We start from the raw sequence: 143,049 nt of genomic DNA on the forward strand, positions 1-143,049 counted from the left end.
AAATGTTAGCAAATTACTATAACAGCTTTGAAATTTTAAAATAATATACTCACTGTACCTCACTCTCCAGTTCCATATCAGGACAAATTTTATTTATGTCTGTGTAAAACAACTTGTACGCATTAACTCTTGCTAGGAGGACATGAACATCTTTTCCCATAAAGGCATCATGCACATCTGATGATGAGGATGGGGTCTTCTTACTGCGGGGTTTGCACTCAAAGCAGAGGCTGCGTGGGCACCGTGTCCTTTTCGGTAGACTGGCCAAAGTGTCGCTGCTTCCTTTTAAATACCATTAAAATGTGGACACTTCGCTGTGATCAGCGTGTTGTGCTGAGCACTGATTTGATGGCGTCATTGTAAACAGAGGCGCGTGCCACTGTATTTACACCTGAATGCCAACAGCACTTTTTCCAGCTCCAATCTGACCGACAACTTTGAAAATACATGACAACCCGCACCATTTTCATTTTAAAGGATGACATGAAAAAGGCAAACTGGTAGATAAAATTACGCATTATTACGCAGAGGAAACACGGTGACCTTAGTGACTTTAACACAAAAGTGAATTGGTGTCGTGATTTGACTGTACTTTCGTATAAAAAAGATAAAATATTGGGTCCATTTGAATAAAAATGTTCCCATTCGGTGTTTCCAGACCAGGAGAGCCCTAAGAAGGAGCTTATCCGTGACTGCCACATCCTCTAAAGGGTGCGTCAAAGGATCCTTTCTGCTCCCACAAAGTGCAGCACAGGTACGTCTGGTGGTAACAAGATAACAAACGTGCATTTGCAACGCACCTGACCGTCACCTGTGCCGAGCAGCGGGTTTCACGAGAGCTGCTCAGCTTTGAATTGCCTTCATTTGTTAGTAAACAGCAGTCTGCGTCCGTAATGCACCGCCGCACCTTCATGAGGTAAATCTGCAGGGGAGCGTTTGGACGCCCGGTTTTATCGTTGAAGTGATACAGCTGGTCATTGGCATGGGTTAGTTTCAGATAGCACTGATTGGGAATAGACTGTATTATATGACGACAGTGTGGGAAAGGAGGAGAGGGGGTGGGAGTGCAGTGGAGCTCCTGGATGTTTGACAGTGATGAGAAGTTGCGGCAGTGGGAAATGGACGGAATGAGACCGGGTTTTAACCAGCGCACGTCTGGCTCTCCGAGTGCGGGCAGTTTACGTCTGACATGAGTTCGGACTGCGAAAGTTACTACACCGAAGAAAACGTGCTCGTGGAGAACTTCACGTGTCCGAAAGCGGACGGTGACCCCATGGCGCTTTACTGCTGCGGGTTCAGTGACTTGAAGTACTGCTGCGATGACCCCAACAGCTTTTTCCCCTACGAGTATGGATACATGTGGTGGTTGAGGTAAGAGGGGGTGAACTCCCCACTTACAGATGATAAATTACATTGATGTAAGCAGGCGAGCTCAGAGCGCAGCGCTGCTGTTCAGCACACGGAGATGTGAAGGCTTCAGCTGAATGCTCGCGGGCGCTGAAAGGCGCATTATTGTGTGTTTCTATCACCGCTTTGTGTTCCAAAGCCAACCTGTTGATGGCATTTTGCGTCTCTTCGCTGGTTAACTCCAATCGTGGTAATTGGCTGTCATAATCAGAGACATACAGACCAGGGGGGAGTTTTGAGGCAGAACACGGATGACCTTTACAATAATTTAATAGCGCAGAAATTCAGAGGCGTATTTCAGTGAATCTTTTAACAGCAGTACAGGAGTGCAGGAGAAAATGTGGAAATTATTCAAGCAAACAAATAATAAAAAGAATAAATGAATGACTCTCAAGCATGCAGACATTACACTGCACACTTAATACTGTAAGAACTCTGAAAGGTCCTTAAGTCTTTAACCTTTATGATCTGCATCTGTTAGGTTATGTGAAATACTGAAAACAAACAATTACATCCATTTTGATTGATATGTGCTTTAATGTACAGCTCAAATCGATTTGATTGAACTTCTGAAACAGTGTTGAGGTTATTTGTTTTGCTCAAGGACCCCACGGTGTTTGATGTGATGCTCTGTGATTCAAAACAAAAAAAAAAACGCCCTCCCAGGTTTATCATATAATTTAGTCATTTCTTTGTGTTAATTGCAATTTGACTCAGAAGCCACAACATGACATGGAGACTGACCTCAGAGCAAAACAGGTGCTTTATGTTAAATGCAGCCAGCCTCAAACAGTAACAGTCATACCCAGTTTCCCGAAGCATTTCCAGCTGTGGACAGCTGGCAGTTCAGCCCATGCCCCACTTAAACAAACTGTCATGTTTGCCTGTATTTCTTTTGTATTTAAGTGTTGGTTCATTTTTTGATGTTGTTATTCATTCTTATTATTATTATTTGCACAGTGACCTCATTGTTTTCTTGCCTTCCTGCAGTTTCTTGCGTGTCTCGTGTTTTAACCTCATGCTGCTGTCTTCCTTCCTTTGTGACGGTCTGTCCTCCCCCTGATTGCTCCACCTGTGCCTCCTTTTGCATCAGCCTCCCTGTGTTTGTGTGCATTTGTCAGGTCATCAGCTGCACTCAGTGCTTCAGCTCTTCAGGTCTCTTGAGTTCTGCTTTGTGTTGTTTGGTTTTGTATGTTTTGGGGCTTTTTTCTTTGACAAGTAAAAGGTGATATCTTTCATTTCAAATCTTCCATCTTTGTTTCGTATGTCCTCTTGTCACATCACACACACACAAAAAAAAAAAATGACATAGCCACCATGATGTCGCCCATTGGTTAGTGGTTCCCATTTTAAAGCTTTGACTTGAACATTAACACCACCGCCATCTTTGAAATATGATTAGCGAGGGGCCGGTTCACCCTGTTTTATTGTCCTTTCTGACTCTAATGGGGACCATCATTTACAGAATGAGCCTCATGTTGTATTCAGTAAGTCTTGACATTAATGATAGAGCTCATAATCTTATCAGGAAAGTGTTTACTGAAGTCATAGATGGGGATGCAGGGGCTGTTTTCCTGTAGACTTCTGTACAGCAGACTTCTTTATGCAGTCGTAAAGAAGGAGTTACCCCCTGCTGGCCGGGAATGTTTAAGGCACTTAATGTTAATCTTTTATATACATATTATTATTTTTTCTACTTTCTTTTTTATTTATGTGACAGTAAAATATTACATTATCCTCTGTTGTTCAAATGTGGGGGGATTCAGTTCATTTATCTAAACCTTGGCAAAGCATCACAGTGCTGCACAACAATGTTACAAAAATCTGAGCACACGTGTATGTGTACGGTACATCCTTGCTTTCATGTCTGTGGGAGTTAAGGTCAGTGAGATTAGCCTGCAGTGGGCAGCCTATGGCCACTCTGCACCATTATGTGTCATTATATGTAATAAGAATTTGAGTGAAACACTGCAGTGCTTCAGGACTGTGGTGCTTTACTACTTTTAAGGTACAGCATATGCATTAAGTGAGAATTGTATCATCATGCAGGAAACAGAGAGCATGACTCGCATGCTGTGCTGCTCATATTTGAATATGACATGTTGATTTGAATATTTCTGGCAACACAAGAATATTTTGGACATCTTGTTCCTTCCTTTGAGTGTGTAATAAATGTGCATTTAGTGTGAGGGGGAGAAAAAAGAAGAAGAATCAGGTTTCTATTCTGTGGTTTTACTTCAAGTACACTCTATCTATATCATGTATTCTAAGTAAATTATTTATAAATGCACAACGTCAGTCTTAGTATTACTATTCTTTACCTACATTTATATATTTTATTTATTTTGTTTTAATCACTGTTGTATATGTATAGTTTTGCACTCTGGGCCTCTATTTATTGTAGATTGCACTATTTTCTTGCTGCTGTAACATAATAATTTCCCTTCAATAAAGTATCTATCTATCTATCTATCTATCTATCTATCTATCTATCTATCTATCTATCTATCTATCTATCTATCTATCTATCTATCTATCTATCTATCTATCTATCTATCTATCTATCTATCTATCTATCTATCTATCTATCTATCTATCTATCTATCTAAAGCAAAATTTTTAATTAGGAAACATTGTGATTTTCATTAGTTCTGTTATTCTGCCTGCAGCAGCAGAACACGATAAGTGGGATTATTCACAACCTCGTAAATTATACTGGTATATTCCTTACAATGCAACTGATTAAATATTGTGTTATTTTACTGTAAGTGTACTGTACAAATCATTATTCCAAATGACAGGTGCCTTCTCAGTTTCCAAAGGGTAGATCCAAAGATTATATTACCAACAATATTTACTCGTCTGCCTTCACATGAACCTGAGTAACATCCATTCTTAATCCAGAGGCTTTAATATGATGTGGGTCCACCCTCTGCAGCTGTAACAGCTTCAGCTCTTCTGGGAAGTCTTTCCACAGGTTTAGGAGTGTTTATGGGAATTTCTGACCATTCTTCCAGAAGCACATCTGTGAGGTCAGACACTGATGTTGGAGAGAAGGCCTGGCTCACAGTCTCCACTCTAATCCATCCCAAAGGTGTTCTATCAGGCTGAGGTCAGGACTCTGTGCAGGCCAGTCAAGTTCTTCCACACCAAACTGGCTCATCCATGTCTTTATGGGGCTGCTTTGTGCACTGGTGTGCAGTCATGTTGGAACAGGAAGGGGCCATCCCCAAACTGTTCCCACAGAGCTGGAGCATCAGATTGTCCCAAATATCTTGGTCTGCTGAAGCATTCAGAGTTCCTTTCACTGGAACTAAGGGGCCGAGCCCAACTCCTGAAACACACCCCCACACCATAACCCCCCCTCCACCAAACTTTACACAATGCAGTCAGACAGGTACCGTTCCCCTGGCAACCACCAAACCCAGACTCCTCCATCTGATTGGCAGATTGAGAAGTGTGATTCATCCCTCCAGAGAACACGTCTCCACTGCTCTAGAGTCCAGTGGCGGCGTGCTTTACACCACTGCATCAACGCTTTGTATTGAGCTTGGTGATGGAAGGCTTGGATGCAGCTGCCATGGAAACCCATCCATGAAGCTCTCACTGTTCTTGAGCTGATCTGAAGGTCACATGAAGCTTGATGGTCTGTAGTGACTGACTGCAGAAAGTTGGTGACCTCTGTGCACTATGACCCTCAGCATCCTTTTACGTGGCCTACCACTTCATGGCTGAGCTGCTGTCGTTCCCAATCGCTTCCACTTTGTTATAATCCCACTAACAGCTGACTGTGGAATATTAAGCAGTGACTGGACTTGTTGCACAGGTATCATCCTATCACGGTACCACGCTGGAACTCACTGAGCTCCTGAGAGCGACCCATTCTTTCACTGATGTTTGTAGAAGCAGTCTGCATGCCTAGGTGCTGGTTTATACACCTGTGGAAGTGACTGGAACACCTGAATTCAGTGATTTGGATGGTGAGTGAATACATTTGGCAGTATAGTGTAACTTGAAATGTTTTTAAGTTACACTATACTAGAAAAGAAAAGTCATCTTTTTTTTTTTAATTTGACTGCATGGAAACTCTGTTTAACTCGGGGACATAAATATATAAGGTGTGTCTCTCCTTTTCTGTACTGTACAAAATCAAGTCAAAATATCAAAGAAACTGTCACTGCCATCTTACAGTGGTGATTTACATCTAGAGTCTCTGCACTTGTGATAGGTGGGCAGATAAGGTGTCCAAATGTGAACGCATGCATTGAGTTCACGTAGCCGTGCCCAGTCATATCATTATATTTCGAGTACATTTTGACCACGGATCGGTTGTGTGATGTTTCTTTCCTAACTACACAAGTTAGGAGTTCTCGAGTAGAGTAGAGAAGAGAAGTGCTATATACCAGTCCATTTACCATAACACTGGCATACTAAGGTAAAATAAAAGCACAATGTTACGGGACCTATGGTGCTAATTTCTAACTCCATATGTTCATTCTTGAACTCTTCTAGAGTAGACTAACATTAGTCACTTTTCTTTAATCCTTATTTATCTTAAACTTATCTTCGGTGCAGATGTTTGAAATGAGCCATTTTAGCTCCTCCCCCTTTAAGACAGCTTTCTTCTGATTGGCTGCCCCTCACGAACAGAAAGTTTGGACAGCAGCTGGGTGGGGCTTCTGTGGACAGGCAGAGCTGTGTGTCTGAGTCTTCAGAGTAATTGCACGTATGCTGATCTCATTACAGTGCAATCCAAAAAAAAAAAAATATATATATATATATATATATATATATATAATATATATAATCTAATATATATATATTCTAATATTAATATTAGAATATAATACTAATATTTAATTTAATGATCATTAACAACCTCCACAGGGAGGGTAAGCCTCAGAAAGTTTGCTTTGCAGAGTTTGCAGAGTTTATAGAGTTTATAGAGTGCTGTATTGAGACATATATTCATGGAAAGTTTGTAGGCAAAGGTACAAAAGCAGCAGTGAGGGCTGCAGCCTTGCGAGGACCACAAGAAAAAATCTATTCAAGAACTTGGACGAGTTTCTGAAGGAGTGGACTGAGGTTGGTGTCAGAGCATCACGAGCTGCCAAGCACAGCTGTGCTACAACTGTTACGTGAAGAGACAACGTCTTACCTGTGCTAAGGAGAAAAGGCCTAAAGTCCTTTCTTCACATGAACGTAAACTGAGTTAAATTGGAGTCCTAGAGTCAGGAAGAAGAGAGGAGAGGCACAGAATCCAAGGCGTTTGAAGTTTCCGGCCATGCTGACCGTGTTATTACTGTGCTTGTGCTCGGCCAGCCAACTAGCCTCACCTGAACCCTGTCGATCCTCTGTGGGGTATTGTCAGTAGGAAGATGAGAAACACCCGACCCACAAATACAGACCTGCTGAAAGCCACCATCAAAGCAACCTGGGCTTCAGTAACGCCCCGGCAGTGCCACAAGCTGGCCGCCGATCTCCATGCCCTCCATGTCTAATGTAAAGTGTATAAATGAACATGTTTTTCAGATGTTGGACATTTTTGTATTGTAAAGGCTTGATTGATCTTAGGGAATACTCTAATAATTTTCCTTTTCATGAGCTATAAGGTCAGAATTACTGTAGACTCTTAAAGTAAAAGCCAACCCATGCCAACTTTCACTGTCTTGTTTTGAATAGAAGATTATAATTACTTAGTGACATCATAGCTGGTTTTGGTTGTGGTGCTGATACTAACGCTGCTGTAGGCTTGAGATGCTGAATCACCGCCTTACACCTCCAGCTTTTTAATCATGTGAAAGAGTGTACATGAGCAGAGGCTGCACATCTTTGAACTATCCTTAACAGGAAGCATTAAGAAGAAGGGAAAAAAGAAAAACACTGCATCCATTAAGTAAAATCTCCTGCATCACTGGAAGTAGAGCAAAAATAGAAAAGAAAAAGTGAAAAAATTGATTTTCTCAGTGAGAATGAAACATAGTGGCAGGACGTGCCCGTCCACCAGTGGATGAATATGGAGCATACCACTGAAGTGAGCAGGTGAGCTGATTCATTCATGCTACCTGAAGCAGGGACATGCTGTGTGCCCAGCGCTGGAAAAAATGGATAATCACAACTTACCATCATATTACCATCATATAAATATGAGACAATAACTGCTGTGTATTATGAGAGTTAGTAGGAACATGGCATGCAAGTATAATGTAGCAGACTAATACACCAAGGATGTCATGGATCAACAGCCTTTTTTTTCCATCTTGGGTGGATAAAAATTTATTCTGAACCTAATTTTTATGTTTAGACTTTCAGGTCATCCATCTTATTAGAAATACATTTTCCAAAGTCAGACATTTTACTTTTGTTAATTTACTGTCAGTTAAAGTAAATCACCAATATTTGATGAATCAAGGTTCAGTATTTGATTATAAAAGCTTATGTAAACAGTTCAATGGATGTTTAGTCAACTTAATATTTTAATCCCTGAAAGTGTTTTTGTTTATTGGGTTTTTTTTTTAATAAAAATAACAGTTTATCTAGTTCAGGGGTCGGCAACCCGCGGCTCCGGAGCCGTATGCGGCTCTTTCATCCTCATGCTGCAGCTCTGTGTGGCTTGGCCCTATTTTTGTTAGTTCGGTTTTTTTTGTTGTAGTTCTAACTTGGAATATTATTGTGATCTTGAAATATTAAAACAATTTTTTTTTTCATCTGTCCGTATATGCGTCGCTCTTGAAAGCCGGTAGCGGCTACCGGCAGTATTTGTGGCTCTGTGTTTTCTTTTCCGTGGAAACCAGGTCCAAATGGCTCTTTGAGTGTTAAAGGTTGCCGACCCCGATCTAGTTCATGTGATCCCAGGGGCTAGTAGGGTCTCCTAAGGCAAACGGGTCAGAGGGGTCAGACAAAGAGCGATTTCGATGACCCTTATAAGAGGAGGATAAAGGGAACAGTTTACCCCATGCCCCACCCTGGAGCCACGCCTGGGGAGGGGGCTTGAGGGAGAGCATCTGGTTACGCTTGGGGGGCTGGCAGGTTGCAGCCTGAAGAGGAGACATGGGCTTGTGCTCCTGTAGGGCTGGGTGCAGTTTGTGTTGGGTCGCTGTCAAGGAGGCCTTGGCAGACCAATCCCCAGCTATTGAGGCTGGCTACTGGGACATGTAACGTCACCTCTGGTGGGAAAGGAGCGTGAGCTAGTGTGAGGTTGAGAGATACTGGCTAGAATTAGTCGGGCTCACCTCAATGTGCAGTCTGGGCTCTGAAACCAGTATCCTGGAGAGGGGTTAGACTCTGTTCCAGTCTGGAGTTGCCCTCGGGGAGAAGCAGTGGGCTTGGGTGGGTATCCTTGTATCCCTTTGACTTGCTGCCTGTGCACTGGAGATTTTGCCAACGGATCAGAGGGTTGCTTCCCTGTGCCTTCGGGCCAGGGAACGGGTCCTAACTGTCATTTTGTGCTATGTGCCGAATTACATTTTAGACTACCCAGTCTTCTTGGAGTTGCTGGGTGGGGTGCTGAGCAGTAAACTGATAACCACCTGGTGATAATTTGGATTGGGTGGTGGAGGAGGATGCTGGACAGACCTGGCACACCTAAACATACAGTGAGGGTGCACTGGGAACACCTGGTAGAGGCCCCAATCCATCATATCTTCAACTTGCACTTCCAGCAGAATTTCAACAGCATTCAGTGTCATGGTCTGGGGTCCTTTGGACCCCGCGTGGTGTTGTTTGGCTTCATCTTGTCTGTTCTGTTTTGGGTTTCTTTTGGTGGTGAGGTTAATTGTTATTTCTAGTCCCTGGTGTTCTCTCTGTATTCTGTGTCAGGTCTGCGTCTCTGTTCCATCGTCTTACTTCCTGTTTTATTTTGATAGTCGTCCAGTCCCGGTCTCTTGTGTTTAGTTTTGCTTTTCCTGGTCTAGTCAGTATTATCAGCGTCACCTGTGTTACCACCTGTTTCCACCTCCCTCATTAGCCCTCCTGTGTATTTAAGTCTCGTGTTTCCAGTGCCTGTTGTCGCATGGTGGTCCCGTATTCATCTCCCGCTGTGTGTCTTGTTCCGCCTTCGTATTTTTGCTCTGTATTTTTCCACTAGCTCTGCTAGTTTGGCCTTTTTGTTAAACACCTAAAAATAAAAGAAGAGTTACTTTTTACCTGTGCCTGACGTGTCCTGCATTTGGGGTCCTCCTTCCTGTCTGCCACACAGACGATACATGACATTCAGAGGGAGGCTGCACATTTTCTTTCTGCTGAAGAAGAAGAATTACTGGTGGGCGTTGGACTTCGCCAGGGTTGCCCTTTGTCACCAATTCTGTTCATAATTTTTATGGACAAAATTTCTAGGCATAGCCAAGTGGCAGAAGGCTTCTGCCTTGGTTGCCTCAGAATCTCATCTCTGCTTTTTGCAGATGATGTGGTCCTGTTGGCTTCATCAGGTGATGGCCTCCAGCTCGTGCTGCAGTGGTTCATAGCCAAGTGTGAATGTGTAAAAGTGAAGCTGTCTACGTCCCTACCCTCACCTATGATCACAAGTTTTGGGTAGTGACCGTAAGAATGAGGTCATAGATACAAGCGATGGAAATGAGATTTCCCTAAAGAGTGGCTGGCCTCCACCTTAGAGATGGGGTAAAGAGTGCAGTCATTTTTTGAGGGGCTCAGAGCAGAGCTGCTGCTCCTCCACATCGAAAGGAGGCAGTTGAGGTGGTTTTGGCATCTGAAAAGGATGTCTCCTGGGTGCCCCCTGATGTGTTTTTCTATCCATGTATACATTTACTGCATTGACAGGGTGCTTGGGATCATTTTCATACTGAAAACTGGGAAAAAGTTGCCAACGTTCCAGATGGTGGATCAAATTCTGATGGTCGTTTTCTGCATTTGTAATTCCATCAGTTTTAAAACAATTTGTTTAAATGATTGTTTAAAAACTTCCAAGACTCTGACCGCACATATAAAACCAAATTTAACAACAAAACCACGACACATGTAACATCAAGCCCGATAATCTCCTGCTGCTGGCTTCCCATCAACACTGGACACTGATCCTCCTCCTCCTCCTCCACCTCCATAGCTAAAATAATGACCTCTGAGCCTGAGTCGCTTTAAGTGTACTGCATGTATCCATACTTGTCAGTGTGAATGTAAAATATCAAGTGTTTAAAATGCAGTGATAGGAAGTAGGAATGAGTGTAAAAAATTACTGTCTGCTTTTCCTATAATACCAATAATATCTATGGAGAAGTGGAGCAGAGAAGGGGAGAATTAAAAAGAACAGCCACTGCTAAATATTGTGCTTTAAATATTAAAGAATTGTGTAACTTTTGGTGAAACAGGAGCATTGCTTCAAAAGGCTCTATACTGACATCTTGAAGAAATTAGTGGTTTGCGCTGTGCAGTGGAGCTCCTAGAAATGATCCGTGTCCCCTCTACACCTCATCTGACTCAAACAACATCGGTTTAGGAGTTTGTATTGTGGATAACTTTCATCCCAGATGAGAACAGTGGACAAATTTATAACCAGTCTGGAACATTGACAAGTAGAACTAGCAGACAAAATAAGCAGTCTGGTATTTTGTATGAACTGGGTGGACTTGGATGAGGTCAAATTTGCAGCCTGATCCCGTCCACCCCCTGCACGTTTCTAACCATCAGCTTTATTATTTCCCCTCTGCTGGACAGTAAACTGAAGATTTTCTCCTGCTGTGTCTTTGTTGTGTCTTCTAGTCTTGGAGCTCTCATGGGTCTCTCGATAGCAGCTGTGGTTCTTCTTGCCTTCATCATCACTCTGTGTGTCCTCTGCTATTTGTTCATCACCACCAAACCCAGAGGTCTGGACAATGGGCTGCCACTTCGAGCACCAGGTACTGACTGATGCTTTGTCTCTATATCAGAAGCTTTCTGCTAACACATCAATAAAATACCCTGAATTATTTAGTAGTGGGTCTCTGATATTTATTAAATTCGAGCCAAAGATGCTGAAGTACTTTCCTGCAGATATTAGCATCTTCTCTTAGCACAATGTTCATAGCTTTCTTAATTTGGTTTGAGGCCATTTTCGTGCTATTTTAATAACTACTGTTATTACTGTCAGCCTCTAGAGTGGGCTACTACAAAGAAGTAATTTGAGGGAAAGAAAAAAAAAAAACCCAAATTGGTGGAGCTGTTTTTGAGACTTTGTGGAGCAGGTTGAGAGCGATGGGTGTTTAATAACTCTTGACATGTTTTGAGTCTCCAGTTTAGTTTTGATTTGGCTCGAGTTTGTGTTTGGGCAATCAGAGGATTTCTGTCTTTCTCTAAGAGTTATTTTAAGTGTCAGTAAAACCCAGGGTTGTTCTGCTGTGCCTCACATTTGTGCAGCTGTTACTGAATCTGGGAGTGTTTGGACAGCTGTTTTGAAAGATAATTCAGAGCATTATTTTTCATTCAGTTGGACTATCTGAGAAATTGCAACAAGTCACAATATAATAACAGAAACAGCCTGATGCTGGTATAGTTTGTCATCATGTTTGTTGTCATAGCAGACTCGTATGGAGGTGGAAGTGGATGCAATCACTGCAGTTTTGCAGCTCTAGAGTGCTTTTGAGCATTGCTGAGATCATTGTTTTGCTTTTGTGGCTCACAGCTTTACCACGGTGCTTCATACTCCCAGCTGTCTTTAATAATATTTTTTGCAGCTTGTGCTGTCATTCAGGGAAAGTTCTGATAAACCCATTGTTCAGTACCTGTCCAGCACCAGAACAGATAATTAATGGTTAACGAGCCACATTTCGCTCCTAGACAGAAACATGTTTTATTAGATTTAGAAGCTGCTGGGACAGTCCCAACTCAAGTAACTGGTGAGCTTAAATGTATTTGGTCAACTTAAAGCCTTCCTTCTATAGTCAGAACCAATAATCAGTATATTTAAAAAAAAAATCTGTCAAATTTGAACTCCTCAGTGGAACATGATCCATTCAGACTCAGTGTCCTCAGCCTCCCTCATAATGCTGTCTAAGTTCTGCCAGAGGTGAGAAGTGAAGATCTCATGGACTGTGTCACCCTCACTATACATTTAGGTGCACCAGGTCTGTCCAGCAGATTCCTCCAACACCTGATCCAATTCATCACCAGGTGATCAGTTGCCAGCTCAGCTCCTCTCTTCACCTGAGTGTCCAGAACATACAGCCGCAGATCTGATGATAAGATTACAAATTCAATCATTGACCAGTGACTTAGGGTGTCCTGGTGCCATGTGCACATCTATAATATAGTGAAAATAGAGAAGAAAACTTTTAATGAGTTGGCGTGTCTGTCACTGTTTCAGCCCTGTTGTTGTTCTGGCAGGTGTGAAGTCAAAGTCAAAGTCAACTTTATTGTCGAATCTGCAATATGTACAGGACATACACAGGATCGAAATTCCGTTACTCTCAGACCCATGGTGCAACAATAAACAGTAAACATTTAACTAACCAATAATATTAGCATAATAAATAAAAAAGAAAAATATGGTACCACCCTAACTGTAAAATATAAACTATAGCAGTATAAATATAAAAGTATATATATATATATATATATATACACCCACGTGTAGCGGTCCTGGCATTGATATCTAGATAAGTTGCATATGCAATGAATAAAGTAGATGTACACAGTATATATATATATGGAGACCCTGATATTGACAGTAAAGTGACATGTGCTGTGCATTAAGGCTGACGCTATTATAAACGGTATTGTAGTATAGACAGTAGTGTACGTGTAACAGTAGTGCAATTATAAACAGTAGTGTAAATTGAATGAGCACATAAACTTGAGTTGAGAGAATAACCAGTTCTTAATAAATTCAGTGTGAAATATGGTATGTGAAAAAGTGTGAAAGTTTGTGTGTTAAGGCAGTAAGAGAGGGAGGGAGGGGGGCAGAGCAGGCAGAGAGTTAAGCATCCTGACTGCCTGATGAACGGAGCTGGCCCTCAGTCTGCTGGTTCGAGCCCAGAGACTCCGCAGATCCTTAGTTTGAATTTTATTACCAGTCCCATTCCTTTGAAGGTTTGGTTGTGTGCATGCTCAGAAATCAATGCTACACATCTGCAATGAATTTAAGGTCAGAAGCTGAATCTAAACAAAGAACAACAGAGAAAAAAGTTCTGAATTTAAGACAAAGATATTCTGGTGCTAATACTTTCTCCACCAGGTGAACCTACTTTTAATTCCACAAGCAGACACGAAGTGCACATCCACTGCCTCCCACGTTTTAGCTCTTTGTCCTTGCATATAAATTATTAAATATCTTTAATGTGTTTTTTTTCACTTAAGTTGCCTCATTATATTTCTGGACAGGTCTGTGTGAACATCTACGATTTGTTGTCTTATTCACCCCGCTGTGGGCTCTGTTGCATCTATTAGACACCGCTCGTAATTGGTCGATGGAGTTTGGAGACATCATGCAATTCCAATCTTCCACTTCACTAGAGGTCCAATCTGCCAGAGTAATTGACAGCACTGGTGTGGGTGTGCAGGGTACTCAAAAAGTTTATCACAAGCTCCATTCTGTCCACTCACTTTATGCTTTTATAGCCATATCTATATAGGCTTTCATAACAGCAACCACAAAGTTTAATTGAAGGCTTAAAGAGGGATTCATACAGGATTAACACTGAGGGGAGAGATGGGAAATAAATGTTCCCAATAGTTACTGCTAATTTAATTTCTCACAGCATGTAAAGCTGGGCTGAAGTCTAATATATATATTTTTTTTAACTTTATGTCATGTGAAAACTAGGGATGCGCCGATCCGATATTCAGTATCGGTATCGGTCCGATACTGGCCTAAATTACTGGATTGGATATCGGAAAGAAATAAAAAAATATAATCCGATACATTAAATAACGTTTCGCTCACATTAACTGCATTACAGGGCTCAGTCGTCTTCTTCTTCTTGTGGGTTTGCGTTGACCAAACCAGCTTAGAGCTGCATTACCGCCACCTACTGGAATGGAGTGGATCAGGAGTTAGAAAACAACCCCCTCAGATCCTCCGTCGCTGCAACGGATTCCCTTTGAAACTGAGCGATCATCGCTGACATGTTTTTCCGCCTCCACCGCTCTCTGCCTTGTTTGTGTGTTGTGCTCGCTGTGCTGAGAATCAGCTGTAATTTTTTTCTCTGCTTCAGCTCCCGGACATACTGCTAGCGAGCGCAGCTATTAGCACTGGTGACCGTCCGGTACCGGAAGAACCCCTTCCCCGTCAAAATATTTTTGATACTTTAATCCCTGATTTGTGACTAACTATAGGCCTGCAGTAGAAACGTATTTAGGAGAATGCTTGTAAATATAAAGCATTACAAGATTGCGCTCACGCAGCCCCTAGTTTTCACGTGAACACTGATGATGCAACAGCAGCAGTCAGCTGATTTACGTGCAGTCTGTCTGCACAAGCGGAAAGAGGCGGAGCCGGCGCGCTCAGATGGAGCAGAAGGAAATGTTTTTCTAGTGTCCAAAAGAAGCTTTTTTCCCCTGTAACCTCTGATAGGTTCAGATCATTTTAATAACTCAGAGAACAAACACACAACTCTTTTGAACTTGCGCAAGGAGGAGAGATCCGTTCCTTGACCTCAGCTCGCGGCTGAGCGGAAGTTATCTGTCCTAAGGGACTGCTTCCTGCGCAGCGCTTTTATTCGGACTTTCACAATAAGATCACGTGGGTTACACCAAACGCAGTTTACAGCATGTAATAAACAACATTCTTGGCTTTTTCCTTACCATATATGGTCGTAAGCATACTGTGACATGTGCGCATGTAACATGGCGTATACGAGACACGTATCCTATATGTGTTCTCTGCAGGCTTGAAACAGCCTGCAGGTAACTACAACTTCCTTTGTAAGAAATGTCACCACGTGTTCCCATTTCAAACATAAAAACAACAGTATCATATGTACATAAAACAACTTATAGAAAATATAAAAACAGAAGATATGATAAGTTATAATAAACAGAATGGAATTTATACCATAACTCCAACAACCTCCATTAAACCTTTACTGGGAAACAGCTGGAGGTCCTTCATCAACCACCTGATCAGTAAGTGAAGAAAAGAGAACTTTGTAGCTGCTCCATCCACCCTGTTTGTTTCACACAGGGAAAAACTGCAGTACGGAAGTTAAAATATGCAGATGAACTGTTAATATGAAAAAAAGTATTTCTTATCCAGTTACTCGGGTAATCAATATAAATAGAATACACAATTGCTAAAATAATCGATAGTTGCAGCCCTAATGAAATTTGCAACATGCCATAAGCATCACCTTCTCACACAGAAGCAACAGGATTCAGGTGATATTTATTGTTGTAAGTAAAGTTCATTTATATAGCATTTTCCACAGACAGAAAAGCGCTGTACAATAATTAAAACACAATATCATCCCCTCCACCTCCAGAAAACACTATGTTAAAAACATAATAACATTACCATATTAAAAGAAAAAGAATAAAAATAATGTCAGAAACCAGAAAGCCTGGTTAAACAGAAAAGTTTTCAACTATTTTTTTAAATGATGCCACAGAGTCAGCTAAATGGAGCTGGAGTGGTAAACAGTTCCAGAGCTTTGGTGCCACTGCCTAAAAAGCTCTGCCCGCCCTGGTCCTTAGTCTTGTATGTGAGACAACTAAAAGACTTTGATTTTGTTGTGTGAGAGACTGTTGACTTCTTTTTTTTTTTTTTTTTCTTTTTATGTTTTTAAATGCCTGGATCAATTTTAAATATCGGATTTATATCGGTATCGGCCGATATCCAAATGTAAAATATCGGTATCGGACATAAAAAAGTGGTATCGTGCCATCCCTAGTGAAAACACATCTTTGTTTATGTCCTATGAATTTGTAACTTGAAGATGTCACACTAACAGTTCTTTGAATTATTAGTAACAGAGCAAATAGATAAATACTCACTAGCAGCACATTCATAAAAACTCAGTTGATCACAGTCCACACAGCATTATCACCACAGGCTGAAGACAGAAAGTCACCAGGTTAATAAAGCTGGCCAGGTCACACCCCCCAGGTATGATGTGATGGATTTTTGTGTTTTTGACACAGCTTTGAGGGTAATTATGGTCACTGAAGTTTGGTCATATTTTCACATGCTGTGTCACATAGTTGGAGTTTTCTTTGGATTTCAGTGTTGACTCATGATGATTGTAGTTACCCCAAAGGCCACAGGTCCACCTTTTATGGGTCAAACAGCAGGTGTGTTGTAATATCTGGGCCACATCAGGAACACAAATTTGTAATTCATGTGAAACCCATTGTATGACTTTTGGAAATGGGCTGGCTTTATTCTCTCTAACTCACACCTGTGGTCAGTTTAGAATCATCAGGTAACCTGACATGCATGAGTTTGGACTGTGGGAGGAAGCATGAGTACCCGGAGAACCCGCACAGGCACAGGGAGAACACACAAACCCTGCGCAGTAAAACCTGATGAGGTACCAGCCAGAAGCCTTTTGTCAGTGAGTCGATAAGGACAGCCACTGCACCGCCGCATGTGGGACCAGTGCTGGAACTGTGCCATAAATATTTGGACAGCCTTCCCAGCAGGAAGGTTCCAGGTTTAAATCTTGGCTGAGGCTTTCCTGTGTGGAGTTTCTGGATGTGAGGCAGATAAAGAGCTTAAAGTGTGGTCCTGTGTGCATGTTTGTATGGTTAAATGCAGCTCATAGTCTTAAGCACTTTGAGTGGTCAGTACAACAAGAAGCCCAAACCAGTCCGTTCTGCTGCTGGTATGGTGTGTAGGCTAATATGTATGGCTGTTAGTGCCAACAAAGTAAAACAGAAAGCCAATCACACCTTTAAATCTGCAGCATCCACACAGAAACTGCACTTCTGTGTGACGTTTGCATGTTCGCCCTGCTTGGTCTCTCTCCACGTACTCAGGCTTCTTCCTGCAGACCAAAGAAATGCATTCTGGCTTTATTAGCGATTCTAAGTTGCCTGTAGGTGTAAACATGAGTGTGAATGATTGTGTGTCTCTGCGTGTTGGCCCTGTGATAGACGATGTCGCACCCTGCCTCTCGCCCTGTGACAGTTTGGGTAGGCTCCAGCACCACCGCGACCCTGAATTCGATAAGTGAAAGAAAATGGATGTTTAACCGATGACGGCTCTCCACATGATCATCATGTTGGTCGTTGTTGTTTATTTGAGAAAAAAAGCCAGGACCCATGCAACACTGTAGACATGTGAAGTGTTACCTCATCAAGCTGAAACTGTGAGCTTGATGATCTGTGAATTCACGTTCCTGCTATCATTGGTGTTCTCATGATGAATGGAGCTAATATGACCCTTCTCTCTCTGAGTCTCCACGTGAATTTTCTGTCTTCCAGGTTCTACATCCAGCCCACAAGCTCCCGGGCTCAGTCACAGCAGCGTCCCCCCCGGCCCCCAAGGCCTCAGGAAGCACTTCCTGAGAGGCAGGCTGGACTGCGACAACCAGCCGCCGGACCCTGACCGCCTTTTCCAGCGTTGTTTCATGGCTACGGTGACGTCCGTCAATGTGGAAGGTCCTGCTTAGACAGAGCTCTCTGTTTTCCGACCAGCTAAATTTCCTTTGTATTTAAACCGAGCTGTCACCTCTGTACTTTTCTGCATTATAACAGTCCGGGCTGAGCTGAAGTTTGATCTCTGAATAATTCACTTTCATTATGGTTGATTCAAGAGAACAAAATCACAAACTTTTTTTGAATAAAATACGGCCTGCTTATAAAACTCAGAAGGTTTCTGCTGATTAAAAATGTAGCTGAAGACGTAAACGAGAGTCTGATTGCTAAACTTTTTTGCATATATTGCCTTTAGTCTGGAGAGTCACATCAATTATTTGATACGTGGCAGCCCAGACGTTCTTTAGTTCCTTTTAATCAACAGAGAGCAAAACCTCGGATTGAAAATCATTATTTTCCTTCCTGTCCCAAAAGGCTTTATAGTCTGCTTGAAGGAATGCCAATACCCCAAAAAACAAACAAATAAACCCCCAACACAATTATAGGCTTCTATTTCATGGACTATTAAATATTAGCATGTTGGCAAATCTGCAGAAAAGGGTATTTGGAAGACTTTACTTGGTGACAAATACTGAATACAGATGATCTGAAATCCACAGTTGTGAATGGCTTCAGATGATCTGACTTCTAATATGTTTATTAGTGATTAATTCTCTAGAAAGTTTACCAAAGTCCAGAGGCTGGCAGTTCACGCATTTAATGTTTTATACAAACTGAAAAATGACTTCTCCAAATAAGTAACCCCAACATGGACCCTGAGGGGGAAAACAAAAACCTAATTGATGTGTTTAAGTCAGTGGGGGGCCCTGAGTGCGCCCACATGCTGTGTGTTTGATTTATTTGTGCCCTTGTCTCACTGAGCACAGTGTGAAGCAACACTGAGTGAAGAGAGGATTCGGCTGCGGGTTAAATGAACCCAAAGTGTCTCTGAATTATCAGGATTAGAGCCAACCTGGCGCGTCCACTGATGTTTACACACGGACGTCTTAAAACTGAAGTCGAGCGTTACTGTCATTCACACACAGCAGCTTACCTTTATGTCAGTGCTCCTCATGGCTTCATTGCAAATGGCCAAAATACAGCGCACGTGCACATTTTGCCATCTGTTCTATAGACTTGTTGCACTTGTGGCAGTGAGCGTCATCTGTGTTTGCTGCAGTGAGCCACCGGGCGTGCACGTTTGGACAGTACTGCGGCGGCGGCTGCTCCCAGTCAGGCTGTGAGACACGCAGAGCTCGTTCAAAGACGGGTGTCTTCATTTTATTGCAAATTAAAAGTGGATTTTTTCTTGTTGAGGGCACTTTTGTTTCTCCCTGTTTTATTGCAGCACAACTCTGAAATCATCACATTTTCAGTAAATGTTTAAGACCAAGTTTGTTTAATGCAGATAAGTGGTAATAAGTCCAAAGTAAAAAAAAAAAAATAAGGCATTAAACTCAAATCCAAAGGAGGAACAACAGAAACCAGGAACTCGAGAACCACAGTGAGACTAAAGGAAAACACACGCAGACAACGGGAGTGTCTACAAACCTGTGGGATCGATTAAATATGGCACACATTCGTGCTCATTCACCATCATCATCGGGTCAAAGTACTTCAGTTTGTGATGAAATACCTGCAAAAATCACAGCAGCATTCAAATATGCATCGTGCTACTTAACATGCAGAACAAGCCAGACTAAAGCAACAGTTAACAAATGGTGATCATTGTTTCGTTTTAGCATCGTCACTGTGAGCGCGTTCAGCACTTATCTCACAACACTGCTGTGCCTTAAATGCAGGCTCGCAGAGCCATTAGCACGGCTGTAGTCTGTCAGTTTGTGTTGTACAAGAAAATATAGCCATCTGTGCAGACGTGACATATTGGCATATAAAACAGGCACCGTGCACGTGGTAGAAACTGGCACTCGGGCTCGAATGGCAGCAGTTTGTGTCTGCAGAGCGGTGAGTGTGTGCAGCTGTACAGCTACATTCTGCTTTAACTACCAAATGGAAAAAATGCTAATTTCTCTTTTTGTTTGTGTGTTTTTGTTTTTAATCAGAGACTCTTGAATGAACAGTGATTTGAATTAGGAATTTGTTTCTGAGTCCCTCCTCAGTGTTGTTGTGCTTTCAGTGTGAAACCTGGTTAAAGAATCTGGATGCATTTCAAACCCAGCTGTCAGTCTGACGCTCACATCTTGGAACGGTTTGTGTTTTACTTTGCAAGCTTAAAAAAAAAAAGAAAAAAGAAGGAAATCATATTTTGTGTTGGAGCTGTGGATTCTCCTGTTAATGCTCAGTTTGTTTAAATAAGAGCTGTAATCTCTGTCGGGCCCATTGGTGACCTCATGAACAGAAATGTTATGTTTAACTGTACGTACAGCAAAATATTTGGCAGCTCAAGTGCCTCTTACTGATAAATGTATTTTCCAAAGTTATTAAAGATTATGATGCTGTGTGTGTGTGTGTGTGTGTACTGTTTACTGCTTTGATCTTACTACACCTTTAAATTTATGCTCACCATGAATTTTTTATAGGCTCGAGCACCAAAGCCACTGCTGGACCTGCTCTGATGATTTACTTCTTATTATGGGATGTTTTTACGAGTCGTTCACATCAATCAACACGTCAGACAAGAAATGAACTCTTCAGTTTTACACCAGCACTGTTAAGTGTGCTTCCAGCAAACTCAGGCCTCTGCAGCCCAGGCTCGTATTTTAACGCACATAAGAAGAGTTTGCAGTTTCCAATTTGATGGCTTCGAGTTATACAGATATTTATTTTCTATGTAACCGGAGTCGCAGTGGTAGTCCCACTGTGGTAGTCCCACTGTGGTAGTCCCACTGTGGTAGTCCCACTGTGGTAGTCCCACTGTGACTCAGTCTCTCATTTGCAGGAGAGACGTGTTTCAAACAAGCATCATAACAACACAACAATGAAACAAGAACAAGTTCCCAATGATGATGTCACCAAATCGTTCATACATTTTTTAACATGCAGAATGAGAGCAGCACAAATACACAAATCACAAAGACAGCAGGAAGAACCAACAATCTCAAATTTGGACTCATCAGACAGTTTGGTCTCATGTTCACGTCTTCATTAACATCTTCATTTTTTTGGCCTTTCTCTGTGGTGATTTCTTCGCAGCAGTTCAACCACGAAGGCCTGATTCACACAGTCCTTTCCAGGCAATTAATGTTGAGATGCTCGTTATCTGCTTATTGACTCTTATCTGAGGGGCCTTTAATTGGTGATTTCTGAGGCTGGTAACACAAATGAACTTATCTGATTTGCAGCCAAAGGGAAAAAAGGGAAATGTGGCTCCTCATGAAGGATGATCCTCATGAGAGCTCCTTTCATCACATTGAGGATTTCTGCATTCAAAGAACCTTTCATGAGCAGGTCCAGACCCATTTATCTTCATATCCAGGGGTGCAAGTAGTTTTAAATTCTGCCGGTACTAACCGTGTGCGTGTGTACGTGCATGCGTGCACGCATGTGTGTGTGTGCATGCGTGCACACACACACGTAGATAGATAGACTTGACAACTTGGAATATATTTTTTCAATGGTTAAGGAACTGAGTTGTTTGCACACACTGTACACGTAACACAACTGATGACCACCTCCACACTTTCTGGCCCTCGCCACCAACACAAAACTTCTGGAAAGAAATAACCACCAAACTTTCTCAAACCTCAATCCTCTTGGCATCCACTGTGTTTGGAGGTGAATGCGCTCTCGTGTAGCATAAATGAAATCTCAGGTCACAAGCAGTGTTTTTGAGCTGTGCTGTGTTGTTGAAACTGAGCAGAATAACATGAAACACAATTAGTTATTCTCTCTTTGCTTTTAATTGGGATATTTTGTAATGAGCAGACAGACCTTAAACGTAGCGGTGAACGTTTTAAAGGCCGCCCGTTGATGAAAGCCTCGAGCTCCAAGGGGAGGGAAGCTGGAGAATTGAGGCTCCAGCATAGCACGAACAGTTCAGAAACAATTTGAAATGAGAAAAAAAAAAGCATTTTATTAACTGATTAAGTCGTGTTTTAGACTGCTTATTGCTAGCGGATCTATTCTGACTCAAAGTGCTGCTGTGACTGGTTCTGAATGACGGCTTTACAGCAGACAGCTGCTCCCCCTCTTCCAGGTACTGCGTACCGGCGAGGAACCTTTTAGTGGTACGCAGTACCGGACCGTACCAGCTTACTTTCACCCCTGTTCATATCTAATCATAGTGATGGCACCATGAATTTGGTGGTCTTGCAAAGAAGGGCTAGCCATGAGACCGTGTGTTTGTTCAGCCATGTTGAAAATTAGCCTGTTCATTTTATGTCTCACACAATTACAGAAGTCAGAGGTGATACAGTTTTAATCTCAAATAAAGGTTTGTTTGAACAAAACAGCACTGACACAAGAAGGTCGCAGCAGGAAGCTCTTTGAATCTGAAACAAGGACTGAAGCTTAAAATGAAAATATGTCTTACAAAGCTCATAATTCACCTTTGTGCGTTTAACACTTGAATCTGTCACCCTTCGTTTACTTCAGCTCAGTTTTGTCCCTCTGCAAGCACAGCAAAGAGAAACTCTGCAATGAGCAGGTGGAACGGGTGTCATGCCTTAAAGGTGATTTTCAGTTTACATATGTTCACATCAGTTCACATTTGTATATATTTTACTGTGAGGTAAAGCACAGCAGCTCAGTTGTGCTTTGATCGTTTGGAGGCTGCCTGGCAGTACGTGATGTTTAGCAGTGATGGAGGTTCAACACTGTCAGAAGTGTGCAGTGCAGGTTCATTAGTGGGATGAAGAGTGCTATTTTTAATCTCATATTTCATTCCCGGCAGGTGGTGCAGCTGAAGAACAGCAGTAAATTTCTGTTAACATCACAATAAGTAAAATGTGTCATTTTCAAGCTTTTATAAACATTCAGAAAATATTGTACTGTGGGTGCAGCAGCTCGTTACTGCAGTGATGCGCTCGAAGGCGGCTGTCCACTTCACGGGGGGGGTATGAAGTGTGTTTGTGTGATCTGAAGCTACCTTACTGAGACCAGTCTCATGGCTGTTGGTTCAGAGCAGCACTTAGTCAGACCCTTCACTCGAATACATAATTAGCACAAAATGTGTAGGGAGAGGAAGTAGGTGGCAGATTCGAAGTGAGTCATACTGTAGTCCTTTTCCTGAGGTTTACCCCTGCAGGAAGCACACAAAAACTACCAGGAGAAAACCTCTGATGTTCAGTCGTAACTTGAATTTATTAAAGTTGTATAAACTTGATCTCTCCACTTATTTCTGCAGTTCTCTGTGCATGTTTCACCAGGAAGGTTCATGAAGGTTCAGCAGTGCAGAATTACAGCGTTCAATCCATCAGCTCTGAAACAGACGAGCCAATCAAAGTGGTGCATGACAACAAAATTACAAGAGGCCTCTCCAGGAAATGATATCAGTGTCCGCGGTGTACAGAGATACGACTGAACTCACGGCACTTCAAATCTGCAGCCAGAAGCAGACGGTTAACTAATACAGTGATGATGAAAATGAACTGAAATATGAAACTGTGTTTTAGCAAAGAAAAGTTTTAAAGGAAGCGATGAGACTGGACTGTATCAGAAACATGCTGATTCATTAAGGACTGTGTCTGCAGGACTGAATGGAGTTACTCTGTAAATTACTTATGGCAGGTCAGCACGGTGGATGGATGTGTGTGTAATGGCACTGCACTCAGGTACAGCACTTCTCCAATAAATGGGTCTAATGAATTTAAGGAGAGGCATTAGTCACATCATTAAATGTGCTCACATGTTTAACGGAACAGAGAGAGTCCACGTGGGGAGAGATCTGGGTCGAAAAAATGCTTTGTCTTTGTGTCCTGCAGTCAGTGCAGCTGTTTATCAGTGCTTTCTAACGCTGGAGGCTTTCCATCGTCACACCTCCCAACTCTGACAGGTCAGATCTGGGGGGGCTTACATTAGGAAATAAAAGACGTGGCCTTGTGGACATAGACATCATGTTAACTTAACACTGCTAGCACAGAGAAGGACACGTGAATTATGGGATGGAAATAGAAGTCTTCTATCTGTTTGCTGCATCAGGTTTGTGTTTTCCCAGTCTGCTTACAGGATGGGCAGATTCAACCAGTCTAAGCAGTGAGAGCAGCTCAGCTGCAGAGCAGAGGTAAGACCGATCATCTGGTTCTTGTTGTTTGTCATTTCTGTGGTTCTGTCCCTCTGAAACATGGCTCGGCTCAATGACATGCTGAGTAGGAGCAAGAGTGTCACACACAGAAGTTAAAGGATGGGTGTGGGACCTGCTGCCAGACTCAGAATCATCTCCACGTGCTCCCTGATGAGAGCAGGAGCACAGCTACTGAATCTGTGGTTCGAACACTCGTGGAGTTTGATCTCCAGGCTGAATACTCATCGGATATTTTAACCACTTTTATCTCATTATTACTGTGCAGGAAAAAAAAGGTTTTTAAGAAGCTGCAATAAACTGGTATTAATAAACTGGCCCATCCAGCAGTTAAACACAATCGATTTGGTGCTATATAAATAAAATTGAATTGAATTGAATTGAATTAAGAAAATGCACACAAACAAACACTGTGTGTAAATTACTACCAAACACCAGAAACAAACTGATTATATCAAGCTCAGCACTAATTCTGGCAACTCCGTCAAGCTCAGCTGCAATCCCAGCAGCTCATCTCAGTGCAGCCCACGTTAGCTAACAGCCTTCTAAATGTGCAGCTGGCAAACACAGGCTCTCACAGGGTGCGCTATTTATGTCGCTTTAGACCACAATACAGTTGCTCTGCAGCTACAACCCACTTTGCAACCCAGTTTCACCCCAGATCCATGCAGTTTCTGACTTCACTGAGGTGAAATCTGTCATCACTCATACCTGCTTTGTTCTCTGCTTCTGTGTGCATATGAAGAAAGACTCTGTTATCCACAGAGAGCTGTGCTCACTCAAAGCCCCTGAACAGACCCAAATATGCCAAATATAAACCACTGCAGAGCGGATATGAAACATAGTCTCTTGTGCAGCAGTCCTGACCAAATTCAAATTGTTTTAATATAAGCTGTGTATTAGTTTTAGTATTATAACAATATCTCTCTATCTGATTTGTTTTCTAGCACCATCACCAGTCAGAAATTCAATTTGTCCACTAATTTTGTTTATGACAAAGTAATGACATTCCCATTAACCTTATCTGTGCATTATCAGGCTAGATGCACCGCTGAGATTACACCCAGCCTCACAGAGACACTAGTCCAGCTAAAACCTTTTTATTATATTATTATTATAGAACACCCCCAGGATGTTAAAACTTTAAAATAAAATAAAAAATGATTTCAGTATCCTCACAGGAAACAAAATGTAATTAAGGAGATTCTGTTTGCCGGTGAACAATCAGCACTCTGCTACAATAACAGGTGGTTACTGTGCATGTAGGCTGACACTGAATAATGCTGGGTACATGCAGAGGCCGCCTGGCACAAGGACATAAAAGAACAACATATACTCAATAATACAGAGCAGTTCCAAGGCCAGGACTATTGTTGACTCCAGCTCTGTGAGGGAACTGCAAACAGCATTTCCTGATCACTGAGAACTGAAGGTCGCAGCATTACACACCGCTGCAAACGCAGAGCTCTCAGACACTCGCTTTCCCAGTGACCGAGCTCTGTGGGATCCAAACAGCTTTTAATAGTTCCATCACGCCAGGGGAGCGTTTGACTTTTGCTCTGCAGCAACAGATGAGGCAGAAAAACGTGAAAAAGAGAGACATTGTTTGTCTCCTGCATGTGAGAAGCAGAAATCAAGAGACTGAGAAACCTGAGTGTCTCAGTGTCAGCTGTGCTGAACTTCTGCAGCCAGCTGCATTTAGTTGCACTGTACATGACATATGCAATGACAATAAATCTAATCTAGCTCATTTTTATTTATTTAAGTATTTATTTTTGTTTATCTGCACATTTCACCACACAGGCCAGTATCCTCCTGCTGCTGGTCCCACAGATAAATGGGGAGGGTTGGGTCAGGAAGGGCATCAAGTTCAAGATCTTTCCAAATCAAACATAAAGAATAATAAAGAATGAGATTTTTATACCAGATCATCTGGGGCCTGGGTTAACAACTCCACAGCCTATTTATGATTATTCAGTACTTTGACTTTGCATTTTCATTCATTACAATAACAACATGATGTCATAATATTTATGATATATAGAATACAAGGATAAAGAATATTAACTAAAATAGTTTAACTTAGCATTTATTATTCTTAGCTCTGGTTCATGGTTATTATTATTCATAATAGTAGCAGTACTTCTTCTTAAGTCTTTTTATTCAGGTCTGTGTCCATCTATTGCAGGGATCCTCAAATCCAGGCCTCGAGGTCCGGTGTCCTGCAGGTTTTAGGTGAGTCTCTGCTTCAGCACACCTGAGTCAAATATAGAAGTCATTAGCAGGACTCTGGAGAACTTGACTGCATCCTGAGGAGGTCATTCAGCCATTTGATTCAGGTGTGTTGGATCAGGGACACATCTAAAACCTGCAGGACACCGGACCCCGAGGCCTGGATTTGAGGATCCCTGATCTATTGGATTAGTGTTCCTGTTTTACTTTGAAGGGTTCCTTTTGGTTCTGCTTCCTGTCTGTCATCCCTAATTGCTTTTACCTTTTGGCAGTTACTTCCACCTGCGTATCGTTTCCACACCTGTTTCCTCTTCCCTTTGTTCTTTATTGAAGCATTCTCTGCCAAAGCATTGAGTTTGGCCTTTGTAAAGTGTAAGAATTGTGATTAATTACTCCGATTGTAAGATTTTAATTAATCTTTTAATTAGGCTTTACATGTAAAGGTAAGTTATTTTCCATTGTGATCTGTAAATTGTGATGTATATGTAATGACAGCGGGCTCTGAATGTGGAGATATAATTTGATAATTTGAATCTGTGCTTAATTTTATTCAGACATCTGTTCATTGTCTAATCTGTAAATAGGTAATTCTTTAAATGTGAAGAATAATTGGACAAGAAAATAATGTGAACGGGGTAAGAGATTTTATTTTCTTGGTCTTGTGGTTTTCTATAATCTTGACTATCGCCCAGGTAAATGTTTTCAGAATGTGCGCCTTTAAAAGAAAAACCGGACAGGGGTGTAAATATGTTATAATATGAGCTAAGTCCTGTGTTATGCTAATGATAAAAACAGGAACCAGAAGAAAGCATACACGTAGCTACTGAGCTGAACTGTAGGTGGCGCTCCGATCAGGATTTTCTCACTGCCAAGAAGAAGAAGAAACATCCGGTTAAGGAAGCGCTTCCTTGGAAACAAGAAGCGCTTCTAATCACACAGGAGGTAGGACAGTTAAGTAATGCAGTTACATATGAACTGTTGAATGTCGCCTAAATAATGACAGACTATAACGTAAACTGTCAGGAAAGGCAGCGAGATGAAACTATGGCGCATCTTTGTGTGCAGTTTGTAGTTTTAGCTTCTTCTTAGCTTTAGCCACTTGCTAGTCAACGTTAGTGTCTGTAATGCGGGATAAATGGTGCCCTGAATGGGTCAGGTGCTGTGACAACGTAAACATGTGACATTACATAACGAATTATACCCAGAAAGAAAGTACCTGTTTAAAAATGTGGAAACGATGCAGCCGAAGCTCCGCTCTGGACCGAGCACAGGCGCTGCTGTCCGCCGAGAGGAGCAGCAGAAGAGACGCTCAGGGCTCCGGGCAGGAGTCCGCAGCCAAAACACAGGTATGCAGGGAGAGTCTCAACATTTCAGAGCTGTGTGTCCACACACAGGAAGGGTACCTCACCAGTGGTGAAAGAAATTTGGACTTTTTCAGCAACAGTGTTAAAACTGGTGAAATCGTTTAAATTCGTGCGTTACTGGTTTAAAAAGTGCCTCACTTCTGTAATATGTCTGGGAATCAGAATATCTTTATTGTATCTTTACTCAGAGCCAATAAAATTTTGTATAGATTTAAATAAATCTAAATTAAATGTATAGTGTTAATAAAAATGTTAAATCTAGAATATAAACAGCAGCAATATCAGCAGAAGGTGACTTTACACTCCAGTTCTCACAGTAGCAGTCTCTGAGGGTTAGTGTGGGTGTGTGAATGTGAACATGTATATCAGCTTTCATATCTGCACTCTTACAAATTTGTCTTGTACTGAGCAATGACAGTAAAGTTGAATCTGTGTCACAGACCTGAGGAGCATGTACAGTGCAGATCTGGTCCTTGTAATCTTTAAATAATTATAGCATCTGGGTAGTTTAATCTTTTTTAAACTGTCCATCTTTATTCTATCTGTAATTTAGCTGTCAAGTTATTACAGATATAAACATATAAACATTATATAGTATTTTAAAGGTACAACATTTCCTTCTAGAACCTAGTAGATCAATAAACAACAGTAGAATGATAAAGTAGTATGACATGTAAGTACTTGAGTAAGGTACTAAAATAACAGAATCTTAAAGGACTAGTTACATAAATATACTCTGCTTTTTTTTCTAGGTTTCTGTAGGTGAATCTTTCAAAAGCAGATCTGCTCCCCAAAAAACACAGAATTTATTCTCAGCTCTGAGTGACTTGTCCTCACTCAGCTCAGTCTCTGAGTCTGGAAGTGATGCTGTTAAAGTTCCTGATGCTGAAAAGAACTATGGAAGAGAGTTGGATTCAAAGAAGGTAATCAGTAATTGTTGCTGTATCTCAATAATGGAAGAGTATATATTAGTATTGTTGAATCCAGTAAGTCCAGTTTGACATGAACCCTTTTTTGGTTAGGATCTCAGGCCGCAGAGCTCTCTGGGAGGAGGAAGCAGGTTCTTGAAGAAGGCTCCAGCACCAACAAAGAGCAGCCAGTCTCCTGTCAGCAGGAACCAAATGCACCCTGAATCCGAATCAAGGTCAGAGTCAGTGCATGTATAAAAGAAGTTAGTTTATTAATGAGCACAGTAGAAAGAATAAAAAGTGTTCCAGTGTGAAGTCACCTTTTTTTAACTCTCTGGTCAGATATGTGTCATCTTCGCGGCGTGCCTCTCAGACTCCAGCCTTGACTAAACTGGCTGAAATCGAGAGCCGCATCCACGAGCAGGCGCAGGAACAGGCCAGACAGGAGACCGAACCTGCTCTCGGTCTGACTTTGGATTTGGGAATCTCATCACCACTGCCAGCAAGAGTCACCCAAACCTCAGAGGCGTCTGTGCAGCCCAGCAGTGACCAGAGCCTGAGGGGAAACCGTTTCCTTAGGAAGAAAGCAGCTGGAGCAGTTGAAGACACTCGTACGTCTCCTACTGTGGCTCCAAAAAGTGTCGATGTTCGTGTGAGAGCCAGGTCCAGAGCTGCAGCATCTACAGAGGGTTTGGAGAGAAATTCAGTGAGACTAACGAGTGGTGTCAGTCTAGAGAGTGTTGAAGAAGACATGAGGAAGCTGCTCGGAGACTCGATGGACTCAACAGACTACAGCTTCTTAAGACCTGGGAGACCTTCCTCCATGAAAAAGCCAGATAAGGTACACTTAGACTTGGGCTTGTTTTTACTTGGTTCTCTCCCATTACTTAAAGCCCCATGGCCTAGTCTAACCTTATAAACTGACAGCATAATCCTTATAAGCATTTCAGTGATTCTGTACATGCTCTGAGACGGTTTTAATGAGAAGAAAATCAGAAATTTGAACTCAGTTGTAATAAAAAGGAAATTGCCTAAATTGAATGATTACGGTGGCAGAGCTAAATCATCTCCTCATAATAGAGAGATTTTTATTCATGACAGAGTCTTGATTGTTGTGATGCTGACAGATGAACTCACACAGTGGTTGTTAATCAAGCCAGACATGAATGCAGTTCAGCCATCAGGATCTTTTCTTGTAATCTGCAGCTTCAGAGGTTGGAGTGAGAACCTGTTTGCACTTTGGTGACTCACAGTTTTATCAGCTCAAAGCAGCTGTGCTTTCCACTCAAACAGGGATTCGCCGATCATCAAGTTCACCCCACTCCACCTGCTGAAGTTCTTCCTTCGCCGCCCTCCAACACAGCACCACCTCGCTCCCCTGCTTCTGCTCCTCGCTGCAGCTCTCCTTTCCGGTTCACCGGTCATGCTCGGGTCCGCTTCAGCCCCTCTGCGCTCTCTCCTTCGCCCTCTCCTCCCCGTGCCTCCCCTTCTCCTCCAGAAAGTCCACAGCGTTCCCTGTCCTCTGCCTCAGGCCACGGTGAAGTGCTCTCTTTGGAGGAGCTTTTCCCTGTGGACTCTGGATCTGAGCGTCCGCACAGCGAGATGAGTTCAGTTTCTTCTGAAGGTGAGAGATGCTCTTCAGATGCAGTCAGCACTGGTGTTCATCAGATGATCTCAGCAGTGTTCTCTGTGTTTACCTCCTCTCAGTGTGATGTATTGATTACTCCCATAAAAGAGAAAGTGACACGGTGCTCACGCCGTTGTTCATCAATGACTTTATATCTGAGATAAAATCATTAATGGACAAATGAACTCCTGGTCACATTGCTGATCTGAGACTACAAGTATGTAATTCATCGCTCCAAACAGCTGAAATAAACAAGATGAATCTAATTTGTTTGGAAGGCCGTAATAATTGGAGATCGTGTCATAAATGTAATAAACACACCTTTGTGCATTTAGAAGGGAAATAAAGCCTCTATCATCAGCACTGTGCCCCAGTAAGATCTCAGGTTTGAGTTTTAATAAGTTGGTGTATTTGGCATTGAGAATATTCATAATGTACCTTTTATGAGTGTTACTGTTGAAGCAGCATGGCTGTGGCAGTCAGTGAGTTCAGCTTTACGTTTAGCAGTTTGTACCCTGGTTTTAAGCCTGTGTTATGAGATTGTCTTCATTTCCAGAACAGCCTCTGTCAGTGTTCAGTTTTTAATTATCAGGTGCTTTTAGGGTCTTTTTGGGTCCTTATGCATTGATTTACTCGCAGCAGCGCGCTGACTAACCTGTTAAAGTTCTGTGGTGGTGGTTCTGTGTTTCTGTAGACTTCAAGATTAACGTGATGACGCTGGATGATCTGGCGCCTGCTCGCCTGGGATTTACTGCAGAAACACCAGAAGAGGTGAGCAATAACGGAAATGTGTCATAAACAGGTATAAGGTAAAGTTAGAAGATAATAACTTTAATTCATTCTATTCAAACTAACATGAATTAAAGAGGATCGATAATTATCATTCCCAGTATTTTTATTCTGGGACTCCACTGCAGTAGCTTTGCAGGAGCCGCAGTTCCAAATATCTCTCACTTATCTCGGACTCGGCCCGCAGTCTGAAACGAGCCGTTTTAGCTGCTCTTCCTGTAACTCCACCCACCCAGCCAGCTTTCCTCTGACTGGCTGCCCCTCATAAACAGATGCTTTGAGCAGCAGGCGGGTCGGGCTGAGCCGTGTGCCTGAGATGACCATATTAGTGAGATCAAACAGAGCCAGAGTGGGGGAAAAAACTTCAGCTGCTGCCAGAGACAAAGAGCAGTTAAATAATATGAAATAAAAACAATGAGCTGAATGATAAGGACTGCATTATCAACACTGGATACATAAGATTAGTCACAGTCAGTGACCTGGGGGGGGGGGGCACCAGCTGGAGCGGGGCCAAAGAAAGGAAGAAATGTTTAGTAAATGCTCCTGATGGGACTGTAAATCTTCCACTGACTGCTTGATGTTCCTCACTGCAAAAATACAGAGACAGAAAGTGCAGAGAGCTGTGACTCAGGTATTAATCACAGGTTCCTGATGTTCTGTGCAAACTTTATACTGTAATCCACACTAGAAATCCTAATCAGATACAGATCGTACTGCATGTGTGCAAAGATGTGTCCTCAGCTTGAGTCATTTAGTCAGTAGGTGTAACAGAAGAGAGCCTGTGACGGTGAAATTAATGTAACGGCACTGCAAATGTTAATGCTGGAGAGTCTGTCCTCAAGCGTTTTCTCCTTCAACAGAATGCACTGAAATTTCCATTAATAAGAGAAATGTACAGCCCGAAGTGAAAGCCTCAGATTTCCTCCTCAGTAAGAATGTGACAGACTGTCAGAGACATAAGTACATTAATCTGGATATTTACATATATTTATGGATATTTAGGATCATAGGGAATATAAATCCATTCATTTGGTGCTGGTACTGTATGTCAGAGTTTATAGGATAAAATCCTTTGGGACTGATTCCATAATCAAATCGATTTTTCCATTAAAATTCTCCTTTGGGATCCTGCAGAACATATGACTACAACTTTGTACATTTACAGTAATAATTAAACATTTACACTTTAAAAAGAAACAACTATACAAAATGATTTTATTCCTTTCTGACCTATTTTTGATCCCTAACTTATATCTTTGCATTAACTGGAAAGAACTTAATTTGGAAAGCAAAGTTCTCAGTGGAGAATCAAATTATACAAGTGATCCAGAGATAATTCATGAAACCACAAAGGAAACACTGAGTCTTCCACTCGTGTGGGTATCAGACCTGTGACTAAAGATTTGGGAACATTTTCACATTTCAAACGGGGTCACAGTGATCTGAAGTCTGAGAGTGGCTGATCTAAATAATGTCACTGACCAATGACTGACCTGGGTTCACAGTCAGATCTGCCCCTCGCTCATCAGTCGGTTTCAAAACAAAATGAATGGCAACACATATCTGCACATGCATATCTGCTAATTAATATTAGACATTTCAATCAGCTAGTCAGATAATTTGAGGGGGGTGAATCCAAACAGGTCAGCTGAGATCAGTGAATTATAGGTCTCAATTAATGTGGTGGTTCCTATTCTTTAGTGAGAGGATGAACTTTAACTTTGAAATACTCTCCAGCTGAAGAAAGCCACAATTTACTGCAGTTTTATCAGTGCACTCATTCAGGGATCTTCTTGCGTTCTGCCTGCAGCCCATACAGAGAGAAGCCAAACAGGGTTCTCCTGCTCCAGCATCCTCAGACGGGAACCAGCAGCTGCAGGAGGAGCTGCTCGATTACCAAAGTGACTTCGAGAGTGACAGCAGAACCGAGCCCGACGATTATAGTGCCAATCAGGTTTCAGAGCACCTGCAAAAAACTGGAGGTGAAGAGCAGGTGGTGTCAGAGGTCAGAGGCGAGGTTTTGGATTCTGACGTGCCTCACGAGAGGACAGAAGACGATTATTCGAGCGCTTTCTCAGGCACTAGTCAGGCCTCCGCCTCACAGACCTCAGATCGCAGCCGCACTCTGAAGCCGTACAGCCAAAGCACAAGTGAGGACTCCAAGTCCTCGTTATCACACGAGAGTCGGACTTCATCTCAGCAGTCGAGGAGGCGTCCTTCAGCCAGAAAGGTTTTAAAAGAGGCAGCAGTGCAGACCCACCCGGATCCACTGGCTTCCACATGGCCAACAGGTTATTCAGCCACACACGGGGCTTTCTTCATCAAATTATTACAGGAGAGGAGCTATTGTTTCTGAACTGTAGGGCCCATTGCTCTTTATCTGTGCAAGCAATATTTCTTTATTCAAAAAAAAACATCACTGCCTGAGTAAACAAATGTGTCCACAGAGACGCAGACAGAGCATTTCACAGGTCGAGGTCACCCTCAGTACTTAGTCAGGTTCAGAGAACTAGTGATAATTTTGGATCGTTGGAGCTGAGTGAGTGAGATGAAGAGTAAACCTGGCTGTGCAATGCTCTGAAGGTAAAAGTGAGAATTTTAAACTGGACCGTCGATGCAACAGCAGCTGTTTGACATTTGCGTCACCTGCAAGTGCTGCAGGGCCGATTTCATGAGTGAGGGAAATAGTGAATTGCAGACGTCAATATAGGATAAGATGAATGCATGAGTGAACATCTCAAACTGCTCTTTACTGTAGGATTGAGAGCCGTTTAATGTGGGTGTCCATGATCAGGGATTGTAGATGAGTCCATGATTATGTACACCGATGTGAACCGAAGAGGAAGGGGAGCTAAATGTTCTTGATCTAGAGCTCATTTTCTGGGTCTGCAACTAGAACCTCTGTACTCTCACACTGAGCTGTAATTTTTTTTTTCCCAGGTGTTTCCACTGTGGACCCTGCAGTGGGCATGACCTACATGAATCTCTCTCCAGTGGTCACTCATACCATCAGTGCAGAAATGGTGGAAGGTAAGGACCAACTTCTAAAACGGGACCTAGTTTGCTTTTCCTTATTTGCCGCCGCGTATGTCCTGTTCCAGTGACGGACGCTCATAATCTCTGAGCCAGAAGATCAGGCTTCAGACTGTGTAATATCACTGAGGTATCAGTAACATGGTCCCCTCCAGCTCACACGAGGCCTTTTGTTTGCCACAGGCAGAAAATCAGAAGAACGCTGGCTTACAGGCAGCAGGAAGCTCAGCTGGTTCAGGCAGAGGATGCACTGAGGGGCTCAGGGAGCGTTTTAGAATCCAAGAATAAAGCTGGCATATTTCTCCATAAACCTTTGTGAACTTAAAGTTGGCATTTTCCACCGGACCTTGCTGACAGACAGACTAACAGGTTCTCCTCTTTGGCGAGACGATTTTTTTTTGGATTTACACAGAAAATCTTTTAAACCTGGATCCAGATGGTAATTCTCAGGGATTATTAGGGTTTGTACAAGGATGCCAAATTTCAAGTCATCCTGATGGCTGTTGTGGGACAATTTTGAAAGTTTTCATGCTGCTGCAGCGCCACCTATAGGTGACATACTGGAAGACACTGTTTTCACTGGCATTTAAATGTACATAAATGTTAACCCTGCTTTTACCAGAATTAGAGATGCTCATATAATGCTGCTGTGTAGTTCACTGTGAGCAGACTGTTTTGTACTGACATGACAGCGTGTGTCCCGTGTTTCCCTGCCAGCACTCAGCACCTTCAATCCAGCTGTATTCGCTCTGAACGAACTGCTAAAGCAGCAGCTCGCCATGACGAGGCGGTTCATTGAAAGCAGTCGCCGCCTGCACTCCAGCCTGGTGCGGAGCCTGGAACCACCTAACTACAGATATACCACCCTGGAGGACACCAAGAAGGTAGAGCACACTCTGTAGCTTCATGTGTCAGTAATGGAAATAACAGACATTTAAAGTGGACCCATTATGTTCATTTCCAGCTCTGTAGTTTTTGTTTTTGGTCTCCACTAAATTAGTTTTGCATGATTCACAGTTCCATTTATTTTGTACTGGTCTTTGTGCAGGTCCTCATTATCTGTCTTTGGGAAAGTTAACATGAACATCCACCATTGTAGCAGTAATATATACACATTAGTTCATTGGTACCTTTCTAGTACCAGTTTGGAGCACACTTTCCCTTCAGATCTGCTTGAATTCATCATGGCACAGATTCAGCTGCGTGCTGGAAACATTCTTCTGAGATTTTGGCCCATATTGACATGATGGCATCGCGCGGTTGCTGCACATCTGTTACGCAGCTCCCCCGTTCCTCCACATCCCAGAGGTGCTCTGTCAGATTGAGCTCTGGTGGCTGTGGAGGCCATTTGAGTGCAGTGAACTCATCACGTTCGAGCATGCGTTTTGAGATGAGCTTTGTGACGAAGCATGTTATCCTGCTGGAAGCGGCCATCAGTCGATGTTACACTGTGCACATAAAGGCAGTGGACACGGTCAGCAACAATACTCAGGTAGGCTGTGACATTAAACGGATGCTCAGTTTGTGCTGAGGGGCCCAAAGTGTGCCACGAAAATATCCCCCACACCATCACACCAGCCTGAACCGATGATCTGTGCTTTCATGATGTTTACGCCAGATTCTGACCCCACCACTATCTGAAGGTTGTGGCAGACTCATCAGACCAGGGATCATTTTGGCAGTCTTCTGTTGTCCAGTTTTGGTGAGCCCATGTGAATTGTAGCCTCAGTTTCCTGGTGTTACTACTGCTTTCCTATCGGCTCAAAGCAGTCTGGCCATTGACCTCTGACCTCTGGCATCAATGAGGCATTTTCGCCTCATTCCCTGTAAACCGTAAAGATAGTTGCGCAGGAAAATCCTAGATCAGCAGTTTCACACCAATACTCAGCCCATCTGGCACCAACAACCACCTCTCTTCCCCATCCTGATGCTCAGTCTGAACTTCTGCAGGTCACCTCGACCATGCCTGAATGCACTGAGATGCTGCAGTGTGATTGGCTGATCGGATGTTCATGTTAACGAGCAGTTTAACAGGGATAAACAATAAAGGTGTGTGTGTTTGTGTGTGTGCAGGCATTTATCTCTGCATGAGGCTAAAGTTTTTATTCCTGAGTGCCTGCACCAGCTGTGATGCAGCTGCGGTCTGTGGGTATCATGACATAAATAAATGACCACAGTAATGCTTTAATTTGGTTTCTGAATTTCAAACTGACTCAGTGAAACTTTCTCTTTTCAGTTTATCCGCAAACACACATGAAGCAGCTTCGGAGGTGCCGGAGGTCAGAGACGACCACCGTATGTGACGGCAAAGAGCATTTCATTCTTTTTAAAGATTTATTTGTATACATATTTGAAAACTTTTTTTTACTAAGGTAATAGTCATAAAATATTTGTACTTTAGAGAGACTGAAACCTTGTGGATGAGTGAGGCCGTTATGTGGACCACATGAAAACATTGAGAGATTCTTCAATAAAATTAAAGCCTGTCAAACCAATGAAACTGACTTTCCTGCTTTATGTTCAGTGAATCAGTCAGAAATGTTTAAATGTGAAATCTCTACCTTGGTTTGATTTGGAGAGCTGCTGCTGCTCTTCCTGTTGGTCCAGTGTGGAGTTACCGGACTGACGCCACACAGAATGGTTTTAATGCTCAGCTTATACCAATAATCACTCAGTGAAATAAACACTTGCAAGGGAAGTAATAAAATGTTTATTAAAAAATTAACACATACAGTCGGTATATTTGCTTTTGCAGTCTCCACCACCAGCAGGAACTTGAATTATTCTAAAGAGAAGTGCAGAATTTACCAAAATCTAAAGACAAGCTGCAACAGCCAGACCCAGTAACAACAATCAGTGATGGGGTGATGGGGGGGTGTTGATGGGGTTGTTGAAGGCACAAATTCAGGCTGTAGTGAGGTTTGTCAATATGGGTCATTGAAAGGGTAGAAAGGATGTCCGGCATCCCTGGGAACACGCTTTCCTCCAACCTGCAACAACAGAAGTTAACATATTTACCCCCCCGCTCTTCAGGAAAATCTGTTCCTTCACATTAATACTTCCTGTTTACAAAACCAGGCCGTCGCTCTTTGATTTTTACATCAACTACTTTTACTATTTGCTTTTTTTGGCATTATGGAGCCTTCATAACATTGTAAGTACAGGACGCTGAGTTTATGTTCAGAACAGCCGTGAGCATCATGAGGTGAATTATAGTTTCAAACTAACGTAGAGGAACAGAAACGAGCACCCTGCACGTTTATCGGTTTTCTAATTATCCACTGGAGAAAATGCGCTTCCATGTGGGACAGAAAGGTCTCTTTATCTGCTAGTTATGAATCCTTCTGGGTTACATTTGCTTTAATATTTAAACGATCGTGGATGTAGCTTATGGCTGGGAAACGCAGAAACAGTGCTGGTGTTTGGAGATATAAAGCTTAGGTACTGAAAAACTACTGCAGCAGATAACCAACAAATTAAAAAGGGCAGAATTGGATGTGCTCTGACGGTCTGTAACTCACATCATCTTCATAGTATAAAGGTGATATTTTACAAGGCTTCACTAAACATGCAGAAGTTATCAGGGCATAGAAGTCTGGTTTCACCTTTGCTGGAATTAAGAATGCTTCATAACTTAAGATATAAGGCTAAGCAACGTGGCTTTAAAAAACAGTACATCTCATTATGCTTGAGAGAAAAACTCTTGTGTCACACTGGAAGTGTAATGTCGTTTTTGCAGAAGTTGTGCACAGTGTCGTCTCTGCATGCTCAGCACTGCAGAGCCGATATAAACAGTAAGTTACGTCCCAGCATAAAAGCCCACTTACTTCGACCATTGGTACGATGTAGCGCCAGCCTCTGTTCAGTGATGTAATACTTTTAATTTCTTCGGCTTCGAGGGTAAAGTCAAACACCTGACGACAAAATTATATCAACGCTTTAGATAAAACACAGACTGTAAACTGCAGCTGCACCATTCAAACCTGACGTCACCTGAATGTTCTCTCTGATGCGGGACTGCGTCACACTCTTGGGGATTGTAACTACTCCACGTTGTGTCTGCCACCTGGAAATACAAAAGGTTTGTGTTGGCGTGAAGCTGCTGGAGGGGTTCCACATGATACCTGTGTGTGTGTGTGTGTGTGTGTTTTTGTCCCATTTTGTTTGCTTTTGTTGGAAACAGGCTGTTGTTACACATTGTTGTTCTGAAACATCACCCAGCCTTCCTGAAGTGTGGCGTTCTTATGTTTACAGCAGCGCTGTGTTATATAAAGTTTCCCAACATAGAAGAACCAAGTTAGTGATGGAAATTTACCAGGATGACCTGAAATTTTGGATTTTCAAACTAAAAGTTTTCCATCATTTACCTCTATTAACACTTGCTCGTTGGTACAACTGTGAGTCAGCCGTCTCCCTTCAGCTTTTTTAGCTGTTGTGAACCAACAACTGTGAGTAAAGTGCTTTCGAGGACACATTTTAGATGCATATTGTGCTACAAACTAACAAGCTGATGCCAGATGGGTTTTTTTTTGAGAACTTAAATCTAACCTTGGAAACCTAAAGAAATATAAAGTGTGATCTTTGCTAAAAACACTTCTGGATCCTCTCATCTGTAAACTCACCTCAGGAGGATCTGAGCTGGGGACTTTTTATATTTCTCTGCGAGGGAGGCGATCACGGGCTCCTCGAGCAGGACGGGCTCGTCCGGGTGCTTCCAGGCTCGGTCAGCGGACCCCAGAGGACTGTAGGCCGTCATCACGAGGCCCCGGTCCCGACAGTGGGCCAGCAGCTCTACCTGGGCCAGGTAGGGGTGGCACTCGACCTGTCCGGCAAAAATGCAGGTTCCAGGGTTACCTCGGGCATTTTACAAACATATTTCATCATCACCACAAACATCCTGTACCTGAAGCACCGTTGGTTTGATGCTGGCGACTGACAGGATGTCATCAATCTGCCTGCTGTTGAAGTTGGACAGGCCGATGGCTCGGACGAGCCCCTTCCCCACCAGCTTCTCCATGGCGGCCCAGGTCAGCTTGTAGTCCGTGTCGTCGTACAGCAAGGATCCATCCTCCTTTCTGGGGAAAGGAACGTCTCCCCGTCTAGGAGCAAACCGAGAAGGTCTTGAAGGACAGGCTTAGTTTGAAGCATCAGTTTGAGCAAAAGCAAATTTGGAAGAATGACATCATAAATATACATTTTTTAGGATAAGCAGTATTCTTCATTTTAAAATCTAGTCTTAAGCTGTGACTATCTTTATATCTCAGCGTAAGCAGAAACAGGATAGACCATTACACGATAATCACTCTGTTATCTTGAGAGAACCAAGCTGGTTTTGTCAAGATAACGAGCTGATCATACTGTTATTAGACCTGGGTGGAGGCTGAGCTCACTGAAAGGCGTAGGGCCAGTGGATGAGGTAGAGGTCCAGGTATTCCAGCTTCAGGTCCTTCAGGGTCTTCAGGAGGGCTGGCTCCACGTCGTCCGGGTGGTGCTGGTTGTTCCACAGCTTGGATGTAACGAACACATCCTCTCTTCTCAGGGACTGGAGCACGGAGAACATGACAGATATAATTTAGACGTGAGTTTTCTTTGTTGTTTTTAAAGATGGCAGAAGTCAGACTGGTCAGTAAAATCTGACAAATTTTATCTGTTTTTAACTGAAGCTTCAGTTTGATGAAGCAGCTTTACCCTGTCGGGTCCGAGCTTCTCCTGTAAGGCTTCTCCGATCTCAGCCTCGTTACCATAGATGGATGCACAGTCAATGTGGTGATACCCGGCTTCCAGCGCCCAAATAACTGCTTGTTTCACCTGTAACAGATATATACGATTCAGTAATGTTTGTCCTAAAAGCACAGCTCTGACAAATTCTCTGAGAAACAAGTTAAACATAAACAGGCTGCTGTATGTATTTTAATACTATACTTGACTAATAGTGGTTCAATACTGTTGAGTAGATCTTATCATCATTCTGTGACGTCAATCTTTGTGTTCTGGCAGCTTTGATCGTGTTTCTAATATTAGTGGTAAAGAATTTAGATAGAGCTGCATTTTTGCTTCCGCAGCAGCAGCAGCAGCCACCTGACATCAGTCACCTTAGACCATCAAAACCAACTGATTCAAATGGGTGCAAAGGACCAATCAGCATTCATTAGTAGAGTTCTAGGTTTATGGGCAAAACTGAGTCAGATGTAAGAAAATCTAAATAAGTGTCATTTTATTTCATTTCAAATATATTACTGTTGATACTGTATCTGATCAAACTGAAACTAAATGGTAAAAAGTAACCATTTATCTCCATTCACTCCTGTTCAGAGCACCCTCTGCTGCTGCTGCCAGGTTCTGTAAAATCACTTCTGCAAAACAGATCAAGCTTATAGTTAGGGCTGGATCAGGTGACCCTGAACCCTCCATTAGTTATGCTGCTATAGGCCTAGGCTGCTGGGGGGTTCCTGTGATGCACTGAGTGTTTCTTCTTATTCACCTCTTTTTACTCTGTTTATACCCCACTCTGTATTTAATCATTAGTTATTATTAATCTCTGTCTCTCCCCCCTCAGCAGATGACCCCCCCTCCCTGAGCCTGGTTCTGCTGGAGGTTTCTTCCTGTTAAAGGGAGTTTTTCCTTCCCACTGTCACCAAGTGCTGCTCATAGGAGGTCGTAATGACTGTTGGGTTTTCTCTGTATTATTGTAGGGTCTCTACCCACAATACAAAGCGCCTTGAGGCGACTGTTTGTTGTGATTTGGCGCTAAATAAATAAAATTGAATTGAATTGAATTGCAGAATCATAGAAACTAACTGAAATGCATTGTAAAGGTGAGGGCGCTGCAGAGACTAGTTAAGTAGCTGAATTTGTAAAAACATCTTTCAGATGGCAATCTGATTATTTATTCAAAAAGAATATTGATTAGTGCAGCTTTGTTGTGCAACATTACAGAGCCACTGTATTTAGGTGGAAGAAAAGGGAGAAGAGTAAATGATATATTTGACATTTTTTATCATCAGAAAGTCTCAAACAGCTTAAAAACACGAGAACCAAAGTGCAGCTTCTACCTTTCCAGGCTCACTCTTCCATGTTCCCAGTCCAAGGAGGGGCATCTTGCGCCCTGTGTTAAGAACTGCAAAGTCATTCATGCCTCTCAGAAGCACCTTTAAAAGAACGAACAGAGAGATTCAGTCAGTGAGGAGATCTGCTCGGCTCAGAGGGACGTGAAAAGCTGCGGCAGGAAGAACTGCGCCGCTCCTTAGTCCGACTGCAGCATGCGACGCTTTACCTGCTCCATAAACTGCAAACAAAGACAAGGATGCACACGACACACTGCTGTCGGTTCCTCCTAACCACTGCTGTGCAGATGTTTGCTTTTGGCAAAGTAAATATCAGCAGGCAGCAGGAGTAACAACAGTATGCCACAGTTTTACAGTGCTGCACAACCATGTACTTTATTCCCAGCATAGACAAATAAACGTGAAGTGCAGGTAAAGCAGCTGTGCAGGAAAAGGAGAATCGAATTTTAAAGCCATTTAAGCTCATATTGACTGACAAATGAAGGAGAGACTGTACAGCACTGAAGACAACTCATATCCAAATTTAACTTCAATTAGAAAACGGTCACACGATGAGAATGCAGTCAGAATGCTAACATTAAGTTTGCATATAGGAATAAAAATATTAGCTTGTGGAGGAAATTCCTGAGTGGACAGTTTGTACACGTTAAGTGACGAGAATTTCCCAGCTCGAAGCCGTGTGGAAGTGTGTTTTTGGACAAAAAAACTGAAAAGGAAGCGCGAGAGGAAACGAGAGGGCTGCTGACTTGCATTTTTACCAGCTAGAGGGATCCGATCATTCCCTTCACTGCATAAATCAATATATTTGGTAACAAGAAGAAAGAAAATCACTTATTCCCTGAGGATTTGTGTCAGGCTTGGATTGGATTTCTCACAGTGCACTCATACAACATAAAATCACATCGTAGGCGTTTATCAGTCAGCAGGTAGTACAACCCTGAGTAAGAACGAGCAGACAGACACCTGTACCTGCTTTCTCTGGCTCACAGCTCTCAGCACGAAGCATGTGCTTGTGCCACGTTCTCGCTGGTCTCAGACCCCTGACATGCTCAGCCATTTTCCCAGCACTAAAGAAGCAATAGTAGCTACTTTAGCTGCTCCCTTATTCACCGCAGCAGGCCGCTCTGCATATTTGACCGTTTACCCCAGAGGGACTTGTGTCTCCTTCCAGGTGCCAACCAGGGATCTTTCCCTTGTTAGGCGAGTGTGTGAACCACCACACAGCAGAGGTTGGGGCCTTCCTGTGTGGAGTTTGCTTGTTTTCCCTGTGATTGCATGGGGAGAGAGAAGCCGTGCAGTCACAGGGTGCTCTGGCTTCCTCCCACACCTAATTTAGAATTAGCAATTCTAAATTAGGTGCGAGTGTGAGTGGTTGTGTGTTTCTGTGTTAGTCCTGTGATAAGGTCTATGCTGCCTTTCACCCTGTGACAGCTGGGATGGATGGAAGTGTCCAGAAGTGTTTCACGGTGGCTGAAGAGCAGAAAGTCTTGCCTCTGGAATGACTGGGAAAACACATGGAATTAGCTAACTCAGCCGCAGGGGGGCCACAAGCTGATCCCAAGACAAATGAGGAGGGTGCATCAGGAAGGGCACTTGGTGTAAAACCTGACCCAAATCAATTATGCAGACAGATCATCAAATATAGCATTTCCATCCAGGATTGGTTAACAACAACAACAGCAACCACCACCTCCTGGTGACCAGGACGGTACTGATGGAAACTGTGCTACTGTTGGGGTGAAGACAAAGGTGGAGGAGAGGGGGAAGCCGTGTTCAGAGGCAGCAAGAGAGAAGGTGTGGATGGAGGGCATGCAGAGGGCTGGTGTGACAGAAGAGGATGTAAGAGATGGGGTAAGATGCAGGCAGATGATTCGCTGTAGAAGAAGGTGGTTCCAGATTAGGCACAGCAATATTAGAGGGGAGTGTGAAGAACAGATTACACCTCTGCAGCATGACTGTTTCCCTCTCCTCCCCCCTTTTGTTAATCATCTTGTGGAACTCATGGGGCTCCTCGTGCTGGGAACCTTAAATGTGCCTCCTCCAGCTGAGAGCCCAGTTAGTGCCCTTGGTAAATTCCTGCCATATTTTTATCCAGCTAATTATAATTAGAAGAAAACTGACTTTTATGGCTATAGTGTTGCATTTTGTGCTGTTTCAACAGCTGACAGCCCTTTTTGGAGTCTCCTGTGATAAATCTTATTTTCCTTTTGCATCGTTTACTTTTTAAGTACAGGAAAGAGAAGCTGAGTTAATCGGTTTACACTCGGCTGGCCGCAAAAAGCTCTCCAAAAATCCCGGAGTGTCAGCTGATTCTCTGGGAGGTCACGCGCCCTGCCACGCCTCGGCGCCGCTGTCCTCGCGCTCACAAACAGGAAGCGACCCCTGTGTCCTGCAGATGATGCTAGCAGGCAGTGCTATCTGCAGCACCGCCTGTAGATCAGTGTTATCTCTGAGGTCACTCTTCTTGGAGAGATTTTCTCCACTATCGTCGCACCCTGCGGTGAAGTAACAGCTAGCCGCGGCTGTAGCTTTTAACACCAACTCTCACACTCTCTCGCGTTACTGCTTCCTTTTAAAACCGGTGATCAGCCGTTAACGGAGGTCCACGTCCACTCACTCACCCTGCAGCCGAAGCCGACACACAAACGGCGCAGCGCCTGCTTCAGGACCCGCATGCTGTAAAACCACACACGAACCCGCCTCCGCGGCTCTGAGCCCACTTTGATTCGCCCACTTACTGTTTCAGGGTTTTAAAAGCTGCCGACTTCAAACCGAGGTTCCGGTGTTCCTCCTGCAGCAGGACCGCCGTGCACAGACTGCCGCTCTCTGCTGAATGTTCAAAAACACCACCTCATCTTGTTGACGTTTTCCTTTTCCGGGATGATGATTTTTCCATTTCCGGTGAATCCGAAGCTGGACATGGCACATAACAAAAGATTATCTATAGATACGAAACACACCGACATAAATCTAAAGGATGTTTTTCTCCCTTGGATTTTTTTTTTTACTTTGACATCCTAAAGAAGACTGGAAATATATATTTTAAATAAATAAACATACAACAAATAGGCAAAAAAAAAGCAGAATCTGTGAGCTCATCTCAAATGAATTGAAAACTACCGAGTAAAGAAACTAACATAAGGGCGTTCTAACAGGTTACAGTGGCTTACTCGGGATTTTAAACTCATTCAGCCATTCATCGATTTATGATTTACTTTAAATAAAGAGCATAGCAGAACCAGGTTAGACTAGAATAATTATGGGTTATCCACAAATAAAGGTATGTTATTCATTTTAATGAGAACCGAATGAATGTCAGATCAAAAATATTCAGTTTCTGCAGAAAAAAAAAGAAACAAAGCTCTATTTCAAATTTAAGTTTTCTTTATAACTAAATATATAGTATGGATTTTTAAAATGGCTTTATGGGAAAAAGGCAAAACTGCTGTGGGATCTGTGTGGGCAAAACTCACATGGGATAAATGTGGGTTTGCCCTGCACACGCAGTTCACCCACAGCTGCCCACTGTAGGCTCACACAGGCATGTTTGCTGGGATGGTAGTAAGACCTGCTATGATGTGTGGTTTGGGAATGGTAGCACTAACAAAAAGACAGGAGGCTGAGCTGGAGGTGGCAGGGCTGGAGATCCTCAGATTTTTGGGGGGAGTGATTAGGAGGGACGGGATTATGAGTACATCAGAGGGACAACTCAGGCTGAGTAGCTGGGAGACAAAGTTAGAGAGGCGAGGCTGAGATGGTGTAGACATGTGCAGAGTGGATATATTGGATAAAGGATGTTGCAAATCAGTTACAAATCTTTTTAAATCCGTGTTTTAGTTTTTACTTTAATTTTAGTAAACTGTCAAAGCTTTTTTAATGGTCTGAACTAGTGTAGGTACACTCCTCACCGGTAGGGGGCAGTCTGCGGGAAAATATGCACCACCGACAAGCAGGGAGGGAGGCAGAAACGGAAGGAAGATCAATATCAACAACCTGAGTTTAAAACTCAAGTTGAACTTCGCCGCAGTTGTAGCGGATAAGCCTTTTGAAGTTATTATTGTAACTTCTTACGCCTTAATACTATCCGGTGCATTATGGGGGAGTTTCATCCCGCGCGCTGTGGCAGCGGTTTAGCTCTGAGATCAAACTCAGTGGCTAGTTTGGAGATAAGTTAGCTCACTTTCTGTCAGCTGACTGGCTTGGACTCACTTTGGCCCCCTCGGGCAGCAAACTCTTGTCTAATATGCTCAGACATATTCGCTTAGTTTGAACACCACCGTTGGCTTAACCGGAGTTTGTGCTCGCTGCTGTTGACGCGTCCTGGTGCAGTCCGCTTTGCAATGCTCCTGCAGCTGCTGCCACCAGTCATCTAGCTGGCTCCTGTCCCCCTCTCCTCTACCCCCTCCCTTAATGGCTCACTGCGGCGCCTCCGAGCCCAGCGCAAAGGTGCAGGCACCGCACCCGGACGGCATCCCGCCCCCGCAGGGCGGCGTAGACCAGAGCATGAAGCCGGTGCTGTTTGAGATCTTCGGCGAGATTTGGACCGTGCAGTCGCGTCTCGGCCAGGGAGTCTCGGCCTCCGTGTACCGGGTCAGTTCGGGCAGAGCCACCACTGCAGCTGTGAAGGAGTTTCAAGCCGACACTCAGGGAGGAGATTACGGGTATCACAAGGAGAGGTCCGTGCTGGAAGACATCCAAGGACATAAAAACATCGGTAACAGCCTCATTTCACTTGTATAAAACATGCGGCTCCTGGGGCCACATAGAGCCCACTTTGTTCTCATGTGGGCCGAGCCATTGAGCACTTCACAACCCGTTTTTCTTTTCATGCATGGAAGCAGAAATAAACTAAGCATTTATTTACAAAACAGACGAGGAAAATGTGCCGTTTCAGCAGTACATGTGCAGTAAACATCACAGTGGCTCTACAATAACACAAAACATTAATATGCAGAGTTTTTGTAATCACTGCCAATTTTTGAGAAGAGACCTCAGTCATCTGACATGCGCCAACCCTACTTATAAACTGTGATCTTTATCTGTCACATCCTTCTTTGGCCTTTTGTAGTTCTTAAAACTTACTGTGAACATCCACTTACATTCACTGGATTATAATAATACATTTATCCACGTATTTCATGGGGAATATGCTTGTATAGATCAGCAAGATGGTCTTACACTGGCATGTCTTCCTGCTGGCGTTGCACTGCCATCGATCCTTTCTTTGATGAAAACCTCAATAAAGTTCTAAGTAATATAATTCTCACGATGTGTGTAACGATGCATTTTTTTCCCTCCTGTTTCTCAGTCACACTGTACGGTGTGTTCACCAACCACAGCTGTATGGGCATCACCACCCGTTGTCTTTTGCTGGAGCTCTTGGATGTCAGCGTGTCTGAGCTGCTGGTGAGACGCAGTAGTGGTACCCAGGGTGGTAGGTGAGTGAGGTGATATATACACGGTGCAATATAACGTGCACATTGTGAAGTATTTGGGTGCATAAAGTGGCTGCATGTTTGGGGTGCTACTTCACTACAAAGAAGTTCTTTGTTATGACTTCTGTATTCTCAGTGTCAGGGATTAAGCTAAAGGGGGGACAACGGCACACAAACAAGAGCAGCCCACAGCACAGGATTGTTCCACATATTTTCCCCCGGTGACAGTTAACAGCTACAACATGTAGACAGGTGCCTGCAAAGCTCTGCAAAGTTGGTGGCATTTCTCATGCAGGTGGTTTCTATTTCACATGAACAGACCTTTGCGACATCAATCATTAAAGTAGAGAAAGCTCCGTGTTTTGCCATACTGATGTAGAAAGCACATAATGCCATCTGCTGGTCAAACAAATATGCTGCATGTACTGTAACAGTTACAGTGTAACTGACATGTTCTACTAAATGAAGTGACCTATAGTGAGATCTGAAGAGAGTGTGAGGTTCCTGTGTAACGTCCTAGTTTGCCGTTTCTCTTCAGACCCCAGCAGGGCCACTCCATGTGGCTCGTCCAGCACTGTGCCAGAGACATCCTCGAGGCTCTCGCCTTCCTGCACAGGGAAGGCTACGTCCATGCAGACCTCAAACCGCGCAACATCCTCTGGAGCGCCGACGACGAGTGCTTCAAGCTCATCGACTTTGGCCTCAGCTTCAAACAGGGAAACCAGGTGGGGTTTTGTTATTATGGTCCATATTGTAATCCTGACACTTTATTCATTAACTTAACAAACATCATGCAGTGACTGAAGTTTAAGATGTGTTTTTATGATTTTCTTTAACATTAAATATAATCCAGCACATAAATAAATGCAGATAACAGGTGGATGTGTTCAGCACATGGTGGGTTCATTCAGTAGCGAGTTTTGACCATCGAGCTATTTCACCACTTCTGTTCCCTGTTGTCCGGCCTCCATTGTGTTATGCCTGTGGGTGCAGATCGGGTCAAAGAGGCCCAGGTGTCAGCGGACTTGGATGACTTGGTAGACTTTGATTGGCAGACTCAGGGCAGGTGACAGAGCGCTGACAGCCAGCTGCAGCATGCTGATGAGCCTGATCAGTTTGTAGGCAAAGGCAAAAGTGAAGCTGAAGCTTTAAGAGTTTTTCTTCTTATAAACAGATTTTGTTAACACGCCGCTCTCTGTTCGTCTTCTTGGCTGGAGCTGAACCAAACAGCGATTGAGTTTAAGCTTTTGTGGATCAATCTTTAGAGCTCTAAAGGAAATAAATGCACTTGATAGAGAAGTCTAGAAAAATGCATTTAGTAGTGAAAGTTAATGCAAAAGAATAATTTTGTGCTGATCATCTTGTTTTTCTGTTAGCTGGAAGATAAACTTATAATTGAGATTAAAATATGAATAATCACAAAGTGTGAGAAAAGAGGAGCTGTGTTTGCATAACTACAATAACTGGCCTCTCTTGTAGGATGTGAAGTACATCCAGACAGACGGGTACCGCGCTCCAGAGGCGGAGCTTCAGAACAGCCTGGCCCAGGCCGGGGTGGAAGTGGAGGGCGACTCGGGCTGCACGGCCGCCGTCGACCTGTGGAGCCTGGGCATCGTCCTGCTGGAGATGTTCTCAGGAATCAAACTCAAAGACACCGTCCGCTCGCAGGAGTGGAAGGTGTGGCAGAGAAGAGTCTAATAATAAGAACCTTTGATGCTATAAGAATATATGAGGTTACATAGTATGTATTTCTGCCCTGTAGGATAACAGCGCTGCCATTGTAGACCATATCTTTGCCAGCAACAACCTGGCATGCCCTGCCATCCCTGTCTATCACCTCAGAGACCTTATCAAAAGGTAACGGTTCATCCAGCTGTAAATTCTAACGTTCATGATGTCTGCAGTTACTGACTGATGTTACTGTGTCTGCAGCATGCTCGTCACTGATCCAAAGCAACGATGCACAGCTCAAACTGCCCTGCTGAGCCCGTTCTTCAGTATTCCCTTTGGTAAGTCCAACATCTGAGACAACCACCAAGATAAACACAACTCTCTAATATTTATGTGTGTGTGTGTGCGTGTGTGTGTCAGCACCTCACATTGAGGACCTGGTTCTTCTGCCCTCTCCTGTTCTGCGTCTGTTGAACCTCATCGATGACAGCCACCTGCACAACGAGGATGAATATGAAGGTATCGAGCGTTCTTTGTTTTTCTCTATATTTTGTTTTGCTTATGTCTTCACTGAGCTTCTCAAAGCCTGTTTTTTCCATCACTTGCCTCATGTAAGTAAAACTGTGCGTTTGTCATTTGCAGATATCCTGGAGGACATGAAAGAGGAGTGCCAGAAGTACGGCTCCGTGGTGTCTCTGCTCATCCCCAAGGAGAATCCAGGGAAAGGGCAGGTGAGTCTGTTTCCCTTTAGAGGGGCTTTTCAAACAAAAGCAGCAGCCTGTGGTGCTTTACCCACACCTTTTCTATTATGAATAATGTGAATCTAAGTGCATCACAAACCTTTGCTTTGTCACGCTGTTCGACATTTTAATACTCAAAGTCGTTGTTGGATTATGAACGGCGGTCTGAAAGGGGTGCACAGGGTTAAAACCATCATTGAGAGAATATCTCCCATCATTTACACGACCAGCAGCACCCTGAACTCCTGACACAAGCAGTTTGAATATGAATCCGTGGTCGTCACCCAGGGGTTAACAACCTTCACTATAAACAGCCATTTTTGATCCAGTAAATCTTTATTTTGGCCTTATAATGAAGGGAGTATAAACTGGCATATCAACATTACTAACAGGTATAAATAATTACTTCTTTTGACCACATGTGGGCTATTTATGATAATCTGATACTTAAACTTTTGCATTTGATTTGCAATAATTTTATTGCCAACAAAAGAGAACAACAGTGAAATAGAAGGAAAAAAATCAGTATGTTCAGGATAATCTCACCTGTGTTTATGCAAACGAATCGAATTAAAAGTACTTTGATAATAAATAAAATACGTCAGCTGAAAGAAAATTAAATGCGTAATATTTATAAATGCCGTTCAGAAGACGGATTAATTACAGCAGTGCGATCATTACAGAAAAACTGTCACATTTTTTATTTTATTCACCTTTATTTTTCCACGAAGTAGATCAAAAGTTTGCAGCTCATTAGCTAAACGAGTTGCAAACTTGTATTCAAGCATGCTGGTAACACCCACTGATCCTTCATGTCCCTCACGTCCACAGGTCTTTGTGGAGTATGCAAACTCCAGCGACTGCAAAGAGGCTCAGAGGCTGCTGACCGGCCGCACCTTCGATGGCAAGTTTGTCGTGGCGACCTTCTACCCTCTGAGCGCCTATAAAAGAGGTTACCTGTATCAGACTGTCCAGTGAAGTCCTGAATCCTCCATTTACACCTTGGCGTAGTTTGCATGTTAAAAACACAACAGCAAAGGGCGCCACGGGGAGGAAACATACCTGCAGTCATGAGTAGCTGCCCTGCAGTTCAGATGTGAGTGAGTGTAGTTAAAAGTTCTGCATGCAGTTTTCTACAGTACCTCCGTGTTTCATGCAGACTGAGCTGTGAAGAGCACCCGCCTTCAGTCTGTGTGCTGCTTTTATCATCCAGTGCTTCGAAGTAAACCGAGTCTATCATTAAATATGTCAGCCAGAGGCCGGCGCTCCGAGGACCGCGGTGCCTGTTCGAGCTTCCACGTCGCTCTCACTCACTCGTAAAACCTCCCGTTAGGGTCGCAAGATCAAAAGATACAATTCTGCACTGTGTTCTGAAAAGTTTTAAAGGGCATCTCACTAAATATTTATTAGAGAGGCTTTATTTCATCAGCTTTTTAATGGATGCTGTTAAATACATGTAGCAGGTGTTGGTAGTAGTTTAAGGGGAGTTTAAACTCCCTGTAGATCACAGCCCTGTGAGCAGGTTACTGTGCTGAAAGCAGTTTATTAATATTGCCTATTTATATATATTTTTTAGGTTAAACATCTTAGAGGAAATGACATGGTACCAGGGGATGTCCAGCTGTCCTCTGCTTTCTACTCTGCCTGTTTTCAGGGACATAATTGTTTTTCTGATGCCTCCACTAGCTGCTAGTTTCCATTCACTAACTCACTGCCATTATCTGAGCAAGCCGAGGGGTCCCTGCACCCTGTCCTGTAGCCTTATGCTTTGTAGCCTTTCATTTAAAAGTCAGTTTGATCTGAGAATATTTTAATTATGGGTGTAACTCACTGCGCTGCCCTTCACCAACACATGCAGCGTCATTTTTCAACACACAAGCAAGTAAAACAAAAAGAGCTCGTAGGTAAATAAGTCTGTGAACACAGATGCTTCCAACAAGGTGAAAGTGTTCTAACTTAATCCAGTTTGTGTCCAGTTTACCTCGTAGTTGTAACATAGTTTGAATTATAGTCCAGAGCCAAAGCATCAAGCAGATATTAGATGTGGAGATGACCCTGAACAAGTAGCCACAGCTGGAGGATGCTCGTAGCCTCTTTCATGGTGGACCATCTTTCTCCAAGTTGGTACAGTCTGTGTTCTTGTGTGCGTTCTTAAATCTTGCACATTGTGGCTCTAAAGGCTCTGCAGCACCGATGCAAGCTGAAGGCTACTGCTAACTACATGACGTTTCATGTGAGACAAGCTTCCAGTGTTTTGGTGCATGATCCAGCAGATTGATGGTACACCGCCAGCCCGGCGTCGTGGCACCGTCATCCTGCTGGAGCCCCTTTCATTCTTCTGCCAGCTTGTTGAAATGCTGCTGTTTGCATGATGAGATTAAAAAAAAATGTAGCCTTGAGGTGAAGATTTCCTGGAGCTGCAAAGTTAGTATTTTTGGGGCTTTATTTAGCAGCAGGTTTGGTGTTTCTGCAGTGGAGTGTACTTTTTATTGTGGAATCAGCAGTTTTTGTTTACTTGGTTTCTCAGTTCAGTTTTGTTTTATTGGGTTTATCGTAAACAACAAGCCCTCGTTGAAACATCAGTTCTACACAAGTGCCCGATGCTCGCTAACTAACCCCAGTGCTGCTACAGCTGCATGTGCTCATAGCTGAAGCCATTGCAGGTGCCTTATGAAATAACCCCCTCCCAGCAGCTGCAGCGTCCACAGGAACCAAAGTGGGCCGCTACAAACCGTAACATGAGCAAAGATTTTCTTCTTTCTTCACTGCTAATTTTTCAGTGATTGCTTATTAATCAAAAGCTACGAGCTGCAGTGACAGTGCAGGTAAATCACTACAGGAAGTACATATAGCCGAGCAGCGAGAAGTTCCCCTTCGTATTCTCCAGGTGGAATTTGATCACGAGCCATAATTATTTATGCTGCGACGCTGAAGAAAGCACAGGAAATATCAAACTTATTTGTTCACAGTGTCAGAGGACAGAACTACTCTACCCACAATCCTCCATTCTCTGTGAAACAGAAAAGTCTGACGTTGTTACAGTGGAAATGTTTAAACCCACAAATATCTGAGCACGAAGTTTAAGAAATCGAGAGAGCGGACACACACAGACACACACGCGCACACACACCCAACACTATGAGGATGAAGAGGGTCAAAGTTGAGGAGGTTAAAGGAATCTGGGATTTGCGGTGCGTTATGAGACGAGTACTTCCTTCCATGTTAGGAATAACTGCACATTATTGCCCCTTTTTTTCTTTTTCCTTTATTTTTTGATCCAAATGAAATCTTTTGGTCACGATTGTCTCATAGCTGGTTGACTTGGTTCAAGGCTTCAAACTATATGAAGCTTTTCTGAAGCGTCAGTGGAGAAAATGAGTGAGAAATTCCCTTTGGGAGCTTTATTGTTTTAATACTACATAAACTTGTATTAGCTCACTGATGAGCTGCTGATCAGAGCCAAGTGAGTATGTTAAACTGAACAAAGTCACCAGTAAAAAGAAGAAGGTTTCCTCCTGTAACGCTACGCAGTTAAAGATTTCCCTGATGTTTTGTGAGAGGCAGCCAAGCAGAAGAAAGTTGGCTTAAAGGGAAAGAATCTAAAATGACTTGTTTCACACAGGAACTGAAGAGTTACAGCAGAGGTCAAAGGTCAAAGGGGTTACTCTGGACTGCGAAACATGCAAAGCCAACACAATAGAGACCAAGAGTAGATGTATGGGGCTGGAGATGGGTGTAATAGGTCTTCTTTAAAGACACTGATGTGCTTTGTGTATGTGATACTGCAGTGGGATCCTTGGAAAGGTCTACTGACGGACTTTTCTACAAACTTTATTCAAATGTGCCTGAAATGTGAATTCCAAAGTTTCCACTTGGAAACGTCAGTGCCCTGAAATCCTGATTTTAAAACTCGAGTCCTTCCGACCACTTTACAGTCCAGAAGGTTGTAGGTCTCAGAAAACACACAACACATCCAGTTAATTACACAAGAAAGTGTCTCCAGGAGAGTTTGGACATTGTGAAGTGAACTCTGTGTGTGTGTGTGTGGGGGGGGGGGGTCATTCTCAGCCTCTTTCAAACTCCCGTCTACAACAAGTAATAAAACCGAAGCACAGAGACAAAGTTAAGAGATGGTTGAACTAAACTGGCTCTTAAGCCTTTAACATGACCTCCATCTGAACCCACACTGCCATCATTGAAGCACTGAAACACGAGTATGATTTTTTTTTTTCTGGTGGTACTTGAGGAGTTATCAGCTGGTTTTTATTGTTAGTAGTTTATATTGAAAAGGGCAAAGCAGGTCTGTCTGTGGCTACATCTTAAAAATGATGATGTGACTGCTCTGCTTTTATAAATGAATGAAAGTGATTATTGATTTTTATGTAGTGTTTGACAGCGTTTGTTACCTGTAGCTCTGAAGCCAGTGCTGCTCTTTATTTCACTACAAGTCTAAGAAAAAGTGCTGCCTCAGAGCTGTGAGAGAGCCGTGGGTAAAAAAACCCGTTGGCAGTTTTAAATGTGAGAGTGGAATATTTATTCAGCTGCTGTGAGCTTTACCATGTGCAGAAACATGTTCTGAGTTTGTTTAGGGGTTTGGGTAAACCTGCGGCGTGGAGTGCTGTCGCCCCCGTCTGGTGGTGGAAGTAATCACATCAACACTGTTGGCACATGCCGACCACGATTAATTTTAGACACCAGATTTCAAAAACTCTTCTTGGAAGTTTCCTAAGTGTTTCCCACCATATTCCCGGCTGCTTCCCTCTTCAGCTGTTGGAGCTTGATTTGGCACAGATTTTATGCTGGATGTTCTTCCTGATGCACCTGTCCCCATTTATCCAGGCTTGGGACCAGTACTAGGAGTACACTGGCTTGTGGCCCCCATGGCTGGGGTAAAATGCCTTTAACTCTGTTTATACAACATCTCATTAAACTGGTATTAATGGCTACACCTACTTTCTTTTATCCATGAAGCCAGTTTCACCTAACTTGAACAGTAGATGGAGTGGGGCTGCACCGGTCTGTCGTGGTAAAGCTGTCGATTTAGTTGAGGTGGTTCGTGAATCTGACTAGGACGCCTCCTGGGCACGATGTTCCGGGCCTGTCCTACAGGGAGGAAGGCCCGGGGCAGACCCAGGACACGCTGGAGAGATTATATCTCTTGGATGGCCTGGGAACGCCTCGGTGTCCCCATAGATGAGCTGGAGGAGGTGGCAGCTGGGGAGAGGGAGGTCTGGGCTCCTCTGCTTAGGCTGCTGCCCCCGCGACCCAGCCCCAGATAATCCATCCATCTGTTTTCTTCCACTTATTGATGGATGGGTGGGTGGATGCACAGTTTCACCTAAAGTGAACATTAGTCAACCATCAGCATCATTTAGCAGGTGTGCACACCAAACACACCCAGCTTAGAGCGCCATGTGATGCAGAATATCAGTGTTGTGAGTTCCTATCTTGGGGTAGTGTTATTTTTTTTTTTTATTTCAAAATTGTGTTTGTTTGGTCAAAGCAGAAAAGACACTCAACGCCTCATCGTGCTGCTGGCCTCACTGAACAAACACATGCTGTCCTGTTAAGTTCTCTTCTTTCTGATAGTGACCCAGTGATAGTTGTGTGGCTACATATGGAAACACTGCAAAATGTGAGCAATACAGAACGTCCATTATAGCCCTGTTTGCTTCCTCTGTGGCTGTTTCCCTCTATATGAACCTTAAATCTGGTGTTTTGAAACTCTCAGTTAAGATTGTAGAAGCTTTCTGCCTGACTGCTCGTTTCAGCACTGATTCAAACTAGTGTACGTGCAAATACATCAGTGCTTGATGTATTTGTGACAGCTTCAGAGCTCGTGATGCTTTTCTCTTTTTTCTTCCCGTTAGCTTTCTTCTGTTATTGACCCGTTTGCTGCAGGACTGGCAGCAGCTAGTTAGAGTGTGCATGCAGGAGATGTTGATGCTTTTTTTCCCTGCACGCTTATTTCCAGTTTTGTCCTGTTGGAGTCTTCCATCCCCGTTCCCGAATCTGCTGCTGTGATACAAACGAGGCTCCTAAGTGCTTACTTTTCCAGCTTTTCAAGTCGTAGGAGATGAGATTTGTTTTCTGCACGTCTCGTCTGTCTTGCTTAAATTCTGGATTAGTCTTTTATTGAGGCTGCAGTACATGACTCTTGGTGTTTCACCTTTTTTCTCACAGCTGCAGAGAATTAAGGTGCAGCTTTAAATCAGTCTGTCGTCTACATTTCTGCCATTTAAGAAAAAATTTTTCAGTCTGTTTTATTCTCACTGCACATTGTTTATCTAGATGGTTTGAGGTGTGTGTGTGTGTGTGTGTGTGTATGTGTGTGTTACAGCTGAGCTCTTTATACCAGTTTCTTGCATGAGGCAATCGAAAGGTGAGTTTGGGACTGAAGAGTGCGTGGATATGAGCTGTTTGTTGTCCTGTTATCAAAAGCACATTATCAAAGGAGTATCTTTAAATTCTTTATAGCACAGCAGGTAAAAGCTGCAGATTAGATACAAAGAGTCAACTTAAGGTGAACTGAATAAGAACAACACAACAGTTTTTAGCTGCCTTTGAATTTAACCTGCTGCACGCTGACAAAGTGTTTAGAAAAGTGTTGTTCATGTGAATAATTATGTCATTATTATTACTTTTTTTTTAAATCACACTTAAAGCTGCAGTAATTGGTCTGATTTTATGAGCCAGAAAACCAAAACAGTGATTTGAAATGGGCTAAAAAGCTCACACTGTGTCATTTAACAACAGAGATCCTGATTAGTGCCGCTTTAAATGTGTTTTCTACACAATCAGGTCTCAGAGCACTGACCTGTTTTTGTTTTTTAATATCTGACCAACTACTGTTGTAAAATCAGGTTTGGCTATAAATGCCGAGCAGGCGGCACAAGCTCTGAGGGCTTAGAAAAACCAAATCCAGACAGGACTACTAGCCAACCAAATCCACATGATTTATGAGGAGGGAGAAATTGCACAGTAATTATTATAATTTTGAGCCTGAACAACTCAAAAAAGTCTTTAGTGTTATGATTTAAAAAGACAATCTTCAAGTGTTGCCTTCTGCTGGGTGAGGCCTTCCTTTGTCTGAGAAGCAGTTTGTTGAATGTTAAGTAAAATTAGATGATGTTTCAGAGAGCAGCGGGTCTATTTAAAGCTCCATAATGACTGATCACAGTGATCAGAATATGAATATCCTACCGATCACTGAAAAAATGATTGTTCCTGATTGTTTCAGGTCTTCTGCTTAGAAGGAGCAAATGTAAGACGATCACTGTATGCAAGATACATGCAACACATGTGAAACTGTGTTAGTCCATGCTGTACAGCCTTCCAGATCAGAGTAAACCATCACACTGTCTGAGTGTATCATAATAAAAATGATGCTTGACTTGAAGCTGCAGTTTGTCTCATGTGTTTGGGGCTCGGGATTCTTTCTTTCAGGCATTTGGTTTTTGGAGACGTTCAGCAGCTAGTTTTCATGGAGGAATAAAGAAAAGCAAAGCTCAAACTGAAATGCTGTGTGAAGCTATGGAGACATCAGTTTACCTTCAAACCTGCATCTAAAACCTCGAAGACTGAGATGCTGCATTGTGGGGTTCTTTGTAATTATTGTAGTGTCCTTACCTTAAACATAAAGCTCCGTGAGGCTGTTGTTGTGATTTGGAGCTATATAAATAAAGTTGAATTGAATTTGTAGCTCCTATGTGGGAATAAAACAGGGGGTTCCTTTGGCATGTGTCCTGCACACTGTACCCCAGCGCCGCCTGAACCAAAGTATTTACAGTAGTGCAAACGCAGGTGAAGCAAATGTTGGATGGAAAGGTGCTTCTAAAGGTGTATCTTACCCAAGGGCGTCTTAACATGGAAACTGGAAGAGCCAGGGATCAAACCACCGACCTATGTGCGTCTGTCGTGTGCTACAGGTGAGCAAAGGTAACTGACACAACCCAGTCCTCCCAGCAGTCATGAAAACAGCTTTGATTTCAATAAATCTCTACTTTTCATCCATGTGCCCCCCCCTCCCAGTTTAAATCCCTCACTGTGTGGTAATTCCCTCCCCATGCATTTATCAGATACTATTGTGTGTCATCATCTTTGTGTCCTCTCTGGTAGTTCGTGCAGTTGTGGCTTCCTTCCCTTCTTCTGCCTGAAGCTTCTGCTGGGTTGCTGCTTTTAATCTATGATGTTGTGGAGGGTTCACATATGAAGCGCCCTGAGTTGGCGCGTTGCAGCACTAAATGATTAACTGAATTAAGTCTGAGGCTGGACCAACAGTCTGAAGACAAATGCTGTCAGATTTTATTTTAGTACAAATCAGGTTGTTTGGTGCCACGCTGCAGAAATCACTGATAGTGTGGTTTCAGTTCTGCTCACTGTCACGTTTCCTTTGACCGACCTTCATGGCGTTGAGAAAGGAGACGGTAAATCTTTAGTTTGGTGCTCCTGTAATGAAAGAGAAATTAAGTGTGGATTTGGTCACATTTTCTTTACACTAATTATTATTTCTGTGTGTCTGCTGTGCTGAGGACGTGCTGACTGCTTTACTCACTGCCATGAATCCAGGTATGTCATGTATGATCACCCCCTCCCCGCTCTCCTGCTGTCTCCTCATCTTACTCATCTTCCAGGCTTTTCCCACAATCATCATGGAAACCACCAACATGACTCCTGCCACCGACGCTGCTATAGCTAAGACTGCGGTGGTGTTATTAGCAGTTCCCTGTGGAGTCGGTTGATCTGCCGCCTTCATCGGTTTCTCCTCAGCGTGGACGACAGAGCCGGGCAAAGGCTGCGACTTCAGCAAGTCAGATATATCTGAGGGAAGACGGGAAAACGACTGTGACATTACGATCATTCAGCAGAGCCAGAACTACAAAAATGGCTTCCAGGCAGGGGTGGTCATAATGTTTGGCTCATTATTGTAAGTGTGATGTCATGCTCCTCATCTAGTGTCTCAGCGGTTCCTCACCTTCCAGACTGAGGAGGAAGAAGGCATCATCTCCTTTGATGAAGTTTCTGCTCTTCAGCCTGCTCTGGGTGATGAAGGTACTGGTTCCGGAGCCTGGGCCCCGATAGTAATAACTGCCGTCAGACTCCGTTATTTTAGAGCCCACATTCCTGGGATTATCCCAGTAGTACTCCGTACCTTGGGGGGAACCAAGGAAAAAAGAAAAAAAGATTTTAGGTTCCTGGGAGTACATCTGCAGGATGATTTGACCTGGAGTATCAATACGACCAGCATTGTCAGGAAGGCCCAACAGAGACTGCATTTCCTGAGGGTTCTTAGGAGCAACCATCTGACCCAGAATCTGCTGGTGTCCTTCTACCGTTGCTGTGTAGAGAGCATCCTGACCTACTGTCTGTGCGTGTGGTTCAACAGCTGCACAGCAGCAGACAGGAAAACACTCCAGCGAATCATCAACACGGCTCAAAAGATCATAGGCTGTCCCCTGCCCTCCCTCCAGGAACTGTTCAATGCCCGCTGCCAGAGGAGGGCACAGAACATCCTCCAGGACCCCTCACACCCTGGACACTCCTTGTTTCAGCTACTGCCATCAGGCAGACGTTTCAGGACAATGAAGGCCAGAACAAACAGACTGAGGAACAGCTTTTATGCCAGGGCTATCATTGAACTGAACTCTGTGTGGTTTGGACAGTGATGTGGGGTGGTAGTGCTGACTGTGTGCGTGCGTTGGTGTGTATTGGGGCTAGATTCGTCTGTTAATTTACTATTGTGCACTGTATTTTAGTAATCATTTTTATCACTCATATTTTTATTATTTTATTATTTATTGTCTGAGGCACCTACAAAGGAATGCATTTTAAATTTCGTTGTGCAACTTCTGTGTACAATGACAATAAAGATTCTGATTCTGATTCTGAAACACAGCAGCTCAGTGAAAACCCATCTTTCTTTCTTGGTATATAATTAGTTACCCTGGTCCCGCCTCTCTTACCGTCAGAGGACATCTTCTCAGGGTCGGTTGTGACCATTCGGTACATGTTCATGTGCTGCCTGATGTCGGACTGCTGATCCATCAGGGCCATGGTTGCTTGGTGCCACGGACATGGCCACTTGAGGTTGTGGTCATTGGGGCCTGAGGTTAGGTAGAAGTAGGTGGCCATGTAGCCCGGCCTGTCGCTTCGTCCGTTGAGGTACACACCTATCTGCAGGGCACAGAGAACAGGAAGCACCGAGTCAGAGGATTCGTGCTCTCCGTGCTCGTCACCTCATGAAGTGTTTCCGGTTCTTTTTAATACGTCAGAATATAAAAGCACCAGATGCCTTAATGGCATTTAAATATTAAATATAAAATTTAAATCATAATTTACCTGGAAGGAGTAACCTGTTGGTGACAGGAAGCGAGGGCTGTACACTTTACGTCCGGCCGGTGTGGTGGCCAGCAGGTGGGTGATGTTGCGGATGTGCCAGATGTGTTGAGGGCACTTTGTGGATGACAGGTTGATGTCATCCAAGGAGAAACCTCCCTTCGATGGACTCTGACCTCTCACGCCCTCAAAAACTACACGGGCCTTCTGGGTCACGTTCAGGTTGACATAATGCAGCTCCCAGGAGCCCATGACCCCTCCTACAAGGAGGGGAGAACAGATGTCAGCCCCTGATTTATCACTCTGCAAAGCTTTAACGCATCTGTGTGTACAATTTTTGATTTATTTTAAACTCCACTTAATTGCTGTTTTAAGGCATCAAAGTCAAAACTTTCCAAATCGCACCTTTAACAATAATAGTTATCTATTACCTGAAATGCTGTGGAAGAGCTTCATTTTCCCGCTGGGGTTGGCTTTGTCGTACTCTCGCACCCAGATATTGAGGACGTCGTCCTCTGCCCCGGAGTTATAGAGGAAGAACTGCAGACACTGGGCTCCCGCTTTGGGAAAAAGCCAGCGGCTCTCCAGAAGAGCTCGCTCTCCCGGCTGAGCAGAGGCCGTGCTGAAGTGCATGAAGTAGCCTTTCCCTGGGCAATAAAAGGCAGTGGTGATATTAACAGCAACAGTGTCATATTACAGTAGGTCTGATTTCCTGTGAATGCCAAATAATTGATGAGCTATTGCTTGTACTAAACCAATAACCGAATTTCTGATTAAATGTTTCCAGTTAAAGGGGGAGCTTCTGCTTTTCAGTAAAAATCTGAGTCCATTTTTTGTGCCTGGCCTGTAGGTACAGGTACAGTTTGTATGAATCTATGCCCTAAGGGTAATTATTGGGCCTCAAAATGTTATTTATTTATTAACAGTGTGAGAGGTTTCCTTCTGCATCTGTCTTGTATACGAGCAGCACAGTCACGCTTCTCTGAAACCATCTTGAAACACCTCCGGGCTCTTATTTGGGCTGCATTATTACCTGCATTATGCATTACTGATGCTGGAAACAGTAAAAACTCACATTTCTGGTTAAAGGTGTTTGTATTTGTGTTTCCATCACAGTGGAAATTCAGCTTTATGCGTTTCTCCTGTTTTAGTGAGATCACTTCGTCCTTGCCGGAGTTCATCACGAGTTATTTTTCCTGCAAACTAAATGCATAAACAATAAATCTCTTTATCTTGAATGCAGCGTGAACTGTGCACAGGTCACTGCTGTAAATCAGCTCGGCTCTCTTTGTTCTTCAGATCCATGGCTGATAAGAGCAGACTCTACTCTAACTCTACTCAGATTCCAGTTTCTGTGACTTCACTGCGTGTTTTTATAGTGACATTTATTTAATTAAGGGAGTAAGAATCTCTTTGTGCAGTGTTGTCACTGTGCAGGTTTTTAAATGAAATCATTTAATAATACATCTCCAGGTTCCTTCCATGAAGGCTCAGCACCACAGCACACGTTTCTGTAACGACGGTTACCTTTGCACTGTCCCAAGTTGGTGAAGTCAGTCTGAGGGCCTGCAGTCACCAAAGCACGCTGCTCCCACTTTGCATTGCCGGAGGCCTGAATCATGCCGCAGATGTTCTCCTCCTCAAAGTTACAGCTGTCCACGAAGGTGGAGGACTGGGCTGTCGAGAGGAAAAAGCCACAGCGTCATCCATCAAAGGTACATTAGACCAGGACTGAAACACGATGTTTAACCTCTGGAAAAACAGCTGGGTTAAACTGAAAAATGACCAAAAAGAGAGGAAGTACACATTTACCACTCTAGGTTCATTGGTGTTATCTTATTAATAATCAATAATTCTTTGATGGAGACTTGTTATGCAAGAGTTCTGGGTCTGATAACTCTGATCAGCTGTGTTATCACATGTCCAACTTTTACTGGTCTGCACGGAGGCCTGATAAAAGGAAGATGCTGATAAAAGGCCTGAAAACGAATGCACGCAGAAAGCTGAGGCTGATGGGATTCATCGAGGTCAGCTTGGTGTGACCTGAACACAAAAACAAACCATCTCTGGACCCACTGAACACTGTTCACTGCTGCAGGTGGAAAATTAACCTGTAGATGAAACTAAGATTTGATTGTCCTGAAGCTGCATGAATGATGGGTGTGTGAAATATTAATGATTACCAAAGCATTTTCCTCTCCTCCAAGATATTCATGGCTTATAACTGAAGACTGATTATGGTTTATTATTATCAGTGTTTATCAGCATCATTTTCTGCCAGGTAGACTCTAATCTGTGGTCCACTGTTTAGTTGTGATGGGACATAAATCATTCCTACTTTACAAAAACATCCATTCTGTGTAATTATTTACATATTTTCTCTTGTCTGGATGGCAGGAACGTGTTTTTTTTTTTTGTATAATATGAACATGAAAAGTACCGGAGCATGTTTTTGCTAATCAGACATGAGGTAGAGATATGTTTTCAGCTCTGTTTGTCTACAAGATTATACCAAAAAATTGCATCATGAATTTTGTAGAACTTCAGAATAACATCAGGTTAATATTTCATGAAGTAGTGAGTGAGGAAACTTTGTGACTTTAATAGTTGACTGACACTCAGTAGCTGCGGTGGTGTGTGTGTGGTAGTCGTTAATGTTTACCTCTGTGCCTCATAATGTTTTAAACGTGCTGCTGTTTGCATTGAGTGCACATGCGCGACTCCTTTCTGACTCACTGCAGTTGTAGAGGCGGTTGAGCTTGGTGAGGTCACTCGCGCTGAAGCCCATCCTCTGGCCAATCACATCCATGAAGTGGGGGATCTTTGTGACGATGGTTGGCTCCGAGCCGGTGCTGAAGGCCGTCTTGCTGTAGTGCATCACAGAACCGTAGTCGTAGGGAACCCCCAGGGCGCTGGACACCGTGTCATCGTATGTGTTGAAGTTGTGCTCTTTCCCTGAGGAACACCGGGAAGAAATCAGCCGTCGTTTCTGAAGCATTTCAGTCGAGACACCAGACATATGAAACACAGCCTCCTGCTGTACCTATAATCTAAGTCTAGATTAAATGAGCTGTAATTAAGAGTTTCACTTGTTACCGGACTCAATGCGCTCCCAAATGATGTCAACGTAGTCGTCCCGGTCAGCTCTGGACTGCTCGTGCCAGAATCCCAGAGCGTGTAGGAACTCGTGCTCAACGGTTCCCAGGCGATCACAGTTACTACCAATGGACAGCTGCTGCTTCCCCACGCGCCGGTTCCCCACAGATGAGAAGCATCTGTGGAGGGAGAGCTAGATGCACAAAGGTCCAAGTGGACACACATCTCCAGTCCTCCAGGTTCAACTCACACACTGAGTGTCCACACAAAGTGAGCGGGATGCACAATCATGACTAATAATTTAAATTTACAGTTAGAGTTTTTAAAAGTGTAATTAATTTAATTTACCAGTCACAACTAGATAAGTTATGATTGGTTCATGTCACAAAGGTGCTCATCTGAATAACCCCTTTTAAATACAGGGGATGCATTTGTTAATGATACCAAATGTTATTGTTTTAATAGCCCGCGAGGCCTCAGGTAACATATATCTGTGTGTGTCTGCATAGCTGAGTACTGCTGTACACCAGCCGGAGCCGACAGCAGCCGAACCAAATCCAGGCCACTGCCGCGCCACTTACCTGCTGCAGGTGAGACACTACACAGTATTTATTAAGTTTTATAGGCATCATTCAGAACTACACCGTAAGTAATAGATTACAATAGATTGCTAAAATCACTCATTATTATTTCAGTTTGTTAACAGTTAAACAGTAAAATTAAGGTTTAATCAAGTATTTATTAACCTTCGTTATGAGTGTTTTTATTGGGCTTATTGTAGGGGGAACTGCAGGGTCAGCTGGTGATTCTGCTGGTTTGCCATCAGGTGGCATCTTTCACGTATTAACGTCTTATCATTTGTGGTTAATCTGAAAGCATCTTTGGGTTTCACTGCCTCACCCGCTGCCTTTGAACACAGAGATGTAGTTCTCCTCTCCTCTCCACGGTGCGAAATCAATGCAGGTCTTCAGTCTGTACTGATCAAACGCCTTCAGGATCACTCCCTTTGCATTCATTTCTACAAAGTCCAGGACAAAGAAACAGAGAAACATAATGATTTGCTGCATGCAGTCATTAAGTGCTACGAATGTGAGCTTCCAGAATGCCTCACCCAGGCTGTCCTCTAAGTAGTAGGGGATGGTTGTTGGCCAGCGATACTCCTCTCCTATGATGGAGTTCCTGCCGAGTATCTAAAGGGAAACACGAACACTGTTACTGTATGTGGCAGAACTACCAACCAAGCCAGTGAGCAAACCCAGTTTAATCCTTTCTAACTCTGATCTTCATGATGTATTCAGCGTGACATGAAACCAGAGCTTGTGCTGACGTCAAGAACCACAGACCATATAACTGGAAGTCTGTGAGCAGGGCAGGAAACAGTATCAGCTACTGTTACGTAAAACATTAGGAGCTGGTTCATTGGGATAGTAGTAGAAGTTGCTAATTCTCCAGTGATATAAGTCGCTGCAGAAGATGAGCCCTCAAAAAGATAAATTAGTGCAGGTGAAGAATTTTTTTTCCCAATTTTCAGTCACAAATATCCACATAGAAACGACGCCGCTGCGCACTAACTTTGTCACAAGGTGTGCAGTTAGAGGCCCAAATGCAGATGCAGAGTTCATGACCAAAGGTCAGCCATTTATCAGGCTGCTCAAACATAAACAAAGTGACAGAAAACAGTGAAATCCAACAAAGCACTGAGAGGAAAAAACACACTCAGAGGGTAACAGAGGAAGTGGAAACTAAACACAGCTGAAAATAATCAAGATCATGACAAAGGAGGTGAAACACAACACTCACTGACTCACATCACTAACAGCAACAAAGACCTGACACTAGGAGAGCTGGACTAACGAAAACAGAGCATCAGAAATATAAATCAAACTAAACAGAAACCAGAGTACAAAAGTAATAAAAACTCACAACTAAACACAGAGGCGTCACTAAAATAAAGAAACTAAGAACCAAAATCATGCAACAACACTAACATGACAACACAATCACTCTCACATGCTCCAGGGTTAATAATTAACAAGAATCTAAAGTCCAAAAATACAAACCTCAACATTCATGACAAAGAACCACAAAAACTCACTTCGCTCTGATCAATATCTCCTTCCAGCAGGTCCAGCCCAGCCGCTGCAGAGAAAACATTAAATAGGATCAGAGAGAGGTTCTCACGTAAAATGAAACAAGAAACATGAGCAACAACAAACCTTCATTGATGGTAAAGATGTCCCAGTCATGGCCTTCATCAACATCAGTTTCTGTGGGTAAGGAATCATTAATAAAGAGATGAGAGAGCCGTAAACTGTAATAACATTACTGCATTACTCTGGCTGTGCGTCAAGCTTCTTCTGCTTGAAGTGAAAGTTGCGTTAACAGTAATATGCAGGCAAGAGTAATACAACAGTCCTTGGACCAGTGGGATCATAAATTCAGGTAAAACACCTTTGGGGTGTAGATTGAAGCAGGGTGCTGATTAACTCTGACTCTTAAATTTGACTCATTAAAAATAAATGTTGTCCTATAATAAGTAACCGCCACCAAAAACACGTTAACATTTAGCTCACCTGTTTCTCCGGTTAGTTTGGCTGCTGCCTGTGAAGTAAATGAGAATGCACAAAAATCAATTAACAGAGAAAGCTGTAATAATATCCACACGAACCTGAATGGACTCACAACCTGCCTCCACTCCTGACAACACAACATTTATCACTGGAAATATAGTAAATGGATGACTTTATTATATCCACATGAAGAGGTTTCTCTTACCAATCCCAGACCAAACAGCAGAATGATCCACCTGAGCTCCATTGCTCCGGCTGCAGGGCAGTGCTCACTGAAGTCCTGCTTTGGCTCGAGTGAAGTTGTTGCTGTGTTTTTATACAGAAGTTTTTTAGAATCATTTTATGACTCAGGTTGTTGGTAATTATGTGGTTGTATAATTAATCATTAATTCCATCCATCAATTTTCTGCTGCTCACCTGGGTTCAAATCATGGGTCAGTAATCTAATCAGAACTCTGAATTATAAAAAGTTGAATGAATAACTTATCTGGGCGTTGTAACAACAGTAATAAAGAAATTTGAACTTTTGAAGTTCAATTGTGTAGAGACGTACAGCAGAGACTCTCATATTTAATTCAATTCAATTCAAATTATATAGCACCAAAAACAGTCGCCTCAAAGTGTTTTATATTATAAGGTAAAGACCCTACAATAATACAGAGAAAACCAAGCAGTCAAAACGACCCCCTATGAGCAGCACTTGGTGACAGTGGGGAGGAAAAACTCCCTTTAACAGGAAGAAACCTCCAGCAGAACCAGGCTCAGGGAGGGGGGGTCATCTGCTGTGAGGGGGGAGAGACAGAGATTAATAATAACTAATGATTAAATGCAGAGTGGAGTATAAACAGAGTAAAAAGAGGTGAATGAAAAGAAACAGTGCATCATGAGAACCCCCCAGCAGCCTAGGCCTATAGCAGCATAACTAAGGGAGGGTTCAGGGTCACCTGATCCAGCCCTAACTATAAGCTTGATCATAAAGGAAAGTTTTAGGCCTAATCTTAAAAATAGAGAGGGTGTCTGTGGGTGTCAAAATGTGGCCTACTTGCCACTGGGACACAAATATATATATATATATATATATATATATATATATATATATATATATATATATATATATATATGTAACTATGCATATTTGTAAGTAATTTCAAACTGAATTTCTGTAATTACTGCGGCCCCCTGCAGTACCTTTGCAGCCCACCAGGGGCCGCTGCCCACATTTTGGGAACCACTGATCTATAGAGAGACAAATATGAATAGATAAACAACAGTTATTATGAAAGAGTCAGACTTTCTTATCAAGAGGTAACAGGCACCTTGTGTTTATTTGGTAATACAGTCATTTATGCAGCAAAATGTTTAGAAAGAAAATGTCAAACCAATCACAGTCTGTGGTTTCATGTGTGAATCTGTGACCTCAGGCCCAAAATGAGATCGTGGCTGTTGTTGTTGTTTTCTGCCAGGAGGCTTTAAAGGGTTTCCATAAATGTATCCACTGGTATAAAAACCAAAAAGACTTACATTAATCTGCTGTGTGTGGTATCAAGCTCAGTGATGTAAAGCAGAAAAAATCATAGAAAGGTTAATTGAAAACTTCTTGATCTTCCTTCCTCGTAGTTTCAGCTGCTTTCAGTTTACTCTTCGGGTGGATTTCTTTTAATTAATGATCACTTTCTCCTTGTTATGCCTGCAGAGCCATTTAAAACAATACTGTATGGCTGAATCAGTTCATCCTCATATATATTTAAAAAATGAGATCATATGACTTGGAAAGAGCCTGACTTATTCTGCAGAAAGCATTCAGGATTAAGAGGATATATTTACGTAAAAAATGCTGTCAGGGTTTGATTGTGAGTTTGCTAAAAGTAGATTCTAATAGATGCCCAGGAATCCTGACTTTTATTTATTAGACCTCAGCTGTGAATGAATGAACTTAATACTTAAAATATACAAAAACTGTCAAATAACAAAGACATGACAAAATGCTTCTATGTCCATCTGCTGTGTCTGTTATGTTGGCTGAGTATGAAGACTATTAAAAATCCATAAAGCTACCATTAGAAGTGTTACTCTTTGGACTGTTTGGAAACTCAGGAACTGGTTTCAGTTGCTTTCCCCGCTACAATAAACTAACCTTTATATTTAGGGTATAGCTGTGAGAGTCAGTCCTCTCATCCAACTCTTGGCAAAAATGGAAAATAAGAGTGTTTAACAAATCGATATTTAAAGCCACAGAGAGCAGAACAGGCACTTAAATACTGTGATCGAACCGCAGCTTCCACTGGAGTCAAGCACAGTAACTAACAGCAGGACAACTGTAAGCGTCTCTTCTTTGTGATTGTCAGCATGTCTTTGAGTCCCAGCGTCTCAGCTGTCACAGACACACACACACACACACCCACCCACCCCCCACCCCCCACCCCCCAGCTTTTTTGTGTCTCAGTTTTGGCACCACGACTCTGCTCGCTGCCCCGTGTCCATGTGGCCTTGCGACCCTTCACCTCTGGATGCGGCTCAGTCTGTCGCACATGATGGACAGGTACTGTGTCAGCTTCACCATGGCAATGATGATGCTTCCTCCAATCAAAGTGCAGGTGGGCCAGAAGAGGGAGTGGAAGACGGCGACCTGGCTGTAGATCTGCGTCAGGATGGCGCTGTCTGTTCTGTCTGTGGGGTCCACGAAACACTGAAGTACGCGCTGAGACCTAAGACGCTCAGAGATGTTCTGAACCAAGGCGTGCATGGCTGCATGGTCCTTACGGCAGTTTGGGATGTAGAAGCACTGAAGGGCCGGACAGAAGGAGAGTGAAAGCTGTGTTTACAGCCTTACTCAAATAAAAAGGAACATTTTTGCTGCTGAAACACGTACACCACAGACGCCAGCAGTTACTGAGTACCTCAGGATTGTTGTCCTGCGTCTCCTCGTTGTGGAACAGTCGCACCACCCTCCCTGAGGAGTTAAGGCTGACATACACCTGCAGGCAGGGGTAGCGAGAACTCTTCCAGCACTCTGTCCCACAGCTGTATGAGCAGTTCACATCCCACACTACAGTGGAGTTCACAACGGTGCAGCTCGTCTCATCAGTCCACACGCTGGAGAAAGATAAAAACTGTTATGAGGATATGTAGCTGAAGGATATCCAAGGAGAGTGCTCTGTTTACAGCATCCTCAAGCTCTCTCTTAAATTTTACAGAAACAAATTCAGCGTATTACCTGTCAGAATAAGAGCGCAGGATGGTGATTCCCACAACAAAGTACATCATGATGGAGAATAAGACCATGCTGAGACCCAGCAGGATGGCTCTGTCCTCTCCGGCCCTTAGAGCCGTCACTGTCTTCCTCCTGTCCAGGACCTCATACTCACGAATCTTCTGGTAGATGGATCTAAAAATAGCACACACTGATGATGCGTCTCTTGACAGATCTTCAAGGGAAGCTGAAGCTAAAGACCTAAAGAATCTAAAGGTAGATGAGACTGAATAAAAAAATCATACCTGCGGTCAGTTCTTCCATTTGTTGCTTTACTTCCTGCCCACAGAAACATCCTGTCTGAGGAATGCTCTAACTGTAGTCCACTGTTGCTACCGGAGGTGCTGACCCACCTGTGAAACACACAAAGACTGCGAGTCAAGAACCAGCACATCCTGCAGGATCTGACTGCTGCCGTCCCGACAGCCCTGCGACCTCCTCCAGAAGGTATTTCAACATTATTGTGCTGGTGTGAAATGCACATATTCAAAACAAAAACAAAAAACAGCACATCGATCATAACCAGCTGTGAACGTGTGGCTGGTATTGTTGTGTGTGTGTGTGTGTGTGTGTCTCTGTGTGAACAGATTTAATGTACAGATCGTTAACATAACAGCATCACATTGACAAAATCTAGTCTAGATATAGTGACAAAACATATCTCATGTTTAATATACAGAATTATTATCTGGTGGGTGGCTCAGATTTGTCCTGGAGTTTGTTTCAGTTTCGCTCTTTGCCAGTTTCCCCTTTTCTATAGGTCCAATCCCAATTCCTGCTGGATCCCTGAGGGCTAAGGGTTGACTCAGGGTCAAATCCTGACGTGGAGACAAATTTGCTTTCTTGCATTTCTCTAGACTTCATCTAGGAAACTATCCACAGTTACCGTGGTGATATTAAACACAGAGGAGCAGTAACCTCCTTCAACTGTTACATTATTGTTTCACCTGATTGTTGTAGCTTGTGAGTCTGTCAGTGTGTTATTAAGGCACAGTGCAGTTCTGATGGAGAATTGCATGTTTCTGTGGGCAGATTTTGCCAGTGCGTTAGTGCCTCAGCTGTTCATAATGTAGTCCCAACACTGAGTGACCGATGCCACAGGTGGAGCGATCCCATCACAGGACAGCCTTTAGTGACAAAAACAAATACATAACCGAACTGCAGCAAACATCAGTCAGTGAACACAACCCCAGCTGCTTACAGGACGTGTGTTCATGTCACACATGTCAGTGCTGAGCTGACCCACCGTACCTCGTTACTTATTTGCAACCTGAGCTTAACGGGTCGCTTTTATCAGTCATCAATAAGAGTTACAAAAGGTCACAGTTTCATTTCATCTACTGTACGTCTTCTGGGGCAGTAAAGGTAAAAGTTTCCCTTCAGGGCAACAACATCCATGTAGGGCGGCTGTACTGGATGAATGAGTCTAACCCAGGATTTTCATACAGGAGGCTGGGGGGTATATTAATTTTCCAGGTGTTTCCCAGAGTACCACTACATCTGGATAAGCTGTGTAGATGTACATTAAACAGTAGTGGATTCAGAAGTTTTAGATTTCTGTAGTATAAACAGTATATTTTTAAAGATGCTTTAACATCAGTTTAAAAACTGTGTAAGACACATTAAGACACGTGTAAGCTAAAATAAGTGTGTGTCTGTGTACATGTCTGAACACGTGTTGGTCTGATTTATGAATGTGTTGACTGGCTGCGTGCCCACTCAGGGTGACATGTGTGTCTTTGAGTGTTATATTTGTCAGTTATTTGGACACTTGTGTGTAAACTAATGGAAAAACTCCACCAGCACACATGAAGTGGTATGCAGGCACGCCGCTCACAGCACATTGCATTCATTCCTTTACAGTTTAAGACCTCCTGCATAAACGGATACCACGCTGTCCCGTAACAGCTGACGTCATGAAGGTCAGACTTCATTGTCACCTGAACCAGAAAGAAACGTTGCATATGTTGTGTTGTAACACACAGCACCATTTCTAAGCCATGACCCGAGTAACTGATGCAGCCATGGAGGGGAAACAAATTCTCATAAATATGCTGCAAACCATTTGCAGGTTGAATGAAAAGCCCTGTAAGAATGCACACAAACAAAGGAGGACTTCATGACCTAAACCTGAGGATTCCCCACAAGCTGCAAACTGCTGCTGGTGGTCTGCGGGTTTGTTTTGGGAGGTCCTGATATTTTAGTATTCTAGTTTCTGCCAGGACTTAAAGTTGTATTTTGATTTATTAGTCTTGCCTTCATTGTGTCGCCCTGCTTCTTCTCAAGTCTTTGTCTTGGTTAGTGATTCTCTCTTTAGTCACTTCCTGTTTTATTTTGACAGTCATTTATCTCTCGTGTCTTGTGTTTAATTCTACTTCCTCCTGTCAGGTCATCGATTTGTTTCACCTGTCCCTTGTTTTCTCCAGCGGTGTCCCATTCCCCTGATTAGCCCTCAGTTGTGTCTCACCTGTCCTGGTCTCAGAGCACGTGTTCCTTGAGGTTCCCAGCTATTTTTGGACTCACCCTCTGATCTCTGAATCTGGCCTAAATAAAAGGTCAACCTTTTGTTAACCCACTCTGCCTTGGAGTCTGTGTTTGGGTCCTAAATCACACGAGAACCGGTGAGTCTCCACTACAGAAAGGCAGGCTGTCGTTCACAGGAAGATTCAAAGGCAGAGACGTCACAGCTAAAAGAGCAGAGGGTGAAGGTCGGTCCAGCACCATCACGAGGACAGAAGGAGGTGTAAAGGTTTCCCACAAAACATTCAATACTGAAACCGTTTGATTTTACATGTCCAATTATTTAAAAGCCCCAAACGTTGAGCACTGTGTTACAAAGGTTCTCTCACACTGTTCTTTATATACAGATTTAAATATATTGAACCACTTGGAGAGCAAAAATAATTTAACAGGAAAAAGAAAAGAGAACCAAATCAGCTGCTGGCACCTGGCTACTTATTGGTCACTCCTTAATATTTACTGAAGCATGCTTCATTACATGCACATGAATTCACTCACTCAGTCTAATAAAAAATAGGGCAATGACTAATAGGCCACCTGATGGGTGCCTGATTCAATATTTACTCGTCCTGTATGTTTGTGCTGCACGGTCGGTTCAGGTGAACGCTGTTTCAGACTGAGCACTTTTTAGCACAGCATAGCAGAGCTTTTAGCAGCAGCTTAGCGACGGGTTAACGTCACTGAAACCTACACCAGCGATAAGATAACTGTGCATGTGACAAATAAACACTATCTATCTTATCTTAAGACGATCAGTGGTGGCAAATGTCAACAGTGGAAGCAAAGAATCACATTTTATGACTGAAACGTGAACCGTGGCCTAAATCAGTTTCTTCCAACTTGCGGGCTGAAGGATTTTTCTAGAGGATTAAGAGTAACACACCTAACAAGGTGGATTTTAACCACAAACAACAAAAGAGAGCAGACAAAAGGTAACGACATACAACAGTGGCATATAAACCCATGTGGAGCGAATAGACAGGATCCTAGGAACAACAAGTAAACCTGGACACTGAGAGCAAAGTGCTCTGTTAGGATAAACTGCTACTATTAGTGGCATCTTTAAGATAAGATGGGGACTGATTATTCAGGACTTTGTGTGTGAGGGGGATTATAGACCAAATTCTTTATTTAACAGGGAGCCAACGAGGAGATTCTGATATGGAAGAAATACACTGCTCAAAATACTTAAAGAAACACTTAAATTATATCAGATGTCAGTGGGAGAAACTGTGTTAGGAATGAAAGGATGCCAAATCATTTGATGGAAATGAAAATTATCAACCACAGAGGCTGAATTCAAACACACCCTGAAAATCTAAGTGAAAAAATGATGCTAGGCTGGAACATTTTGACAACATTTCTTCTGAGCAACTCAAAATTGTACTCAGCAGTTTGTTTGGCCCCCGCATGCTCGTATGCCTGCCTGACAATGTCGGGGCTCCTCATGAGATCCTGGGGATCTCCTCCCAGAACTGGACCAGGGCAGCACTGAGCTCCCCAACAGTCTGAAGTGCAACATGGTGGTGTTGCACTTCAGACTGAAACATGATGTCCCAGAGGTGTTCTGTTGTATTTAGATCAGGTGAATGTGGGGGCCAGTCAATGGTATCAATTCCTTCATCCTCCAGGAACTGCCTGCATACACTCACCACATGAGGCACCAGGAGGAACCCAGGACCCACTGCAGCAGCGTGGGGTCCAAGGATTTCATCCTGTAGAGGTCTGTGTGTCCCTCCATGGATATACCTCCTCTGACCATCGCTGACCCACCACCAAACTGGTCATGCTGAACAATGTTACAGGCAGCTTAACGTTCTCCAGGTGCTCAGGGTGAACCTGCTCTCATCTGTGGAAAGCACAGGGCTCCAGTGGTGGAGCTGCCGGTTCTGGTATTCTATGGTAAATGCCAGTCAGGCACCACAATGCTGGACAATGAGCACAGGGCCCACTAGAGGATGTTGGGCCCTCAGGCCCCCTCACTAAGTCTGTTTCTGATTGTTTGCTCAGAGACATTCACACCAGTGGCTGCTGGAGGTCATGTTGTAGCTCTGCAGTGCTCATCCTGTTCCTCCTGCACAAAGGAGCAGATCCCGGTCCTGCTGATGGCTTAAGGACCTTCTACAGCCCTGTCCAGCTCTCCTAGAGTACCTGCCTGTCTCCTGGAATCTCCTCCATGCTCTGAGACTGTGCTGGGAGACACAGCAAACCTTCTGACAATGGCACGTATTGATGTGGAGGAGTTGGAGTACCTGTGCAGCCTCTGTAGGGTCCAGGTAGACTCTGTAGGTGCCGGTCATGGTTCTGTTAGAATAAGTGTTGTGCTGGAAATACAAAGGGCCATTGGTAACCCCTTTGTTTGTTTGATTGATTGATTGATTAATTTTGTTCTTGTAACAAGGAGAAATTTTCTCATAAACACTGTGGTAATAAGTATCAGGACTCAAAACTGTATTTCAACTTCATGCTGGGAAACTTTGTTCTTAAAATACATTTTAAGTTCTTTTTTTCTTAACGTGTTCCCCATATTTCTTTGTAATCTTTGTCCAAAAAAAGAAAGTGTGCATCATAAAATCAAGTTACCACACCAGTTCATCGTTTTACATCAAGATGTGAAACTGCAGAAATGCCTTCAAATCCAAGAAAATGGACATTTTTATCATGAAGACTGTGTTTCATTTGTTTCAGTGAAATGTGGACTTAAAGAATCCAACCTGAACAAACCTGAGCAGGTAAGTTCATTCAGCTCCAACATTTGCTGATGCTGGTTCAAGTGGTTTGACAAAAATTAGCTAAGCTAAAGTTCTCCACTGTGTGCAAACAAGGTGACTGGTTTTGTGATTCGTGATGATGTGAATCACACGATAACTTAGTCTTATGGGCTTTATCTTACAGAATCGAGGCGTCCTTTCATTTGTTAGTTACAGTTTTTAAAACAGTTTCTCCCCCTTTACCTTTTAAAAATGGTCAGAGATCATCAAAAATCTAATAACTCACAGTTTTAAGACACGATCTACTTTATTTATCCCAAAAGTTTAGAAATTCCTCTGTCACAGCAGTCAAAGTGTTTAAGTGTTTAACCACAGAGCTTAAAAAAGGGAAACAGCTCAATAAACTTGATACAATATAACAAGAATTTAAATAGAAAGAGAAGAATACATATAAACTTTTGAAAACATTATGAATGAAAATGTAAATATAATTTAAAAGTATCTAAATAATGAAAAATGTTATAAATCCAGGTGTTGTGGTACGAGCTGGTAAAGGTTTCATGTATCTTCTTCTGTGGCAGCGGAGCTGGAAGCTGCCTGTCCGGTAAATAACTGAACTATAACATTTACTTTTATTTGAATCTATTTTTCACAAGTAATTCAACTTTTAGTTCGGTTTCCCAGGACTTGGATAATAAATAAATATAAATAAATGTCCTATGATGAGGAGAAAAAGCCTCTCTGTGGAGAGGAGGAGATAGTCTTAAGCAAAACGCTTAATTTAAATAGACTCTTGAGCCAAAGCCGGACTTAACCAAACACAGAATGGATTCTGTACAAAAACACTTCCACAAATACATATTAAAGATTTTACAGCTCCCACCTGAGCAGTGATAATGAATCAGAGCTCACCTGATTTCTGACGGCGGTGTCAGGTAAAAGTCAGCGGCCAGACTGTCGGAGCAGTCGTCCCCTAACATGGCACCTTATGGTTCACGCCACCTTCACCCATTGGGTCCAACAGGCTGCTGCCATTTAATGTTCTGACCACTGCCTGAGAGGAAGACTCAGCACTCCTTCATTTTCCTGGTAAAGCCCAGGAAGAAGGATCCAATTATCAGCATCAGAAGATGAAATGATATGATATGAAACTTTGTTGCTAGTTTTAAAACGTCAGTAACAGAATCTGCTGATGGATTGTACCGAGTCTGTCCCACACTTCTGTGTCTGAGGTGATTGAAGCCTCGTGGCTCTGTTTGTGACTGCTGCTCTGAGGTATCAGGTCTCAGTTACTGAGCTTACATCACCCCCATCTGCATCAGTCAGGGTGGATGTGGGAGGCGGCTGTGCTGCGTGTAGGGGAGGGGCAGTATCAATGTTCTTAATACACAACTTAAAGTCCAAAACCCCCCCTGCCTCATGTCAAAGGCCTCTAATGCCACACTGAGAGGAAAAAGTCAGAGATGCCTTTGAAGCGGGGGCACCCTCACTCTGCTGGCAGATGTTTTTAGGACACAGTTTGAGGTCTGGCCTGAGGGAAACCCCGTCCTTTTACTGCGACCATGAAAAAGGAAGTGATGTCGGCAGCACGGTGCCTCAGTGTTCAACAGTGGCGCCAGCAGAATCTGGAAAATACAATTTTGATAACAGCAGATTTTTTTTTTAACTGATTAATGTGTTTGATATGCGTCCTCTCAACAATTGTATAATGAAATGTATTTGATGGATGAATAACTGGAGTTAATGTCTCTGGATGTGGGCCATCAACATCGCTGGTGTTTGACTGCCTCTGTGGCCGTGTTGATTTTCCTTTTATTTTGTTAGCAAGCAGAGACGTAGCTTTGAAATGAGCAAACTAAAGCCATGTTTTTCATTTTTAAGGCTTTTGAAAACAGAAAGCAAACCATCCTAAACGGTGAAGAGTCTGTTGAGAATCTGCAGACCTTGTAATGTAACAATCATCATGTGGAGCAAAAACCATGATGGCTGCCATTAGTGCCATCTACTGCTAGTGCTTAGCACTCATTAGCGCTTTTTGATGTTTAGATACATATCTCTGGAGTATAATGATGACAAAGCACTGAGTGGATTTGCACTGATGGACCTCTGTCATGATACAGGAACCAAAGCTGTGGTGCCAGTGGGGTGATGGTGAAGAATGCAAGAATGCATGGTCTTAATCGTAGGGTTCTTGTCTTATTGATCACAGCATAGAGAGTGCGCTACAGTGTGATTGATAACGTATGATTGATAGGTTAGGAGCGTGCACCATCCTCAGTTTCTACATCAGATCTGCATCTCAATGATGACGGTGAAAATGCTCAACTTGAGGCTTCATAATGAAACAGACAAGGGAGTGATGTCACCGTGGCTATGACCATCCTTTATATACAGTCTGTAATGCAGCCCAAACTGTGTCAGAGACGGGAAAATTCGTGATATTATAAAGATTACAAAATAAAAAACAATGAATAGAATTTTGAAAGAACGGAAAGCTGGAGACTAAAATGATTTTTAGTGTTTAGTTGTTTAAGTTTGTATCAGGTGATCTTTCATTCAGCAGGTGCAGAGCTTTTTCAATCTAATATTGTAATTTCCTGATTCCATTCATGTTTTTTTTTTAAATATGTGCTGCTGGTATTATCCCTCATCTAATGGCACCACACGCAGTCTGACCTTTAAATGGACAACAGATATCTTTGTATGTACATCAGTGTGTTTGGTGTTCTTATCATCTATCACATTATTTTGGATGCCTGTGTTCTTTCAATGAGAAAAGAGCACAGGCATCTGTAAAAAAAAAAAAAATCTGCCCCTATGTTATAAACAGCACTTCCCAGTCCAAGAACTACACTTTTTTTTCCACCTCTCACTGTTTTATGCAGCTAAACAGAAAGTTACACTTTTGTCATGTCTGTTAAAAAAGTCACGGGCAGCAAGACTTGTGTTGTTAAAACCACCAGAGGAATGTGCTCCACCCAAACTGCTACATATTACTGTCCTCTGCTGCATCCTTATGCATGTACAGACCCACATACCACACACACACACACACACACACACACACTGGCTTCATTTCAAGCAGGTCATAACCTCAGTCACTCGTCTCTCTTTGACAACATAAACCTCTCGGCGTTCCTGGAAGGCGGGAGTGTCAGGTGGTGTGGTGACACCACAGGTGCTGCCGTTCTCTGTGACAGGGTTAGACACAAAGGCATGTCTACACACACACACACACACACACACACACACACACACACACACACACACACACACACACACACACACACACACACACACACACACACACACAGACAGAGCTCTAAATAATTTCTTCACCCTAAAATGTAATGATTTCTGTAATGTGCACTTGCTTTCTGTCACCACAGTGTGACCATGAAAGCAGATTTATGTCCCACACCATGAGGGTGTGTCTCAGCAGTGATGTCATGGGTCTGTTTCTGGAAGGTTATTCGGATGGCATCTGTGCAGTGTGTGTAATCTGCAGTTGTCTTTTTCTGACTGCCTGCTGAACAGACAGTGAGGCTGCGATGCAGCTGTTCACCTTTGTTTACACTGCGCTCTACAGCTTATAAAATACAGCTGAAGTAATAATATAGAACTGAACAGTGAAGATGTACATGTTATGTAAACCAAAAACAAAGTAAATGGCACTGCTGTCACATATTCCAGTGCGGTCTGCTGGTGTATCACTTCAGCTCAGTCTCATACAGATGTGCACAAAGTTGTTGGTACCCTTCTGTTAAAGAAAGAAAAACCCACAATCTTCACTGAAATAACTTGAAACTGACTGAAATTCATTGATTATTAACTAATGAAAATCAGACGTTGCTTTTGAACTGTGGTTCATCAGAATCATTCAAAAAAACAAACTAATGAAACTGGCTTGGACAAAACTGATGGTACCCTAGAAAAGTAAGTTGACCATAGACACTAATGTGTGTGCTGTAATTAGCATCACAGCTGTCTTCATATTTGTAATCAGTCAGTCTGTCAGTTAAAGGTGAAAAGCAGTCACTGTGCTCAGCTTGATAATCAGCAAAAAAGACCCTGTACGATCCCCAGGAACTGAGGGATGGAAGACAGACAACAATGTAGACTGATAGTACTTTGAGACGGGCTCGAAAGCTGGGATCTAGCTCTCCAGGAACATATTAACAGCCTCAACCGAGGAAAAAGTGGAATACCCTGAAGAAAGAAGTGGCTGAGACAATGAAACCGAGTCAGCTATACTGTTCAGAAGAAACTCTTGAAGGAGTGGTGGTTGTGGTCCTGGCGAACCCCAACAAACCCCTTCCTACTTACCCACCACAACAATGCCTGTGGTACAAAGGCTGCAGCATACATCAACGGTACGAAAGAAGGAAGAGGCTCACCGAAGTCTAGAGGAAAAGAAGAAGCAGCTGAGTAAAATCCCAGCTGAAGCCAGGCAACCAAGTCTTAACCAAGTAAAAGTAGAGTAAAAATATATTACTGGGCTGGACATAAAGGGTGATCCACTGATAGTATTTACAGACCCAGAGTTGAAGCTCCATATCAAGGGTCAGGAATGTGCTGAACTCCAGAGCTGGAGATAAATACCAGGAACAAGCTAGAGACCATCTAAAGGAATGGACTGGAAAGCATGCTGAAAAACAACAATTAGGAGTGATATTTGGGCAAACCCACCTTACTACGCAGTGACACAGCTACCCATGTGGGACAAGAAACATTCAAAGAATACCAGAAAAGGATGATAGCCACCCTGGGGAGAGGGCTTAGCAAATCGAGTGAACAGAGTCGTAATGTGCACCAATGGATTAGGATCCAGTACACTCAGTTAGGAGACACAGGAGGTCGCAATGCTTGCAGCAATAAGGTTGCATCTCAACATGGTAGCCACCTTTTAATGAGGTGAAGGAAAATGTGGTGATACTGTCCCCAGAGCAGAATGAGGAACGCCTGAAGAAGGCTTTTGCTAAAGTGAAAAAAGATGACAGTAAGCCTCGGGTAAAGGCTAAAGCAAGGCTGAAAGGAAAGTCTCCAACGAAGGAGGAACAAATGCAAACACAGCCAGAATATAAACCTGAGGAGGATGAAGAGGAGGCGGTAGTCCTGATCACTCAGTGCTCCTCAGGCCAACTGGAATAACAAAAAGGTGACATGTTAACTCCAAATGAAACCCAGGAGATCCAAGAATTCAAGAAACTGAAGAACCAGGTCCGGGATGCCCAAAAAGAGGATATTTCCTGTGGTCTTATTTCCTGTGGTCCTTCGAGTGTGTAGAGAAGAACTGGATTTTATGGTTCACAGTCTGAAGGTGCAGCACGGTTATTTTTTTTGCTCTACGTTGCTTTATGTTGCTTATGAAATTCTCAGGTGACCCCTCCAGTGGGTACTCACCACAAGGTAGTCCACAAGGCTCAGTTATCCTGTCGTGGATTAAGCCCAGTCTTAGACTAGAAACCTTTTTCAGTGGAGACTTTCATTGAAATCTTCTAGAGCTAGGTGTGATCAATCTTTGGGAAACCGGGTGCAAACATTTTTAGTCTGAAAATGGCCAATGTTGGCTGGCACTCAACTACAGGCACAGCTATGGGCTTCAGACCGATATCTAAATTGCCATTTTTATCTAAGATCCTTGAAAAAGTTGTTTTTAAGTAACTTCACGCATTTTTAAGCCTACATGACATGTGGGAAAAGTTCCAGTCTGGTTTTAGATCACGTCACAGCACAGACTGCACTTTTGAGAGTTTTTAATGATTTGCTTTTAGCAGTTGACTCTGGTAGTCCTGCAATTTTAGTGCTTTTAGACTTGTCAGCTGCCTTTGACACAGTGGACCACGAGCGCCTTCTATCACGTCTGGATCTTGAAATCAGAATAAAAGGCACCGCTCTGACCTGGTTCCGATCTTATCTCACCAATAGGAGTTTTTCAGTTCACTTAGGAGATTGTTTTTCTTCAGCAGCACATCTTTCTTGTGGAGTACCTCAAGGGTCCATTCTAGGTCCAATTCTTTTTTCTCTGTATATGTTAACTCTGGGAGCTATTTTTAGGAAATATAATGTTTCCTTTCATTGCTTTGCCGATTATGTCCAGGTGTCTATGCCCATCAGATTGAACAGCAGTGATCCACGGGAGCCCTTGATGAGCTGTCTCAGTGACATTAAATCCTGGATGGAAAACAACTTTTTGAATTTAAATGATAACAAGATCGAGGTTATATGTTTTGGTAAACTCGATCCCATAAGTAACTCCTCCGGCATTCCAAGTCAGTTAGCTCCTCACTACCATGATGCAGTGAAAATTCTGGGTGTTATTTTTGATGACTGTTTTAAAATGGAAAAACAAATAAGTACTGTCACTAAAAGTAGCTTTTATCAGCTCCGAGTCATTGTTAAAGTAAAACCCTATCTTCCGCATCCCTTTAACAGTCCGGGGTTTTTTTTGGTCAAAAACGCCTAAAAATGTAATAAAATTTTGAGGTTAAAGCTGTTCCTAAACCCTTAGGACTGTGTGAAAAAGCTTGGGCATTTTGTAAAGGTAACATTCTGTATTTTTTAATACAAAAGTAAGATTTTCTCTAAGTGTAACTATCAGAAAGTTATTTGGAACAGACAGATTTGAAGATGTTTTTTCTCATAAAAAAAACAAAAAAACAAGAGTGTAGACAGCTGAAGTTGGTACTTATGGACTAAAACACACCATGATTACTAAGAATAAGGTCTTGGGTATTCCCATTTCAAATTTGAAAACAATAGCTGTAAAACTGAGCATTTTACAGCATATTTCATATGGTATAGGTTGTGCGTTTTTCAGAGGGACATTTTTGGAGACTACAAATGGATACTTTGGATGAATTTGGATAACCCTGAAAAATGCCATAACTTTTGAATGCTTCATCCTACATACGTCAATGAGGGCTCTAATGAAAGCTTACACTTAGAGGAATTAGAATATCTCCCTGTTTTAGAAATTCATATTTTATCATAAAAAAGCAATAAAGAGTAAACTAAATATGTGCATTATAAAAAGTACTCCAAACCAGTGCTCTAGTCAACAAACATTTTAATAAACACACAAATATTTTAAACTATTTATGTCATGGCCGGGGAGGAAACGGACGAGGAAGGACAAACATGCAGGACTCCGGAGATGGGCATAACTTAAAGGCATTTATTAAAGTAGGGAAAAACAATACAAAAACCGTTCAGAAGGGAGACGAAGGGGAACCACAGGGAGCACAGGAACACACGGGCACACAACATCAACGACGCGACAGAGAACAAATGAAAACTGAGGGCTTAAATACACAATGGGTAATCAGGGCAAGAGGAAACAGCAGGGAACAACAGGTGAGGCAAATGAAACTAATTACACAGGGGAAGCAAAGCTAAACACAAAGCACAAGGAAATCACATTGGCAAAATAAAACAGGAAGTGATAAATCAAGGAACACGCAGACAAGTCACAACACTGGGAACATGACAAACATACAGGGAGGACAAACTCAGGAAATAAACTATTAACACAAAACGCTGGGCCAACGGCCCAGGACATGACAATTTACATATTTATTGGCACATTATTATTTTACATGTTGTTTTCTCTGTGCCAGTCATTGTAGCAGTCACGGTTTGCAACAAAACACAAAGGCATGTTGCATGTTCCACACTTGACTGGAGTTTTTTCATGGCACTTTTCTGTTCTTTTCTTTGTGTTTTGGCATTGTTTTGAACTTAAAACCCATCAAAACAGCAATAGCGCACATAAAACAACTTTTACCCATGAGCGCACAGAAATCCTGTAATGACTAAACTCTTGTTCACAGAACACACCAAACCCACACAAACTACACATTGACATGTTCAAAACTTCATTGGCTAAACGTCTGTAGCGTCATGTTTATTCTGTGAGCTGATAGGTTGGATCTTCAACGCTAAAAGTTGGGCATGAGCTTGTGCTAGTCTGTGACACTCATTGGCTGTTCCTCTACAGACAGTCCAGTTGGTCAAGTTAGGTGTCAATCAAAGCCTAAACCTCCTGGCTGCCATTTTGAACCCAAACCGTTCGTGTTAGCGGTAAATACAAGCTGGGACAGCAGGTAAAGTCGGCAAAAAAGTGTCTTTACTTTTTTCCAAAAAAAAGTTTAGGCTCTGTTTTTGGTGCCCTTGTGGATGCGACTCCTGTTTTAGACCTCATGGATGTATTGGATTATATTCACTGGACTGTTATGGACAGAATGATGCCAAATTTGTGGGGAATTATCAAGATTTGGACTCGAAACAGCCTTCAAAGGTAGGGAACGTCAAATTACTAGTTTCGGGTATTAGTTTAAAATACCCTGTGGTGTATAAGCTGTGATTGTTGTGCCTGGCATACATGGTTGGAGAGCCGTAGCTTTCTTTTGGTGTGTCGCATGTGTGTGTGGACCAACCAGGGACAGAGAAATTTGGCTGTAGAGTCAGAGAAGCTGCGGGATGGCCCGGGTACCGACCCATCATATTCTGCGACCACAGGGGGCGATAGCGTACATCCCTCTGCATGTACGTGCTGAATACCAGCGAGAAGGAGACTATTTACGTAAACTGCGTAAGCACCAAAACATGAGATTGTAAACCTTACGGAATATTATTTCGTTCGCATTGACGAAGGAAATGCGTTTTTTTTATTTGACATTGAACACAGCTGGACGGACCGTTGCATTGAATGCTTTTATTCTATCGTTTGAAATACATAAACCCACTACTACCCATCCTTCAATAAATTGGTAAACGATAAATAAATGTTGCAGTTTACGTAAATAGTCTCCTTCTCGCTGGTATTCAGCACGTACATGCAGAGGGATGTACGCTATCGCCCCCTGTGGTCGCAGAATATGATGGGTCGCAGAATTTGGTGTAACACCGGCACGGATTGTTATAGGCAGGGGCGTGGTGGCCATCGGGGGGTTTCCCGAACGGCCAGTCGTTTCCAGGCCAAACCGGCTGGTGATCAGAATTTTTATATAGTGTAATGATCCATGATGGACGTTATTGCTAAATGTGTGTCAGTTATTGTTCTCTTTAAGTTAGGTTGTTTTGGGGTTGAACCGGAAGGAGATGTGGGGGGTCGCTCTTGGGAGGGAGGTCTCTTTTTTCTTGTGTGAGTTAGAGTTGGCTGTATCCGGCGAGAGCTGTTCTGTGTGTGTCCGGCCTGATTAAATGGTGTTAGTAACGAAACCTCTGCCTGGTGCTTGGGTGACATAACGGAACGTTACACTGGTGTCAGAAGCTTAAACTACGAACTACCACGCCTGGATCTATTACCAGCGGCTCTGCTCACGGCTCAGGGACACAACTCCCGATTATGCGGAGGAACACTGTTAAGAAGGAGGAGCAGGAGATGGATATCCGACCCGCTCGCAGCGTGAGGGAAGCGGCGCTCCAGCTGGCCGCTGAGGCTGGGTTCTCCCCAGGTTTGTCTCGGCTGGAGGGCCGTTCGCGCCATGATCGCCATTTCGGCGGGACGGAGCGGAGGTCATGTGATGTAAACAATGATGGCGGCGCCCATGCACAGCCGGCTACGGTAAACATAAAGACACCCAAGTTCAGCGGTAAGACGCCGTGGGAAGTGTTTATTGCTCAGTTTGAACTATTAGCTGCTGCAGCTGGCTGGTCTGTCGAACATAAAGCATTGCAATTAGCTCTGTGCCTGTGTGAGGATGCAGCAGCATGCCTGCTGCTGCTGAGTGAAAGAGAGAGGGGAGACTATACTGCTCTAGTTGGGGCACTCCAGAGACGGTTTGGGCAGTATAACCAGCCTGTGCTACTGAGGTCAGAGTTTCACAACAGACGGAGACTGCCTGGAGAACCGCTGCGTATCCTGGCCCATGACATTGAGTGCCTCTGCAGGCGGGCCTATGACAACATGCCCCTTGCAGTGCAGACAGAGCTCGCCCGTGATCAGTTCCTACAGGCCCTCAGTCCCAAAGAGCTCCGTATTCAGACACAGCTTGCTCGTCCAACCACACTCAGTGCAGCTCTGGAGTTGGCGTTGGAGAGGGAGATGCTGACAGGACCTCCTGGAGGGGCTGAGGATTCACCAGTGGTCAGAGCAACATCTGCACCTGCTGAGCGGACGGAGAGGCAGGGGGGACCACACAGCATGACCCAGGCGGCTGCTCTTCAGTCACCTTCTCCCCGTGCTGGCACACGCCGCCGACCACAAAGCTGCTGGGGATGTGGACAAGCTGGACATCTCATCAGGCAGTGCCCCAGGTTTGCAGCGGCGCAGGGAAACGGTCAGGGGCCCGTGTAGGTGGGAGTACACGGGCCGTCGTGACCAACACCCCCACACCACCCACATTGTCACCTGGCATGGTCATTACTGTAGGCTGGACCCAAGTTGGTGACTTTTGCCACATTCCGGTGGTGGTTGATGGGGTATCCTGCACAGCACTCCTCGACACAGGGTCCAACACAACACTGGTCCGACCTGACATCATTCCAGCTGGGACTGCCATGCAAACAACCAATGTGCAGCTTAAGACAGTGACTGGTGACCTGGCCCCCATAAAAGGGAGGGGGATGTTTCAGTTTAAGGTTGGAGACCTAACCATGCCTTTTGCTGCCTGGGTGGCTGACGTCCAGGATGCCTGCATCCTGGGGCTGGACTTTTTACGAGCCATTGATGGTGTGCTGGACCTCGGGGAAGGCTGTCTGTTACTCCCGGGAGGAGAGAGGGTGCAGCTTAAACCCCCACCTTTAAACCCATCCCCTGCTGTAATAGCGGCTTGCACCTCGGAGTCCCCTGTATTACCACTAGTTGAACAGCGAACTGATGAAGAGGAGAGGCTGTCAGCAGTGAGAAACGTCTGGTCCAGGAACTGTGAGGGCCTGACTCAGCAGCAGCAAGGAAGTCTATGGCAGGTGCTCTTGGACTTTAAAGACATTTTTGCCCTCACAGAGTGTGATGTAGGCCTGACACACTTGGTGGAACACGTTATTGACACTGGGGATGCTCGTCCTGTTAAAATGCGTCCTCGTCGCCTTCCTCTGGCTCATCAGGAGGCGGCTGACCAAGAACTGCGTGAGATGCTAAAGATGGGCATCATAGAGCCATCTGAAAGTCCCTGGGCATCTGCTGTGGTGATGGTGCCCAAGAAGAACAGTCCACGAATGCGCTTCTGCATGGACTACAGGCCACTTAATAAAGTTACTAAAAAGGACTCTTATCCCCTTCCCAGAATCGATGAGTCTCTCGACCTGGTGGCAAGGTCTTCCTGGTTCTCCACCCTGGACCTGCGAAGTGGTTACTGGCAGGTGCCTCTGTCCCCAGATTCTAGACCAAAGACGGCCTTTTGCACGAACAGGGGACTGTGGCAGTTCAGAGTCCTGAGCTTTGGCCTGTGCAACGCCCCAGCCACCTTTGAGAGACTTATGGACGGTGTGCTGGCTGGTGTCCCAAGACAGCAGTGTCTGGTCTACCTGGACGACCTCCTGGTGCATGGGACCTCTTTTGAAACCACCATGGATACCCTGAGACAGGTAATGGAGAGAGTAAGGGCCGCAGGCCTTAAGCTGCACCCGGACAAGTGTCACTTCATGAGGAGGGAGGTGGAGTTCCTTGGTCACAAGTTGGGTCGGGAGGGCATCAGCACTTTGGAGGAAAAAGTGCAGACCATTAGGGACTGGCCCACTCCCGCAGACCAGGTGCAACTAAAAAGCTTCCTGGGACTGGCGTCATATTACAGGAGGTTTGTAAAAGGCTTCTCCTCCATAGCTGCACCACTCTTTCGCCTGCTGCAGAAGGATCACGACTTCAGCTGGACCCAAGACTGTCAGCAGGCATTCGACACCCTGCGCAGATCCCTGACGGAGTCTCCGATCCTTGCCCCACCTGACCCCGCACTACCATTTGTCCTGGACACAGATGCAAGTAGTGTGGGACTGGGAGCCGTGCTGTCGCAGGTCGGACCTGAAGGTGAGAAGGTGGTGGCATACTTCAGCCGGGTCCTGAATAAGAGTGAGCGACGCTATTGTGTCACACGGCGAGAGCTCCTGGCTGTGGTGATGGCAGTGAGACACTTTAAGTACTACCTATGTGGCACGCCTTTTATCATCAGGACTGATCATGCCGCCCTTCAGTGGCTTATGTCTTTCAGAGAACCAGAGGGGCAGGTGGCTCGTTGGCTGGAGGAGCTCCAGGCCTTTAATTTCACTGTGGAGCACAGAGCAGGGGCACACCACTCCAATGCAGATGCACTATCCCGCCGCCCATGTGCCGCGACAGGCTGCCGCTATTGTGGGAAGCGGGAGGAGAAGGAGAGGGAACTCACAGCAACAGATAATCCTGCACAGCTCTCCTGCAGGGCACTCCTAGTGGTGGACATGGCAGAATGGAGGGCCCAGCAGGAGCAAGACACCGACCTGCTACCAGTACTACGATGGCTTGAGAACGAGCAGCGACCTAACTGGGATGAGGTTACCGGGCTCTCTATCGCCACCAAAGGGCTGTGGGCCAAGTTCAATGCTCTAAGGTTGGACAAGGGAGTGCTGCAGCGCGGCTGGAAAGATCCTGCTACAGGTGAGGAAAGGTGGCAAGTTGTGGTACCCAAGTCGCTAAGGCCAGCGGTGCTGGAAGCCTGCCATGGGAGTAGAGGCGCTGGCCACTTTGGCGTGTCAAAGACCCTTCGCCGCCTGCGCCAGGGTTACTATTGGGGCCAGCAGCGTAGAGATGTGGAGGGCTTCTGCCGAAGCTGTGACTCCTGTGCCGCCCACAAAGGTCCGCTGGACCAGTCCCGTGCTCAACTTCAACAGCAACCGGCAGGTGCACCGATGGAGCGAGTGGCTGTGGACATCATGGGGCCATTTCCCCGGACTGATAGGGGAAACCGCTATGTGGTTGCTGCTATGGACTATTTTACCAAATGGCCGGAAGCATACGCCATCCCGGACCAGGAGGCGGAGACAGTGGCTGACACATTAGTGGAGGGAATGCTCAGCAGATTTGGAACGGCAGGGGTTCTTCACAGTGACCAAGGCCGTAACTTTGAGTCCAGGGTGTTTGCTGCCATGTGCGAACGCCTTGGAATTCAGAAGACCCGCACCACGCCACTCCACCCCCAGAGTGATGGCCTGGTGGAAAGGTTTAATAGGACACTGGCCCAGCAGTTAGCCATCATCACGTCAGAACACCAGCGTGACTGGGACACTCACCTCCCACTCATCCTAATGGCCTACAGGTCGGCCGTCCAGGACTCCACCCAGTGCACACCCGCCCTGCTCATGTTAGGGAGAGAACTAAGGACCCCTGCTGAACTGGCTTTTGGGAAACCTCCTGATGCTCCGGATGCGCCACCGGGTCAAAGCTATGCCAGGAAGCTGCAGGACCGACTGGAGTCGGCGCATTCCTATGCTCGGGACCAGCTGGCAAAGGCGGGACTGCGGCAAAAGAGAAACTACGACCTGACTACTAAAGGGAGGCACTTCCGTGCTGGAGAGCTGGTGTGGGTCTACAGCCCGAAGAGAAAAAAAGGACGGTGTCCTAAACTGGACAGCAACTGGGTTGGACCCTGCAGTGTCCTGGAACGAGTTGGGGAAGTGGTTTATAGAGTACAGTTACCACCTAGAGGCAGGAAAGTGGTCCTGCACAGAGACAGGATGGCCCCTTATAAGGGTCGTTCTCCTTCCCCTTTCTCTGAGGGATGCGTGCAAATCCCCCACACTCCAGCTCAGCTGGACTCCCAGCCGGACATGGCTCCCTCCCCATCCCCTTGTTCTCCCCCTCAGTTTCCTGTAGTTCATGCCACCCCTTGGAAGCCAAAGAGGCGACGTCAACTGCCTCCCCGCCTCAGAGACTGTGTTTTTCCCTCGAGGACGAGGAACTTTTTGTTGGGGGAGCAGTGTAATGATCCATGATGGACGTTATTGCTAAATGTGTGTCAGTTATTGTTCTCTTTAAGTTAGGTTGTTTTGGGGTTGAACCGGAAGGAGATGTGGGGGGTCGCTCTTGGGAGGGAGGTCTCTTTTTTCTTGTGTGAGTTAGAGTTGGCTGTATCCGGCGAGAGCTGTTCTGTGTGTGTCCGGCCTGATTAAATGGTGTTAGTAACGAAACCTCTGCCTGGTGCTTGGGTGACATAACGGAACGTTACAATATATATTTTTTTTTAACCCAATTAAGCACAGCAGCGCTCGCGCGGCCACAAGTGCAGACGGTGATGGTCGGTCGGGAACGTTTGGCTCTAAGAGCTGGCTCTTTTTTTCATCAGGAGGGGGGCTACAATATTTTCGTCATAGTTTTCGTTAACGGCCCTTTTTTTCATGACGAAAATGAGACGATAACTAAATAAAAACTACCTAAAAGGATTAAAACGATAACCAAATTAATTGACACTTATGTCAACGAATAAAACGAGACAAAAATGCTTGGCGGGGACGACATCCAATCAGAACTGAATTAATTTTGTGACAGGGCGGGACAAGTTAGGAAAACATCCAATCAAACGCACAGTTGCACAAATTTGCTCTAAACCCGGGAAGACCAAACTAGCCTGTGATTGGTCGTTTCTTCCGATAGAACTAAGTGATGTAAACAATGTCAGCAGGGAGAAAGAGAAGAGCCGATGTATGGACACATTTGTCCTTTGACGTTGTGACAAACAAAACGATGTGTAAACCATGTGGGGCGACTATCTCGGGTAAAAACAGACAAATCTTAAACATCTGCAAACCAGTCACCCAGATCTCCATGCAAAGGTCAGCATTTTAATGTCATGCAGGGTAAAGTGTTTTTCCCAGTTTGTGTTTAGAGAAAATCTCCACACCGCGGTGGATTAGCCTTTATAATCTTAGTCCTGAACACTGCCCTGTACCTTTCAGAGCGTCCTGCTGTAAAACGCTCTATTATCTCAGTGAGGTGGTGTTAATGATCAGGTGTGTGGGAAGCAGGTGAAACACTAATGTTAATATTATTAATAATATTCCATAACTTTTAATAAATGTTTAATTTTGTGTAAGTGTGTATAATGACTAATTCAAGGGAACTGAAGAAAAAGCATTTACATTTTACACCCTTTATATTTTGTATGTATATATGTTCTTACCATAATTCGTCGACTAAAACTGGACTAAAACTATTCAGATGACTAAATTATGACTAAAGCTAAATCAAAATTTACTGTCAAAAATAACACTGCAGCCCAGCCAGCACATTATTAGGAGAGGTGAAGGACGAGACACCGGCTAAGGGGGGGCTGACTTTTTTCCCCCTTTTGCTGCTCCGTTGTACGATCGGATAAAAGGCCTCTCCAAACCAATCTCCCGGGCTGAATTTCAACCCCAGCCTGCCCCTGGTTATAGGGATAAGGACCTGGAAAAAGTCATTCATGCTTTTGTCACTTCACACCTGGACTACTGTAACTCCTTGTACTATGGCATAGATCAGTTATCAGTAAATGGTCCAAAATGCAGCAGCTCATCTTTTAACTGGTACAACAAAACATGAACATATTACCCGGGTTTTATCATCCCTTCAGTGGCTTCCTGTTCATTTTAAAATAGATTTTAAGATTTTATTGCTCACTTTTAAAGCTCTAAATGGACTATCACCTTCGTATCTGTCCGAGCTACTCCATGAACACACGCCTCTAAGGGCTCTGAGGTTATCTAATCAACTACTCTTACAAAGACCAAAAACTAGGCTGAAACTGAGAGGTGATCGGGCGTTTGCAGCGGCAGCAGCAAGCCTTTGGAATAATCTTCCTTTCCATATTCGCTCAGCCCAGACGGTAGACTCGTTTAAATCCTTATTAAAGACACATCTGTTTTCCTTAGCATTTGGCTGCAATGTAACATCCTATTAGATGATTGCTGACTTCTGATTGTGTTGTTTTAATTAATTAATTAATTTATTATTGCCTTTTACCCTGTTTATCTCTGTGCAGCACTTTGGTCAACTTTTGTTGTTTTTAAATGTGCTATATAAATAAATATGACTTGACTTGACTTCAGTGGTGGGTACTGAAGACCATAGCTCAGTTTAGCTTCACATAAACCCCTGTTTACAAGGGTTTGGTTTAACCAGAGAGCACTCCAGTGATAAAGAACCCCCCATTTCTGACCCATGTCTGTTTCATGTTATGCATCTTGAGGGACAAGCAGCGGCAAATCTATTTGAATTTGACCACAAATTCTGATTGGAAAGCAGCTTTTACATCCAGCTGTGCAGCTCGTGTTACTAATAGGCTGCCAGATAATAACTATTGAGTCTCTTGAAAGACATTAAAGTGCCATCCATCTCATCAGGCTCCAAGATTTTACTCTTCTAATGGAAATGGAGCTTTCCATTTGTGTGACTGGGTCTCTGTGCTATGCAGAGACATGAGTCATGATTTTATCATGAAACACAGCCTCTCTAACCTTTGAGTTATAGAGAGGCTGAGAAGACCAAAAACAACCCCAAATCACTGAGGTCACTATTTGTAAGGGGCTAATAATCCCTGCAGGATCTCTGTGTTTTTAAAAATGTGGTCTTCACAAACTATAAATGTTGTAGATTCATGTGGAATGAAGTTTGCAGGTCACCCGAGTAACTGTTTAAAATTAGGAGATGATCCCAGGTAACAGTAGTCCAGTGGGAATAGGAATACAGTGACATTTGTAGGATAAAACTACAAGGAAACATGAATTGATTTCTTCACAGAGAAGTAATTAATACGACAAAACAATAAATCACAAGATAATATGACAGTTTTCCTGATCTGGTTGGAGAATGAGAAAGGGGCGAGAAAAAGGAGATGTAAAGCGGTGTGATTTACTGTAGATTGGATTAAAGCGGGTTCATCTGGCACATATTTTGTTGTGATTGTTACAGTGACTGCTAATAGAGCAGCGCAGACAGCTGGCATTAACGGTCGAGACCAGACTCAGCGGCCCCTCGTGGCGCGGTAACATTAATGGGAAGATCCAGACTGCTGGAAAGTTGTTTTGGTGCATGTAATTAAATCAACAGCTTCAGTTTACAGTAGCTCTGTGCTGGGATCATTCAGTACTAATATGGAGACCAAGGAATTCAAAGATTCATATTTGTAATGTGTTTTCTTTGTGTATGTATTCACTTCTTGCAAACACGATACTGAAATTAGTATTTTCAGTTTGATGCTGTCATGTGGAGATTTTGTTGCCATGTGAGGTCATACTCTGTTACACAGTAAACTTAGCTGCTTATTTAAATTTGAACATTTAAATGCAGGATGAAAAATGCACCATAATGAGATTGTAAAAATGATTGCATTTCCATTTTAATTTTTGCCTAAATAACACAGTCAGACATGGAAAATTATGATGATAACTATGATATATTATCATTTATTCCATTTTTAGGAGTGTGATCAGTTCTCACCATAATTATTAAATATTAAACAGAGTTGAGTTGAAGCCTTTTTCAGCGACTTTTGTTTTTTATTAGAAAGAAAATAAAGGTTTACAAAAATCACTGAAACACAAAGAAGTTTTTCCAGTCTGCTTTTCCAGCCAGTGGGAAGCTTAAACACACAAACATGAACACACACTCACTCTGCAAACACACACATCTGAAGTAGTGATGAAAAAAATGAACCTGCACAAAATCAAACTTGAAATAAAAATGAAGAAACGTTTTTTTAGAAGCACGAAAACAATTTGAAGTTCATGCTAACAAGCTTCACGATCACCACTGAGTGTTAATGTGTGCTCTCTAATATTCGGTGTCGTCTTTGTTGCCACTCCAGACATTTTGTTGCTGCCTTTGTTGCCATGCGATGTGTTTTCAGGGCTTTTTGCTGAGAACGACTTTGAAGCAAAAATAATAAAGTAAATGAAAACAATGAGCTGAAAGACGCCAAAAGGCTTGAACTTCAGACGTTGCCCCCCCAGCTGTGATGTTCCACACACGTCACCACTTCAGTCTGATTTTACAGTCGTCATAAAGAAACTGCATTTCTTTGTTTTCTTATCAGTGACTGACAAACGCAGTTCACACACAGCTGAGACACAGGGACTTCACTTACTGTGGAAACTGCTCTGATGCCAACACTGCATCCCTGTCATATTCAATAATCCCGACCCCCTCTGAAACCTTTGGGCAGTGTAATCAAACACCTTCCTAAACACAGAAATATCACCAGAGGACTCAATTAGAGCTTCACCAGCAGTTGTTCACCTTGTCTCAGTTTGACAAATTGTCTGAACTTACCTTCAAATGCAGCTGAAGTCAAAAAGTTTCCTGGCTGCAGGTGAACGTTTTGTATTCAGAATCCAAGGCTTCGTTAGACCGAGCCAGCAGACGGTCCATGCCTGTCAAGAATGGAGCGGCTCTGGCAGCCTTCAGCATGCCTCCCATAGTGCAGACTGAACAACAGCCAGGGGAGCCACGCTGCCCCTCGCTGCTCCCGCTAATGATTACTGAGTGATGGTGAATGTGAGATTTAGGAGAGAGAGGGTGTTGAAAAGGAAGCAGGAGGGAGTGAGAAGAAACAAAGTGAAACAAATGAAGGTGTGGGCAAAATAACTCATAGAGGCTCTGCCACATTTCTCCTTAATTATTCCATACTTTTACTGAACGGTCTGATGGCTGCTGATCAGTAAGTGTGGCAACAAAAAAAAAAAGTTTAATATCAATTAGCAGTCATAATAAATAATGTAAAAGACAATATATGGTCAGATGCGTGACAGCTTATACAGTCTTATGATTCTTCTACCTGGTGAAACCTGTAATAATCAGGTTTTACTTAAATATTTATCATTTCATGGTCACTAAAACAAGCAGTTCATACAACACGGGCACATTATCATCTTATGAAATCTTTTTTGCCCCTCTTTGGGGCTCCTCCACTCTAAGAGTTGTGTTTGGTCTCTAAGCTGTTACATTTTTCACAATCGATTGTTTGATTATTAATAACCAAAACAGTTACATTAAAGGGGACCTGTGCTGAATACAATGTGTTACAAAGTAGCACATTACATCTTTTGGTGAAATATGATACTCATTACATTACTGAATTCAGTAATCACGTTACAGTTCCAGTGATGTTGGTGCTTGTGTTACAAAGGTCCTTCACTTATCTGCACATGGGCACTACAATCAGCTGAGTGATCTACAGTTCAGAAGAGTGCAGATATGAATCGTACTTTTATTTTTATTGTGTCCAGGACAGAAACAGCTGCACTGTTCTGCTAACACATCGACCTTTATCTGCACAGACAACATGCTAACACAAAGCTAGTGGTGTTAAAGCTCAGTGTATACTGAGCCCAGCCCAGCAGGCAGCGATGAGCACTGTAGCACTTTAGCCTCCCTCTCTGTTTCTACAGTAGGACGCAGGTGCAATGGGTTTGAAGTCTGTCCGAGCTGGTTTTCAACTTCCCTTTGTGTTAAAACTTCAATACAAAAGACAGATTGTGTGTGTGTCCTCATTAGCATAGAGATCTGTGTCAGTATGTGTAGCTTAAGGTGATATTCTTAACTGGGAATGATGTCACAAAGCGTTTCAGGCCATGTTATGGAGTAACACAAAAGTAATGTAATGAATTATGTAACAAAGTAGCAAATTACTTAAGTAACAATACATTACGTGATGTGTAACACATCAAACTCACATTAAATATGGCCAATATTCAGATAATAAAATAAGAGCATAATAAATATTCTGTGAGCCAGAAGCTCAGGTTATCAAATGGCTGTAAATGCTCAACAGTTTTTTCCACTCTTGGCTCTGTTTGATGTCAGTGAGAGTGGAAATCTCACAACACTGGCCATGAGCACAGAAGGAGATAAATAAGCATTTTGAACTGTGAACAGTGCAAAACTGCAAAAGAGAGTCCAAGAATAAAAATGTGGAATTGGGATGAACATAATAGAAGAAGCTGCTCGTGGCTGGGTATGACACAATGGTGATAATGTGTGAGCATCATTACATGTGATCCTCTTAACTTTAAACAGACGTCTAATCCATCCACAGCAGCATCTAATCCATGCAGAGAAAATAATTGAAATATAATTTTTACTCCAGATGAATATTTGTGCTTTCTCTGTCAAATATGTGTGTAGTAGAATAAGAGTCTGGATGGATGGAGACAGGGAGCAGTGGTCTCACCCCGGGGGTGCAGTGGGTGCCGGCCTTTCTGAAGGGCTTCTGGTGTAGCGTGCTGTTTCTGTGTTTGTGGCTGACTGTGCAGCCGCACAGACTCAGTGAACTCACACATAAGGTCCACAGGATGAGCTGGAATCCTAAAAGCAAACAGAGAAAGAATGGGAGGAAGTGGCCACACACACACAACCACACACTTCCAGCCAGTGAAAGCTGATAGTTTAATGGACACATTTCGTCCTCAGATAGTTCAGTTACTCAAAAGTACAAAAAAGCTTCGATGCAGGAGTTTTTTAAACCCATATTTTACTCACAATCAAACACATCAAATGTTCAAACTGAGAAACAATTTGAAGAAAAAATATCAGGTCATTTTGCATTTGATCTCAAAAATATTGGGACAGGGTCACATTTCTCACTGTGCAGCATCCCATTTTTTAAACAACAGTCTAGAACCACTGGGAACCGAGGAGAGCGGCTGCTGGGCTTTTGGGACAGGAATGTTATCCAGTTCTTTTGATTGCAAAGCGACTGCATGAGTCAGACTGACTGCAGTCACTCAGACAGTTTACCAACACGCTGCAATCAGCCTGAGTCAGTCTGCATCGATGAGCACAACTTACTGGTTGCATTCCGGTTATATTCCTATTTATAAGCAAGATGCTGTTAAATCACCATCCTGCAGCAACTATGTCTCTACTTGTGGAGGAAATTGTGTTTCAAGTCTAGTTAATTAATTAATCAATAATTTTGGTTGTGCCACAGTCACTAACCATTGTTTTCTCAGGTGTAACTGTAGCATCATGCAGCTTCACAGAGGACCCCCCCCAAACAGAACTCAGTATGGAGTTGGATTTTCAGCTGAATACAGTTTCAGCAAAATCAGTGGGTACATTTATAACTGTATATAATTCTGCTGACTTTTGCTACTTTTTCCTTTTAGCTTATCTATTAGTTGTAATTTTATGTCACTGGTGAATCCTTCACTGAGGTGGAAAGACTGAACTGTGTACTCTAAATTATGAATGTTGTGTCAAGAACGCGAAGATATGTTTTTAGTAGGATTGTTTTTGGAGCCTCTACGGCCTGCAGAAGCCACATGAGGGGCAGCCAATCAGAAGAAAGTGCGCATTTAGGGAAGACAGGAACAGACAGGAGCGAAAATGGCTTGTTTCAGACACAGAACGCAGAGCCAGCATAAAGAGCCAGATTTATTTTTTTAAAGCTTTGACTCATTGATGGCTGTTGTAGGTAAGTCTGAGTATAAAACTATAGAGCTGACAATCAGCATTAGAGGACCCCTTTAAATTTTAGATTTACTTGCTCTGCTGCAGTGGCCAGTTTGGCATACAAGGCTGCAAATCCTTTGTATTGATTACCCCCCCCCCCCCCTTCAATAAATGCACCCAGATGTAATGCAGCTGGTAAAATTTTACCAGGTAAAATTGGTGGAATATCACTCTGATGTAAGTTTCTTCTTCTTTTTCCTTTTACTGCATTACTACTAGGAAAAAGTTGGGCAGCACGGTGCCGTGGTTAGCACTGCTGCCTCACAATTTGAATAACAACTAGAAGGCCTGGGTTCGATTCCACCTTGGCCCAGGTCTCTCACGCTCTCTCTCTGTGGAGTTTGCTTGCTCTCCTCATGTCTGCGTGGGTCTCCTCTGTGTACTCCAGCTTCCTCCCACAGTCCAAAGACATGCACTTACTGGGGTTAGGTTAATAATTAATAGGTGTGAGTGTAGATGGTTGCCTGTCTCTCTGTGTTAGCCCTGTGACAGACTGGCAACCTGTCCAAGGTATACCCTGCCTCTCACCCCACGACCATGAACAGGATACGCGGAAGAGAATGGATGGAAAAATGGAAAAAAATGTTCATACAGTCCAGGGAATCAATTTAAGAATGAGAGCTGCTCTCATTTCTACCACTAGGTGGGTGCAGAGAGGAGCTCTGGCAGTGCTGTAAAAAATTCAGCTTGGTTGTAGTTCTGACCAAGGCTCAGCAGGGGTCAGTATGGAGTTGTACACGTGAACAGGAGCATGATGCTGTTTGTCCACAGGAGGCACTGTATCCTCGCCCATCCCTGTTCTCTGTGTTACACACAAACATGCCGTGTTTTAAAACATGGCTCACTCAAGGCTTAACTTGGCATCCCATTTTAGAACTCCACCCTTAATAGCTCTAAATGGACTTAGTGACTTCACCCCACCCCCATCCTGCTGTGCTGCTGTGTGCGTTTCTCTTTACTTGCAAGGATCTGGGAAAGCAGAGAAGACAGGGAGGAACCAAAAAGCTGAGGCATTAGGAGGAAATGTAGGTCATCGAAGATATGAGGGAGGATGAGGTGGAGAGAAGGGACGTGGAGGGAGACAAGAGGGAGAACGACAGACGAGGACAGGACACCTGAAAGAATCCCAGCCCTGATGCTGCCAGAGGCAAAGGAGCAGCAGGGGCAGAGAGGCAGTCACAGAGGGATGAAGAAAGAGTCAGAATCAATAACAAGAGTGTGTGTGTGTGTGTGTGTGTTCTGACCAATCAAAAGCAACCATTACAGTGGGACGCTCCTTCCCTCCTCCCTCTCTCCTTCCACAAAGAGGTGACCTAAATACTAAATCTGCCAAACTGTTGGAGAAAAACTAAGAGAAACTGCTCTGTGTGTGTGTGTGTGTGTGTGTGTGTGTGTGTGTGTGTGTGTGTGTGTGTGTGAGAGCAGTGTTGGGGTTATGCTAAATGTTGCATCAGTAATGAAAGCCATATTATTGCAGCTCAAAGCTTTATTCTCGCCTGTTGGCATAGCAACTACTGAGCCTAACCAGGATGATCAAAGAGGGTCTGATTACACAGTGTTTGTCTGTGTGTGTGTGTGTGTGTGTGTGTGTGTGTGTGTGTGTGTGTGTGCTTTTTTTCCCTTCACACAGTGTTGGATATACAGAGTACTATATTATTTATCATGTAGCTTAATGAAGCCATAATCTCAGTGAAATCTGGTATCAGAAGAAGCAAATATGTCAGACCAACAACAGAAACCACAGTTTGGTGTTTTGGATCCACAGAACTGGGATGAATGCAGGGCTGTAATAGAGACAGAAGACATAACGAGTGAACAGGTCATTATGTCACAAAGAGTGTTTTAGTTTACCTGTTTGTGCATACATACACAACATGCATTAAATGGCATTAAAAATAGAGCAAAGGTTGAGGTTGCGATGAGGAAATATTAATACATGAATCGATTAGAAATGCCATGTTTCCATCACCCTTTAACAGAGACTGTATATAAAAGACATAAGCCACTGGTTTTAGCACAGCGGCCAAAATTCAGCTTTTTATGGAGGTAGACGTAACCAAAACTAGTTTGGTATTAGAAAAACAAAAAAAGTGGACCGGAGATTAAGGATGGTCCACATAATAAGGTTTAAGGCAGTGTAACAAAATCACAATACTTCAGCAGAGGGACTTTCAGGGACAAAAATATGCACTATCCAGTTTTTTGATAGGGACAAAATTCATCGTAGTCCCTCCAACAACAGCTGGCATCCCAAAAGCTGCATGAAATGAAGGTGAAAGTGAAGTCAGATGAAGACAAGGATGAACCCTCACCTCTGTTTTAAGTTCTTAAGTTCTCCAGACAGTTGTTCTAAAAGCTCAAAGCAAATGTAGCTGCTAAAAGTGTTATCTTAATATGTGGGTTAGCACAGCTCAGATTCTCTGACACAAAAGGCTGAGTGGTTTGGTGGGAAGAGAACAGCGTATGGCAACATCATCCTGCCAAGAAGCAACACGTGCAGCGTCCAGCAGTTTGATGAGCACATTGCAGATGACAGACCGCTGATATAAACATCTAAAGGAACCATGAACTTCTCTTGGTATTTGCATTCTACACGTTTCTGGCAATGGGACACACCCCCTCGGCACACACATAAAATGATGCACGTGACTACATTGGCTGCACACCTGCACACCACGCCCACAGATGATGATGTGAGTTTCAGGCTTCAAAAGCAGACCTGCACTAACATCATGTCTAACTAACAGAAAAATGAGGAGAAGCTTTGCTGCTGAATTAACACGGCGGTTGGTTTTATATTTTGGGAGTTTTGGACATTTTTTCCATCTGATTCTGCTTCATTGTTTCTATGTGAATTCATAGGGTGCTACTTTGCCACCATGACATCATCCAATGGTCTGTCTCAGTTTGAAGGCTAGATTTGAGCAGAAGGGGACAGATCAGAGGAAATGAGGCCACTGTGCACTCGCAGCATAACGAGCTGTGAGTCATAAAGTAGCCACGCCTCGTTTCTCATCTGCTTTCCTCTGAATGGGTACAAAACATACAAATCAAACATCACGTTACAATTAATAAAACTTGAAACTAGTAATTTAGACCATAAACACACAAGAAAATAAACCAACTCAGAAATTTTTCTTTATAAATAATCAGATTTTTTTTTTCACAACCAGAGGAGTGACCTCTGCTGGCCAAAAGAGCAGATGCAGTTTTATTGCACCTCTCTCAGCTTTATTAGAGAATTTCTAGATTTCTCCTATTAAACTTGTTTGATGGAGGAAAGGAAAGAAAAATAGATCTATGTCTAAAATGTGAATTTATAAATTTCAGTATGTTTTGATAGCAGTCAAGATGATAAAGTTCTTTAAATTTAAAAAAAAAAACCAAAAAACAAAAAACAGGTTTGAATTGCAGCAAAAATACCTTTTTGGAGGTATTGCCACAAAATAACAGGCAGCTGCAGCCCTCAGTTTCAACATCTCAACTAGCTTTTTCTCTCACACACATTTCTGTTCCTGTTGCTTTAAATCTGCTCCTAACATCTATTTTAGTGATTGTTTGGAAACAGGAACCATGGAGGGAGTGTGTCCTGTCGTAAATGTGTAATGCTCAGGTTTTATGGGTAAAACTGGCTTTGCTGAAGGTGAAAGGACATTTACGTTTAGCTGTATAATCAATGCTGTCTTTGCAAAAACAAAAATACATTTTGGGCTTCTTTTTTTTTTCTTGAAGCAGGTGTTTATCCTGCTAATTAAGGACCATCTCACATGTGTTGGCGAGATTAATTTGCAGCTCTTTTCCCTTCAGCAAGTTGTTAAAAGTAGTGAACAAGCACTCCATATATGCTGGCTTTAATTTTAAGGCTGCGTCCGTCTTTTATACACAGTCTGCAATCGTACCACATTTTCTAGCTCGGTTTTGTTGATGCATTACAATTAATAACACACACTAGTCCAGCAGGCCTAATGGCCTTTGTTGCAACTTATTTTCTCTACAGCGTGTCTGCACGAACACCATGAATCTTGTTTATTCTGTCTGTCAGGTATAAACCTGAGAGTCAGTAATGTGTAACTGAAACCACGATACCTGCTCGGCTGAATTAGTCGAGCCAGGCTGACAAAGAGGAATGAAAAGAGAGCGGCTTTATTGCTTTTGCCAGCTGAGAGAGGGTGTGTGTGTGTGTGTGTGTGTGTGTGTGTGTGTGTGTGTGTGTGTGTGTGTGTGTGTGTGTGTGTGTGTGTGTGTGTGTGTGTGTGTGTGTGTGTGAGAGAGAGCAGTGAAGAGTCAGTTTGGGGGTGAGCCTGGTATTACAGAGTTATAAAAAAAACATGTCATCATTTCTCAGAAACTACAGAGCTGGTTGCCATGGGGATGCTGCAGGGAGCTCCTCATCCTCCCACCAATGGGCTTCAGCGAATTGTTACCGCGGGAAACCTGGCTTGTTGCCTAGGAGACCAGAGGCTGTGTGCTCCGGCTCAAATGAAAGAAAGAAACAAACACGGGGAGGAAAAAAAGGCTCGCAGAGATATCTGGGATCACGGGTGTGTGGAGGCAATATTGATCTGTTAATTGAAAATTAGATATCAGCCAATGAATGTAGCTGTTATGAATTTATAGCATGCGGTTATATTGATTCTCTTATTGTTGCACTATTTATCACAGCTACTGTATAATGTCTTTGTTTGGTAATATCATGAAGGAAAAAATCCCTTAGAAACATGATTTAAAGTGTGGCTAAAAATTCAAATATCTAAATTATATTAGAAAAGAGGAGGATACTTAGAAAATTATTCAGTAATACTGTCTGAAATGGAACAGTGATGTTTATCGATGCACCATACGACAGCTAACTGCAATATTACACTCGTCTTTACTTACTGCTGATTGAAACCGAGCAAAACATCACTGACATATATCCTCTATCTCCTAATATCAGCTGTAAAAGGTGAAAGGCCCGATAAAACCAACCTTTCATAATATTTGTGTGTTAAGAACCAAGCACAGGTGGATACAGAGTCTAGTTTAGAGGTTTGAAGGTACAATAGAAGTGGAGGCAGAGCGGACAGCAGTGATACTGAGAGGGGTGGTGGAGGGTGGCAAAGCTAAATCTACCGTTCAGCCCTCAGCAGGACAGACTGAGAGCTGAAGGAGCAGAAAAAGAGCAGGTTAGCAAACTAGAAATCCAGCCCTATAAGAGTTTCCAAAAACACCACCTGTTTGATGAAAAAGTCTGACTGGATGAGAGAGCCGGTGCACATGTGTGGATGCTGATTAAGTGTTGAGCTGTGAGCAGGCCTTAATGGCCCATTCAAAAAAAGGTCACTGTGCCCCACAGCTTACTTTCACTTTCAAAACTGAATCATACAGTTTAGGAATTTACATTATCACATCAGGGATAAGTCATTGCAGCACAGCTGAGCTCGTGCTCACTGTTTGGTTGACAGTACCTTACCCTGTCAGCAGTGGCAGGGGTAACTGGCACAGACCCCACTGCGGCTCGAGCATGATGATTTTAGAAAGTCAGACTTCTGGAAGTGTGCGAGTAGCCCTCATGTGTCACTGGAACTAAAAAAGAAGTCAAGTGTGCAGCTAGCTTCACATCATGAGCTCAGCAGAATCACGGTCTCTCTCTCTCTGTCCCCCCCCCCCCCCCCCCCCCCCCCCCAAAAAAAACAATCCCATTACAAGTCTATCTATTATTATTTATTACTGTCACCAACCACTGTCCTCTCTGCACATATCACCATCCTTTGTACAGTGTCCCATAATTTATAATATATACTTTCTACCTCTTAAAATTGTATACAATTTCAAGAGTTGTTTGATATTCTGCTATTGATATTTTTAATTTCTATATTGTCTATTTCTATATGTTTTTAATTCCTATATTTTTTGTTCTATATTTTATACTTATTGCTCTGTTTTTATACTTGGTTGACTACGAGAGAGACCTTGGTTCATGCACAAATGGCAAATAAAAACCTTGAATCCTTGAAAATGTAAATGTGCTGAGATGCTGCTCTCACAGTCGAGGACTCTGGTGAACTCCACTGTCTCCTCTGCACTGTGATCTCAGAGTCAGGTGCTGATTGAACTTTTGCCATTGTGGCTCCATTTCCACGTGAGTGCTGTGTGCATGTGTTTGTAGCTGTGCATGTTAGTGATGCAGTTCACAGCTGGCTGCTCGTGTTTGCATGAGCTGTGTAAAGGTAACCCAGGGTTCATTTATTCACTCATTTTATAGCTGTATCTGCACTAGTGACCTATCCAGGGTGTACCCCGTATCTCACCTGACAGATCAGCCTGCCACCTTAGCAACAAACCAAAAATAAAGGTACGAGCGTCTAACTGAGATAGAGAAGAACGCTCTCACGCTGATTTTAAGCAGGATAGACTGCTGGATGGTGTTATCGCAGCCTGAAGGCTGAAGGTATACTCCATGTTTCCAGGACCAAAATCTAATCATCTAACCAAACCTATTTTCTATGAGCTTAAGGGGTTTGTACTAATTTCAGTGTGTTAACCTCCAGCTAGCCACTGGACCAAAGGAAGCCACATCTTCTGTGGCTAGCATGGGAAAGTGTCCACTTGGCTTTTGAAAAATAACATTATAAAACTGGAGGAAGGCTTTAGAGGCCTTTTTGGATTTGTAATGTTGGAAACAGGAGAAAACAGTGTAGCAGAACAATACCATCTTTTCTTTCTGTTTCTGACCTGAAAGAATTTGAATGAAAGTTACAGTTTTACATTCTAACAGCAAATGAAATGAGCAGAAATTCAAATGTGATTTTTGGTGTTAATTTTCACTTTATTTTTCTAGTATTATTTGACAAAGTAAAAAGAACGGTTTGTTTTAAAAACATGTAGCCTGATTCAGTTCAACTCAAGTTTGTAAACTGAATGAAACTGAATTGAATCAAAGCTCAACTAAAGGGGCTTACTTTGGTAAAGACCCTCGAGTAACCCAACCCGAAACCCCAACATCTGACGATCCCCTGTGAGCAAGCACTAGGCAACGGCGGGGAGGAAAAACTCCCTTAAAGCAGGAAGAAACCTCCGACAGAACCAGGCTCAGGGAGGGGCGGCCATCTGCCGCGACCGGTTGGGGGTTAGGATGTCTGATAAAGAGTTGGGTTAGTTTTTAAAACTGATTGGCAAATTTAAAGTGTCCAATTGAATTTTAAATAATTTGGTGAACGAAAAAGAGACCATGGAAGGCTGCAGTTACTTCAGATGGAGCTAACTGGAACCTCTGAAGACCTTGGTGATGGCACTGCCTACAGCTGAGAAAATCCTTTTGACTCCAGAGTGCTTCTTCGACGGTGGTGCCAGACGTTTATTGTAATAGTAGATGATCGCCTTCTCGAAGGGCAAATCATCCTGCTCCATGCACTGCTTCAGCATATATGGAGTGTATTTGCAGCCTTTACGGAGGTCCTTGTAAATGAGCTTGTCAAGCTTCCTAAACTTTTTTATTGGGATATTCCAATATTTGTTCTGGATTTCAGCCCAGAATTTGTCACGCAGTCGTGTTTTGAACATGTGCACGTCGTCTTCATCAAAGAGTTGCGGTGCTTTTCTAACGAGCCGCTGAACAAGACTCTCAGCACAAACGTCCACACACAGCTTGAACATTTTCTCCTTCTCTACGGAATCTGTGTGAGCTTCAGTCACTGAGCGTTTTGCACTGACCTCAGTGGCAGAGGCCCTCGGTGCTGGCTCACAAAGATGGACCTCATCAGGAATATTTTCTGGGTCATCTGCTGTATCTGTGACCTCTTTGAACTCAGATGTCAGCTCCTCAGGCAAATATAACTCTAGGAGATCTTCTACAGACATTTCAAGGGAGCTTTCCATTTCACTTACCAGAGATTCCTCCTCGGATGTCAGGCTTGTGACAGGAGTCACTGGTAGCTCAACTATGTCTTCTTGCAGCCCTTTATCATCATCATCATCATCATCGTCAGAATCAACCCCCCAGGTTATGTGTTCCTGGGGGGGGACAGCAGTTATGGGCACAGCTTCCATTTCCCAGATGGATTTATCTGCCATGTTGAGGACATTTTTAATTTTCTCCTTTAGGTCCTCGCTGGAATCTGTGTGAGGTTCAGTCACTGAGCATTTTGCACTGACCTCAGTGGCAGAGGCCCTCGGTGCTGGCTGCTCACAAAGATGGACCTCAGCAGGAGTATTTTCTGTGTCATCTGCTGTTTCTGTGACCTCTTTGACCTCAGATGTCAGCTGCTCAGGCAAATATACTGTGCAGGGGGACGACTCTAGGACCTCTCCTAGAGAAGATTCAAGGGAGCTTTCCACTTCGTTTTTCTCAGGTTGCTCCATCTTGGGTGGCAGGCTTGTGATGTTGTCTTGTGATGTTGCTTCAGTGTTCCTGGATGTGTTCTGCTTGCTGTTTGAATTCTGCAGGTTTTTGGTTTTTCGGTCTAATTTCCTCTTCTTCTGTAGTCTCAAACTGCACATATAATAATATTTTATCATTTTGTTGGCCACATGAACCAAAGTGTTCAGTCTGTGGCCACCTAGCCGGCTCTTAAAAATTGTAGTCCCTACAGTCTTCTGGCCAGTATAAATGGCAGCGTTCACACTCCGTACCACCTCTGCGATGATTATATTATCAAACTCATCTGCACTTTCACAGCTGACATCTTGTGAAGCACCGAGGACCAAAGCAAAAGCTTCAGGAGCCACGTAGCCCCAGGTGGACAGCACATCCTCCTCGCAGATCCGCTTTTGGTCGGTCAGTGAGTCAATCATCGAGTTTGAAATGATCACTGTCACCTTCTGCAGCAGCTTCTTCAGATCATCTTTGGTGCTTCCATCAAGCCAGTCGATCATCAGAGTGGCCCAGGTGTCGTCTGGGATTCTTTGAAAGAAATTTTCGATGATGGGGTGAACCTGCTTTATCGAAGCTTTCTTGATTCTTCTCATGTCTGTGTTGATGTTTCCAGTCATGATGATGGTTTGTGTGTTTGTTCGCTGAATAAAAAACTGGTGCTTTCAGAGCTAAAGTTCTACCTTCACGAAGAGCTGTCCGTTTGTGTGGAGGTTACGTTCTGCGAGGTACTTATATATGTCTAAAACCCCGCCCCGTTAAAGAGATCAAAGCGCCTTTTGAACAGGCCGCTACTGACGTCACGTTCAGCGGCGCATCCGTGGCTGCGCGTGTCAGTGCGCGTTCGTGACTTTGACCTCAGGTTCTTCTACGTCACAAAGCTAGCAGGTTATTTTAACAGTGGCGCGAATACCCATAGACATTTATACCTAGACGCCGCATTGAGCGCTGACTCGCACGTCAACGTCGCCGCCATATTGGAGGAGGCAAAAGCGGCCAACATAACATGAGAGAGACGCTGCACTCTGGTGCTGTACGGAGCTGTTCGAACCATTTTACAGTCAAAACGGGATCACATGGGATTACCTTTCACAGGTAAGACTGATGAATTGTTTTTGATCGTATTTGGCCATTCTAACATTTTGAAAACAAAATTATTTTTTGTGCATAACAGTTTCCCAGTGTATATTAGTGCATATTTGAATGTGTGAATGAAAGGCGCTTTATGAAGTTCAGTCCATTGAGTCCACAGCGCAGCTTTGCCTCCTCCAATATGGCGGACACACAGTTACGTAACATCAGCGGGCCAACCCAGTCAACGAGGCGTCTACGTACATATGTCTATGCGAATACCGGCTACAATGAAAAATGATCGCTGTGAATCAGAGAGGCCGCAGAGGAGCAGCGGCTCCGTGAGGATGAGCACGCTGCTGAGAGCAGATACAGCAGACCCGATCAGGGAGCTGCTGCTGTACGGATAAAGATACAAACGCTAATAATTAAACTCTTGCGCGTCTCTCTGCAATCAGCACGAGGCGGAGGGAGAGTCCGCGTTTTTCATGTGCAGGCAGACCTCTGTCAGACCTGCTGGACATGCAGAGGGGAGCGGCTTTATCACAAAGTCTGAGCCCTCTGACCGGAACGGGTCTCCTAAAGAAGATGCTGATGTCAGCCTCATCACACCTGCAGGGCTATTCAATTAGCGGCCCGGGGGCCACATCCGGCCCGCGAACCCCCTTTGACTGGCCCACCCCCTAACTGACCCAACGTAAGCTGCAAAAACGCATTTAAATCATATTTGCTGTGACAGTATTAAAAAATTCCCGCCCTTCCTCTTGTACTTGAATGCACCACTAGCAACGCCAGCCCAGAATACTCTCAGTTGCAGTTTCTTTTGTTGAAATATTTAATGCACTGCATCAGTTGGTCTTTCTAGTTCAACAAATGCACTTTTGCAAATACATCTAAAATGTTATAGAAGACTTTACTGTTGCAAAAAGTTGTTATTATTACATTTTTTTAATTAAACATATGTGTGGTGAATAGATGCCTTGTTAAAAATATTCTGGTCAAGGTTTGGACCAAATGTTAAAATTTGCAATGCACTTGAATTATTTTGCTCATCAATAAATGATGCAGTATAAAGCCTTTATTGTGAATTCCTTTATTTATTTTTATGACTTAGTTCAGGTGTTAGCATATTTAGAGTTAAATCTCAAGAAATAATATAAGTAGGGGTCTTCGGCCCAGTGGCATCTCAAAATTTTCAAATCTGGCCCAGAAGAAAAAGTAATTGAATAGGCCTGGTTTAGATTCTGCTGACCTGACTGGAGGCTCCATACTTTCATGTTTGGATATAATCTTCTGTTCCAAAGATGTGTCCCCTTAGAATTATAAGGTTCTATCTGTGTTCTCAGCAGTTTTGAGATATTGAGCTTTTAAGTTTTTGCATCCTCAGTGTAACGGAGGATTTACGTCGCAGAGATAACGCATCTGTGGATGTTGTAGACAAAACTTATGTTACTGAACCATAGCGCAAACACAAGTTGGGCTGGCTATTTTCCGTTAAATATTATTTGTTGTGGGTTATTTGTGTTATGCTTTTGTTAAGTTAAATGTTTGTTTTCTACCAGTAACGAATGTCATTAATGAGCCTGAAAGTATAGCTAGCTAAATTTGATGCAATGCCGTCTTTTCACACAGAGCACTCGCTGTTTGTCCACAGGAGATAACTACTCTACCTTATTGTCCTTTGCCATAAATGCAGGTATGTAGCTGTGCACTGATGGGCAAAACTTGATAGGATCTGAATATACATAATGTTCTAGTATGTAACATGTACTTTTTTTTTTTTTTTTCCCCCCCAAGTTCTCATTTGGAAATGTAAGGGACAGATTGTCTGAGTATTTCATTTTACTGACAAACTTTAACCACTATATGATCACAGCACTGTCTTTTCAACACAATGTACATTATAAATTGTTTTGCATACTGTAATGGAAAAGGATTATGGATTATCCTCAGCATAAACACAGACAGAGATTAGAGCAAGACGACAAGTACGCACTTTGCGTCCTTTTATCTGTGATATGAACTAATAAAGCAGCAACTTCAGCCTTAGGGCCCAACCTAATTCACAGCCCTGAAAATCCGATCGTTTTTCTCATGTAAAACACACCATGCAGTGAAATAGCGGTAAAAAAAAGTGTATGTTGAGATGGCAGAGTCATGCCCTTCTGACACTTTCGTCACGTGTTCTTGGTTCGAGACCAGCTAGCTTGCAGGGCCGGAGTTGAACTCGATTTTTTTTTTTTTTCAGTGGCAAACCAAGTGTGTTTGCAGTGGAAAAAACGTTGAATGTTTCAAATGCTGACTCTGGTACCAGCACCCCGACGGTGTAAAAGGGGCATCAGTAGTCTCAGTACTCTCGGTAGTCCCAGTACTCTCAGCAGAATGTGATACATGAAGTAAAAGGTTAATGGGTTTGGAGTCAGTCATGAATCAAATTTAAAGGCTAAAACCAGAAGTAATCTTCCAGCTGATGCAATCTGTGCTCAAGTGTAGGGCTGCAACTAAACGCTATTTTGGTAGTTGAATAATCAGCCTTTGTACTGCGTCCATCGCCCGGACCCCCATGAGTACCCGGCTGCAGCCAAGAAGTTAGTTTGTAGCATAAGTCACGTGACCATAATAGCAGAAGTGGGTCTTTTTTCGTGTGTTCGTGATGCAGCCGGCGGATACGTAGAAGCTGCGTTGAGCGGGTGGGCCTCTCGCTGTGATACGTCAGTGCAGGTGTCTGTGGATTTACTGAGCTGGCCAGAACCCTGCTGACTGAAGGATGGAGTTTTGTTCATTCAGACTGTTCACATGTTTTGTTATTTGCACAGAGTACTGGATGTGCAAAGTACACACAGGAGGAAGTACTTTGGTGAAGTCTACTTCACTGCAGACTGGCTTTTTAAAGAATAGGTCAGCCTTTTGCTGTTTGTGCTCTGGATCTTTTCTGTTTACATTTTAATAGCACAGCTGTGAGTCTTTTGTTAAGGAGGAAAAAAACATTAATTTATTTGAGGAGCATTATTATATGTGTGACATTTGGGACACGTAGCTTTGACTCTGAAGGGCCTTTTTGTTTATTCCTTTGGGAAGAAAAAATATTGAGATCTCATATCGCCATTCAGCTAAAAAATATCAAGATATTATTTTTGGTCCATATTACCCAGCCTTAGGATTGCCTTAAATGTCTTAAATGTGATGGTGATGAGTCACTTACTCTGCATCATAGTCTATAACCTCACTGTAACAATAGAATAATGAGCAGTTTTCCTTGTGATTATAATGTTTGAAACTTTTCTTCATTAGTCTTTATTGCGAAAGTGCCCACAGATTAGTGAGTTTCTATGTTTCTGAGGTAAGTTTAAAGATACAAAGTGTGCGTTTCAAAGATTTGTGTGACAAAGCTCCAGAGGAGGATTTTATGTGAAAATACCTGTGTGAGAGAAAGTATTCAACACATGATGAATTATTGATAAGTGAGCCATCTGGAGATGCAAATAACCTCCTACTTATTCGCCAAGGACGTCACCTGAGTGCAAGACAGCACTGCAATGCAGAGGGAAATATTACAGTGTGTTGTGTGGTCGTGTACCACAGAAATATGTTGTGGGAGGTTTGATATCATCCAGCTACTGAACAGTTTGTTTCATGAGGGCTGAGTTTTTACCACCATGGAGGTCCCAACACAACCCAGCAACCATCTTTAAAAGGTTGCAGAGTGAAGACTAATTATCAAATGCAATAATTTATTAACAAATAAGCATTTATTTAACTTTTAAAAAGGTGTCTTCTGTACTGGATTTTCTGAAAATGAATTAATTCAAATTAAAAACAATTAAATGGGGTACTTTAATACACTGTGGTTTCTACTGAGATTCTACTGTGCTGCTGACTCGTGTTAAACTGCTGTTGCTGTCTCTCAGCAGGTTTGATCAGACTAAAGTAAATATCTCAGCATCTGCTGGAGCTTTTTAGAGCTTATGCTGGCCTGGTTATGGGGACGCAGTGTCTCTTGTCCATAGAGCTTCAGGATATTCATTTTGTCTCTGCAGTTATGGAGCTTTTATGTCCTGATATTAGGGACGTCCATGAGTCAAGTTTGGTCCCAGCCATGTCAAACAAGGTGGACTACACGTTCATCAAGAATGGTTGCTGACTCACTTAAGGCGAAAGTCTCCAACATCTGCATCTCGACTCTTTATCCAGGTCACTAATTAGGCACTACTGGGAGAGTTTATGTTTACTCTGTTGGACCACTTGAACAGAGACAGCTCAACTTTTATTCAACTATTTATATTTCATATGAACATGACTGTCAGCTCACTATCTGTCAGTTAAAATTGGTTTTTAGAAATTGAAAATGAGATTAAAGATATAGTCACTACTTATCCTTATTCGACTGGTCATGTCTGGATGGGATGAGTGGGGCTCACGCCTGATCTAATGTGCGTCAGCTGATCATACACGGTGTCCTGCAGCTAAAGACAGCAGCATCCTTAACTCATGCAGGATGACCTACCGAGGGTTAGGGTTAGGGTCAGAGGTCGGGTTTTTAAAATAGGATTTTTACCTGTTTGGAGCGCCCAATCAGAAAAGCTTTCAACTGAAAAACCGAAGCCCCCAAGTTTATGAGACTTCATTTAAAATGTAGCATCTTTGTAGTTTCCTCAGAGGATTTGAATATTAGTATTTGGATAGAAGAGCCCTAATCCTGCGTAGATGTGAACAGGTTATGTTTTGAAATGTGCAGGCAAAGGAATTAATTCAGGTCGCACTTTCACTTTAAAATACAGTGAAAGTAAAGTCTGCAGCAACCAGAGGGAAGTGGCAGCGGGTGCTGAAAAAGCGCGAGCGGGAAAAATAATTAATAGGTTATTTTAATAAAAGAAGAACTTAAAAACTACAAAATTCAATCAGATTTCTACATTGAACTAACTTTAGTCTGTAAAAAAAAAGAACTGTAAATGCCAAAAAATCAAAATCAGTCAAAATGAGCAGTTTAAAATATGCATTAACAGTAATAAAGCATGCACACAGTGTTGAAACGGCCTAATATTTTTCAGCTCCCGCTGATGGATCCAGTTTTGATGCATCCTGCAGATTCGTGGCCACAGGGAGTTTTTACACAGAGGAGGGAGGACAGTGCTTGGGGCGGGGGGGGTACCAAAGGTGGGTGGTACCTGAACAAATAATATCCAGATGGGTGTGAGGATCCAAAGTTTCCCAACACTGAATTATGTGAAGATGGTGATTGTTTTTACTTCATCATCACTACTCGGTTTTTAAACTTCACACAGTTTTCATAAAGGAAAAAAAGGCAGCTTTATGGAGTGTGGACAAAAATCTATTGTATTAATATGCAATTAATGAATATTAATGAATATTTTCAGTGCAGATATTAGCTTGTTTTTTTAAAATATATGACAACGGTGCTGAAGTTGTAAAAAATTACATTCATATGACTGAAGTCAAGATTAAATAAGGAGTAATTACAAAAGTAATTTACATTTGTACAAATCCCTCAGTAATAAAGGCAGCAAAGCAAACAGTGCACCCAAAGCTTTTACTGCCACACCTGAACATCAACCAAAAAGCTCTGACTGAAGTCAGTTTAGTTTCCTGCAGCGCACTCTTATCACCAGCTACCTTTGATAAATGCCTGAATATGAAAAACTTGCACAAACGGTGAGTGTTACATGAAGATCAATCACTTTGATGAGTCATACACTCTTTGTGATGCACAAGGTTAACAAAATACCAACTTCTGGATTAGCAGTGTTTTGTCCACTAAAGCTAAAAAGCATTTCTGATTGTCCAAAGGAGGCTTTTTCCCACCTTATTTAAAAAAAAAGAAAAGCACGTCTCTTTGGTGCTTAGAGCATAAATGTGACAGTGCACATCCTGAGGATTGCTTCAAAAATGAAATCCCCCATTTTTAAATTGCACCAATTTATGAGCTTCAATAGAAAGACATAATTGGTTCTGGCCTTGAAAGTCTGTACCTCTGTGTCATGCATTTCTTACGTCAGGATGCATTTTGATGCTTGAGTCATTCTGTTTTTAACTTAATAAGAGAACAAGGTCAGTCCGATCCCCTCAGTGTGTCCTTTTACAAAACGGATAATGAATAACCTGAGATGTCTGAAGGAAAGCACAGTAAAAAGTTTCAAAGATAGACGGAGCTACTTTAACAGCCAGCAGGGGGCGACGTCATTGGTTGCATAAAGATTTTTGGTTGTATCAAAGTCCGAACAGTCCTCAGCTCCGATCTCTGTGACCTCAATAACTACTTTCCTGATGGCGGTTTGTGCTCACTCTGTAGTTTCTGGTTGTATTTCTTTACATTTGATTCCAAAACACCGAGAAGTTCATGGTGAGAACTCAGCTTGAGGTTTCATGACAGGACTTCCCTGACCAATGGGTGACATCACAGCTGCATCCATCTTTTATACTCTCTATGATAACTTAATGTTTCCACCTTATGCCAGTTTACAATTATTACAACAAAACTATTATAGCTTGTCGCGCTGCTGTAGCTCACTGCCTCAGACTGATACGGTGCGGCGGGTCACGAGTTATGTCCGTGAGTGTTTCGCAGCCTTCTTACTGAGTGACCTCTGGCTCAGATGAAATTAACAGTTTGGACAAACACTCCGGTCAGCTGGTAGTTTTCATTTATTGACTATCACAAATGTCAATATCGCTATAGCGTCAAATATTGGGCTCTGGCCTTCTTTCTTTATTTCCTGTGGAGGGCTCATCTGTAACGCGTCGCTAGTCTTTTACCCACATCTGTGCACATCTTCAGGCGGGAAATAGGCTAACCCCTGGTCCGTTTACTGAGATGATCAGCAGGATTCAGAGAGTCAATAAATATGTGAAAATGACTCAGCTTTGGAATTTGTTTTATATCATCTTCATCATGGGCCATTCCTGCAGTGACTGACTGTCGGGATTGATCTTTCCATGCAGGATTGTGGCTGCTGCTCTGTTTCCTACCATCATAGCAGCAGAGGAATCAGTCGCAAAGCCAACAAGCTGGGATCACTTCTTTGGAGATGCCCTGCGTATGAAGGCTTTCTACCAGGATGTCACAGATAGTAGCACCATTGAATGACTGCTGTTCAGCTAATTAAAAAAAGAAGTGATGGTCTCACCTTCAGACAGCGGCCTTCAGCACCTCAGTGGACCTGCACAGTACCCATACAGAGAGTGATAGAGAGCTAACAGCGAGTCCTGACAGGAGACCAGGTTCACTGAAACCTTTTACTCTGCTAACCTCTTCTAGTTAGGGTTTGTTAACCAAAGGCTGTTGTTTTGTCGCGTCATCGTCGCAGCTGAACTAAACAATTAATAAGCTGTTTTAGTAAGGCGTGCACCGGATTTGTAAAAGGACACAACGATAGCTTTGTAGTGAAAACATATGCAAAAAAGAAAGGAATGGTTTTATCCAGATCTTGTTTTTGTAATTGCTGGAAGACAAAAATTGGAACTGAAATGAAAATTCTGATTAATCACCAAATCCGAATATCACATGACCTCTGAGAGCGTAACCTCTCAGTTACCCAGAAACAGAAAGGAACCAGTTTCTGTTGGATGTCTGCTGTTTATACCAGATCGCGTGGAGCTTTAATAACCGCAAAGCCATTTATGAGGAGATAAAACTCTCAAAACTCTCACACCGTACAGTTTCTTCCTTTAGGTGAGCTTAAACCTAAAGATCTTTTTGACTCCAGTTGGCCGTTCTGTGGCTGTGGCTCAGATTTACAACGTGACAGTTGCATGGGAAGATCTAATGATGCTGCAGCAGTTTAGTCACAGTTGTACCAGGAAAGCTTCTGAACGTTCACCTCTCTTCTGTCCCCGTCGACCTCCTGTTGAATATTTTAGGTTGAGACTAATAAAGGGAAGCTATCTGTCTTTGACTGCAGCAGGAGCTTTAAATAGAAGTGGAACATCAGATCATTGCTAGCAGTCCCACCGCTCCATCTCTGTGTGTTAACCTCACCAAATGTCCTGGCATCATTCTAGCACACTGAGAAGTGAATCGAATTATTGAGCACGGGAAATCTGACAAATATCAGACTGATGATGATACGAACTGCAGGATCAGAATGAGGAGCCAAAGAGAAAACACGACTGAAGCTCTGCTGCAGTTAAACGACGAGGTGGCGGCTCAGATCAGTTTCATCATCGAGCCTGGCTTTGTTGTATTCCTGCATGGCTGAGTATAATTAAACAGATTTATAGTCATTAAAAAAGTTTTTTTTTTTTTTTTTTTTTTTAATTTTCATCAATGTGAGAACCAGACGGAGAGCTGACATCTGAGTGTGTTATTTGTCAGGTCTTTTTAGCGTTTAAAGGGATAGTGCACCATTTTCCTTCTCAATGGTGAAATGCAGGTTTTGATCTTTTGGTTTTTATGAGGACTAAACCAAGGAGGTAAAACGGCGTGTTCTCACATGCTGCTGTTCTCCAAGTTATGATACAACATTGTACACCATGAGCGTACTCTGTTAAAAGTCCACATTAGGAGGCTTGAGTGGTAGCAGTGGAATCAATCCAGATTGCAATACTACAGCACATTATTGCAATATTTCGCATGGTGATATTGTATCGAAACAGGGACAACAAATATTAAAATTTTATCAAATACTCTGGGAATACAAAAGAGCTCATCTCATGCACCACCAACCCGAGAACATTAAATCATGTGAATTTTTAACAGTTTATGACAGTTAATTGCTGCATGATCAGAAACAGATGCATGTAATTGCCAACTTGACCCCATTCAATCACAGATTGATATCAAACTGATGGCAGGTTTTAGTGGCAGTGTTGGGATGCTTGACAGTCTCATTTTGCAGCAAAAATAAATAAGTGAGATAACTTTATCTTTTAAATTTGAGGACAATTTGCAGCTGAAAAAAGATGATAAATCATAATATTGTGATTGCTATTGAAATATCATATCAGCATATCATAAAATGTTAAAAAAAATTGTATTATATTGTAAGGGGGGTCTGGTGAGTCCCACTTTTAGTTCTTTAGTTCTGTCTTGGTCTCGGGTCTTTTCCCAGTGTTTTGTGTTTTTAGGTTTGTTATTGTTTGTTTATGGTGCAGATTTTTCATCTTTGTGTTTCTCTCTTTAGTTTATTCTTAGTTCTGACCATTTTCAGTTTATGTTGTCCTTAGCAAAGTAGCTTGTAGCTAGTTTGTGTTATGCTGTCTCTGTCCATTATAAAGTCCAAGGTTCAGATTTCAGCCCTTGTTTTGTATTTTTTGTAGAGACTTGAGCATTAAAGCTGCATTCTGAGTTTAAGTCCTGTCTCCCACACGCTGTCACACAGCTGACACTTCACACATCCATATGTGTTGAGTTTAGAATGAGACCTATAGCACTGCTACCATAAACCATGCATTAGGCACTAACACAAAAGGACATTATTAAGCTTTGGAAAGGTTGGCACTTAACCCATTTCCAGTCTTTATACCGTGCTCCATTGAGGCAATATCTAATTTTGAAACTGTATTTTCATGCATAAACCATGTGCATTCTCACCAGGTATTTCAGTTGATCAGCTGATCCATTACACACAGTGAAGAGGTCCCGTTTGAAGAAAGTGTTGGATGAAAACTAGCAGAGGGTAATTGGCCACGGCCGCCTGTGTCAGGCCGCCTGTTAATTAACACAAAGTCCAGTATCCAGTTAGAAAAACCAAAGTCAGAGATGGTAAACAGACCAAACCCATTTTTAAGGTACTTTTTAATGCTGTAAAGTTAAACCTTTTAACGCGGGAGTCTATGGGGAATGACTCACAGCTAGAGGTGCTGCAGTTTCTGTTACCTCCACATTGGCTGCATTTTTTTCAGCTGTCGGATCTGAAGTGTTAAATTAACGTCTGAATCTTAGAATATGTAATATTGACTTTAACAAATACCTTCAGCCTCACCTGCTTCGGTGTTCAGTGTGTGGTGCACTCATTCATACATATGGCACAGTAACAGTGACTTCATTAACACAGGTCATTGGGTCATATTCAGATCACATTTTCTTCTTCTTCTGATATCGTTCAGGTTTATTCTCTGGACTCGTTTGTACTAACGTAGCTTTCCTCTGATTGGATCCTGCGCTCCACCTGAGCTGTCAGCTTTACCCAGAGATCACAAACATGTCTCAGCACACAGCCTCCAGCCATTTCTAACAGAAGAGTTCCCCCTTACATCAAAACCATATCAAGTCTGTTTCAGCTGCCTTCCAGTGAAACAGGCAGTGAAAGCTGCTTTATTATTTCCAGAGAGAAACATGCAAAGCTGGAGCTTACACTCTTTTGGTTTGCACATCTCTGTCATCAGGTCTGCTAATTTTTGGGCCACTGGTTTTCACTGCTCTTCTTAAATTCTGGTCTTTACTATAATGAACCGGTGCTGTCTGTGTTGAGACATTAGTGCAGCGATCGTCCAGATTACCCATCATTTACTTTTTGTCTCCTTTCCTTTGTCTCCTGCGTTTAGTTCAGGGAAGTAAATGCTACATCTCTGCAGATAATCACATTATAATCCTGAGCTTTCAGTGTGGAGTTTAGCAACAGCGAAGTAATGAACCCAACATGAGTCAGGGTTCATTTTAAATCCTGTCAGTGTCCAAAACATACATCCTCTTTCTCACTTCCCTGCTCTCCTCTACTTCTCACTCCCTCCAGAGAGATGTTAAAAGTCTTCAGTAGTGCTCTGTATCCAACTGAGAGACAAGTTGAAGACACTGACAGACACCCTGAGGATTAGCAGCCTGCAGAGATAAAGGCAGGCAGAGGAGGAGAGATGGCAAGGCTGCAACAGATTTCAGGATAGAAAAAGTCTCAAGATTATTAAAATAGAAGCCTTAAAGTTAAAATCTCCAAGCCAAGTTCACTGTGGCCACGTCAGTCCCATTCACAGGAAGTGATATAGCGCAGCTGCATATTCACTTTATCTGCTGACATGTCAGCTCTCCTCTTCAGTCAGAGCACAGTTAGCATTTTGGTTCCAGTCAAAAATTAAAATTAAAAGTCATTATCATGCAGAAAGTATTCTCAGGCTGTGTGTGTGCTGTGAGCACTCTGGGCTGCACTGCTATTTATAACTGACATTGGCAGAGCTGCATGAGGACAGACAGAGAGCGGAGAACACGATGAACTGTACGCTGCATTCCTACATCAAATGTCCTCATAGTGTTAGCACCTGTGTTTGTACAGCCTTTTGTGCTCACCGCTGTGACAGAGGCATACACTGTGTTTTAAATGAGAAGCTTTTTTTTGGCAGCACAGTAAATGTGGCAGCATAAAAGCTGTCATTGCTCGAGCGATCCACAGTCGCTGCTGTACACTACAGCCCCTCCGGCTAACAGGCTCCCACACACCACTATTTTAAGGCTTCAGAAATTATTCACTGACAAGCCAGCTGAAATTTCAGAGCGCTGGCTTAGGATCACAACTTTCAGCAAATATAAACAGGGTGCCAAACATTAATTGCTCACCTGTTGTAAATGGTGTTCTCTCAAATAGTCTCTTGGCTGCAGTTTTCTTTTTTTCTTTTTTCCCACTATATCATCTTATTACCATACCGTATGATGGCACTTGTATCTGTGGGTTCAGACAGGCAATTTTGAACCTCACCGAGTGGGTCTGAATCATCTGTCAACCTCCAGGCTGAAAAATGAAGTCAGCGCAGAAGTGCCAAAAACTGCAGTTCCCCAAGTGGCTACCTGAGGCCTCAAAAGTGAGTTAGTTCCCACAGCCTCCCACGATCCCACAGCCTCCCATGACTCCACAGCCTCCCATGTTAAAAAAACAACAGTAGCACTTTTGTAACACTAATTACGCTCATTGTCTACAAATGTTAGGGCACATGAAAGGCGCTGACTATGCTCCTTGTTCTTCACCAGCGCCATCTTGAGCCGCATTTCCATTCCGTGGCTCGACTCATTGCAGTTTGAAGGTGTTTCCATTAGTACCTGGTACCAGGTAGCAGGTACTTTTTTAGTATTCACTCAGCTGGGGTTCCAAGCGATCCAAGGCAAACCTGGAGTGTCGTCACTAGTTGAGTCATGAGAGCGACTCCTTCACCAGAATCAAGCGTGCCATTTTAAAAACCTGTCAGCAAGAAAATGGAGCACCGGTTGAATGCCCAGACTGACAGTTTGCAGCGGTAGCTTTGCAACATAATAGCCATCTGAAGCGCACACAGCATACATATTATAGCACTATACTGCCGGGCGATCACCGCTGAAGCATCGTTACCTGCCCCTACAAGCCGTGAACAGCTGGTTAGCACAGAGCCTGAGGCGGCTGATCAAAGGAAATTTAATTACCGTAATAACGCGACCGTTTGTCCTATTGGAAAAATTCAAACAGTTTCTGAAAGTGTTGCCCTCTTAAAAAGACAGGATTCCATCTTCAGTTCAGCAACTTTTTTTATTCCCGATTCTCTGAATGACTCCACAAAGCAGGCACAAACATGAGCACAGATGAACGAGAGAAAGTAACAAAAAAAACATTCACCAGAGGTTGCACCGCTCACCAACCTCGCGATAGTTGATGACATCACATCCTGAACTCTGACCCCATAGTAGCAACATTAATCACAGTAATATTTGGCATAACATCAAAATAAAATAGAAACGTAAAATATTTACCTATTGTTTAAATCTGTTACTGCCAACTAAATAATTGAAAATACAAATAAGATTAAAAGGGATATTTCAAGGTCGCAACACCCTCCCCCACTAAAAAAAATGTTGCAGAACATTTTCTTAATTTCTTAACTGAACATTTGATGCAAAGGTACATAAACAGGTGAGTATCATACACATCACATTTTTTCTCTTTTACAGGATGATGAGGCTGTGCTATCTTAACAGTCCATTCTTCATTTTTTTTTCTTTCTAATGGTCTCTCATGGCCACAATACAGGATCAAATGTCTACAGTCCATAAGTATTGTAAGGTGCATAGTCCATAGAAGCATTGGTGGGCCCCCCAAATCTTCACAAATGGGACAAGGAAATTACCATTTACACCCAGAACTGTGTATTCACACATTTCATAGCCATGTGTTCTGCATGCCTATCAGTAAGTGTACACATTACTAGTTCTCACTTTACAGTATGTACCACACTACTGCCTTAACTCCAACATGTTAGCTTAGTTCCCCATTTTCTGTACTTATTATTGAAATAAATGTTCAGAAAACCTGTTTTTATATTCTGTGATGCATTTGAATGACCACATCCCCGTGAACTATAACTGTATGACAAATCAGAAATAAACTAACTTGTAGTTGTCTTGTATATGTGTGTGTGAGCCTCTATTCAATGTAAAAAGGATACATGGATTATGGTCTGGTTAGCAGGCCATGGCTGGTTCTGGAGGACTCCCTCATACTAACAGGGCAGGTTTCCAGCGGCTGAAAGGTCGGCTGCCCCAGCTGGTCATAGGTGTAGACACGCCTGGGCTGTCGGACTCTTTTAGGCCTTTCTCTCCCTGTTTCAGCATCACTCTGTTCATCCTCAAGTTCCATAGATGGCACTTCATGTTGTTCCTCCTCATGTTCCTCTTCAGAGTGCTCCTCAGGTATGAACACCTCCTCAGGTTCACCTCTGAGCATTTCACTCCGGGGGCAAAACTCTTTTGCTTCTATATTGAGGGGTGGATTTGCCCGCCTCACTGCTGCCCACATGTGATTTTCCTCATCACTGGAACTGCTTGCATCAGTGGGGTAAGTGTGCTTGGCTTTATGCCGTCTCCTTGTTCTCTGCTTTGTTTTGTCTCCATTGCTTTTCTCTTTCAGGCTGGGCTCCTCTTGCACCTCAACCAGGTAAGGACACGGCAGGAGTAGGTTTCGGTGTAACACCCGTTGTCTCCCTGTTCCTTGCAATGGCTCAACTACATACACAGGGCTATCAGGTCCTTTCCTTCCCTTGACAACATAAATCAGATCTTCCCAGTAGCTGCGTAGTTTTCCAGTGCCACCTCTAGGCGTCAGGTTTCTCACCAGGACATGGTCACCTGACCCCAGGGTAGAACTCCATGCGTTCTGATTGTAGGTTTTCTGTCCTTTTCGTGCATTTTTTTTCATATTCTGCATCGCAATCGCATAGGCCTCCTGCATGGCTTCTCTCCACTTCTCTGCATAGCCAGTCTGTGACTGGTTTCTTTCCCTTCCCTTCCTGGGGAACATCAGGTCCACTGGTAGTGTTGGTTCACGACCAAAGAGAAGAAAGAATGGAGAAAACCCTGTTGCCTCATGCACAGTTGAGTTATAAGCATGAACCACTTTGTTCAGGTGCTCCTTCCACCTTGCCTTCTGAGACTCTTCCAGTGTGCGCAGCATTCCTAGCAGCGTCCTATTGAAGCGCTCTGCAGGATTAGCCTGGGGGTGATATGGAGAAGTGCGGGAGTGGCGGATACCACAGTAGCTTTGGAGTTTGTGAAAGAGAGTGTTTTCAAACTCTTTTCCCTGGTCGTGGTGTATCTTGGATGGGAAACCAAAACGCATGATAAAGTCATCAAAAAGCTTTTTGGCTGCAGTCTTCCCAGACTTGTCTCTCGTTGCATATGCCTGTGCATATTTTGTAAAATGATCAACAACGACCAGTATGTATTCTTCACCTCCCTTACACCTGTCCAGATGTAAGTAGTCAATGCAGATCATCTCAAACGGTGCGGAGGTCTCTATGCTCTGTATAGCTGTTCTGGTTATTCTGTGAGGCTTCTTTCTCTTTATGCAGCAACACACATTTGTGACATAGTGCTCCATCTCCTGTCTCATCTTAGGCCAGAAGAAGCGTTCTCTTGCCAGTGCTACCATTTTATCTGCACCTAAGTGTCCCATCTCCTCATGCAGGAGTTTGTACACAACTGGCTTCAGACAATCAGGAACAACTAGCTGTTTTCGTGTCGCCGTCTCCCTTCTGAGGATACCATCACCATCCATGTGTAGGCGGGGCCACTCTCTGAGAAGCTGTCTGACACCTTCATTCTCTGCCAGTTTGTCTTTATGTTTCATGTGGGCGTGTGTCCTTTTTAAGGCCACCACTCTGTTTATGATGAGGTCTGTGTTTTGAGCTGTCCTCATGTCCTCTGCTGCAAGAGGCTGAAGTGGCTCAGTGATGCTGCACCCTTCTGACAGCACATCTTCGTTACAGGTAACAGCTGATATCCAATTCACCTCACCTATTTTGTCCAGGTGCGGAGCTTTCGTGATGCATTCAGCAGCTTCCTGTGGGCATTCCTCCGTACATTCTTGGATGAGCTCCTCGATGGGCTTTGGTCTGCGTGACAAGAAGTCTGCATCTCTATTTGCTGTTCCAGGCCTGTATTTCAATGTGAACCTATAGTCTGCCAACTCTGCAACCCAGCGATGTCCTGCTGCATTGAGTTTTGCTGACTTGGTGACATAGGTCAGAGGGTTATTGTCACTGTAGACTGTAAAGTGAGGTGCGTGGAAGAGGTAGTCACGGAACCGTTCTGTGATAGCCCATTTCAGCGCGAGGAATTCCAGTTTACCAGAATGTAGCTTGTAATTTCTTTCTGCTGCTGTTAAGGTTCTTGATCCATATGCTATCACTCTGAGTACCCCCTCTTGCCGTTGGTACAAAACCGCACCTAAGCCATCTTCAGAAGCATCTACGTGAAGCACAAAGGGCTTCTCCAAATCTGGGTATGCCATAACAGGTGGGTTGGTCAGCTGATCCACAATTTGGTTCAGTATCTCTTTGTGGGAGGAGGTCCACTGAACTGGATGGGAAGGTGGTAACTGGGCTGATTTGCGGCTACACCCCTTTTTCTTTTGGTTTTGCTTCACCTCAGATTTTGGCTTGGCTAACAGTTCATAAAGGGGCTTGGCTGTCCTGGAGAAATCTGGGATGTAGGATCTATAATAGCTAAGGAAACCCATTAGTTTTCCCACCTCTCGCACAGTGGTTGGTGTCTCGTGCTTCAGTGCTTGAACTGCTTCTGTTTCCTTAGGATTCATCCTGTATCCCTCTGCAGAAATCACACGACCCACATAACAGACCTCACTTTTGAAAAAGTCACATTTTTTTGGTCTCAGCTTTATGCCACACTCTCGCTGCCTCCTGAGCACCTGTCTTACATTTTGGATGTGTTGATCGAAGTCAGGACTAAAGACCAATACATCATCCAAATACGGGACACACACTTCATCTCTGAGGTCTCCCAAGCATCCTTCCATATAGCGTTGGAAACAGGCAGGGGCATTCGTAAGCCCGAATGGGATCCTCACCCACTCGTAGAGTCCCCATGGCGTTATGAATGCAGTGCAGGGTCTGCTTTTCTCACTCATGAAGCCCTGATGGTATGCTTTTCCCTGGTCCAGCACCGTGAACCAGGAGTTTCCTCCCAGGTTTTCCAGAATCTCTTGTATCCTCGGGATGGGATGACGGTCAGGCAGTGTTTTCCCATTCAGTAGCCTGTAGTCTATACATAGCCGCAGACTCCCATCCTTCTTCCTGACACATACCACAGGTGAAGAGTATGAAGAACAGGATTTCTGGATCCAGCCTCGGTGGAGTAGGTCCTGTATGTGCGCTTTAACTTCCTGATAGAGATGTCTGGGGATCGCATTATATGTTCTTTGAACAGGCACATTGTCTTTTAGCTGTATCTCCATCTCCAAATCTTTAATGCACCCTGTATCCCAGTCATCCTTAGCAAAAACATCACACTCTTCCCTGAGCATCTGCTGTACCTGCTGTCGTTGGTCCTCAGATAGATGGCTCAGGTCCACGGGTGGGTCCCATGGCTCACCTCGTAGCTCTCCACTTGACTGCTGTGTGGGTGGAGCAGCACAGCTGTGTGGTGTCTGCGAAGTCTGTTCATCAGCCAGTTTTGTCTGCAATGGGTAGATGGCATCCACACTGTACAACAGGCCAAGTGTGGTGCGACTGTGTAGCACAATGTCATTATCAGTCACATTCTCAACAGTCACTTCAATGTTTTCATAATCTCCTGGAGGGAGCTTAATCAGCTGTGCTCTAATGGCAAGACCAGATGGCCAGGGTGCTTCATGGTTTGGCTCTAGCACTACGTGTGCACCCACCATACTCTTGTTTAGTCGGCCGCACTGCACCCCCATCACTTTGTTACGGGGGATGGTCACTGGTTGTCTACCCACTCTGGCTACATGGGGCTGATTTTCAAGCTTTGGCTTTTTCAAAACAGATAAAACAGCCTTTGCAGTTCTGTGACCTACCTCCAGTGCTGAGCAAAGTCTCTTAACCATATGACCGGATCGCATGCAGTCTTCATGTGTGTCATTGGTCAGGGCTAATTCTTCAATCACATTAAAGCCGATTATTGGGCGTGCCATATCGTGGCTTGCCACCAGGATGGGGACCAGGACAGGTTTGTCGCTCATTCCAGCTACAGCATCTTTAGCTAAAGTCACTTCAATCCCCATCCATCCCTGATATGGGATGTCAGTTCCATTTGCCGCTGAAAGCTCTAACGATCCATCTTCAAGCAGCTCAGTCACCGGTCTGACTTCCACATCTGGCAAATGTTTTCTTTTCCAGCCCATTCCCACTACTGATACCTGTGAGCCCGTGTCCCACAGTATTGTAGTGTCCACTCCTCCTAGGGAGGCTCGAACTAGACACCTCCTCCCCACCAGTTTTGCAGTTTGCAATTGTTTACCAGTGAGAGGTGCTCCTAGACTGAGAAGATCTGCTTTCTCTGCGCTTTCAGTGGGACAGTGCAGGATTTCAATTTTGCTTGTGCTGGCTCTTACGTTTTTCATTCGGCAACCTGCTGCCCAGTGCTCAGTACTGCCGCACTTGTAGCAATGAGCACACCTTCCATCAGGATTGGACTGTTGACATTTTTGACATTTTCGGCTGTTCCCAGTCTTAGGTTGGGTTCTGTATTTTCCGTTTGGCTCTCCATTCGCTCTTTGTTGAGACTGCGGGCTCTGCTGAAGGGTTGCAATGTGTGTTGTGAGGTTCTGAATAGCTTCACATATGGCTCTGTTACCTTGATCCACTTTGTCCATGAGTGTATCACGTTTATTTGCTTCCCCACCTTTGTTCTTGTTGGGTTTAGACACATGTTCGCATTCAGCTCCTTCATTTTCCTCATTAATTGCTGCCACACTGATCATTTTGGTTTTCGGTGTGGTTAACAGCTTGTTTCTCCTTTCCATTTCCAGACTGTATGCAGCAGTCATTTTCTCCAGAAGAGCTTCATCAGTCATTTTGGGGGTTTGTAAGTGTGGTTTCATGTCTGTTCGAATGGTGTCATCACGAAGACCAGTCATCACTGTTTGAAGGAACTGGTTTTGAATTAGTTCTGCACTGTACTTCAGACCAGACTTGACTCTTTCTGAGGCAAGGACAGTTTGTTGTCTCATGTCCATGGCTCGCATCAGAAACTGTATGGGCGTCTCTTTAGGTTCCTGAACTGCACGTGTGAGGGAATGATACAGCTCAGTGGAATCTTTTTCAATGTAGTGGGTCCGCAGGATTTGTCTGAGGGCTTGCAGCGTCAGGTCTATCCTACTCTCTAAATAACTTTTTAGTTTTGTTCCAGGAGCTATTGCTTGAATAACAGCTTCGACAACTTCTCCCTCATCATATCCTTTTTTCAGTGCCTTTTGAATCTGTCTTTCCAGACTTGAGTATGTTAATTTGTTCCTTTGATTTGGTTCCCCAATCTGTCCAGTTATTTTTAACTCTCTTCTATACAGCGGGTGGACAAAAGAGACATTTTGGCTAGCTATAGCAGCTGTTGCATTCATGGTCAAGTCACTCTCCCTTTGTCCCTCTACATCACTGGGTGCAATTTCATTTTCGGCCACAGGGTGGCGCTTCTGGATGACATTTTGAGGCAAGGGTACTTCACTGTACTCACATTTCTCTTTTAATTCGTCGATTTGGTCATTGAGTTTCAGCAAAACAGACATTCCTTCATCTTCTCTTGAGGTAATATCTTCTCCCTCTATATACTGAAGAATACACCTTCTCAACTTACGTGCTACGTCGCTGTCACGTTCATCTACAGTTAGGCTGAGGGCTGTACACACATCCTTCAGGTCCTGTGCTTTCAGACTCAACAACTTTTCTTCTATCTCAGCCACCAGGCTTTCCCAGTCAGATGACATCTGTTGCACTTCGGCCATGATCAAAACGTTTTACCTTCTTCCTCGGGGCTCTTGGAGTCTGTAGCCTTGGTTAGCAGCTAGTGCTAGCTCGCACCGAGTCCGCATCTGTCGCTCTCTCTCGTCTTGCTTCGCAGTGAAGAAAACACTTCAACCGGGCGGAAACACCAAGTTTATGTTGCCCTCTTAAAAAGACAGGATTCCATCTTCAGTTCAGCAACTTTTTTTATTCCCGATTCTCTGAATGACTCCACAAAGCAGGCACAAACATGAGCACAGATGAACGAGAGAAAGTAACAAAAAAAACATTCACCAGAGGTTGCACCGCTCACCAACCTCGCGATAGTTGATGACATCACATCCTGAACTCTGACCCCATAGTAGCAACATTAATCACAGTAATATTTGGCATAACATCAAAATAAAATAGAAACGTAAAATATTTACCTATTGTTTAAATCTGTTACTGCCAACTAAATAATTGAAAATACAAATAAGATTAAAAGGGATATTTCAAGGTCGCAACAAAAGCTGAGAAACCGCACTTCACAACCAACTTAGGGTATTACTGTGGTTTTATTACGGTAATTGTTGCCAGAAGTACGCGAACGGCGGCACTTTTGAAGTACACTGAGTCGATTATGACATGTTTGGCAGTATAAGGTTATACTTAATGATAACATTCATCCATTGTTAAGTATAACAGTGATAACCCTTGTACAGGGGACTTATGCATGATGACGATATTAAAATGGCATTAGCTGGTAGCTTGCCTCTGTCTTATGTATTGTTGTGTTTTGAGCTGCATACAGATAACATCAAGAGACTACTGCCTGTGTTACTGCGACTCCACCCACACTGAGTTGGTCCTCAGTTGAAATGGAAACACAACACGACCGTGGCGAGTTGTGTCGAGTCGACCTGTGCTGAGTAGATACCAATGAAAACGCAGCTTTGTTTTGTTTTTTTTTTCTCAAAAAAAGCAGATGTCATTACCCAATGAGCATCCCACGGATAATTTTCTTTTTTGAAACATAACATGGCCCAGATTTACAAAATATAGTTGATAAAAAAAATTAAGCGTGATCCAAAAATGAGTGACTGAGCACATAAACTCCCCATTAAAGTGTACAGACGTCATGACAGAAAGCCGTTTTCCAATAGATTTCTATAGGACCAAAGGTCTTTTTGCAACCACACCTGTCGCCATCTGGTGGCCTTTAAATAAAATGCAAGTTTCAGGCACTTTTGCACTGGCTTCTTTGTTGACCCAGAAGCTACAAGTGTCTTTCGTTCTGCCCATGGTTAAAATGCCCAACTGTATAATATTAAAAAGCCTCTTGCTTTTAGCTAATAACTTATAGCACTCCTCTTCTCATCAAACTTGATAACTTCTGGCTCCAAAAAGCCAACATGGCCGCCGCGGTCTGAATTTGTTCCTCTAACAACTGAATCCTCATCATTAGAATATCCCAGTGAGCCACGGGTATCAACTAGGCCAGCTTCACTAACCTGAGTTACAGCAGGGCTGCGCCACAGTGATATCATGCATCAAGTTCAGATGTCTGCTAGGATACCTGCTAGTTTACTTTTCATATGTGCAGATACCGAGAAGCTTTAAGCTTCACATTAATGCCTGTGAGAACAGACTTATTTGGATCACGTTTGGCTCTTAATGGTGCCTGTTTGTTGGAAACTGAGGGAGCGTTTGGACCTGGAGATGGAAAATTTAAAGCTAATGCTTGACAAAAAGAAACATCACTCTAAATTAATCTTAATGCATTCATTCATAAGTCAAACAGCTGTCTGCACAGTCCATGATAATAGGCAGGTAATCAGAGAAGCCATCCAGATCAGATGATGAGCCGGGTCAGGCAGAGGTCAGGATCAGGTGTGAGCACTATTCAAATAAAAGATGTGAATTGTTGAGTGACTAATGTGTAGGGCTGCAGGGAGCCTGAGTGTTGCAGGTGGTGATCATACAAATCCTTTTTGAGTTGTCAGGCTGTGGATCTGACCATCACGGTTGTAACCAGCAGATGAATGATGCAGCTTTAAAGTGGAGCTCCACACTAGTCTTTTTTTAAAGGCCTGATTAGTCAGCTGAACCTCTGACCACACCCAGCATCACGGCTGAGGTCGTATTTTTGAGACCACACACAGCTCTCACATTGGTTATACACCACCACAGCACATGAGCGCCGCACCGGGTGCAGTCGGAGGCCGTATAATTAGCTGGGTGTGGTTACTCTGTCACTGTTAAAACACAGACATTACTGTCCCATTTACATTTACACTCTGTGTTATCAACAGTCTGTTTTCATTTCCACCACAGACTGTAAATAACGTTACATATTTACCTTACCTGTCATTACTCTTACTAGATTTCTCACGTGTAGCACGCAGTCCTCATAAATGGAAATGCTCTGGTTTAGGTGGCAGTGTTTCCTGGGTAGGAGGGAGGATGTGTCAGTGGACAGCTAGCTGCTCTTTTCTCACACGGGGGAACCTGATATCACAGAGACTTTGCAGGGGTGAGAGTCCTGGCAGTTTGAAGAGTCTTAAGTGTCACATTGTGCTGGGTATGAATCTTCTCACCTGCGCCTCTGTCAGGTAATGTGCTGGATGTGTGAAAACGGCTTATGAGTTTGTCCACATTTTGATCTAATCTCAAATACCTTCCCAGCTTGAAGCACATCCTGGTGACCAGAAACGCTCATGTTTCGACCACATGTCTCACATTTAAAAGGCTTTACAACGATCTGAGCAAGCTGAATAATTTTAGAGTTGAAGCCTAAAGAATGAAGTGGCACTCGACCTCTGGCATGACGTGGCTGTTTACATAGTTTCAGAAACACTTTGGGGGGGGCAGCGTCATTAAATAATGAGGGGCCACTGAGAGGTAAATGCCCCATCTTAAAAACGTATAGTCAACATCAGGAGGTTGGAGGGGTAATTGCTAGGTCGCAGAAGCACACGATGAACTGTGGTGGTTTTTCCCTTTTGTTTTCACTCTCTGGTTACTAAAAGTAGCTGGTTAGCTGTTGTGGTTTGGGTTCGAGCATGCCCATTCACCTCAGTGACCCAATGAACTGAAAAATAAGAACAGCGACAGCCCTGTCATACCAATGCTGTGACCTGGTAATACACTGCAGGAAAGGACACCGTGTTCATAACTGCGTTAGTAGAAGCTTCTGGAATAAGACTGGCCTGTGTGAGCTCACACACGGCTGTCCTCACTGAAATCACCGCTGAGACGTGTCAGCAGGTAGCTGCTTATTTGAAAGGACGTGGCAAAGTCTGTTTTCACTTCTGCCCATGTGTTTGGCCACTTGCAGAGAAGCATGAGAGGTGCAAAGAGGTCACTGAATTTAAAATACAATGCATTATGGATGACAGGAAAACGCCATAAATATTTAGTCACGTTGGAGCTCCTCAACTATTCAACAGAAGGTCAGTGAAAGGTAGCTAACCTCTGAAGCAGAGGAACCAGGGGCTGTTGTGCCTGTTTTCTAACAAGGTTAGTTACATGTAAACTTGGACCAAAATGATAATTATTAAAATCTCCTCCTGATCGCCACAGGGATGCAAACCTGAACTAATTTGTCTCTAAAGTCTCAGCAGGAAAACAGGAAGTCAAATTTATCTTTAAATGTCTGCTTTTGAAAATATTATCTCCAGTTTCTGAGTCACATAAAGAAGGCAGTGTTTTTATATCCAGTGTTTGCCCACTGCATGCTCAGGGGTCGGGGCTTCTCTCTGTGTGAGGTGGCATTACTATAAATTGCTCAGACATGAATCTTATCAGAATTTTTCCTGCAGAAATAGGAATGAACTGAAAAAATTATGCAAAATTTTTTAACAATGTTCTCAACCTCTGATGACACGTGACACCAATCACCAGCAACATGCGCCATATTTCACTAAATAACTTCTGGATTTTAATATTTCAGGTCAACATGAATATCTGCAACAACACCGTAGACCAGGGATCCTCAACTCCAGGCCTCGAGGTCCGGTGTCTTGCAGGTTTTAGATGTGTCCCTGATCCAACACACCTGATTCAAATGGCTGAATTACCTCCTCAGTATGCAGTCAAGTTCTCCAGAGCCCTGCTAATTACTTCTATATTTGACTCAGGTGTGTTGAAGCAGACACACATCTAAAACCTGCAGGACACCGGACCTCGAGGCCTGGAGTTGAGGATCCATGCCATAGACCATACATGAGTAAAATACAGCCTAGGGGGCAGCAGTGTTAATTTCGTTGACAAACTATTTTCATCATAGTTTTCGTAAGCGACCCTTTTTTTCATGACGAAAATGGGACGATAATGAAATTAAAAACTACCTAAAAGGATAAAAACGATGACGAAATGAATTGACACTTTCATCAATGAATGAAAATGAGACAAAAATGCTTGGCGGGGATGACAGCCAATCAGAACTTAGTTAATTTTGTGACAGGGCGGGACAAGTTAGGAAAACATCCAATCAAACGCACAGTTGTACAAATTAAACCCGGGAAGACCAAACTAGCCTGTGTGTTGTTACCTCCGATAGAACTAAGTTATGTAACCAATGTCAGCAGGGAGAAAGAAGAGCCGACGTATGGACACATTTGTCCTTTGATGTTGTGACAAACATTCAAGCTTTAATAATATTCCATAACTTTTAATAAATGTTTAATTTTGTGTGTGTATAATGACTAATTCAAGGGAACTGAAGATAAAGCATTTACATTTTACACCCTTTATATTTTAGTCGACTGAATCGACCGTAGATTTAGTCGACTATATTCTTAAGATAATTCGTCGACTAAAACTAGACTAAAACTATTTAGATGACTAAATTATGACTAAAACTAAACATTTTCGTCCAAAGACTGTGACTAAAACTAAATCAAAATTTACTATCAAAATTAACAGTGGGGGGCAGAACCGGTGCATCTCAGTCTGCTCCCCAATGTCCTGAAATAAAAACTGTAGAAAATATATTTTCTGGCAGTAAACAGCAAATATTATTAATATTAAATTTATGATTTTTCTCATCATTTGGATGGACTCCACTGTTTTGAACTGCAGTTGGCAACAGTGATTCTGGGTCTGCAGCCTCAGTGAGCTAACAGTGTAGCAGCAGTGCATGAAGCAGTTCTCAGGTTGTGGTTGGAGTCCTCACAGAAGCTCCCAGAAGATCCTCAGAGTAGACCAAGAAGTGCCATCACCATCTCAGCTGTGATTGAGCTTTCAAAATAAGAGCGTGGGGATTGCTTAATTGGTTAGTTGTCTAAATAAGTAGAGGATATGATATGTGTGGGGAAAAACTGTATATACAAACGTATGTTCATAAATAAATATTAGCGGGGCTTTTCTTCATTCAGTGTACTGTGATGGTATTAGTTAGCTACCCATGTCACAACAGCCTCACATGGGTCCACAGGTCCTGACAAATGATTTCATTTGTACTTTTGAATAAGTGTACATAACTTGTATGTAATCTATATGTTTATTTTATCCATTCACTGATGCAGGCATGCATTTTAATATATAATAAATATTAAGCATTTAAATCGTTAGCATGTAAAGAGAGCAGGTTCCTGCCCCTTGCCTCGCTCTGACAGCTGGGACGGGCTCCAGCCACCCGGTGACCCTGAACTGGATGTGCTCGGATGGACGGAGGTCTTGATTTCTGGAACAAGGACGAGAAGAGAAATTGTGAATGATGCTGACAGACGAAGGAGAGCGAGATCACGTGTTGTTGTTGTTTTTCATAGGCCTGCACTTTTGTGTTTAATTGAGCTATATTTTGTGATCTGTTTAGCTTTGGGCTCGCTTACATAAGCTGGCATAAATACTCTTGCATAAACATGTTGACACTAAAAAGTCAGACCTTGAAGCAGCTTCATTTTTTAAAATCTGCCTCTTTGTTGCGGCATGCTGAGTGGGTGGAGGTGTCGAGTGAAGTCTGTCACCTGCAGTTGCTCTCCTGTTTCTCTGACATTATTATCCTCGGGTTGTTTTCCTGCTTTTCTCTGAAATCTTAAATGCGGCGCGGCTTGTTGGGATGAGAGCCGATATCTAACACGTTTCAAATATCTGAATCATCGCAGAGAAAACGATAATCTATAATAGCCTCGTATCATGAAAATCCTGCGCTGCAGCGTTATCTGTGCGGCTCCACTGTTAATCCCGGGATCAATAACTGGAGCCACTCTTTCACGGTGACCTCAATCTGTCACATGACGTCGTGTCAGTGCTTGACAGACTCACACACATATTACAGTGTAAAGCTGCATAGAAGATCCCACTTTAGTTGAGAAAAGAAGACCAACAGCGCCCGTGTTGCACCATCGCTGTACGTTTGGCACCCGTTTTTATTTTTTTTTGTCAACGGTGACATTATTTATGATTTTTATGTTCAGCCTTAAACCATCCTTCACACCCGTGCTGTTTACAGCACAATCACATCTACTTTTCTTCTGCTGCAGCATCTTCAAAGGCACCTTGACTTGAATATTGGCAAGAGACGGTTTCTCATTCACTTTCCGTGCACACGCCTTCTCTGGCAGCCTGGATATTTGTGCTGGCACTGTTGCAGCTTCCAGGTTCTCTCGCATTTGCATAAAAGCCTTTTTATTTTAGTCATCTGTGCAGAGTAGAGAGAGAAAAGCCACCTGGCAGGAGCTGCACTTTGATTATTCTGCTGACAAATGTAAAAAAAAAAAAGAAATAGATGAAAGGATTAAAGGATATGCAGTTTTTAGTGTCTTATTTTGTTGTTTGAGCTGAACAGCAGACTCCTGTTAGGTGAGAAACATTATGTACCATATGGCCTCTAAACAAACCAACTATTCATTTGTTAATTTGCACCATGTAGCTCTTAAATGCAGTGTTTTTTTTTTTTTCCAGCACTCCTACAAATGATACAGATGACAGTTCTGTAGTAAAACTATCGATCTATCCAATTTTCGTAACTGTTTACCCAGCTCTGGGTTTGAAGGGCCTGCAAACCCCCCCAGCTGTCACAGGGCAACAGTGAGACTCCACCCTGCATAGGCTGCCATCTCCATCACATCATTTTATTATGCTTGTCTGAAACCGGTCTCTCCTTGATGGGACTACCTGTTTAAATAAAGGTTAAGAAGAAAAAAGCAATGTTGCCAACTTGGCGACTCTTCAGACCCCCCCCCCCCCCCCCCCCCCCCAAAAAAAAAATAAAAATAAATAAATAAAAAGTGACAAGTTTAGCGACTTTTTTCAGTGACGTCAGCCGCTTTTGGAGAGTTTTGGAGACGGCCCGGAAACCTGAAATCCTCCACTGTTGCCATGCTTTGAGTACACTTGGGCATCGCCTGGCTGCAGAGGGCGCCGCCTCAATTCCATACCAGAACTCCGTACCGGAAACTTGGCAAAATTGATTTACGTAACGTGGGTCTAGGCAAAGCATTAAAGTCGTGAAGTTATTTCATAAAGTTCATTTGTAGTTCTAAACATATTTAGGGTTTAGTTTTTTCTTCACTTTTTGTCTCTGCAAAGACCTTTTATTCTTCTCTCCTACAGCCTTGATTACAACTACAAGCAAATGACCAATTATGCAAATTAGGTGATTAGGTTCACCTGTTCGCTGCCCGGCCTCAGCTCACGTAATCCAGGTCGCTGAACTGGAGCGGGTGAACCTGTTTGTGACGTTGGTGCCGGATGGATCATTTTGATGGAAACCTGACAGATAATACGATTTACTGTTTGGTGTATGCTCTCCAAGAGGGAGTAAGTTGTCAACTAGGGTTAAGTAAAATGGTCCAAATACTTGTGGCCGTTTTGGCTGCTGTTTGGAAGCTAAAACACTGAAAATAAGGCTTCAAAATGCAAAATTCATTAGTTTTAAATATGTGCTTACTATACAGGAATATTGAATAAATAGCTGAAAGCATCTCCAGGTCTGTATAATTTTCAGCAATTAGGAAACTGATCAGTAAAATAATATCTGTGGGAGAGTGACCATTATCTAAAAGTGTTTTTTTGTAAGATATTTTTTTTTTATTAAGGTTCTCAGAGTAAATGCATACTCATCCCATCTTTTATTATTTTTTTTTCCCTCAAAACATGAACACTTTCAACAGAACAGGCAAACACACAGCAGGTCACCACCATCCAACAAGCACAAAAAACCCATGCCAACCCCTCTGTAAAGTTCAGGCCTGTGGGGTCGAGTCTGTCCAGGAGTGATTTCCATATCTTGAAGTATCCCTCGCTGTTATCCCGTAGTGTGTAGGTTAGTTTTTCCAGTGGGAGAATTCCCAGGAGCTTCTTACACCAGTCACTCAATGTGGGGGCATCCTGTGAGATCCAGAACTTAAGGATGGCCTTCCTCGCAGCATGCAGGCATATTTCTATCATTTTAGTGTCGGGTGTTCTGTGCACTATCCACTTTAGCTACCAGAATACGGTAAAGGGGTGATAATCGTAGGGTGTTTCCCATCAACGAGGTCACCCCCCCCCCACCCCCAACCCCCTGTACATCACCCCAAAACTTCTCAATCTTTGCACATTTCCAAAACATATATGTGTGCGTACCGAGCTCTAGGTTGCATTTACTGCAAGTTGAAGAACCCAACCCCAGCCTGCCCCTCAGTGCCGGCGTAATGTGGAGCCTGTGCAGTATTTTGAATTGTCTCTCTCTGTCCGTATTACATGTCAGAACATAATTGATGTCCAGGTATTGTCCTCAATATGCCAGTCTAAATCCATTTGCCATTGTCTACGTATATGGTCACAAGAGCAGTCTAAGTGCGATCCAAGGTTCTCATAAACATGGGAGATAAATTTCTTTGATTTGGTCCTGTCTAAAGGTTTTGTAGCTCGGGCTGCATCACCTTCTGTTTGGCGTGTCATTAAAGCTGAAGAAGAGCCAAAGAGCTGCAGCAGCGCTCCTCCCCTTTGTTCCCCTGAGCTGGCTGTCAGAGGCTGTTTCTGGGGACTTCTTTCAGAGGGTGGCAAAAATGAAGTGCTGGCCCTAAAAGTGGCAGTGTCGTGAGCAAATATTGATAGCCCAGACGAGCCTCGAGCATTTCCAGAGCCCCCCATGTACATAAAGTAAGTTACTGCCGATCCCGAATGCTAAATATAAAATTGATTTGGTGACAGTATGCATTAGCTAAACCTGTTTTACTCAGATCTGGGTTCAACCTTGGAATAAGCCCCATCTGCTGTGATGAATACTCTTAAACCTCCCACTTTCTGTCATCCAGCCCAACTTAGTACAGATACAGACGTGCCTCTGCTTCTCTGCTGGCACTGAGCCCATCTCCACCTCTTTCATATACACCCTCCACTTCATACCAGCTATTTCTGGTTCTCTCATTCGGTATGCCTCTCCCCATCTTCCACTGTGTTTATCTCCTTTTGGGTGTGTGTGTGCTTGAGAATGTGTGTATCTTTCTTACACATCCGAACACTCTTTCATTTCTTGGCTGCCTGCCTGCAGAGATTCATCATTAATTCATCCAATTTCTTAATGTTCCTCCTCTTCCCTGCCTTCACATGGCCTCAGTGTCCTTACGTCTTCAACCTCCCACTGGCTCCTCTCCACCTGCACCACTTTCAGATTGAAGAGTCTTTTCTTTTTGTTATTTCCTCCTGAGTAACTCCATAATAAGTGTTATCAAACTGCAGAGGACCTGTGCAGGGCTAACGGTGGCCCTCTGTAAAAAATTTATGTGCAGCATAGAAGTAAAATAGATTTTATGTATGCACGTCATGTTATCCAAGCTGATAGGATAATAACCTCTCATTACAACCAATATATGCAGAAGAGCGTCTCTAAATCCCCAACATGTCGAGCCTTGAAGCACATGAGCAACTGCAGCAGAAGACCGCCCCGGGTACAGCTCCTGTCAGCTAAAAACGGAAAACTAAGGCTACAGTTCCTGATCTTGATTCCAAGATCAATGTTCCCAGCACCTTGTTGAATTTATGCAATGGAGAATTAAGGCAGTTTTGAAGGCAAAAGTGGCTCCAGCACAGTACTAGCAATGTAATAAAATGCCCTTTGAGTGTAATTATATAATTTATAATAATGATACAGTTTTTCAAAGTCCACTGTACTGTTGAAAAGACCAAACGCCAACTGTGGCATTTCATTGTGTAAATGTATTATATTACTGGGTGGAAGGAGAGCTTCGTAATGTACTTTGTATCAACTTCACACCCTTTTTACTCATGATTGTAATCATCAGAAAATATTCACACATCAATAACCACTAACTCTTCAACAAGCATGCACACAATAATTTGTGAAATATAAATGCAGGTAAAGCATCACTAAAGACCAGTTTCACCTTTTCGTCCAGTCACCAACAAACCAACATGGTTGGTAGATGGTGGTCGTCCTTGGTAGTCACACCAGGAGGAAACTGTTTGGTTCAGTTTGTTAGTACTGCATATCAGTCAGAAGCTGCAGAATTATCCTATATGTGCATCAGTGTAATGGTACCGAGCATTTCTTTTGAGACGCACCGACTCTGTAAACACAGTTCAGCCTTTACATATATCCAAGTATGAAATGAGGGAAGTTTTAAGAAAAAAACTCTGTTAGAACACTGAATATGTGCTTTAAAAAACCCAAAATGAATAATAAAGTCAAAGTAGGGAGCAAATTGAAATGTCACTTTAACCTTTACTCTTCACTCCAAAGGTAGACCAGTGCCATTTCACTGCTTTCATCATCCACTGTGAGGGAGGTGAAAGTGTCCCTTAGATGGTTTTCTCATGCAAATAAGTGCTGGGATAGAGATTTCTACCATAATACCTTTTACCAGTCTCATTGCAATAGAGCTGGAGTGAAGCACTGAATACCACAGTGCTGTAATGTAAGCTGTAGCTACAGCTGGACACCGCCATCCCAGCTTTAGCACTAATCACTGCAGTTACTCAAGCACGCTGAAACCAGTAATATACTAAGTATACAATGGAATATACTTGGTATACACTAGTAGTATTTTGGTGTATTACTGTCTTTAAAAATATACCTTAAACTCTCCACAGACCAGCAGAGAGATGGTTTATGGGTAAACCAGACTGTCCTGCAAAAACACAATGCAGCAGAACCATGATGATAATAAACAGAGGTTAAAAAAAGAAATGAAGTGATGGATTAATGTATACTTAATAGTGAGAAAATATGTTAGAATATTTGCATAAAACAAATGAGCACATGCTTTAAAGAGGTCAAAAACAGTCAGAGGCAGGATTGCATTAATTCAGATGGGACTAAATGGAAATGACATGAAGCATGAACGTTTCTCTCTCCTGCTGGTTGAGACGACAACATGTATTTTCATGTATTTTAAAGTTTTTCCAACAGGCTCTTGTCCACTGAGTGTGAGGCTGTTCCCTTTGACCTCTCAGCCGTTACTGAATTTGGGATTTGTTTGTTTGCTCGATGTTATTATTTTGTGGTTTTTCCAAAATCCTCATATTTAGGGGGGGGGGTAATATGGAAGCTTGTTTCTGCCACAAAAAAAAATTCACCGTCCATAGATCAAAATATTGAGTTAATAACTTGAACTTTCGAGTTAGCTCTGCCAATCAGGAGGCTCCATGAAGGTACTTCATTTCCTTGTTACCTGGAAGCAGGAGGCAGAAGGGCATCAGCTGTCCAACAGATCAACATGAAAACACTGCAGCTCTTATTCGCTAGAAGGTCAAAGGTCACAAACCTGACCACAGTTTGTTCACATTTGCTACACACTACTAGCTAACTGGCGCTGTCGCTACCTGGTTTTGAGTGTGCATGCTTTGGCCTCATCTGCTTCCAGGTAAGAAAAGGAAATGACCTCTTTCACAGAGCTTCGTGATTCGCAGAGCTAGCTTGAAATTTTGACTTATATTTTAGTTATGGTTAGCAAAAGCATTGTTTTTCTTAGGGTGATGCAGAACCCCTAAAAAAAGCTGAGGCTCTCATCCTGCTGCAGGACGTTAAGCGCAGCATGTCTTAGCCACAACTGTAACCATGCAGATTTGTGCCGTAAACAGAAACTTGGTTTGTTCCTAACTGTATCTGCCTTAAACAGCATCTGCTTAACCAGCAGGTGAGGCAGATCAAAGCACTTTATTTCAACAGATTTGGTATAAAATGATTGTTTGTAACTGGTTCCAGCTTTGACAGGTTTCCCAGCCGTCGCTCTGAATGTGTCAGAGAAGGTTTGGTGATTCGTATAAAACTGGTGTGACCAGCACAGCACCTTTTAACATCTCATTTGCCTCAGTGGGCGGTCCAGCCTTTCAGTCTGATCTTTGAGAACGTGTCGAAAATCTGGACATGACAAAAATCTACCGCAATCTGATTTTGAAAGAGTAAAACGGTGCACGGAGGGCTTGGACTGAATCTGACACATTCGGGTGGATCTACACTCTAAAAGTGCAGGAAGTTTAAATATTGAAAACAATATTTCTGCCACAGCTAAAGCAGAAATGTTGATTATTTTTCACTCAAAAATTTAAGTGACTTCAGCTTTCTGCAGATACACTTTTTACTGTGTGCCAAGGGTGTTTTATTTTGGCGGAGTCGAATCATAGCTTTTCAGTATCTCATATAATTTTAACTCTTTAATGGCAACAAAATCCCTCTATTGTATTTTTCCATTAGTTATTTATTTTGTGTAGAATAAAAAAAAAAACAAACCATATAAACCACATTTCTCTAAACTGAACTTTATTGAAATGAATAAGAAGTAACTGAAAAGTGTCCAAAGACCTTCAGACCTTCTTGATTCTGTTCCTTCCAAAGCTGTTGTTGGATAGACTCTGTGCATCATCACTGTAAATAATTCAACATCAGCATGTTTCCAGGGCTGTGGTGCAGCATTCACATTTTAATGCATGGTAATCCATTTGTTCAGAAGACTTGCTGACTCTGAGAAACTGTGGGGGCACGAGAGAAAGGGAGAGTGGTCCGGGATTTGAACCTGCTGATGAAATCTTTAGAGATGAAGTTATCATCGTGGACTGTTCGCAGACATTAACCCTTAAACCTGCAGATACGTGTAATTAAATTTCCTTCTTTTCGTCCTCTGTTTTAGATCCGTACCACTGTATCTGTCACTTTGGGGTTTCGGTGTCTGGTGAAGTGACGGTGTAGTAGGCTGTGCTGTGCTGCTAGTGAAGCTGTTTGTGTTAGATGAATATTTTCATTATTAAAGTTGATGTGCCTCACTCAGAGCTCAGTGTAGCTGCTGACTCTGTTAGCAGAACTGTAGGCCTGAAGAAAAAATAAACCGGATGATCCGACTGTGGAGACGATTAGCCAACCCTAACGTGTAAGAATAGAAATTATTCATATGTAATCAAGCACTGATCAATCAAGCACTGATCAATCAAGCACTGATCCGTCACACAGGCCAGTATCCACTGCTGATTCATATTAATAATGTCTGCATTGTGTTGGTTGACCATCCTAATTAGAGTGCGCAGGTGCCCGGCTGATACTGCAAAACTACTGCAGGTGATTGAACCCCACTGTGTACACGGAGCCAAGATGGCCGCCACCTGCAGGGGATCATTTGCTTCCCTTTTGCCCGGCCGGCCACACCAGTGCTGTTTTTGCATGTTTTTGTTAGTTTGGGGAGGTAAGCTCCTGTACTTTGGTTTATTACTTTTGGTTATCTGAGTTCTGTCTATATTGGCCTCACCCTTATTAACACTTACTGTTAATTGAAAAGTCCCTGTGTGTGTTTGGGACGTGGATGCCTTCATCATGTTGGGCCTTAGCCTCCCCTAGATGTGACAGGAGTGTGTGTGATTGATTCCTAATATAACACAGCATTTAAACCAGACCAGCTCAGAGACAGAAGGTGAATGCAGAGTGTTGGAGCTTGGACACAGAAGGCTTTGTCCTCCAGGACACGGATAACAAGACAAGGATGGACAGGAAGTTTAAAAAGCCTGGCGCTGAGCCTTAACCTGGAGCTAGCAGGTGAAGTACACTCTCCACCTCTTTATGTTTGTATTAGGTTCTCAGAGGACGGCGCACACACTCCACACATGTGCACCTCTCTGCTGAACTGGGAATAATATGAGACAGCTGATAGCGCTGGTTTCCACAGATCTGTGAATAACAGTGCTTATCATGCACCACAGCCTCCCATCACCCTGCCTGCTTCTGCAGCACACACACACACACACACACATCTGCACACTGTTTCCTCTCTACAGTTTCACACTTCTTTTTTCTGACTCCTCCCCCTCCTCCTCCCACTTTTCCCCCCCCCCCCCCCCCCCCCCCCCCCCCCCCCCCCCTCTAATTTTATCTCTTCCCTCATTATGCTGCTAACTCTCCAGTTTCTCCCTCACTGTTCACCTCCTCTCCACATTTATTACCCTCTCCGACATCCGTCATGTTCCCCCGTCTCCTGCTCATTAACTGTTAACCTAGCCTGTCTCTCCTTCCATCTTCACACACAGAGATTGATGGATGGAAAGAGGACATGGCAGTGCTGTCTGATAGTAACCTGCAGTACTGGACTTTCTCCTTCATCATCCGTGGGTCTTTGAGCTGCTTTGTGCCCTGGAAGCTTCATCCTCTGCTACAGCTGCTAAACACAGTTTATCATAACACCCAAGATTAGCATGCCAACCTGTCAGAGCTGTAAACACAGTACAGCTAAAGCTGCAACAAATCAAATTCAGATTTTTGACCTGATGATGAGAAACCACGAATCTCAAACTCATGTTGGTACGAAAAAGACTCGAGGTCATCGGCGCCGCTGACTTTTCGGTGTCTGCCTTAACAGTGTGGTCTGTGCTGTTCACACCAGGCAGAAACCTCACGGCTGAAAGCCTAAACCAGGGATCCTCAACTCCAGGCCTCAAGGCCCGGTGTCCTGCAGGTTTTAGATGTGTCTCTGCTTCAACACACCTGAGTCAAATATAGAAGTCATTAGCAGGACTCTGGATAACTTGACTGCATACTGAGGAGGTAATTCAGCCATTTGAATCAGGTGTGTTGGATCAGGGACACATCTAAAACCTGCAGGACACTGGCTCTCGAGGCCTGGATTTGAGGATCCTTGACCTAAACCAAGAGGTTTTACAGCATTAAAAAGCATGCTTACAGCCTTGTACTGGTCTCAATGGAACCACCATAATAATTATTTATAGTTCACATCCACCTGCACACTGGAGTTAGGAGGCAGCTTGGTTACTGACAGTTGGTGACTGATAACTAACTAACCGCCCTCTTGTTCAGCACAGTGGCAGCTGAAACACTAACACTGAAGCTTTAATGAATCCAACACTAACGGGTGACGTCATGGTGGCTGCATCCATTTTTGTTACTATATTTTGTTACCAGCTAACATATCAGTGTGTTTATTGATTGTATTCATTTTTTTATTATGATTTACAGGAAAAGGGACTTTCTTATTTATTTATATATATATATATATATATATATATATATATATATATATATATATATTATATAAAATTTAGTTTTGCTTCTGCAGCTGTTCTGACTTTTAGATAAGCAGATGTTTTGTTCTGTGACTGTGTGAGGAACAAACTGCGGGTGATGTGAATTAGTGCACATTGACCTTGATGGAAGATCTCTGCACAGTTTTCCAGCGCTGGCAGCTCTGAGCAGCAGGGGAGCGCTGCTTTCTGTTTGAGTCTGGGATCAGTTACCTTCCTCCTCCTCGGTCTGGGAAACATTCGTACGCTGTGGCCTCGACTGACAGATGTTTCCTGATTTCTAAATTTAATTCAAGCTTTTCTTTCATTTTGTTTCAGCAGCAGCCGTCCTGTGAGATCTGGTTTGTTTCTTCTGACATTACTAATATCTCAGAATTGATTGCTAATTCTTTTTTGATGGGGGGAAAGAAATAGGTCAAGGATTTCTTTTTTTTTTTTTTTTTTTTTTTTTTTGAGCTAACGTTAGCTGACTAATGAGCACACTTAAGTTGAATACCTGCCTTGTCTTGGTATAAGTAGTTTGTGGTCCCTGAGGGGATTTCATCCATTAACCCTGATCCAGCAATCACTGTCTGGCTGCCTGCCCTCAGTCTCAGTCCTTCCATTGGTGCAGGTTAAAAATGAAGGAAGAAACCTTTGGTCTGTAGCAGGTGTGCACAGATGTCCACTTCTTCCATCCTCAGTCTGAGTCCAGCTTTAGCAAACATCCTCACCTTAATTAAAGCCTCACATAATGCTGCAGGTTTGCTCAGTACTGTGTGACGAAGTGCTTTAAAGCAAGTAGTGACTGATACATTTTCCTGTTGGTGCATACACACCAAAAACTGCAACACACCGTGTGGAGAATACCAGAGACAATACCTGCAGGTGTGTGGGCCTTATAGAGCAGAATGCTGTTTATGGCTACCTGCAGTTTGGGTGGTTTCTAGTCTGATTATATATGTTATATGTACAACAGTGTTATGAAAAATGTGGTATAAACCCTATTATGGCTCCAAAGTGTGAAACTTGTGTATCTGTTTCTGCAGGCAGATTAATGCAGTACTTCTAACATAATAACCACAGACTGTAAGAGTAGCAGGACGTATACCTGCATCCTTCAAGCCGGGGGTCATGGCTCTGGTTACAATAAAAGGTTAAAAGGTTACTTTACTATTTTATTCCATGTAAAGTTTTTTTTGTTTTTTGTTTTTTAAGAGGGTGGGGGCTTTAGGGTGGGGCATTAAGTTTCTGCATGTTTATCTCACTGTAACAGATCTAAAGCAAAGCTCTGCTGAAGCCGCAGCTGAAGCGCTTCTTTTCAGTGATCATCCTTGGCTTCGTACACTCCCACGATCCTCTTTTGTTTTTGTTTATTTTAAAGCTGTTTTTGGATCCACTGTGACAGCGATTTGCTGCTGCAAACCCATCTGCACCTCCATGGGAATCATTAAACATTTATCTAGTCGAACCCATCTGTCTATCCATACCAGCTTCACGGTGTCACCATTCCTATTCTTGTCTTTTTCTGTCATAACTTCATACTTTGTATTCACACACACACACACACACACACACACACACCACCCAGACCTCTACTCCCCCAAATTCAATGCACCGTCTCCCTGTGAGCCTCTGCATTTCTTTAATAGTCTTATCCAACCCTCTCTCATACACATCTCCACTTTTATTGGGACATGCACTTAAGGGAATCACTTTCTCCCCCATCCCCACCCTCCCCACCTCCAAACTCCACTGAACACAAGTGCACCACCCCCATTAGTAGCACACAGGGGCTTTCGAGAAAATGCCCTTCCTGTCATGTCCTGGGCCGTTGGCCCAGCGTTTTGTGTTAATAGTTTATTTCCTGAGTTTGTCCTCCCTGTATGTTTGTCATGTTCCCAGTGTTGTGACTTGTCTGCGTGTTCCTTGGTTTATCACTTCCTGTTTTATTTTGCCTATGTGATTTCCTTGTGCTTTGTGTTTAGCTTTGCTTCCCCTGTGTAATTAGTTTCATTTGCCTCACCTGTTGTTCCCTGCTGTTTCCTCTTGCCCTGATTACCCATTGTGTATTTAAGCCCTCAGTTTTCATTTTTTCTCTGTCGCGTCGTTGACGTTGTGTGTTCCGTGTGTTCCTGTGTTCCTGTGTTCCCGTGTTCCCTGCGCCTGCCCTTCGTCTCCCTGTGCCTCCCTTCCAAGGTTTTTGTATTTTTGTGTTTCCCCAGTGGAATAAACGCCCTTTTAAGTTACCCCTGGAGTCCTGCGTTTTTGCCCTTCCTTGCCCGTTTCCTCCCCGGCCATGACAGAACGACGCGACCAAACTATGGACCCCGCAGATATAAGGACCCTCTCTGAGCAAGAAGAGAAGATCCAGGAGCTCAAGGATTTCTCCGAGAGAATTGTTCAGGCCCCCACCAGTCACCACCGGTTAATACAATTAGCTTTCTGTTGTGGACTTATTTCGTCCTCCACCTGGCTCCTCACCCATCCTGACACCGCTTCACTTGCCCATTCAATAATCATGCTCCGAAAGAACCTACAATATGAACTGCACAATATTGGCCGCCCAGTCCAGGGCAGGGACTCAAATTTTTTTCTTCAAGCCATCGCTAATGCACCTCTCCTGCAGCCAGACGGCTTATCCTCGTCTCCTCCTCTCCATGGCCCCTCATCGCCACTGGCGCTGCCTTGCTCTCAGGCCCTGCCATCTTCCATTCCACTCACCTCTCCCCAAGACCCGAGCGGTATAACGCCGCGGACATTGTCACCGCTTCACGCACAGGCCACCACCTCCGTGAGTACCACCGGGCTCGATATTATTGCGGCAAGTGCTGAGACTTTTTCCCACTCCACCGTCGCGCAGCCCGACCTCTGTTGGCTGCCGCAAGATGTAGAAATCATTGATTCTCCTCTGCTAGTGGACATTCTGGATGTAGAGAATCGTGCCTCCCACTCCAACAGAAAGCGGAGGAAGCAGCGCACCCGGTATCGTCACGCTCCCCCCCGGTCGCGCTCGCCCCTGTCTGCTGTGATGCCAGCTCGTCTCCAGGAGCCCCAGGTTCCGCCAGCCTCTGTGAAGCTCTCTGCACCCGTTCCTGTTCCGCGGGTGGGGGCAGCCACGGACGGGCTGTCCTCTGCACCCGTTCCTGTTCCGCGGGTGGGGGCAGCCACGGACGGGCTGACCTCTGCACCCGTTCCTGTTCCGCGGGTGGGGGCAGCCACGGACGGGCTGTCCTCTGCGCCCGTACCTGTTTCGCGGGGGGAGGCAGCCACGGACGGGCTGTCCTCTGCGCCCGTACCTGTTTCGCGGGGGGAGGCAGCCACGGACGGGCTGTCCTCTGCGCCCGTACCTGTTTCGCGGGGGGAGGCAGCCACGGACGGGCTGTCCTCTGCGCCCGTACCTGTTTCGCGGGGGGAGGCAGCCACGGACGGGCTGTCCTCTGCGCCCGTACCTGTTTCGCGGGGGGAGGCAGCCACGGACGGGCTGACCTCTGCGCCCGTTCCTGTTCCGCGGGGGGAGGCAGCCACGGACGGGCTGACCTCTGCGCCCGCTCCTGTTCCGCGGGTGGGGGCAGCCAGGTCCAAGCCTTCACAGCAGTTTTCAGTGTCGTCCACAGTGCCTCTTCAGTCTGTCTCCACGCAGTCAGCTCTCTCTAGCTCTCAGTCAGTCTCCACGCAGTCGGCTCTCCCTCAGTCTGCTCCCACGCAGCCAGCAGCTCTCCCTCGCCCTCAGTCAGCTCTAGCTCCAGTCGCTCTCCCTCGCCCTCAGTCAGCTCTAGCTCCAGTAACTCTTCCTCGGTCCCCAGTGTCAGCTGTTTCAGTGCCCTCTCAGTCAGTTCCCTCAGCCCCTGTCTTAGTTCCTTCGGTTTTGGTCCCAGTTCCCTCAGCTCCTGCTCCTTCTGTAGCTCCAGTTGTGTCAGCTCCCTCTCAGGCCCCAGTGTTAGCTAGCTCTCGGTCTGTTTCCACGCAGCCAGATCTCCCTAGCTCTCGGTCTGTTTCCACGCAGCCAGATTTCCCTAGCTCTCGGTCAGTTTCCACGCAGCCTGATTTCCCTAGCTCTCGGTCAGTTTCCACGCAGCCTGATTTCCCTAGCTCTCGGTCAGTTTCCACGCAGCCTGATTTCCCTAGCTCTCGGTCAGTTTCCACGCAGCCTGATTTCCCTAGCTCTCGGTCAGTTTCCACGCAGCCTGATTTCC

General features: G+C 43.4%; 6 protein-coding genes across 8 annotated transcripts; 3 read left to right on the top strand and 3 right to left on the bottom strand.

Moving 5' to 3' along the window:
- The first annotated feature begins 1,189 nt into the window (after nt 1-1,189).
- LOC115779553 (protein shisa-like-2A) lies at nt 1,190-17,998 on the top strand. The gene is made up of 3 exons (XM_030728278.1): nt 1,190-1,371; nt 11,119-11,255; nt 17,755-17,998. The coding sequence occupies exons 1-3, from the start codon at nt 1,190-1,192 to the stop codon at nt 17,940-17,942; spliced, it is 507 nt and encodes a 168-aa protein (XP_030584138.1). The 3' UTR covers nt 17,943-17,998.
- Nucleotides 17,999-27,204: 9,206 nt separating this feature from the next.
- Nucleotides 27,205-36,548, top strand: c4h19orf44 (chromosome 4 C19orf44 homolog). 3 transcript variants are annotated; one of them, XR_004019907.1, is made up of 11 exons: nt 27,205-27,684; nt 28,455-28,625; nt 28,725-28,846; nt 28,953-29,451; nt 29,904-30,234; nt 30,932-31,008; nt 32,837-33,317; nt 33,967-34,056; nt 34,777-34,943; nt 36,133-36,204; nt 36,296-36,548. XR_004019907.1 is itself a non-coding variant. In XM_030728377.1 (11 exons), the coding sequence occupies exons 1-10, from the start codon at nt 27,565-27,567 to the stop codon at nt 36,314-36,316; spliced, it is 2,079 nt and encodes a 692-aa protein (XP_030584237.1). In that variant the 5' UTR covers nt 27,205-27,564; the 3' UTR covers nt 36,317-36,354; nt 36,461-36,500. The 3 variants fall into 3 exon arrangements, 2 of the variants coding, with proteins under 2 accessions (XP_030584237.1, XP_030584236.1); XM_030728377.1 differs by lacking the exon at nt 36,133-36,204 and having other exon boundaries at nt 36,296-36,354; nt 36,461-36,500; XM_030728376.1 differs by lacking the exon at nt 36,133-36,204.
- Nucleotides 36,549-36,753: 205 nt separating this feature from the next.
- akr1a1b (aldo-keto reductase family 1, member A1b (aldehyde reductase)) lies at nt 36,754-43,997 on the bottom strand. Its single transcript, XM_030726867.1, has 9 exons — nt 43,862-43,997; nt 41,112-41,207; nt 39,748-39,867; nt 39,450-39,601; nt 38,963-39,158; nt 38,682-38,881; nt 38,053-38,125; nt 37,887-37,973; nt 36,754-37,049 (listed from the first exon to the last, which is right to left on the bottom strand). The coding sequence occupies exons 2-9, from the start codon at nt 41,190-41,192 to the stop codon at nt 36,984-36,986; spliced, it is 975 nt and encodes a 324-aa protein (XP_030582727.1). The 5' UTR covers nt 41,193-41,207; nt 43,862-43,997; the 3' UTR covers nt 36,754-36,983.
- Nucleotides 43,998-45,064: 1,067 nt separating this feature from the next.
- On the top strand, nt 45,065-56,332 carry uhmk1 (U2AF homology motif (UHM) kinase 1). Its single transcript, XM_030726866.1, has 9 exons — nt 45,065-45,837; nt 46,432-46,561; nt 47,097-47,283; nt 48,038-48,235; nt 48,321-48,415; nt 48,491-48,567; nt 48,650-48,748; nt 48,872-48,960; nt 49,801-56,332. Exons 1-9 carry the CDS (start codon nt 45,534-45,536, stop codon nt 49,945-49,947), a joined length of 1,326 nt encoding a protein of 441 aa, XP_030582726.1. The 5' UTR covers nt 45,065-45,533; the 3' UTR covers nt 49,948-56,332.
- A 945-nt stretch (nt 56,333-57,277) lies between these two features.
- mep1ba (meprin A subunit beta a) lies at nt 57,278-65,270 on the bottom strand. The gene is made up of 15 exons (XM_030727045.1): nt 65,176-65,270; nt 64,974-65,001; nt 64,617-64,667; nt 64,496-64,539; nt 63,512-63,590; nt 63,301-63,418; nt 62,401-62,579; nt 62,041-62,259; nt 60,832-60,981; nt 59,736-59,951; nt 59,308-59,564; nt 58,932-59,142; nt 57,944-58,120; nt 57,524-57,789; nt 57,278-57,417 (listed from the first exon to the last, which is right to left on the bottom strand). Exons 1-15 carry the CDS (start codon nt 65,215-65,217, stop codon nt 57,373-57,375), a joined length of 2,082 nt encoding a protein of 693 aa, XP_030582905.1. The 5' UTR covers nt 65,218-65,270; the 3' UTR covers nt 57,278-57,372.
- Nucleotides 65,271-67,414: 2,144 nt separating this feature from the next.
- s100p (S100 calcium binding protein P) lies at nt 67,415-74,466 on the bottom strand. The gene is made up of 5 exons (XM_030727048.1): nt 74,364-74,466; nt 68,466-68,573; nt 68,185-68,355; nt 67,868-68,063; nt 67,415-67,752 (listed from the first exon to the last, which is right to left on the bottom strand). Exons 1-5 carry the CDS (start codon nt 74,429-74,431, stop codon nt 67,468-67,470), a joined length of 828 nt encoding a protein of 275 aa, XP_030582908.1. The 5' UTR covers nt 74,432-74,466; the 3' UTR covers nt 67,415-67,467.
- Between the last annotated feature and the right edge of the window lie 68,583 nt (nt 74,467-143,049).

Source organism: Archocentrus centrarchus, chromosome 4 (assembly GCF_007364275.1).
Source record: "Archocentrus centrarchus isolate MPI-CPG fArcCen1 chromosome 4, fArcCen1, whole genome shotgun sequence".
Classification (NCBI taxonomy): Eukaryota; Metazoa; Chordata; class Actinopteri; order Cichliformes; family Cichlidae; genus Archocentrus; species Archocentrus centrarchus.

Coding starts and splice junctions, on each gene's coding strand:
- LOC115779553 (XM_030728278.1), top strand. CDS start 1,190: ATGAGTTCGGACTGCGAAAGTTACTACACCGAAGAAAACGTGCTCGTG. Junction 1,372..11,118: donor GGATACATGTGGTGGTTGAG/GTAAGAGGGGGT, acceptor TGTGTCTTCTAG/TCTTGGAGCTCTCATGGGTC. Junction 11,256..17,754: donor GCTGCCACTTCGAGCACCAG/GTACTGACTGAT, acceptor TCTGTCTTCCAG/GTTCTACATCCAGCCCACAA.
- c4h19orf44 (XM_030728376.1), top strand. CDS start 27,565: ATGTGGAAACGATGCAGCCGAAGCTCCGCTCTGGACCGAGCACAGGCG. Junction 30,235..30,931: donor GAGTTCAGTTTCTTCTGAAG/GTGAGAGATGCT, acceptor GTGTTTCTGTAG/ACTTCAAGATTAACGTGATG. Junction 34,057..34,776: donor CAGTGCAGAAATGGTGGAAG/GTAAGGACCAAC, acceptor TTTCCCTGCCAG/CACTCAGCACCTTCAATCCA.
- akr1a1b (XM_030726867.1), bottom strand. CDS start 41,192: ATGAATGACTTTGCAGTTCTTAACACAGGGCGCAAGATGCCCCTCCTT. Junction 39,868..41,111: donor GGAAGAGTGAGCCTGGAAAG/GTAGAAGCTGCA, acceptor TATCTGTTACAG/GTGAAACAAGCAGTTATTTG. Junction 38,882..38,962: donor TCAAACCAACGGTGCTTCAG/GTACAGGATGTT, acceptor TTTGCCGGACAG/GTCGAGTGCCACCCCTACCT.
- uhmk1 (XM_030726866.1), top strand. CDS start 45,534: ATGGCTCACTGCGGCGCCTCCGAGCCCAGCGCAAAGGTGCAGGCACCG. Junction 45,838..46,431: donor CCAAGGACATAAAAACATCG/GTAACAGCCTCA, acceptor CCTGTTTCTCAG/TCACACTGTACGGTGTGTTC. Junction 48,568..48,649: donor GTTCTTCAGTATTCCCTTTG/GTAAGTCCAACA, acceptor TGTGTGTGTCAG/CACCTCACATTGAGGACCTG.
- mep1ba (XM_030727045.1), bottom strand. CDS start 65,217: ATGGAGCTCAGGTGGATCATTCTGCTGTTTGGTCTGGGATTG. Junction 63,419..63,511: donor CTACTTAGAGGACAGCCTGG/GTGAGGCATTCT, acceptor TGGACTTTGTAG/AAATGAATGCAAAGGGAGTG. Junction 59,143..59,307: donor CAACAGGTTACTCCTTCCAG/GTAAATTATGAT, acceptor TGTGCCCTGCAG/ATAGGTGTGTACCTCAACGG.
- s100p (XM_030727048.1), bottom strand. CDS start 74,431: ATGTTAGGGGACGACTGCTCCGACAGTCTGGCCGCTGACTTTTACCTG. Junction 68,574..74,363: donor ACACCGCCGTCAGAAATCAG/GTGAGCTCTGAT, acceptor TGTGTTTCACAG/GTGGGTCAGCACCTCCGGTA. Junction 68,356..68,465: donor AATGGAAGAACTGACCGCAG/GTATGATTTTTT, acceptor TGCTATTTTTAG/ATCCATCTACCAGAAGATTC.